At 36.8% G+C, this 144179-nt stretch overlaps 2 protein-coding genes across 2 annotated transcripts; one reads left to right on the top strand and one right to left on the bottom strand.

The window, feature by feature from the left end:
- Positions 1-26204: 26204 nt before the first annotated feature.
- Positions 26205-43909, top strand: LOC149780073 (uncharacterized). The gene is made up of 4 exons (XM_089937482.1): positions 26205-26300; positions 27875-28058; positions 30374-30603; positions 37976-43909. Exons 1-4 carry the CDS (start codon positions 26205-26207, stop codon positions 38255-38257), a joined length of 792 nt encoding a protein of 263 aa, XP_089793608.1. The 3' UTR covers positions 38258-43909.
- A 7228-nt stretch (positions 43910-51137) lies between these two features.
- On the bottom strand, positions 51138-67110 carry LOC149780072 (ciliary microtubule inner protein 1-like). Its single transcript, XM_089936829.1, has 3 exons — positions 66767-67110; positions 65648-65729; positions 51138-53668 (listed from the first exon to the last, which is right to left on the bottom strand). The coding sequence occupies exons 1-3, from the start codon at positions 66850-66852 to the stop codon at positions 53417-53419; spliced, it is 420 nt and encodes a 139-aa protein (XP_089792955.1). The 5' UTR covers positions 66853-67110; the 3' UTR covers positions 51138-53416.
- Positions 67111-144179: the final 77069 nt, after the last annotated feature.

The raw sequence follows: 144179 nt of genomic DNA, 5'->3' as shown, positions 1-144179 counted from the left end.
TTATGTCCCAGGAGTTAAAAAAATATAGTTATACTTAACATATGACAATAATATAAAATGAATGGGAATTAGTTTAAAATATGTGATACACTAGTGTCATTCGCAAGTTCGAGGTAAATGTTACAGATTATGGCACGAATATGTGCCGATATTTGCCACCTCGGCTGTTTACAAAACAATGATTGGCCGAGCTGTTGTGAATACATCAAACTATCATTTAATTCACAACTTGTCAGTAAATCCTACGCTCAATTCAATAACAGACATAGCCAAAGTGGTCCAAATAAATTGCGGTTTGTTTCTGCGAAACAATTTCAGGCGAACAGAATGTAGCATAGCAATTTTTCTGCAAATTACTGCGCTGACATACACTCGATACATATTTTTGTCCCACCGAAATAGCTGAGGTGGCCCTAATGGCTCACAAATGCTAAATGTGAAGATATATGTCACAGTATAATGTAACAGCAGATCAGGGCCGATGCCATTTTCTTAATTTATACTATTTAGTTTATTCTGTTTTCACTTAGTTGTGCGCTAAAATGAATCTATCCATCCCCATATAAGGATTTCAAGAAAATGCACAATTAACTGTGATTCATGTGAAGATCATTGCTAACGTTTGTAAAAGAAAAATCCACAACTCATGCATTTATTCAGACATAACCTTCAGTTTGCTTGTATTGCCCTAAGTACATTAGGGCCAGCTGTTGCTCATGGCTGGCTTTAATATAACCAGTGGTTTGACACATTTATATAATTAGTTGATGACATTATTAGTTGCGTATATGGATCATTAAAGCGGCGTTAACACTAAGCATCTGTGTCAGTAAGAGGGAGACTCGTCTTGAGATCCGTGTCCATTGGAGAGATTCAGTAGAAATCTAACATCAACGGCAGTTCTGGACAGAATAACTTTGTTCATTACGAAAGCATGCGCACACAAGCACACATTTTCTTTCAGATTACATCAAATATAAATTTAAATGCATCTATTAAACTCCCCACAAGTAAAAATATACACAGTTATGGATGGGATGGTGATTTCAGTTTGGCCTCTAGTGTATCCTTTCGCTTCGAGACCACGATGCTGCTGAACAAGCGGTAAGTGAGTGGAGGTGGGGGATATGGTTGCCATGGTGAATTTCTTCGAGTAGATGAAGCCAGACTTTAAGACTTGCCACGAAGCCAAGTGAAGGCAACATAACCGAAAGCAAACAGTTTATTATTTTTATGGTAAACTCTCAGTTGAACAAACTGCGCAATCCAAATTGGGTTGATGCACGTCGCCAATTTCAAATTTTAATGACATGAGAGATTTATGTTACGTCTGTATTAAAAAGTACCATGAATCGTCTCAACTGATTAACAATCTATGTTGTTTACTTGGTAGTTACAGTACACCGTTATGAATATTTAATTTGTATTGTTTGTTGGCTTTTCTCCATGATTCTGTTATGTATATCTATTTTGTACTTAACCTTTGCCCAAAATCAAAATTAATAGTGTACCTAACTAAAAGCATTTGTTTTGTAAACAACATAATGCATAGCTAATATTTCTCTATAATTGTGGAATAAATATTCAGATCATTATTAATTGTAAACATGTTTATTTTACTTTAGTTAAAGATACAGTCTTGATTCTGACTTTTTCAAACTTCCAGAAAGGTAATTTCCCATTATGTTGACAGAGTTTTTCCATATATTGATAAATGTGACTTGCTCAAGTAGAGGGGTATATCAGCTTGTTTGCATTAGGATTATTTTGTTTTGCATTAACGTCTGATGCAGAATCAGTCATTTTATTGTTTTCAGGTTTTAATTTGGGTGGATGTATTTATTCAAATTATTATTCACTGGAATCAGAACGTGTTCAATAATTTTTTAACTAAAACATTCATTTGGAATGATAGTGAGTTCAGTCAAGGACATTTTGGATCATATTATTGTGATACATCAGAAGACTGTTAGCACATCGCCACATTCCATACCATATGCACATTAGCACATTTGAGACTACAGGTACATTAACACGTTCAATATCGAAAACAAATTGAAATGTCACTCGACCTCAATTAGGACTTAATACATTTGGAGGTTGTTTTCGCTCTTTTCTCTTTTTTAATTTAAAAATAAGGAGTTGTAACAAACTAATACATGCGTTCTACTTGGGTAAAATTAAGTATTCTTTAAATCATATGGGTCTTGAAGTAAATAAATCATCACAAAACACCCTCCTTTCCAAGACAAAGGTTTCTTTATGGTTGATGTAGTTCAAGAGGTAGGTCTATCTATCTATCTATCTATCTATCTATGCTCTTCTAATTATCCATCCAATTTGTTACGTACAATCATTCATTTTTTCTCCTCCACATGCTATCGATTCAAGCCCTTCCCTTTTCTCATCAACATGCTATCAATTCAAGCCCTTCCCTTTTCTCATCAACATGCTATCAATTCAAGCCCTTCCCTTTTCTCATCAACATGCTATCAATTCAAGCCCTTCCCTGTTCTCATCCACATGCTATCAATTCAAGCCCTTCCCTTTTCTCATCAACATACTATCAATTCAAGCCCTTCCCTGTTCTCATCGACATGCTATCAATTCAAGCCCTTCCCTTTTCTCATCAACATACTATCAATTCAAGCCCTTCCCTGTTCTCATCCACATGCTATCAATTCAAGCCCTTCCCTGTTCTCATCCACATGCTATCAATTCAAGCCCTTCCCTTTTCTCATCAACATACTATCAATTCAAGCCCTTCCCTGTTCTCATCAACATGCTATCAATTCATGCCCTTCCCTTTTCTCATCCACATGCTATCAATTCAAGCCCTTCCCTGTTCTCATCAACATGCTATCAATTCAAGACCTTCCCTTTTCTCATCAACATACTATCAATTCAAGCCCTTCCCTTTTCTCATCAACATACTATCAATTCATGCCCTTCCCTTTTCTCATCAACATACTATCAATTCAAGCCCTTCCCTGTTCTCATCCACATGCTATCAATTCATGCCCTTCTCTTTTCTCATCAACATGCTATCAATTCATGCCCTTCTCTTTTCTCATCAACATGCTATCAATTCATGCCCTTCTCTTTTCTCATCAACATACTATCAATTCATGCCCTTCTCTTTTCTCATCAACATGCTATCAATTCAAGCCCTTTCCTTTTCTCATCAGCATGTTATCAATCCTACCCCTTCCCTTTTCTCATCTAAATGTTATCAATTCATGTCCTTCCCTTTTCTCATCAACATGCTATCAATTCAAGCCCTTTCCTTCTCTCATCTATATGCTATAAATTCAAGCCCTTCTCTTTTCTCATCAACATACTATCAATTCAAGCCCTTCCCTGTTTTCATCCACATGCTATCAATTCAACCCCTCCCCTTTTCTCATCAACATGCTGTCAATTCAACCCCTTCCCTTTTCTCATCAACATGATATTAATTCAACCCCTTCCCTTTTCTCATCAACATACTCTCAGTTGAAGCCCTTTCCTTTCCTCATCAACATGCTATCAATTCAACCCCTTCCCATACCTCATCAATAGGTCTGTATGCATGCAGTATATACATTGGGGACCCAAAATCATCATATTGAACTGTATTTTTCAGTTTGATTTACCCAATGACTTAAAAAAAAGCCCTTCATAGTTCAATACATCGAATTTTTTTCATTCAGTTTGATTTAATCAGTGACTACAAGTCCTTTATCGTTCAATGCATCCAGTTTTTTCAAGCTATTGCCTTCGTATCGCAAGTTAAATTTAGCATTTTTCAGGATTCAGACTTTCGCGTTTTTCTTGTATAACGCTTGACTCAACATTTCATGTTTTATTTGGCTATCACCTTCTAAATTACTCCAAAATACCATTGCAATTTTGTGTTGTTTGTTCTTTGCTTTTAATAGCTCAAAAGAAGACTTTATACTGAATTATGACAGACTTTGCCAGCTTTGTTTGAGATTTCTTTACTATGATTCGGAACATTCACCCTGTTAGAAACTTTGAGAAAGGTGTGCCGCCGAAAATGGAAGAAAAAAATCTCCCGTCATCTCCATGATTTAATTCGGTCTTGCAAGCGCAATGCTTCATATCTTCCGAGCTGAGAAAACATTTGGTGGGCTTCGGTTAAAAACTATAGATATCTAAGGCTTTGGGTGAAATCAGTGTTTTAGGACCACGTTTTCTCTCTAGAGTGTAAGATGCGTTCTGGAAAGCACAACAGTGGGCCATAACACAATATAAATACACTTCGGCAAATATATTTTTTGAGCCGAGTAACCTCGTTACAAAAAACTCTCAGCAAAGACCAGCACTCTGGAAGAGAGGGAACTTTCTCTCCTCCTCATTCGGACTGGATGTCACCAACACAACACAAATACACTGGTACCTCCCGTCACCAATCACGCTTATTAATAGATTTTCCAAATTTTCTCAAACGATTCACAGCATTTTGCGTATCACCGCCTTCTATTAACAAATCAGTTTTTAACAACTGGGGCAGACTGACAGGAAGGTTCAATTTGTCTCTGAAAGCTGTGTCTGTGTGTCGTCGTTACCTTCCCTAACTCGCTTCCAAAGGCAGTAGCGACATCTAACTCCCCAACATCTAACAAATCCCGAGCATATTTTGTACGTACCCGATCACACGTTTCGACTAATAAACGACCTATCATTGTACTAACCCCTCCAAACACTAGAATTCGACCACGCAACATCAAATTGAGGACGCACATAGGAATCCAACAGAAATACGACGACTGGTTTATACCTAAATTCAGTAAAGAGACTGTAGTAATTTGTACTTTAAATTTTTCACGTAGTCCTCGAGACAAATGCCAATTTCGGGAATGCCACAGCAGTCTTTAACTGGTACTAAGATGCAGGACCTGACATATATTCTGGGAAGTAGGACCCGCAAACAAATATAGAAATGTAAGTGTAAACATTGGAATGAATTATAACGAATGTACACAGACTACCCCAGCATAAATTCGGAAACATTGGGCTGTTGTGGCAAATCGAAATGTTCCAATCCCCATAAACTACTTTCAACTGGTGAATTACTCTCCAAAACTTACTTTAGACGAACGCAGAAACATGGACGTTCAAAATCTCAGTATCTACAATAACACGTTGATTGTATCCCTCAAGAAGAAGACTCCAAGTTCCACACAAGGACGGACAACATACACTGATTAGACGAGAATGTTTCTGCTAAAACTCAATACAGAATCATTTTTGTAGGTTTGCAATCCGGACTTAAACATTCAGTGGTGAATCTTTCCATATTCTGCATTATAACTTCAGTGGATCACTGTTTACTTCAATGAAGTCAAAATTTTATGTCGATATAGGAAACTAAAGACATCCTGGGTGGGAATATTCACGATATTAGAGGGTTTGTTACTTACGTTTCATTTATTCTATTTGGCAACTTATAATACGCAGCTTCGTGAGTCCTAATTTAAGAACAGCATACCAGTCTGCACCCTGTGAAAGTATCAGAGGAAGTATTGAATTACATTTCAGACGTTAGAAACAAAAGTAGATCTGACGTTTTATTCGGAATTCACACCTCTGCCAATCAGAAATTATGACGTTGCACAATTTATCCCAAAAAATACTTGGTAACGAAGAAGGCAATAAAGGGATGTGTAAATGTTACCATGGACCGAGTTCACTATAATATGGAAGCGGAGCGATAGTTCTATGCGTCCTTTAAAACCGGTTTTTAAAGATACATTATAGCGGCGGTGGGGTAGGTAAAAAAAAATCCGACTACTTGATTCTGAATAATACAAGACTAAGTCATTTTATCTTCTTCTGAAAGTTAACAAACTTTGAAAAACTGAACTGTACTTAAAGTTCCCCTTGTAGGTCTATTGTTTCAGATCGTTCAAGTGAGACTGAGTGTATTGCCGTAAGGATATATTGATATTAAAACCCTTTGACTGAGTGTATTGCCGTAAGGATGTCTTGGTATTAAAACCTTTTGCCTGAGTGTATTACCGTAAGGATGCATTGATATCAAAACCCTTTGACTGAGTGTATTGCCGTAAGGATGCATTGATATTAAAACCCTTTGGCTGAGTGTATTGCCCTAATGATGCATTGATATTGAAACCCTTTGACTGAATGTATTGCCGTAAGGATGCATTGATATTAAAACCCTTTGACTGAGTGCATTGCCGTACGATGGTAGTGATATTAAAACTCTATGGCTGAGTGTATTGCCGTAAGGATGTATTGATATTAAAACCTTTTGGCTGAGTGTATTGCCGTAATGATGCATTGATATTAAAACCCTTTGACTGAGTGCATTGCCGTACGATGGTAGTGATATTAAAACTCTATGGCTGAGTGTGTTGCCGTAAGGATGTATTGATATTAAAACCTTTTGGCTGAGTGTATTGCCGTAATGATGCATTGATATTAAAACCCTTTGACTGAGTGTATTGCCGTAAGGATGCATTGATATTAAAACCCTTTGACTGAGTGCATTGCCGTACGATGGTAGTGATATTAAAACCCTTTGGCTGAATGTATTGCCGTAATGATGTATTGGTATTAAAACCCTTTGGCTGAGTGTATTGCCCTAATGATGCATTGATATTGAAACCCTTTGACTGAATGTATTGCCGTAAGGATGCATTGATATTAAAACCCTTTGACTGAGTGCATTGCCGTACGATGGTAGTGATATTAAAACTCTATGGCTGAGTGTATTGCCGTAAGGATGTATTGATATTAAAACCTTTTGGCTGAGTATATTGCCGTAATGATGCATTGATATTAAAACCCTTTGACTGAGTGTATTGCCGTAAGGATGCATTGATATTAAAACCCTTTGACTGAGTGCATTGCCGTACGATGGTAGTGATATTAAAACCCTATGGCTGAGTGTATTGCCGTAATGATGCATTGATATTAAAACTCTATGGCTGAGTGTATTGCCCTAATGATGCATTGATATTAAAACCCTTTGACTGAGTGTATTGCCGTAAGGATGCATTGATATTAAAACCCTTTGACTGAGTGCATTGCCGTACGATGGTAGTGATATTAAAACCCTTTGGCTGAATGTATTGCCGTAATGATGTATTGGTATTAAAACCCTTTGGCTGAGTGCATTGCCGTAAGGATGCATTGATATTAAAACCCTTTGACTGAGTGCATTGCCGTACGATGGTAGTGATATTAAAACTCTATGGCTGAGTGTATTGCCGTAAGGATGCATTGATATTAAAACCCTATGGCTGAGTGTATTGCCGTAATGATGCATTGATATTGAAACCCTTTGACTGAATGTATTGCCGTAAGGATGCATTGATATTAAAACCTTTTGGCTGAGTGTATTGCCCTAATGATGCATTGATATTGAAACCCTTTGACTGAATGTATTGCCGTAAGGATGCATTGATATTAAAACCCTTTGACTGAGTGCATTGCCGTACGATGGTAGTGATATTAAAACCCTATGGCTGAGTGTATTGCCGTAAGGATGTATTGATATTAAAACCTTTTGGCTGAGTGTATTGCCGTAATGATGCATTGATATTAAAACTCTATGGCTGAGTGTATTGCCCTAATGATGCATTGATATTGAAACCCTTTGACTGAATGTATTGCCGTAAGGATGCATTGATATTAAAACCTTTTGGCTGAGTGTATTGCCCTAATGATGCATTGATATTGAAACCCTTTGACTGAGTGTATTACCGTAAGGATGCATTGATATCAAAACCCTTTGACTGAGTGTATTGCCGTAAGGATGCATTGATATTAAAACCCTTTGGCTGAGTGTATTGCCCTAATGATGCATTGATATTGAAACCCTTTGACTGAATGTATTGCCGTAAGGATGTATTGATATTAAAACCTTTTGGCTGAGTGTATTGCCGTACGATGGTAGTGATATTAAAACTCTATGGCTGAGTGTATTGCCGTAAGGATGTATTGATATTGAAACCTTTTGGCTGAGTGCATTGCCGTACGATGGTAGTGATATTAAAACTCTATGGCTGAGTGTATTGCCGTAAGGATGTATTGATATTAAAACCTTTTGGCTGAGTGCATTGCCGTACGATGGTAGTGATATTAAAACTCTATGGCTGAGTATATTGCCGTAAGGATGCATTGATATTAAAACCCTTTGACTGAGTGCATTGCCGTACGATGGTAGTGATATTAAAACTCTATGGCTGAGTGTATTGCCGTAAGGATGTATTGATATTAAAACCTTTTGGCTGAGTGTATTGCCGTAAGGATGCATTGATATTGAAACCCTTTGGCTGAGTGCATTGCCGTACGATGGTAGTGATATTAAAACTCTATGGCTGAGTGTATTGCCGTAATGATGCATTGATATTAAAACTCTATGGCTGAGTGTATTGCCGTAATGATGCATTGATATTAAAACCTTTTGGCTGAGTGTATTGCCGTAATGATGCATTGATATTAACACCCTTTGGCTGAATGTATTGCCGTAAGGATGCATTGATATTAAAACCCTTTGACTGAGTGCATTGCCGTACGATGGTAGTGATATTAAAACTCTATGGCTGAGTGTATTGCCGTAAGGATGTATTGGTATTAAAACCTTTTGGCTGAGTGTATTGCCGTAATGATGCATTGATATTAAAACTCTATGGCTGAGTGTATTGCCCTAATGATGCATTGATATTAAAACCCTTTGACTGAGTGTATTGCCGTAAGGATGTATTGATATTAACACCCTTTGGCTGAGTGCATTGCCGTACGATGGTAGTGATATTAAAACCCTATGGCTGAGTGTATTGCCGTAATGATGCATTGATATTAAAACCCTATGGCTGAGTGTATTGCCCTAATGATGCATTGATATTAAAACCCTTTGGCTGAATGTATTGCCGTAAGGATGCATTGGTATTAAAACCTTTTGGCTGAGTGCATTGCCGTAAGATGGTAGTGATATTAAAACCATTTGGAAGAGGAACAGTGTTTATATGTTAAACATACAAAGGATTTCCTGGGAAAACTGATTAAAAGTCAATCCCCTAAAATTAAAATCCGATTCCTGCAGATATTGATAGCCTTTATACTACCATTATGGTTACAGGACATATTGATAACCTTTGTAACAACAATATGGTTACAGGACATATTGATAGCTTTTATACTACCATTATGGTTACAGGACATATTGATAGCCTTTGTACCAACATTATGGTTACAGAACATATTGATAGCCTTTGTACTAACTTTATGGTTACAGACAATATTGACAGTCTCTGTACTAACATTATGGTTACATAATTTATTGATAGCCTTTGTACCAACATTATGGTTACAGGACATATTGAGAGCCTTTGTACCAACATTATGGTTACAGGACATATTGATAGCCTTTGTACCAACATTATGGTTACAGGACATTTTGATAGCCTTTGTACCAACATTATGGTTACAGAACATATTGATAGCCTTTGTACTAACTTTATGGTTACAGAACATATTGATAGCCTTTGTACCAACATTATGGTTGCAGACCATATTGACAGTCTTTATAATAAAATTATGGCAACTTAATATATTGATAGCTTTTGTACTAACATTATGGTTACAAACTACATTGACAGTCTTTATATTAACATTATGGTTACACACTATATTGATAACCTTTGTACCAAAATTATGGTTACAAAACATATTCATAGAGTTTGTACTAAAATTATGGATATGGGACATATTGATAGCCTTTGTACTAACATTATGTTTACAAAACATATTCATAGACTTTGTACTAAAATTATGGGTATGGGACATATTGATAGTTTTTGTACTAACACTATGGTTACAGAATATATTGACAGTCTTCATGCTAACGTTATTGTTACAGAACATATTGATAGCCTTTATACTAACATTATGGATAAAGGACACATTGATAGCCTATGTACTAACAGTATGGTTACAGGACATATTGATAGCCTTTGTACTAACATTGTGGTTACAGGACATATTGATAGCCTTTGTACTAACGTTATGGTTACAGAACATATTGATAGCCTTTGTACTAACATTGTGGTTACAGGACATATTGATAGCCTTTGTACTAACATTATGGTTACAGGACATATTGATAGCCTTTGTACTAACATTATGGTTACAAGACATATTGATAGCCTTTGTACTAACATTATGGTTACAAGACATATTGATAGCCTTTGTACTAACATTATGGTTACAAGACATATTGATAGCCTTTGTACTAACATTATGGTTACAAGACATATTGATAGCCTTTGTACTAACATGATTACAAGACATATTGATAGCCTTTGTACTAACATTATGGTTACAGGACATATTGATAGCCTTTGTACTAACATTATGGTTACATGACATATTAATAGCCTTTGTACTAACATTATGGTTACAGGACATTTTGATAGCCTTTGTACCAACATTATGGTTACAGGATATTTTGATAGCCTTTGTACCAACATTATGGTTACAGAACATATTGATAGCCTTTGTACTAACTTTATGGTTACAGAACATATTGATAGCCTTTGTACCAACATTATGGTTACAGAACATATTGATAGCCTTTGTACTAACTTTATGGTTACATAACATATTGATAGCCTTTGTACCAACATTATGGTTACAGAACATATTGATAGCCTTTGTACTAACTTTATGGTTACAGAACATATTGATAGCTTTTGTACCAACATTATGGTTGCAGACCATATTGACAGTCTTTATAATAAAATTATGGCAACTTAATATATTGATAGTCTTTATACTAACATTATGGTTACACACTATATTGATAACCTTTGTACCAAAATTATGGTTACAAAACATATTCATAGAGTTTGTACTAAAATTATGGGTATGGGACATATTGATAGTTTTTGTACTAACACTATGGTTACAGAATATATTGATAGCCTTTATATTAACAGTATGGTTTGAGGACGTATTTGAAAGTCTTTGTACTACCATTATGGTTACAGAACATATTGATAACCTTCATACTAACATTATGGTTACAAACTATAATGACAGTATTTATACTAACATTATAGCTACATAATATATTGTACAGGACATGTTGATAGCCTTTGTACTAACATTCTGGTTACATAACATATTCATAGACTTTGTACTAACATTCTGGTTACATAACATATTCATAGACTTTGTACTAAAATTACGGGTATGAGACATATTCATAGCATTTGTAATAACATTATGGTTACATAATATATTGACAGTCTTCATGCTAACGTTATTGTTACAGAACATATTGATAGCCTTTATACTAACATTATGGATACAGGACACGTTGATAGCCTATGTACTAACAGTATGGTTACAAGACATATTAATAGCCTTTATACTAGCATGATGTTTACAAACTATATTGACAGTCTTTATACTAACATTATGGCTACCTAATATATCGATAGCCTTTATACTAACATTATGGTTACAGAATATATTGACAGCATTTGTGCTAACATTATGGTTACAGGACATATTGATATCCTTTGTACTAACATTATGGTTGCCAAATATATTGACAGTCTTCACACTAACATTACGTTTACAGAACATATTGATAACCATTATACTAACATTATGGTTACAGAACATATTGAAAGAGTTCATACTAACATTATGGTTACAGGACATATTGATAACCTTTGTACTAATATTATGGTTACAGGACATATTGATAGCCTTGGTACTAACATTACGGTTACATGTCATATTGATAGCCTTTATAGTAACATTATGGTTACAGGACATATTGATAGCATTTGTACTAACATTATGGTTACAGTACATATTGATGTCCTTTGTACCAAAAGTATGGTTACGGTATATATTGACAGTGTTCGTACTAACTATATGGATACAGAACATATTGATAGCCTTTATACTAACATTATGGTTACAAACTATATTAACAGTCTTTATGCTAACATTACGGCTACATAATATATTGATAGCCTTTGTTCAAAGATTATGGTTACAGGACATACTGATAGCCTTTATCCTAACACTATGGTAACAGAACATATTGATAGCCTTTATACTACCATTATTGGTATGGGACATATTGATAGCCTTTGTACTACCATTATGATTACAGGACATATTGATAACCTTTGTACAAAAATGATGGTTACCGGATATATTGACTGTTCATACTAACATTATGGTTACAGAACATTGATAACCTTTATACTAATATTATGGTTACAAACTATATTGACAGTCTTTAAACTAACATTATGACTACATAATATATTGATTGCCTTTATACTAACATTATGGCTATATAATATATTGATAGTCTATATTAATATTATGGTTATAGAATATACTGATAACCTTTATACTAATATTATGGTTACAGGACATATTGATAGCCTTTATACTAACACCTTGGTTACAAAACATATTGAAAGCTGTAACAAGATAACCAGGTGGGATTTCCGGATTCACAACGGAACACTTTTGACAATAATTACAAAATACAAAGTCAAGGGGTGAATGATTCCCAGTGATTTTACAATAAAGAGATGGATATGGTTTACTCAAATAGTAAACAATGTAGAGTTCTACTCATGTAGTAAAATGAATTCACTCAGATAGTGAAATTATGCAAACAGAAAGGGACAGATATACAAATCATCTTTACAGTCCCGAAAGATACAATGGATTTTACGAACCCCAAAATTAGCCCACGGCTAAGATTATATGTAAGGAGATACACTCCGTCATCAGCACACTTTATTTCAGTTCCACGGCTGCTACAGTTCAGCTTCATAGCTGCTACGGTTAAATTCCTGTGGTTGGCTTTACAGCTTGCACCACGTCGACCCTGATCACCCCGATAACTGACGGAAATGATCATTTGCGGCTCATGTTTTATCTGTTTCAGGCCGGGTAAAACGCAAAGTTTCATTTGTGGATCAACTACTGATTACTAAACCATGTATCGTCAAGATTAACAAGGATCAGTATCAGATGTGTTGAGCTCTCACGATCGTGTTAGCTACAGTTTATGCAAAGATAACAGATAAATGACAATGGAATGACTATACAAAAGAATTAGCCAATTAGAATTTCTTTGATGTGATTTTTCAAAGATGTCCCACGTGTTATCCTAACCAAGATATCGTGTACTGTACTTATAACACAATTTGCAAACGATGCTAGGTTTTGTAAATTCAAGAATATCACATAATAGACATGTGGGCACAGGACTACAATGAACGTTTGAGATAAAAACAGAACCAGAATTTCGACTCATCGTCAAAGAGTACAATGTGATGATCACTGAACCTTTGCATCCTCGCGATAGTTGGTTTGGAAGAAGGATAAATGTCACATGCGTGTTGTACGAAGCAGACAAATCTCGAAGATAAACAGTCAAGTATATCGATGTCATAACCTTTGAAGTGTTAATATGCTAGATTTCCAACTGGTTACCCTGAAATCCTGATGGAACACCTGGGCGTGGAACAAATTCGTCAGTACGTAGGTTTGATCAAATGTTACTTCGTTCACTGATAATCTTGTATCTTCCGGTTGTGCCTCATTATTTTCATGAAAATGTATTTTCTCGTATGTCGTACGTTTGCTTAAAAGTATAATCAACACTAACCTTGTAGTTAAAACTAAAAACGCGGTTTGAAATAAACTTGGGTGAGTGAAGAATTGTTTCATGCTCTCGACTGGATATATCAGTTGTAAAAAAAAGTTACTAAATTTGGAGCTTATTCCACCCGACGAGTTTGGAAATACCGTCCTTGCTATTTACGTGACAGTCATTGTCCGTTTTAAACCGTATTGTGTGTTTGAATCTTTTGGACACCGTGTCCTTTAGCTTAATACCAATAGTTACACGAACATCGATCGACCTGGATGATGGTGCCCTCACATCAAAGACGAAGACTTATAAGTATGGACTGACAAACATCTCGAAGATCTAAAATTTACAACTACCAGGTCCAATATAAGAAAGGACAACTTTATACCAATGCGAAGTGAAAGGGTTGACATCTAAGTATTGTTCTAGTCAAATAGAGAAATTTGACCTGTTAAGAGATATCTTTTAAAGTCAGGTAAAGATCAAGACGACAATGGCACAACGTACGCTTCCCACAAGAGTGTTTGTTCGTCATATCCATCAACTCGTCACTGAACAACCCTTGGAAAAATGTTTCAAATCGTCAACGAGAAACGAGTGCGACTTCTAATACACAACACGGTACCTAAGTGTAGCGCCCTTCAATATGAAAACTAGAGAGGAAGACGTATAAGTTTAACTAGAGATGTCCATCCAGAGAGATGAATATAATACGAAAATCGTAAAGACGTACCATACGCCAAGTTGAATGAAGACAAAAGTAATGATGTACCCTGTGACGAGAGTGATTCTGTTCCCTGTATTATGTTCCCTGTATTCATAATGATGACGCACGATCTGGCTCTACTAAACAAAGGGACGCCGTCCGCTTTCCAGACTATGGATGTCATCCGTACCCTCACAAGACACTCTTGACACCACTTGCTCATCGAGAATCAAGAGCTAAAGAGGAAATAAAGTTTCCTGTTGCTTTGTACTGCTATTGTGATTTTGACAGTCAATTCCACACAATTAAAAGGAAATGGTTCAAATATCCAAAAACTTTAGCGAGAACAGCATTTGTGTAATTGGGAAAAGGAGAACAAGTGCAGTGTTTCAGTTATGCCGTGAAATTCCATGAAGAGAAATACAAAGATATAGATTAACTTGAACATGCCAGAATGTATCCGGTCTGTCACTTCCTTTCATTGCTTGGTCCAGGTTATTATCCCCATGGATACTTTAGAATAGGAGTGATTTCACGGTTTATGTCCGGTGTTGCACGAACTTATTTACAATGACTTTGCACAGATTTAAATGAAATGCAAATAACAATTGCATCCTATAGGGTACAGACATTTAAAGAAGTAATATCGGAATACTTTAGAAGGGATGATTACTCGAAAATCGTTGATATGGTCAGAAATTGATCAACTACCACATCTTGTAAGACTTTGGGTGACAACACCACATCATACATAGTTGCAGAGACAGGTCAAATTATTTAGGAGGACGTCAATGAAAAGTTTCAAAACTTGAATTATTACCAAATGCTTTCTGGTAGAACATCAAACCTGTACACCCGAATCTTCTGGAAGGATAAAACTTCATTCCAGTTCCTTACAAACAGTGGATGGAACTCAATCGTTGGTACAAACAACGGATACTGCGCTTCCCTTCTAATCCTAAACGGAAAAAATCGCAACGGTACAGAGAATTACAGCAATGTCTGTTACTGTTTCTCCGGAAAGCTGTGAGTGAGAGTGTCTAACCTACCTTGAACGATTTCCAGAATGATATTAAAACCGAAGAAAGACAAGAAGCAGCAACTTCAAAGAAGACAAATATGGCCACTAGTATGGAAAAGAAAGAAAAAGTAGAATTTGTCCCACCCTCTGCTCAAGTTCCTTTCCCTTCAAGTGTTGTAACCCTATTTTTGCCTTCCTCTACACCTAGAGGAGAAGAAACAGAAGCTTAATCAGAAAGATGGTGTCGACACCATCTCCAGCAGAAAAGAAAGTGCATGAAAGGAACATAGCAGTGAGAAAGGAAGTCAAGAAATAAAAGCCCATGATCTCTTGGAAATTGCCTAACCTACTCATAGTTACACGTCAAGCATAGCAATCAACAAATATCACACATAGAAAAGAACATTGAATATTGGATGACTTATTGAACCGCAGTATGAACACAAATTTAGCTAGAATCTAGAAAGCTACGGAATAATTTCAACGTTGTATTACGCAGCCAAAACCCAACTCTGAAGTGTGTGTCTGCAAGAAGTAAATTAATAGTTGCAAGAACAATCAACCTATACGTTATACAAACGCAATTAATGCTAATTAGCAAGAATCAATCACTGATGGCAAGCCGATTTAGCAGTTATCTCCCGTTGAGATTTGTACAATCGAGGGCACGCTTTTGGTTTTTTTTGTGATTCAGATGTTTTTAAATTTGGCTTGGGTAGTTTGACATCCAAAATACCAGTTCAGAGTTAGTGTTAGGTTTCAAAATCGTCTCGAAACAAAGTGGTTTACACCGTCTGCAATTACACACTGACACAGCAATGAATCTCTCCAACAAGCTTTTCAAAAAGAATTGAAGAAAGACATTTATATTCTAGGAACCGAAAATCCTGAAATCAAAACCAGTGTTGTGGAGCATTTCAAAGAATATTGAAAGAACCTACGGGACAATATTTGCACATCAATACTCTTCAATGCATCAACGTGCTACCACGTCTTGTGAACGCTTAAAATAAATCTTATCATCGCAGTATCGGATGTGCTCCAAAAGAAATGACGTCTCAAATCAAAGTAATTGAAGTTCGATTAATTGTTTGGAATGTTGGTAACATCCTCAAAGAAAGAGAAAGAAATGTTAAACATAGGAGATTGGATTCGCATTGGAAAAACAAAACAGTTTCGATAAAGACTATTTAGGTAGTTGAACAACATAATTGTTTCGTGTCACATGACAGATACGTAAACGTTACCCTCAAGCATATGCATTTAAAGATATAAACGTAAAAGTGCTTACAATAATTTGTTACTTGCCCGAGTTAGAATGAGTGAATAAGAAAGACGATATGTGCAATATCGAAAGCATTCTCAGTCAAAGAATACATAAAGTGGGAAAACGTTATGTCTAAGAAGTGAAAGTCGGTTGAAAAGGATACCCACCCAGTTTCGATTTTTATATATAAAAGTACAAGTCACGGACATGACATAAAACATTGCACCCTTTCGAGTTTATTCCTTCCACGGTCAACAAAAACAAAAATATCAGCAACAGTGAGTGTGGTGTGGAAAACGTGTTCCTAAATGTCAAATCGTCTTTTTCTGTCAAATCTTTGTTGAGTATTTGTTGGGTATTGCGTCATGGGGGCAGAGATTACAAGCTTGAGTTTGCAACAAGGCGATTAATAACTGTGTCTAGTTTACTCAGCAATTGTAACAGTTGCCTTCTTCCTATTTCCTCATTGAAATCTACCAACAGTAATAACATCAGCAGCATTGTCAATGCCACTCACAACCCTACCCGTCAAAGCAACCATTTCAATTCGGTGTAAGATCATTCTCTTTGAGACAAGAACAATCGAACTATGAACAAGTCATTTTATCTGACACATCTAATGACAGTTTTATGGATATCTTTTGCAAGGACAAATTTTTTGTTTCAGAAATTACCTCGTCATGCAGTTGGACCACGAAAGTCACTGAGAAGTGACTTTGGTAGAAACAATTCATCCAGCACATGTTTTGAAAACCAGAGAGTAACAGCGACGATTCTGTAGAAATGGTCAACAAACAAGTACAAGAAAACTGAAATAAAACACACCAGGCTTTTACAAAAACAAGTGGAATATCTACGAGCAGAAAAGTATTAAAAGTTTTTTAGGGTTGGCATCTGTTCTATACGAGTACGGCTCTTTTCACAAATAGTTTGGAAAACGCTACATGTTTTGCATTTTCTACCAGTTTGCTGGATATTCTGGGTGGAAACACAGACTTTGTTTCAACCGTAGACATCAATGAAAATAAACCCATCATCAGCTATTTTCGATAATTTATTCAATTGAACAACGGACACAATTTACTGTTTGTGTACTCTGATGTGGTTGAGTACATTGTGGTAGGAACATAGTGGCCCGTTGCTGAGAGTCATCGCTTTCAGAGTAGATTCTTTTACGTCCACTAGTAATGATCCAGAGGGAAGATACACGTATATCACGTTCACCGAGAATTGCTCATTTCCAGTATTTCCTGTCAGTAAATCGATTTTTATGCTGTCAATATTATTATACAATATCTTTGTTTACAAAATAGTGTATTCTACGAAGGAAAGTCTCCGGGAAACTACATTTGCGAACATGATCATCTGGAGAGTTGTAACGGATGCATCCTGAAGAGTAAATTAATATGGTCTGAGAGCTAAGTTGAAATCAATCTTTCGTGCTGTGGCATCCGTTTTGAAAAGTTGGTTCCCTGATGATGTCATAATTTACATATGCTGTCCTGACCCAAGCTAAGGAAATTCTCCAAAACGTACTCGTCAGCAAACAAGGTCACATACAACCTTTACTAAATGCAGGAAAAATTGTTTTGAACCATACAGGAAAATAGCTCTTGAGTCTCCGACAAACACGTATAAATTCACTTCACACTCCTACTGAAACCACTTATTCTCACTCCTCAAGGACAAGGCAGAAAAGGCGTTAAAAACTTATCAGATCTCACAGACATGACCAGAAAAAGAATCAGAAGGGAAAAGCTCTCATATATTTGATCGTTTTTATTAATTATAAAATATTATGCACCGAGATTATCGTGAATATTCCAAGGCAAAACTAGATCTGCTCATCATGCCTCTGACGATCAAGACGATACAATAATCGTAGTGAGTCATCCCGTGTCGTCCCTGGCCACCTCATCTTCTGTCGAGTTTGAAATCGACGACAAACCAAAGATTACATGCATCTGAACGACAGTTAACTATGACTGAAAGTCGAAGTCATAAATCGTAACCAATCCAGACGAAGATGCCAGAGTTGCTCCGTCAACAACTTCATGAATTTATTGTTCAGTGAAGTGAATTTTTACCTAAACAATAAAGTTCTCGGCAGCACAATGGACTTGTATCTTTGCCTAGATAATCTCCTGACTTTTGAAAAGAAGCCAAGAACGCTCACCGTACTACGTATATGGTGTGTAAACCTGACACATTGAATTCATTCAGTAACACGGAGTTGACAGAAGGTGACGATTCTTACAATGTAGAATTTGGCAATCGTCAAAAGAAAATGAAAAAGGAATCTTGTTTAGAAACGATGGATCGTTTATACTGCAACACGTGGTTGCAAGACAAACATTTTGTCTAATGATGTGAATGCACGTCAGATACTAAACTGAAGACAAGCCGTGTTCCACGAATTGACGTTGGTGCTGTTTGTCACTAATTGTCGCATAGTTTCAAATGGTTTCTGACCGTTTAAACCTAATTTTGCTCAGAATAATAACTTGAGTGTCCATTCAATATCTCCATTAAATTCCATGGGGATGACATACATCAATGTTCTCTTGCAACAGTGTACCGAGACGTTTTAGGCTTTCTGGACAGAACTTTTTAAAGAACAATTTAAGTGTGAAATCATTATTCATCATCACTGGGTACAAAAAACGAAAACGAATACTTGGGAGTTTCATTACCTCCTAACTTACAGTTTGTACAGACCTCTTTTAAATCCATTGATGTTTGCTGAATATGAAGTTCCTTGGCGAATATTTAAAGACATTCGAGCTTATGTCGTCAACAAGGATGACAGTCATTGACCAGAAAACAACCGAGTGACAGTGTACTTTCTCACTGACCACAGCTTGAAATATTTTGAATTCTATCGAAGAACCTTTAACGGACTTTACCAGAAGAAATTCGCTGTCCACTCAAATTCAATGATGTCAGATTAAAATGATAAGATTCCTTGGTATGTTGAGAATATTTTGTTTTTTGTTCTTCATCGAAGTCTCCGATTAGCATTAGAACATGTATTGACTTGTTTTAGACGTGATTTCCGTAGAAACGATGCAAAAGTAGAAATGAGGTTTAATGATAGTTACTGGTTTCTGTTTTATATAGCTCGGTAACGCGGTGTCCATCCATGACAAATTGTCCTAGTTCATTGAAAGTCAAGCCTTAGTACCCGATGTTGTCAACTTTACAAATATGTTCATGTTTAGCTTTTAGTGTTGAATGTTATGAACCTAATCCTCGTTCTTCATTTCTTTTGTTGTATTCAATTAGCGGGGCTTGTTATTCTAAATGTTGAAATTGAAAGATGATATTGGTTAACTTGTAATTTGTTGAACAAAAATCTAAATTAATCCAGGCAAGGTAAGACAGCCAAGGGTAAACAATGGTAAACAAGTGCTATTAAAGGTGATAACTGAGGTAAACAGTCAACTGCAATATGGTATTGGAACTGTCAAAACTTAATAAAAAAAACAAAACCACCCGGAGATAATTATCGCACTAAACAGTACAAGCACCAAGCCCGACACTATCTCCCTTAAGGAAACACACCTAACGAGTAAAAATAAATACATCCTAGGAAATAGCTGCATACAACAAAGGACACTTCCAGCACAGAAATGATTGGAGAAAAGGGTGAGGACTTGTCATCTACATTCAATACCCTGTCCACAGCTCCACCCTGGGAAATATCAACACAGACCAGAGTAACTCAGCAGCACTGGAACATCAATACATTAATACCTGTTTCGGCTAAATCGCAACTAATTTATATAGCATTTACCACCCAGGAGGAAGCAGCCATACCACCTTGTAATCATACATAGATGTCATAAGTAACCAAAATAGAACACTCTAATATGTGGCGACTTTAACGTGCATAGTGAACAATAGAGAGGAAAACTCTTGGACAAAAGAGGAAGAATTATATATAGTTGATAAGCAAACAAAACTTAAAACTAATTATTGGTATAACCCCTACAAGACTTGACCCGGAAAGTGGTAAGTTATCCGCCATTGATCTGACCATTTGTACTACAAAAAAGACCAAAAATCGAACTGAGACGTCGATAAAAACAACACATTAGGTAGCAACTTATATCCAATCATCATTACTATTAATATTAAAACACCCATGGTAAATAAACTAACATACCAAAATGGAGTCTAGACAAAGCAGACTGGGATACCATCCAGACAGCACGCAAAAACAACACTTTGGCAGACATAAGAAATAACAACGCTGACTCTACAACGAAAATGTCATCAAAGCAATCAAAGGAAAGCAATGCATGTGCCACCAAAATTCCCAGAAGCGGTCGCCAATCAGCAAAACACAGACCTCCTGGCAAACAATTTGCATGGATGAGCAGAAATAGCAACCATACAACACAATTTCAGAACCATCGGATAAACATGGAAACCAAATATCCCCATTTGTTCACAAATCAAGCAGGCAATAGTAATGAGTCATAACTGAACGGCAGCAGTTAATAGTAGGAAAACAATCTCTTCCAATTGTAATACAATATATATATATATATATATATATATATATATATATATATATATATATATATATATATATATATATATATATATATATATATATATATATATATGAAAGATTCTGCCTATACTGATGGACTTGATAAACCTCATTTGGAGCAACGGAAGCGTGCCATAATAGTCGAAACAGGCAATAGTAATATATATCCTGAAACCTGCCAAAGATCCAATAAACCCATATTCCTATAGACATATCTCTCTAACTAACAACATCTGCAAGATAATGGAAATCGTGATCAGCAATAGACTTAAGCTTCATCTAGAAAGAAACAACATAATCTCACAAAACCAAAGAGGATTTAAAAACAAAAGTTCAACAACAAATCAACTGATGCGACTAGAATCCAGCATTAAACTAGCACTAAACACCAGGCGCAAATACGATCGACATCTGACTGTGGTTTTTCTGGACATAGAAAAAGCATCATTTGACCTCGTATGGACAAATGGCCTAATCGCAAAATTGAACCAGTACGGAATCTCAGGCCGTCTGCACCACTGGATTTAGAATTTCCTAACATGGAAATAAATAAAGACTAGAATAGGGGATCAATATTCAAAAAGTTCAACTGAGAAAAAGGTATTCCCCGAGGAAGTGTTCTTAGCCCCACCTTATTCAATGTTATAAATGATCTCGAAAAATCTGTCAACCCCTCCAAAGTAGACCTCTAACAATTCTTGACGACAGTGGTATATGAAAATCAGGCAACCCGGAAAGCGAAACCATAATCAGCGGAATACAAACAAGTCAGACCACAATTGGTAAATGGGCAGACAAGCTAATCTTTTAAATATCAACTTGCAAAACAGTAGGAATGTTGTTTTCTCTACATAATATAAGAGAATAAATATACAGAAATCTTTTTCATCAAAACATCCTTATCACCTTTGGCAAAGACACAAGATTTTTAGGAACGTTGCTCTTGAACAACGAACTTGGAAGTTACATAGTAAAAACCAACAAGAAGATACAATCAAGTCCTAGAGTTACTAAAAAATATCAAAGGGACAAATTGGGAAGAAACCATTACACTCTTATAATGATATAAAGGGTTTTAATTAGATCAAAAATTGATTATCGATGTCAAGTTTACGAGTCAGCTAAACAAGCCCAGCTGAAGAAATTGGATACCATCCAGCATCAACATCTTCTACGTAAAGAACAGATACTAAGATACTCTGCCAGGATATCAATATACGATAAGTCACATCAACCAGAGTGATGACTGACAAATGCAAAAACATCCTTTTAGCCACAAACTGATACCGGGTCCACCAGGATGGAAAAACTAACTAAAATATTGAACCCCACCACCCTACAAACTGAACCAATCAGATATCCTGATCCTTCACCATGGAGACGTTAGACCCCAATATTAAATTTCATGCATTAACGCTAGGATCCAAGCACGATAAACCAGATCAAATAAGAAGAGAAGTCATGTTAATACTAGAAAACAAATACCAAAACCATACCAAAATGTATTTGGCTGGATCCAAATCCTCAGAATTAAATAAAACAGCAGCCGCAATAGTCATCCCGGATAGAAACATCGAACTAGGAGAAATAATACCGGATGGGTGCTCCATATACACAGCAGATTTTGTGCGATTATTGAAGCCCTCTGCTGGATCAAAAACCACTGACTCACTAAATGTCCTAAGATCCAATGAGTCAGGAACTTTGACTAGTAGAGATAACGTTCTGAGAGATGCCAAGCCAGTAATCAAAACAATTCAGCTCAGCAAACAAACAGTCGAATTAACTTGGGTCCCATCACACATTAAGCTATCCGGAAATGAAAAGGCAGACCTAAAGGCAAAGGAAAATTAAATAACCCACAATCAATTGACTTATACAATAGTGTACAATAAATCTACAACCATATTTAATACAATTGATATCAACAAGAAAGACAGGAGTGTAACAAAGGGCGACAACTAAAAGACAGATAATAAAAACTGCAAAGCTCCAAATACAACTTTGCACAGTGACAAGAAACTCGTCACATAACATAATTAAAACAGGAAAAACTCTGCGAGCGAACAGCTTTTTGAAAAACACATATCAAATGATATAATCAAGGGTACTAACTGTCCACATGGACCTACACCAGAAGACATTAACAATGTTTTTAAACACCTGTCCAAGATATCACAACAAAAAAGAAACATCTTTAAGAACAAAGCACCAAAAAAATCGGATCGCAATATACAACGTTAATTTGGTTCACAAGCAATGTAAGATAACAGGCCACAACGTGCCACGCAGCAAACTACAAGTTGGCTATAAGACAATTTAAAATAACAGGTCAATGTAGTCAGCAATGCCAACAGGTAACAGGTACACAAAATCGTCATGTTAACTCAGTCACAGTCATTCAGTAACTTTTATCATTATCATACGACCGTAGCAAGACTTAATGAAGGTATATACCATACTAACATATATACCATTAATACTACTTCCAAGCAGGCTGCGTGAATCTGTCCTATTAAAACACAACCGGGCCCAAATTAAATAATAATAGGTGACTATTAACCCCACATATGGCGGCACTAACTGAATCACATCTGAATACGATACATACCAATTAAGGCCCTAACTTAGTTATACACGGTGATCCTTAACCGATGATCATCAGACCCCATTGCATAATGAGGCACAAAATTACGATCCTTAATAAACTCCAAACTAATTTAATAAGATGGCTAAAACCCAAACCATCAGGCCCACCGCACAAGCCGCAACTAAAATCGTCCTTACATGTAGGCGTTCAAATTAACAAACACATCACAATAATGCTTTGGCAAGCCCAACTTAATTTGCCACATAGACCAACTCAGCCGGCCTCATCTCTTTATTCTGTAAAATAGCACAGACGTTAATTCTAAAACATGAAAAAAGCGATAGTTTTGGGCTATCAAAAACACCTTTGTTAATGGGTGCACCTGCTGTGTCGGTGTGCGGCTGACCTGTAGTATGTCCTGCATACAAAAACACGAGTGGACAGTGTGTGTGTATGTGTGTGTGCGTGTGCGTGTGTGTGTTTGTGTGTGTGTGATTTGAATTTTTGACGAAGCTTTAACAATTTTTCAGTCATATTGCTAAGATGTCTGCAGTGTGGCAGTTTATAGTGATGTCTAGCACAGAGGCATCATGCCACAGACATGTAGCGTGGTGTCCCACCCAGTCACATTATCCTGACACCAGGCCGACCAGTTCTAACAGTAACCTCATTATGCTGAGCGTCAAGCGATGCAGATGCTAGTACCATTTTTATAAGTCTTCGGTATGTTTCGGCCGGGGATCGAACCCACGACCTCCCGCATCCAAGGCGGACGCTCTAACCGCTAGGCCACCGGAGCGGGCGAGTGGAGAGTGGCTCTTATTCATCTTCACTCGACCAATTAAAAATTCCACATGGTGAGAATAAACTGGTCGTACATGCCCCATGGGCGAAAGCGACCCTAATTAAAATTAGTATCGTATCGTAACAGAAATTTCTTATTGAGGCCTTTAGGCCGATTTCAACATGGCGGCCCTATTAATTCCCTCGCGGCCATAACGACCCATTTGTGGCTACAGTAGCCCCCATACTATTTTCGGTCGAATGAGAAAATTGCAATGTATTTATCTCGTGAAGATATATAGTAAATAATACGTAGGACATATTTACATGTCAGCTGTTTTAGTTTGGCCTTGAACGAACATGTTTTTGAGTCGTATTACCGGGTTGTGTATGTAGTCAGTTTACTCGCTGTTTTTTTTTTATTATCTCACAACTTATCAAATGTCAAATAATTTTGAAAACAAATCTTACGAAATCACTCATGTTTTTTCCGAATTTAAAATAAAATACATGTAATTATCTTTAAGTACCAAATCAAAAGAGCATTACGATCAAGAGCGAATTTCGTAAATACACAAGTGCATTACAATAGCACCATCTGACATTTTCAATCCGTCCTAGTCAAGGCAGGAGTATGACTTCCGTTTCCTTCTTTTTTTTTAACGTAGGATTTCCATAGTCGGAAGTTCTACACTAACTTTCATAGATCGATCAAGAAAGATGGAAAGATGCAAAGATAGGGCAAACATACTTTTTGAGAATTATCAAGTCTAAGGCCACAAATAACATGCTATGAACACCAAAGAAAACATCCTATTGGTTCATGATGAGTTAAGGTGACGTTTGATACTAAAATACCAAGCGTCAATTCTGGGATTGTTAGAAGTCCTTGGAAGCATCAGCCTGTCGTCTGCACACGATAAGTGTACGTTTGTTGTTGAATTTCAGATCAGATGAAGGAATATTGTGGAGAGGAACTTGATCTAATGTTGTCGAATTCCTACAGTGGACGGGTTGTTTTTAACAGTCTATATTCTGGCCAAACAAAAGATTGTGTTATGGTCATCAAAACATGGCGTCGGTTCCCGTACATAGCTTTCCACTTTGAGGAAATGAGCGTCGGCTGCAACAGCGGTATTTCAATCACAGATGGAGAGGGCACAGAGCAGGAACAAAGAATAGAAGGCATCTGTCTCACTCTTTATTAATTGTCTGTTCATTTTTATTGTTCTTCGTGTATTTCTGGCTGTCCGTCTGTCTTTCTGTCTTTTAGACCCTAAATATGCTGTTTCGAATATTCAGTAATTATCTTTGTTATTATTACAATTCAAAGGCATTGCATGGCCTTACGCATAATTGGTGGAGTCCAAACAAAACTTAAATCGAAGGTCTGTCAACCATTATGAAAGTATGTCCCTGCATGATCATGATGTCATTTCCTCTACGGTGAAGTCACAAAATGTGAAAAGCATAGCGTCATAAGAATTTGTTGCACTTATAATTAGGTGGCTTAAAGATTCAGTTTTTGATAACATATCGTATTGGACTGCAACATTATCGCTAACTGATTGGAAGAGCATCCAATTTAACACGCTGTATTGGCAATGTCATCATGGACATGGACATGTGCAGCTATTTGCAGTGACACTTTTGTACATGTATATAGACTTGTTAGTCTGAAGGGTAATTTGCAATATCGGGTAGGTGTTGGAGTAGCTGGAAGTAGGGCCAGGAGAACAGACAACCTCATGTGCACTTTGCTGGACAAGTCTTGCGTCTAGCAATTATATTTGAATCAGACTACATTTCCACACCAAATCTGACAGAATGTCGTGAAAATAAATCTACAGAGGAGACTTGTAAGGAGTCCGCTTGAAACACACAGAAAGATAAATACTTTTCAAAATGTTTAGCAATATCTTAAAGCTGTACGCTTTGAAATCTGTGAAGTTCGCCATTCTTATTTCTTGAAAGGACGCTTTGGCAATAATGCTGCCCTTTCAAAATGGTCAAAGTATAATTTATATCGAGATTTTATTAAATTTTGCTTGATCGGACATTTCTTTGATCAGCTATGAAAAAGCGAATATGCGATTAAATTTTATAATGCTGGAACAATCTGAATAGGATGTAGAATCCAATTGGGAAATTGGCCTGGCTCTAGCCTGAGCTTCTTTTAAATTCGACCGGATAACTCCGTTTATTCTTATCCTGTAATAGTGAAGATTAAGCAAAAGACCGAACTCGTTCTTAGTGCTGCATATATGCGATAAATTAATGAATTACCTGTACGTAAGTACATCTTTTTAAATAATTAGGTGAAATGTCTATCCTACCTGTCCTTTTCTCAGATTTCCCTTCTGTTTCAGTTGTTAATTGAATTCAGATCACGCTTGATGAGACTTCCGTCTTCATTATGATTCAAGTAGTATATCAAAGAAGATAGCAATGGCGGAGTATACTGGCCGATATATCCCACATCATGGCTTAATTTCTTATAAAACTATTAGTAATCGTACTAAAAAAATTAAAAGTTATCACTTCACAGAACATACAGACAACCAGATGAAAAGCATCAATATTAGCCCATAAGTTACAGGATAAAGTTTGATACCTTATGTCGGATACGAACCAAAATAATAGGGTACACTTTGCGGATATTATGAACAAAGGGTCTTTGTTTCGTCTTGTACAATATTTACTTTTGGACACAGAGTTTTGGAAACATAAGAAAACCTTAATACCTTGTCTTGTTCGGGATATATTATGTATGTCTTAAGTTGTGTTTTGACAATGATGGCGAGAATTTCTCATAAGATCAGTGGTTGATCAGAGAATACCGTTGCTGTGGTGCAAACTCAGGCGAGGGTTCTGTAGGATGGAAATGTCAGTGGGGTCCCGGTTGACAAAGCCCCCGGAAGTGGAAGTTCTGCATTCAATGTCTTTACAAAAAACAATTTTAACATCTAACTGAAAGGAAAGCTTAATTTAGGAAACGTTCCAGTTCTTCTGGAGAGTTCGGTTGTACAAGCATCATACTTGAATTGAAATTATCAGATAAAAACTACTAAAGTCACTCGGGGCAGCCAAATTCTTATAGAATCAATCATGAATGCAATCATTGATCATGTTCCAAACTACACATTTACATGGCTAGTATTGGGATGCAAGGAAAAAAAACAACATAAAACTGAATTCTTTGTTTGTGTGCGGTATTCATGTTTATTTAGGTTCAGATGAACTATATAAGTTATATTGATTTTATCTCGTACAGTCTTGTTTTTTTTTCTTCTTCTTTTACTTTGTAGGGTTTCCAGGTGACCCATTTCTGTGTGGAAATATAGCACCGAAAGGCTTGTATACATCAAAGACAAGGTATTTAAGACTTCGGTTCAAACCGGATCCTTTTCCCGCTCAGAACGGTCGATTTTCGCTAGTGTTCAACTCCTATGATAATGGTAACTGTTTAAATAAGTTTACAAACACTGTAACACTAAAACCATCACCACAACAGTCATTATCATCAGCGTTATTGTAATCACTATCATCATCATAATCACCTTTATCACCATCATTAATCATCGTCACCAACACCACCAACACCATCAGCAGCACATTATTATCATCAGTTTGTCTTTTTAACGATGATGATATCGACAACTACGACAACTATTATTATTGTTGTTATTATTATTATTATTATTATTATTATTATTCTCCCGCCATTAGCATGAGGATATCATGTTATGATGTCTCTATGTACATACGTACGTATGCCAGTCTGTCCCCTATTTCGTTTTCACACTGAACTTCTCCACAATCTACCGTTACCAAACTTTTGTAAGTAGCATTCATCCAAGACAAAGAAGAAAGAAAAAAACTTCAATTGTGGTTCAAAAGTCTAAGGTTAAGGTCACAGGGACTTAAAGAAGAAAAACGGTTTCCCCACCTTAACTTGACTTGCATATATGTACTTTGACCGAACTTTGTAAATAGTGTGGCGATTACAAAAGAAATAAAGCTGTTGAATTTGAAGCAAGAAGGTCAAAGGTGAAGATTTCAAGGACTCTAATATGCAAAATGGCCGCCACAAAATATCTTGAACTCTCTTTTGCGCACTTTGACCGAACTTTGTGGATAGCTTTCAGTTAGAGAAGAAAAAAGCTTGCCTATGTTGAGGTAAAAAAAACGTCAATGATTGCCACAGTGACTGAAATAATAAAAAATAATTTCTACAGATTACTAAAGTTATGTATCACATGTCTTGACTAAGCTTCTTAGATGGCTTGCGTCTGACAGAAGAAACACACCATTTAGGGTTTAAAGTCAAGAGCATATTGACATTTTCAATATGGAACTAAAAGAACATAGGTCAAGACCAGTGGGACTCCAAGATCTAAAAGGTGTCAACAAAAAGAACTATTATTATGTTGCACAATTCACGATCTAGTTCTGTGAAAGACTAGCATTTCAGGTTAATATTTCAAAGGTCAAGGTCATCGAGTCGGCAGAAAGAAAAATGGTTTCCGCAAATTAATTCAAGTTCGCTGTCTTCTTCTTTGACTAAATGTCGTTGATGGCTTGCATTTGAGACCAGGAAAACGTGTATATTTTTTTTTATAAGTTTAAAGGTGGAGGTCAACTATGACTCGCAAGAAGAATCACGTATGTGCTTTATATCTAGCAGAGAGTTCGTTAGAAGTTCTAATCAACGACACTACTGATATATGATAGAGACTAGAAAGTAATCGTGGTAGTACTTTCCAAATTGGCAAGTTTTTTTCTTGAACGAACATCCTGATATATACAAAGAATAGAACATCGTACTGAAATGCTGATGTTTCAACCATCAATGAAATAAATGCACGTTTAATAAAATAATGGAGAAATCTTTCAGTTTCCATGGTCACAAACTTCTGCTTATGTTCCTATTACTGATGATATGTCCTGAAGTCGTTGTAATGTTAGATTATTATTACGTAATGAGAAGAACTGGCAAACGGTAAGTTCAAAATGGTCTCTAATTACATCAGATATTTTCTTTGGCCGAGGACGCTCTAACGTCAGCGACTAGTGAATTACTTCATTGTTGTTGATGTTGTTGTTGTTGTGATTATTATTATTATTGCTATTGCTGTTTTTGTGGCCTGTACCAGTAGCAACTCTTACGTACTGTATCTGCATATCCTGTGATTGACTTAAACCAGTACCGTAGCAACAAATTGCCACTCCCCCCTTGCGAACATAATTATGGGCCCCATTTCAAATTTCAAGAAGTAATTTGACGGGAATTTTTTACCCCCGGTCGGACCCACCTCCCCCTCCCCCATCAGCAATGAGAAAGTTACATGGGTTACTGCTATATTATTTATTGTTGCCTTTTGATAGAAAATTAAATCCAAACAACTTAACGTGAACTTCGACACACGAACTCTCTGAACATGCCATAGTTTAGCCATGTAAAAGTTTATATTTTTTATTAATATTTATTTTCTTGTAAGACACTTGGTCGTTGTTTCTGTTAAATTCCATACCCAATTAGTATCGCCATTTACAAAAGAAGAGTTAGTCATGATTTTGTGGAACAATCAATGTGCAATGTTGACTTTCTATGCTAACAAATCAAACAAGCAAACACAAAAGTAAATGAAACTGTTATGCCACTTTAGTAGCGGTTATTCTTGGAATGTTCCCAAAATGTTCACATTAAGTTAGCGAGTTTCAAAATCAAACAATGTAGCACTCGACGATGATCATTATTTTGCACTTTCAGGTTCATGCGAAACAGACGAATATGAGTGTCAGAATGGCCATTGCATCCACGAGGACCTCAACTGTAGTGGGTACAATCCATGTGGAGACTACTCTGATTGTAAATTCCTAATGACTTCTATCGGAGTTATTGGCCTTGTTGTTGGTGCAGTTGCGGCCTTTGGCCTTATGATAGGAATTTGTACATGTATTTGTTGCTGGAAGAGAAAACCAAGAAGACACGGTTCAAGGGTAAAGACAGTTGTAAGATGTATATATGTCCGTCTTACAATCCTTATAAACATGCGTTCTGTCTCAGCCGACAAAACAAATCATAATTTCAAAGATTCGTAGTTTTACAGACACATGCTATAGAGCAGCTCTTGTTAATTGTATTTTGCTAATTGGATTACAGAAAAAGAGTGGTAGCTTAGTTTTCAGCCTGCTGGACTCCTACGCAGTAGTACCTGGTTCGATTACCATAAGAAGCTGGTTTGACTGCCAAGCCACTAGGCAAATTTACTTTGAAGCAAAATTAGCCTAGTCAGACCAGGAATGTTCTTTTATGTCTCTGGTTTACACCAGTCATTTTATAACACCCTATCAGACCCATTCTGTTTCATCCAACACAGTCGTTCCATCGTCCAGGTTGTTAATTACCTTTCTGAAAACTGCCTGCCCGCGGATGTTTACTATTCCATTTTGAAAACAGCGAATTCTGTAAAGAAACGGGTCAAACTTACATCATTTGTTCATATTTGTAACTTCATTCACCAATGTTAAAGGGAAACAAGGATTTTAGAAATGAATTCAGTATGTGGGCAGTACTTTTTAGTGTGAAGTTTCCGTATTTACTAACAAGCGCCGCTTACAGAGACTTAAAATCGACTGGTATTTGATATTTTCCAAACCTAATTATCCTAAAATACCCAAAATACAGATGCGAATTACTTCTGCAGGAATAACACACAAATAATACCGGTATTTAAAAGATTCCAAAGAAGACACCAAAATTCGTTGCATAAAACTGAGAAAAACAATTGCAAATTGCTTTCTTTCTAAATATAGACCTAATTCTTGAAGAAGGTTACTTTAATTCCAGTGTTTTTAAAACTGTGAATTACAACTAATATTTTTGTTTGGTTTTCTTCCTTTTTTGGGGGTTGGGGTATTTCTTACGAGGACGAACTCATCTAGCGCAATGAACACGGTCTTTACTAGTAGACGTACAACGATTTTGGCAGAAAATTGAAATCACTATACTTACTTAATATTCATGCTAGGAACTTCCTTCAGTGACAAATACATATATATATATATATATATATATATATATATATATATATATATATATATATATATATATATATATATATATATATATATATATATATAATAAAACTTAGGCAAAATAAGGTTTTAACCAATATAAAGAATAAAGACTCAATTTTTCACCTCAGCCAAACTAGTGATCACTTCAAAGTATCCGGCTGCAAAACCTCGCCTGTACAGTTACTTATTAAATATAGAGGAATAAAACTTTATCAGGGAAATTTAACGAACGCTATTTCTTCTCATAGCAATTCTTTTTACAAAATCTGACTTGGTTATTTAAATTAATATTACCAAAAATAAAGGATGCAGGCGTATGTCGCAAATTAAAACAAGTTTCCATGCTAACAATACCTCTACAGCATTTTGTAACACTCAATTGACCTGATATAAAACGGTTTTAAAAAATACGCATGTTCCTTATAATCTGTCAGCCTTTACCGGCTATCGTAGTTCTACTGTACTCACGATTAGCTAACTCCTCACTGAGCCATAAATAACAGCTATGAAGACTATGAGATTAATTAATTAATGAGTCCTTAATTAAAGCTCAATATTAATAAATTAGATTTTGGAACTGTCTTTTTTATCGTTCCTTTGGCTTCTTAAATGTAGTAACGTAATAACTGAGGATTCAGACGATCATTATTGATTATGTTTCTTTGAAACAGTAAGAGTGTTTGACAAAATAATTTAATTCTGTTTAAAAGGTACGGTTTATGCTGGCTTATTAGTCGGGTCCAACTGTCAACTGCAAGCCAAGATCTGCGGTCTAATAATTCTCCGGCAGATCAGAGTCTATGCAGATTATTGCTAATAGTCAGATAAACAAACAACGTAGACCCTGATCTGCCTGTGCATTTTTTGACGGAATATAAGTATCCATGTTGTTTGCTGTTGGACCGTCTTTTAAGCGAGTAAATGCGGTACAATAAGTTATGCAAGGGTAGCGTTGACAGAAAACAAACAAAAATTCAGGGCACGCGAATTTTTTAATTATAAAGGGCTGCACGTACCCACCCAGTTTCGTGCCTACAAAGGTTTTAACAAGGGAAACCTAACTATGGTGACAAAATATGTGGGATGAATACCTGGCGAATAAAAATTTAAAAATCTGAATGATTTCGACCGTGATTTGCAGGAACTTATCAATAAAAATAATATCACGTAAATAGATTCATCAGCGATATTAGCAATTTTTGTATTAGCTCTGCTGAGCTAGTAATTCCCCAAAAGGACATAAAGCTGGCAAATGCCCGCAAGTAAAAGCTGACTCTAAGCCGTGGTTTGGCAGTGATTGTATGAAACCCAGAAAACATTATTAAAGTCCACGACTTAGAAAACTGCAGCGAGTAAAGCTAATATGCTAACTGCTAGCAGACAGTATAAGAAAACTATTGCAAAAATATTACTCTCGTTTTCAAAATCATTGCAAAGGAAATTACACACTTTATAACTAAAAGATCCAAAGAGATACTGGAATATGATAAATAATGCCGGCAAAAAGAAAAACGGTTCAAGCATTTCAATGTAAAAATTTGTGGAATATTTAAAGAAAGAAATTCAGTGAACACAGATAGTGACTATCGAGTAATCCCAGAAACGGTGCAAGCGGCGTATGTTGTCAATAACTCTTGTTGGAATGGCCGAATTAAACCCTGAAGAAATAATTAACAATCGAATAAATAATAAATCATGTTCAATTGATAATACATTAAATGAATATATAAAAAGCTCAATTGCTGCCACATTTGTTATATGTGTATGTAAAATTTTGCAATATGATCTTGAATACAGGCTACATACCTGGTAGCTGGACTAAATGTGCCAGTGTGCCATTCTATAAAAAAGAAAGCCGACAAAACCGATATCTCAGATTATACACTATTACTTTTGTAGCACCTTTGGTAGAGTTTTTACCACAGTACTAAATTTAAGATTTTCTAAATTCCATGATGATAATAAATTATTATCTCATAGTAAGCTAGATTCAGGAATGGCTATTCTACAACAGGCAATATCTTTCTTTTGTATAGCCTTATTGAATTTTTTAGACAGTGCAAAGAGAAACTTTTCTGAACGTATATTGATTTTAACAGTGCCTTTGATAATGCATGGAGAGTTCGATTATGGCATAAATTGTAATCGGTAGGCATCAGAGGAAAATGTTCTAATGTCATTTTCAGTATTTGTGATGATATCAGATCATTTGTCTGTGTAAATAATGATTTTTTTGGGCCGCTCCGGCTAGAGAGTCCGCTTCGGATGCGGGAGGTCGCGGTTTATAACCCCAGCCGAGTCGTACCAAAGACTTAAAATGTTACTAACAGCTGCCTCGCTAAGGGCTCAGCATTAAGAGGTTAGTGTTAGGACTGGTTGGCCTTGTGTCATGACAATGTGACTGGGTGGGACATCATGCTACATGTCCGCGGCATGACGCCCCAGTGCTAAACATCACCATAAACTGCTGCACTGCAGACATCGTAGCGTTATGGCAATTTTTTTAATATAAAATCAACGTTAAAAATCCAAATCACACACACACACACACACAGAGACACACACACACACACACACACACACACACACACACACACAATTATTTTTCTAGCTATCTTTTCCCATGTAAAAAGGTGCAAGACATGGGGTAAATTTATCTCCATTATTGTTCTCTTTATTCCTAAATGACCTAAAACATTTTTTGTTTGTGCTAATAAATGGTGAGGCGGATGCGCTGTACCCCCAAAATATATTGACCTTGTAACATGTTAAATGTTATGTTGCCATTATACGCTGACGACACCATACTTGTTGTAGATAATCCTGCTGATATACAAAATACACCAGATATATTTAGTAGATATTGCGATATCTGTAAACTTACAATCAAGACAGAGGAAACAAAAAGTATCGTATTTGGTTAAAATAGAAACATATATGCAAATTTAAGATAAGCATTGCCGATATTGATATTGTACATGAATATAAGTACTCAGGCCTTATATTTTACAATCATTCTAAGTTCTCCAACGGCCTGAATAATCTAGTATCCATAGCTAATAAAGGTATGCATTTGCTTAAAAAGCAAAGGAACAATTTAAATTTCCCTATTGATTGTCAGTTGAAACTGTTTGATCACACCAGTGTACCGATTTGAACATATGATCGTGATGTTTGGGGATTTGTGAAATCTGATATAGTTGTAAAAACTCATCTTTCTTTCCTCAGAAGCATATCGAATGTCAAAAGATGTACCCCTCTATATATGGTATACAGCAAATTTGGTCGTTTCCCCTTAATTATTAACATTAAAAATAGCATGATAAACTATTGGGCTAGATTGGTTTGAAGTCATGAAGAAAAAATATTGTATCGTATATATTCTCTCTTATACACACACTTTGGTGGTACTCCCTATGACAATACATGATGGTTACTTGAAGTAAAATCTATATTCGATGATGAGGAAATCAAAGTTGTGGGTCAATTTACTGGTTAACAAATTCCGTAGAAAAACAACTAAGACATAAATACATACAAACTTGGGAAGCTAAGATCAATACGGCATCTAAAGGTCTTACTTACAGGCTATTTAAAACTAGCTTGGATTTAGAAAATATATACTTCTTATTACCTTAAAAATAACTAAAATCTTAAGTTTAGAACTGCAGATCATACGTTTTCCGTTGAAATTGGTAGATGGCTAATGCTTCATATAACGAAAGATATTGCACACTTTATAAGTCTCAAGAAATATTGGATGAATATTATATCTTCGTTCATGTTCTATTTTCATGATGAAAGAAAAAATGTATTTCTAATTTTTATGCTTTCAGGACTATTGTTTAAAAGTATAATCAGTTAATGATTACATGAAACGTACGACTCTTCATAGATATTTGCAGGTATTTAAATTGTGTTTTCAGAACTGTGTAATCCCACTTCAGCATTATGTAATAATATCACACGATATATATTCATGCTATTTTTCTTATAACCTCTGATACTGTAAACTTTACAACCTGAGTGTAATACAGTCTTGTCTTATCTTGTCTTGTCTTTTCTTGGCTTGGCTTGGCTTGGCACCATATTTTACTAATAAAGACCAAAGTTGAAATGGCGTTAATCCCGGTACGGTCTTATTATCCAAAGCACAGGCAGACAATTGACACTCTGTCATTAGGTGATCATAGATACTGCCTTTACAGTTTAACTGAGCTTTTATAAGACTTTGCAGTGAACGTGAAATTTGTTCGGCTTTTAAATTATACACAATATGACTAACTGAGTAAAACAACGTTCTTTTACATCCTTTCCTCACAAACTTTCTAAGAAGTCATAAAAATGATAATTACAATTCTAAAGAATATTTGCGTTAACGTTTGTGTTCAGATTTGCGTTAGCTTATATTTCCTAAAACCTTTGATGGAATTTCGTCTTGCTTGAAAAGAATTATTATGAGTTAAGACAAATGATTGTGTGACAGGCTCGCTCGAAAATTTAACCTCGGCGTCAAGGTTACAACAATAGAAGATCTGCGTTAAGCGTTTGGTTAAAGTTTTTAATTTCCTTATCATACCTAAACATCTTGATGGATTTTCTTCATAATTTGGTTATTTATAATGAAGCCACGACAATTCGTTCTATGACCTGCTGGTTAAACCTTTTGATCCTGCAGCCAAGTTCAAGGATACGCGTTTTACAGCAGCATCATGTGCTCAACATGTGGGTTCTGTACTTTTTCTCTATTTTGAAGCATGAAAATCGATAAATGAACAATTGTTCAATTAAAATTAGCAATGCATTTTTTTAATCTGCTAAGAGTGTATATATATATATATATATATATATATATATATATATATATATATATATATATATATATATATATATACCAAATCCCCGGATAAAAACCAGATTCTCCGGCCTTTTAACTCCGTCTCAGGTTCATCGGATATGTATTTTTTTTTAAATCTCCGGAATTCATTTTCCAAATTGTGAATAATTATTGGGCATGGATTACACATTAGATTTATTATCAAGTTTGTGAGCGCTTAGCCGGGGAAACCAAAACATATAATGGGTTTCTAAAAATAGAGTGGGTTTATCATAAATACGTTTCATTGGATTAACGATTTTTCAACAACTAATCAACACCCAAAAATATGTGCTTGGAGGCAGTTTAGGATTTCCTGTACAGACAATTGTCCATTGTTTGCTTACTGACAATCGAAACAACAAATAGTTATGATTACTTTATCAACACTTCCTTCTTACAAAAGATTATGTATAATCCTACAAAATCTCCGGATAAAAGCCTGATACTAAATAAAAATCTCAGTTATTCTGACCAAAACGTTTTGGCAGGCCTGGAGGTTTAGCCCACTCCGTGCAATATTGTCCTTACATTCAACAATAATTTATTACCTCTCATGTTTCCGGAACGTTTGCTTAGATGTCCAAACAATTAACACCAATGCACTCTCACATATTTTTCCCCAGCAAAATGCGTTTTCGTGATAATCATGATATAAAGGAGTAGGAGCAGTGTGGTTTACCATATCAGCTTCTCTTGCGCATTCAGCAAATCCATCTTATGATTTGACATTGGATATCTCCTTTTCATTGCAATAAGGGGAAATTTCATGGACTGGAAATATTCCAACATACTATTAGCATTTTTTCAACTCTATTTTATTTGACTTTCTAAGAGGTGTGTTTCAGTATGTCCAACCATGCGGACCAAGACGTGTAATGCGATCGCTCCCTCACCCCCACTTATTCTATCTCCTTTTTAGACTGACCGGTATTGAGACTGGTTTGGAGCAAGATACAAGAAAAGTTTGATTCACTCCATTATATTAACAAGAGTACAGCCTTCAAAAAAAATAATGAACTTGGCAAACTGTCCAAAGTCACTTCCATCTTATTATATCGCATACATGCTGAGCGTATTTTTTATTAATAACTGTCCACTATGTAATAAATTTCACTATTAAATATTTCTCAAGCTACGGTACGATTCAAAATTCGCTTTAACCGGTAACTTTTGTTTACTTGTGATGTGACGAAATGTGTCCTTGAGAAAGTTTTATTTTTATGGACGATTAACAGTAAATTCTCATAAAAGTCTAAATATGGTGGAAACTACAGCAGCATCGCTGATTAGAAAACAAAAAGGAAAAAGTATATTTGCCACTCTGGAAGAAAAACAAAGAGTTAACGAAGAACGTATGGTGAATTTTGTTTGACAGAATCTAACATGCCGTAATTTTCTTTCTTTTTTCCCCAGTCACACTGCGCTTCGGCACATTTTGTTCGGGCACCTTGCGAGAGTCTTCGGAGTGATGTTGAAGCTTACAACAGAGATCAAATTGAAATACCGCCTGGAATGACGCAAATCTATCCAAGTGCACCACCCATTCAGGAGGGCGGGATAAATTATAATTACAGTCTCAACTACCAGACGATACCTGCACCTCCGTCGTATGATTCCGTTATGTCACAGCCATCAATTTACAGACCAATAGCACAAGATATTTCTCATGCAAACCATTATAATGTGAGGTCTTGATACAATTTAATATTCAGTATTTATCTTGTACATGATGAAGTGATGATTTCACGGATTGGGTCTATCAAAGTACATAGACAGCAGGTATACCAATATCGATTATAGATCTAGTGAGGTTCAATTGATTTAACCTAGGTTATATGAGAAGCGTACGCTGCATCCATGGTGGGATGTACAAAACGACAAAAGCAAACAACTGAAATATACACTTTTGAGCAAATGTAGAGCCTTCAACAATAAGGAAGGCTTGCATATGTGCAATTATGTTACAAAAAAGAAAACTATACCAAGAACTTTAGCCCCCCCCCCCCCCTCCAGTTACAGTCAGGTGCTTAAAAGTATGTGCTGGACACGCTTAAAATGCAGAAGCGTCTGGGAGCTTCGCCCAGTGTGCCACAGCAATTGTTTTCCATTCCACAGACCCCTTGTTAACCTGTTTATTTCTGAAACGTTATTTAATATACATATAATTGCAAATTCTTAAAGTTGCTAATATCACTGTAATTACAAATGCTAAAACGTTGTTAATATCAATGTAATTACAAATGATAAAGCGTTGTTTAATATCCATATAATTACAAATACTCAAGCGTTGTTAATATCAAAGTAATTACAAATGCTAAAACGCTGTTTAATATCCATATAATTACAAATACTCAAGCGTTGTTGATATCAATGTAATTACAAATGATAAAGCGTTGTTTAATATCCATATAATTACAAATACTCAAGCGTTGTTAATATCAACGTAATTACAAATGATAAAGCGTTGTTTAACATCCATGTAATTACAAATGCTAAAACGTTGTTAATATCAATGTAATTACAAATGATAAGCCGTTGTTTAATATCCATATAATTACAAATACTCAAGCGTTGTTAATATCAACGTAATTGCAAATGCTTAAACGTTGTTTAATATCCATGTAATTACAAATGCTCAAATATCAGAGGACATACGTAATCGCAACATTACTGGAAGCGATGTTTAAGTAGCAATTTCTAAACTACAATTAATGAAGAATGTGGATCTGGTTGTATCCGAAATCGATTTTTTTTTCAAACACCCATCGCATGTAATACCCTTACTTACTGTATTATTTAACAAAGATTTTAGCACTGGCCTGTTTCCTGCGTTAAAGTACTATATGTCCTCCGCTTAAAAATATCTCAGAAGAACCCAGACAGCTATAGAGATAATCTATAATTACAGAAGACAGCTCAAATAACTATGCATATATATCTTTAATTACAGAAGGCAGCCCAAATAAATATAGAGATGATCTATAATTACAGAAGACAACTCGGATAACTATGCATATATATCTTTAATTACAGAAGGCAGCCCAAATAAATATAGAGATAATCTATAATTACAGAAGACAACACAAATAACTATGCATATATATCTTTAATTACAGAAGGCAGCCCAAATAAATATAGAGATAATCTATAATTACAGAAGACAACACAAATAACTATGCATATATATCTTTAATTACAGAAGGCAGCCCAAATAAATATAGAGATAATCTATAATTGCAGAAGAACAACCCAACTAACTATAGCGATAAGATATAATTACAGAAAAACAACCCAATTAACTATAGAGATAAGATATAATTACAGAAGGACAACCCAAATAACTATAAAGATAAGAAATAATTACAGAAAAACAACCCCACTAACTTTAGAGATAAAATATAATTACAGAAAAACAACCCAAATAACTATAGAGATAACCTATTATTACAGAAGACAACTCAAACAACTATGCAGATATGTATTTATTTGCATACAACAACTCAAATAACTATAGATACATATCTTTAATTACAGAAAACAACCCAAATAACAATAGAAATGTATCTTTAATTACAGAAAACAGCCCAAATAGCAATATAAATATATTTTTAATTACAGAAAACAACCCAAATAACAATAGAAATTTATCTTTAATTACAGAAAACAACCCAAATAACAATATAAAGATATCTTTAATTGCAGAAGACAGACCAAATAAATGTGAAGATCTATCTTTAATTACAGACAAGAACCCAAATAAATATATAGATATACATTTAATTACAGAAAACAACCCAAATAATTATAGAGATAAAGCTTTAATTACTGAAGATAAGACAAATAACTATGGAGATATATCTTTAATTATAGATGACAACCCAAATTGCTCTGGAGATATATTTTTAATTAATGTAATGTGTAAGATTATTAGATCAATATTGAATGATCGCTTACAAATCTTTGCGGACGAAAAGAAACTTCTCGATGAATCGCATGCTTTATTTCGTTCGGGATTATCTCTTCAGATAGTCCATTTATTTGCATCAGGAGTACAAAACTATATTTGGAAAGGTAGATTGTAATTTTTATTTATCGATTTTTCAGTCTGTCTGTCTTTCACAGTCTGTCTTTCTCTTTCTCTCTCAAGTTCTTTTAAATGATCTGAAACATTTACTTAAATTAAGGTGCAAAAGTGAAAGTTCACCTCTAAACATGTTCGCGCCTACCCCCTCCCCCCCCCCCAATAAAGCAGTGAGCATCCGTGCAAAAAGGCAGATTTGGGTAAAGTTTACGTATGTAATTTTCTGTCACATCCTAAAAGTTTGAGGTTGTTTCATCGGTTAAAAGATAGTCACCAGTCCATGGAAGATGACTAGCGTTCTGAATGACTGTTGTATATTGGTGAGCGGCAAGAGGTTGATATAAAGTAGGAAATTAATGAAGATACTCGATACACAGTCGAAAGTATTTCTGTTATCACGGGCACATTGTCAGCTGTTTTTAACATGTTGAAGAGTCATCGAAGCTCAGACATTGTTACAGGTGGTGAAACACGGATTTACTTTTTTAACCTTACTCTAGAGAAAACAGTCAAGTCTGGATCTGAGAAAGCGAGCAGAGACCACTAATCCCTTGGCGTAGTCTGATTGTCCACTGAGTTTTCCAATAACCCCTTGACGTAGTCTGATTGTCCACTGAGTTTTCCAATAATCCCTTGACGTAGTCTGATTGTCCACTGAGTTTTCCAATAATCCCTTGACGTAGTCTGATTGTTGAGTTTTATACTTACTATTGTTTTGGTGCAGAGTGTTCGGTCCTTCAGTCACCTGTATCTGACTGCTAATGCGACAGAACATTTTTATGTCTCAGTAGTGTTTTCAAAAGTCTTGGAACACTGCATATACACTTGTTAGCGCACCCGTACCCGAGATATCCATCTACATCATGGCAATGCACGGGTGTATAAATCCCCCGTCGTGACATACTTTCTTAAGGAGCACAGCATCTGGACTATGAAACATGTCTGATTTAGCTCAAAGTGATTTTAGGTGAATCCCGTTATGAACGATTAAGTGAGGGCAGCCGATTTTTTTGAAAGCCGCCATATGGTTGAACTTGCAATTTTCCACTGTATTAACAAAATAACAAAAGGTGAGTTTAAAATGCCGTGGAATAACTGGATAATCAGAATGAGAAAGTGTGTAGAGGTGCATGGGGAGTACTTTGCAAGGATGCACAACATGCTCTTCAGTAATAAACTGATACACAGCAAATTAATATTCAAGACTTTTTAAATATATCTAGTATTGCAGATGATTTATCAGCTCTGTACTGATGCACATTTTTGCAAATGGAGAACCACGTATATCCAGCTGCTGGTTATAAGTTAATAATGGAACTTGATGACAGTGGGAAAACAAAATGAGCTACTCAAATAAAAAATAAAAAAACAGTTTATTTTTATAATATAGTTTTGGTTCTGAATGGATACGTCAAATATGGTCTTGGTTATGTGTAGATATGTCAAGTATACTTTCGGGTACGAGTGGATATGTCAAATATGGTTTGGGATTCGTGTGGATATGTCAAGTATGGATCTGGGTAAGTAAGGATATGTCAAGTATGGATCTGGGTAAGTAAGGATATGTCAAGCATGGTTTTGGGTACATGTATATATTTCAAGATGTAAACCTTTTTTGTGAACAATTTTGACAAAGATTCAAGGACTGCATGTTGCAATCATGGTATAGAAATCTAAGAGGATCTGCAAAATATGACGAATATTAGCTGCATCAGTGAATGTTTGAAAATTGCTAGTGATTGATATGCCTTGTTACTTACGTGCAGTTTTAGCTAGATTTCGGTGCCTCGGTTACGGCTTGAAAATGTAGATTCAAAGACGTGTAGAGATATACGACGAGAAGCGCATTGTTGTGAAAGTTGCTTTGATAATGGGTATGTGTTGATTGAAGATGAATGTCACGCTTTGATGGTGTGATCAAAATATTCAGAAATTTGATTAAAATCAGATCTCCATTGTCCTATGTGAGATCTGAAAACGACCGCTTAGGGCTCATGTTCTGGTGACTTGCATTATTATCATAATCGCTGATTTTATCAGCCAATCAGATGCAGCTTTATATATTTGCTTTGGGAGACTGAGCAGTATGGCTTTAGAACATCAATATGTGTCGAACTAGTTGATTCATTTTCAGATTTCTGAAAGCTGTGTTTCCATTGGCTTCCAATGTGAACAGAATATGACCCTTAAGCGGTCGATCTCAGATCTTCAGGTAGGACAGTGGAGATCTGATTTTAATCACAAAACAACATTCAGATGTGAGAGAGAAATATATACAGTATTCCTGGTATAACCAGATAAGTCAAGAGAAATTAAATTATGTCAAGCAATGGTCCGAATGGTATTCATTATGTCAATCAGTAGTCCGTATGTTATTCACTGAGTGTCAAAATTGGTTTCATCAGATTTTTTAAAGAATTAACACCCTAATTTATATTGTACGTTATTATTGGCGCTATGTTGTTAGCAATTTTTGCATATACTATTGTACGAGGGGCCGAAGACCTGAGTTGCCTAAATAAAGAATATATAATAACGTATACCTTAAAGTATTCCTTCATTGGTATATCTGCTATCTATCTACTTTATATTATTTAAAACTACAAGACAACGAATGCTATATTAGCCAATTTTAAACACCATATATCCGGGTCTCCGGAATAGCAAAATATTTATTGGCAATTCTACCCGTATATATTGTTACTGATTTTGACTTCCTTGTCTAACTGTGTATTATTGTCATTAAAGTGAAACGAGAAACAATTGTTAAAATTGCAAGCACTGAAATAGGTTAAATTATGGGAAATAATTGTACATTTTACGTATGTTAAAAAATGGTAATAATTATAACGATGTTGATATAATTAAGAGATATTTACAATGTATAACGGACTTATGCTCATGTATTATAAGTCTGTCATCTATAATATGGTCATTGTCAAAGGTCGGGTAGCGATTCAAGGTACAAGTTATGCGGAAGAAATTGTATACACCAAAAATTACTCATACTTAATTTGACCAGCATGTCTTATTGAATCAAAGTCGTTCTGGAAATGAAAAATGACCTCATCCCATTATTATTTGGTGTATTTGGTAGTTATTATCCACTGGGATTGGTCAAACGAAAAGTTGATAGTCTATTTGCCAAAGATTGAAGGTTATATTTTCATAAGTGTATATAATTATGGGGGACTAAATGTTTCATTTAATAATGATTCCTATACTTACGCAGATTTCCAATAATCAATAAAGCTTTTGAAAAACTATATATGCTATGTCTAGAGTATTAGTGAACAAGATTACCATAGCCACAGTAGATGTGTGTGATATCTTTGATCTAAGGATGCATAGACCACTGTTGCTGTTATAGTCTGCACCTAAGTATTTTTTTTAATATATTACTGAGCTCATCTAGCAGCTTATGTCAACTTACTATGAAGTATGACAGTCTGATTGAAATGCTTGATCTACGTTTATGAGGAATTTTTCACTACATTAGTGCCAAGGGAGTGAGTCGAAGTTGTCGGTTCATCTTCCAGTTTCATCACACATGCTTTATAGCCACCAACCAATCGTTAGCATTCTTTGGCGTTCTATTTCTTCTCGTCATTAAATTCTTCCTGTAACTGACTGAGTTGGGTTCATGAAATATTTAAATTTTAAAAAGACGCCACTCTCTAAGGCACCTATCTCATTGCTTATCCCTTAGTCAACAGGTTGGGAGTGTTCTTGAATGTTCTTTCTAGGTCTTCCTCTCACATTTTGAAAAGCCTGTAGCGCATCGAATAGAGCATAGAATCTCTGCGTAAATCAGTCTTGAACATTTGAAACGTTCTTCTTGTCTTCTCTCTGTTTCTGCAGTTTTTAGAGCTTGGCTATTCTCTCATTTGAACGTTGTTCCACAGCTGTTCATTTCAGATTGTACATTCCAAGGGTTTGCATTTCTGGACATCATCACGAATTGCAAATAACATTTTTTCACATTTATATACAGGATCTGTTACAATGATTACACAATGTCCTTTAAGATTCTTTTCACTGTTTAAAGATTACCCAGGTGAATTATCTGCTACTACATATTTATTCTCTACAATCAATACTTACTTAAATTTAATAGGACCCATTACAAATATCTCTCCAATTTACTTTATGTGAAACATGTATGTAATCGGCATGCCATTACAATATGTCACCTTCCCTTCTTTAATACTGATATTTAACCTATGCACTGTAGCTTTGTTGCATAAACTATTTACAGAATTTGACATTAAATGATCATAAAAGACATGTATGACAGCAGATAACTCCAGGCAAGAATAGCAACCAATGGAGTAATAATTTGTGTGATTTAATTGGTCAAGAAAGATGTGAATATTGTTGAGCTCCAACAAACCACAAAATGAATCAAATTTTGAAAGCGTTTATCTAGATTTCAGACTATTAAAACCTAAAATTTCTCCTTAAAAGGAGGAATCAATCCTTTACAATTATGGTTCTGGCATTCAGTATCGATGCTTGTTATGTTATCGTTATTTGATGACTTACATTTCTTAACTCGCATCATATTCATTAATATGATTGAAGAAACTAACCAGGGAAACATTATTTTAGTGTTTTTATTTTATATTTCTTGTAGTATAACGTATTATTGTTTAAATCGTTTGAAATAGTGTAGCAAGCGTACTAAAATATAACGTGTAAGGATATATATATATATATATATATATATATATATATATATATATATATATATATATATATATATATATATATATATATATATATATATATATATATATATATATATATGTGTGTGTGTGTGTGTGTGTGTGTGTGTGTGTGTGTTTTACCATCCCTATTATCTGATGGGTTGGTGAAATATATTTCGTTTTCTGTCTGACCTTCTGTAGTGATGTATACTTCCATTTACAAAATGCAAGATTAAACACAATTGCAGATTTAAGAAATCAAGGACCTTGTCTAATATATATTTCTATCTCATTTATTTCCCCCTTCTAAACGTATTTTAAGTTCCTCTATCAATCTAATGCACGTCTTTATTTTCAGTTCCCTAGTCCATATGGTGTCTCTTGGTGTCATTTCTGATATCTCTTCTTTGAGTTGGTGTAATCCGTCTTTCAATCATCGTCTGCACTTTATTTTAGACTTTGTTTTCTTTTTAGTATGGGTTCTTCTCGATAGTTTTGTGGAAATATTTTGGTCAGATTGAAAATGATACGCTTCAAATGTTATCAAAGTATTACTGACAAAGGTATGCCCAAATTAAATGATAAAAACCTGTGACGGATCTAATACCAAACAGACTTTACAGAATACAAAAAAGAAACTAAATGTGAGTAAAGAGCCTAGATTGTCGAGTGGTTAAAATTTACTCACTGCAGTTGGTACAGTCATAATGATAACATCCGATCAAGATTCATACATTTGGGCTGTTCTTGCGTTTACAAATAATTCATACTTTCTCTTTATTTGCTTGTCACCCATCTGATGCAGCTCTTTGTAAGGTAATGTCTTACTAGTTAACTCTTTGTAAATTCCATTGGTTATGTTTATGCTCAGTTCTTGTTTATACGTATCAGTCTCAGTATAAAAACTGTTGGTATCTCATACAAACCGGAAGTCATCCTCCAATTTCTTGTCCATTTAAATGGCTTAAGATGACAGAAAAGAGGGAATGCCTCCTCATCAATTTTGTTAAGTATAAAGAACCTGAATACTTCACTGATGATGACTTTGTAGGTGAAGCAAGCTGTACAGTGGACGATATTAGTGCTAATTTATTAAATGAAGAATTTGAAACACCAGTAGAAAAACATTATTCACGAATATTGAGATGTCAGAATGAAATTGCTTGAGAGTTTGTAGCAATTAACAAATTTAGATTTAGCGAAGAATTTATGAAAACATCGAAGGGAATGGTAATGAACTTCGTGTAATATAGAAGGTAGAAGGATTCGTCTTTCAAGTATTAAGACAAAAGAAATGACGTTTTCAAAACTCGGAAGTAGAGAAACCCTAAGTAGTGATCAAGCTTTTCTGGACATTTTATCCAAGGAAAGTTTAAGATACGAAAGCACAATGTCAAAACAACTGTTATTGTGAACATAGCAGTAACTGAACACTTTCAAGACAGACTACAGAGACTTAGATATGTACAAACTAGAAAGCTCTCAGAATTTAATGTCATACAAAACCAATAAATAAGTCTACCGGAGGAATAGAGATGCAACCAGTAGATACCAAGGCTTTGTTTGAGGAATAAATAACATAAATGACAGGACGTGCTTGTAAAGATGAAGAAATTTAGAGGTGTTGCAGAGCAGTAGTCCATCGTATATAATTGATATTTAAAAGCTGTTAAAGCTTAAAAGTCAATACGTACATACTAGCCCTGATAGATTATTCAACCTCGAACAAATGTCAGATGACATTAATGGTAAAAGATCAGGATTAATAGATATTTAATCAATTGCAGAAAAGGGCTTCATAATATTATTGAAGAAGTCAATTTTGAAAAGTTGAGAAACTTTGCCACCAGGTTGAAGACTTAAACGCCTTTTATCTTTAAAAAAAAATATATTGCCATTGAGCAAGTATGCTGATGATTATTTACAAGCCTTGCATTAACATACCTAGTTAAAATGTAACATTAGTAGCAACAAGTGTTTCTCCAAGTTCTTCATTTACTCTACCTAGTCAATTAATTTACAACATTAAGCAAGAACTGAAAAATATTGCGAACTATTTATACTTTAGCTCATGAAGCAATGGCAGCAATACCTGGCATTATTGGTAACTTAGTAAGGTATTTACTTTCAATACCTGGCATTATTGGTAGCATAGTAAGGTATTTACTTTCAATACCTGGCATTATTGGTAACTTAGTAAGGTATTTACTTTCAATACCTGGCATTATTGGTAGCATAGTAAGGTATTTACTTTCAATACCTGGCATTATTGGTAACTTAGTAAGGTATTTACTTTCAATACCTGGCATTATTGGTAACTTAGTAAGGTATTTACTTTCAATACCTGGCATTATTGGTAACTTAGTAAGGTATTTACTTTCAATACCTGGCATTATTGGTAGCATAGTAAGGTATTTACTTTCAATAACTGGCTTTATTGGTAACTTAGTAAGGTGTTTACTTTCAATACCTGGCATTATTGGTAGCATAGTAAGGTATTTACTTTCAATAACTGGCATTATTGGTAATTTAGTAAGGTATTTACTTTCAATACCTGGCATTATTGGTAGCATAGTAAGGTATTTACTTTCAATACCTGGCATTATTGGTAACTTAGTAAGGTGATTACTTTCAATACCTGGCATTATTGGTAGCATAGTAAGGTATTTACTTTCAATAACTGGCATTATTGGTAATTTAGTAAGGTATTTACTTTCAATACCTGGCATTTTTGGTAGCATAGTAAGGTATTTACTTTCAATACCTGGCATTATTGGTAGCATAGTAAGGTATTTACTTTCAATACCTGGCATTATTGGTAACTTAGTAAGGTGATTACTTTCAATACCTGGCATTATTGGTAACTTAGTAAGGTATTTACTCTCAATACCTGGCATTATGGGTAACATAGTAAGGTATTTACTTTCAATACCTGGCATTATTGGTAACTTAGTAAGGTATTTACTTTCAATACCTGGCATTATTGGTAACATAGTAAGGTATTTACTTTCAATACCTGGCATTATTGGTAACTTAGTAAGGTGTTTACTTTCAATACCTGGCATTATTAGTAATTTAGTAAGGTATTTACTTTCAATACCTGGCATTATTGGTAACTTAGTAAGGTGTTTACTTTCAATACCTGGCAGTATTGGTAACTTAGTAAGATATTTACTTTCAACTACAGGAAGGACTGTTTTCTCTTTACATATTGTAAAATGGTGCCATTTCATGATTCGTTGTTTTGTTATTCTCTCTTGTTATTACACATGTAGAAACTGTTCTTGACAAGGTAGAGAATGCAAACTCAAGAAAAACAATAACAACAGAAATATTAGCCTTTGGTTGTCATAAATCTGCATGACTGCAGATAATAATAATTCGACTCAATCATAAGGAAAGCCCTAGTGAATGCTGTATGCCAAACCCTAGAATTTATATGAACGACCTGTTTAAAAGAGGAACTTGTGGCAACCGTTGTCGTTGGACAGCTGTTTTTAATTTACAAAAATAAAAATGACAGTGTTAGATTCGTTATGAAGTTTTGGGACACGGACTGGTAGTGGTAGCTAGGTTTCATGCATCGTTTATAATATTTTCTTTATTATTAATTTATAACAGATTTATCTCAATATATGTGCATCATATCACATGTGTGACACATGTCGATAATCAAACCCAATCGAGAAGCTTTTGTGCATGTCAAGTGTATATTCCTCAAAATACTGAGGTTAAAAAAATTTGAACGGTGATAATATGAGCTAATACTCAACTGAATTTCATCATGTTCATTACCTTTTTACTCGTTTCAAACTTAATATGGCAATAATAGGAGCAACTATTCAATTTGACTTTCAATGTTTTCATTATATCTGTACTCGCTTCAGACAGAAAATGGCGACTTCAGGAATTAATGCTCAACTCGGCTTTCATCGTATTTAATACGTTTGTAATACCTCAAACTGGACAAGTCCACTATATAACAAATCAGTGTGTATGCGGCATGAATTTACTGTTCCGGTTTGTTACATACACGAATCAGTCACGCTGTTGACTAAACATAATGGCATAATTAATGAGGATTCTGACTGACTTGGAGGTAGCCATAATGGATTTTCGATAGCTTCTATTCTTTCCGTTCAAGTTCCATGGCAATGGATACTCACGACGTCTGTACTACAAGCACTGTATAAAGCGAATTTACTAATATTAATGCAAGAAAGTTCATTCTGTGTTTTATTACAGTAGATTTTATTAAAGTAACATCATTTAAATGAATGCCCATGTATTGTTAATGAACATCCAATGTTGATATATGAATAACCCGTGTTTACATATGAGTAGCCCATGTTGATATATGAATAATCCATGTTGATATATGATTAACCCGTGTTTATATATGAGTAGCCCATGTTAATATAAAAGTAGCCCAAGTTAATACAGATTTAATTAATTTACTACACAGAGCTTTTATTTTTGTAATGGATGTAAATCTTTAATAGAGCGTGCAACTGAAAAAAGGAAAGGAAAGGAAAGAAGAAAATATCATCTTAGTTCCAATCAACTGTATATTTTATACTACTTTTTATTATAAAAAAAAAAACGCCAGAAGATGTCCAGAATGCCACTTTAAAATAAAAATCCAAGATGTCACTTTAAAAAACGAATTCAAGTTATATAAAATATAAAATTCGTTTTGAAATCGTTTATGATAAATACCATTCAGTCCAATTTCACAGATCTTGGTTCGTGCTTAATTTTTAAAAAAATTAAAATGTTATATTCTGTTTTTTGATAATATAACCTTTTCGCAATTTAGTATAGCATGTTCATGACCATATAAAATGAACAGTGAATGATCACGTAGAAATGTCATTATTAATAAGTTAAAATTTATGAGAGTTATTTCCCTTGATTTTTGTTCAAGCCTACCTCAGGGTTATAGATTTTGCAGCTGCTTTTAACACATTACGCACAATTCATTATTAAGTGAGCAAAAATAATGCATCATACATGCAGCTTAAATATTTGCAATGACAGAGTACGCAAAATGCATGGATTATATACAGAAGATACAAAAGGCATAGATTATATATAGAAAATACGACACAGAGAAATGTTTTACACCTTAGTTTCAAAACTGCTGACAAAGTATTTAAAGTATTGAATCAATAAATATCGTGTAGAACTTTCACCAAGTTCCAAAACAAAAGGATATAATTTCAACTGATTACTGTATCTACTCGCTTATAAGACCAGTACAGCAGCAAACAACACTAGGGTCAAAGTTATTTATTCTACTGATTATTCCTAGCAAACTGCAAGACCCAGATTTCCCGGCGCATTATGCAACAGATCTGCGTCTATGTAGTTTGCAATCATTTCCGACCTATACGCTTGTATATACGGTACTCTAACAAAACTGATTTTCATGTAATTATTCGTACATGATTATATTTTTAAAAAAAACCCACAATATCCAAGTGTAGTTGTAAAATTCTGCCCATTATTAGAAATCTAATTATTATGGCCCCTTTAATCGCATATAAATATCATCATGTACATGTATATTAATGACAGTATATGTCTGTGCGTGCGTGATATTTTTTAAAGTAAAATAAGCTTATACATACGACAGGAAAAATGTCTAAGATTTCCTTTCACATTCAGGCATGTAAAAGTTCAATAATTCAACAGCGGTTACATGGCAACTAATCACGCTTTACTAATTATAATCTTACGAAATAATGACTCGGAATTAACATAAAACAATATCAGTCATTAATCCATATGTTCAGATTTATTGAATACCAAAAATATAAATAAATACAAATATATTCAAAAGTGTTTCTTTACAATAGTTATTCAGTGCAACCAATACAAAAGAATGCCACAGTAGTTTTTGATAGTTAACAAAATTATTGCTTGACAAATTGTTATTACCAGTACTTCGAGAAATATCCATTAGATTACACAATGCCGGTAGACGCACGTACTAAACACGATTGGCTATAATTTCAACTGAAGATGGTCAAATGCAATACCACCAAGTTTGACCATATAATGGAATTCTGTACATTCCGCAGCAAGTATTTGATATGTGTCGCTAAGCCATTTAAAATGCTAGTTTACTTCAGCATTATATTGCCCGTCTAACATTGAATGCGTTTATGACGAAACGTTAAATTTCTAGCATGACTCAAATAGAAAATATAAATTCTAGGTGCGCACGTCCTCTACAGAGAACATTCATAATGTACATTTATTGTCTACCTAGGTAACTTAAGGAGATAAAAGAAAAACAACTCAGCAAATATTGCAAGAATTCGTTAATACTGATAATGTAAGTAGTATAGTAAAACTCTGCAAAATGTTATATATTATTGTAAACTCAAGTACTTTCGCCACCTGATAACCATTATTAATTGCAACACGTCAACGAGGTATCGTGTACAAAGGGTATGTAGCACTTTAAACCAAAATAAAACATCAGATCGAAACCCTGCGATTATTTCCTAACGAAAATGATATTGTGCGTGCTATAAATTAAGCCAAAATATGCTTTGAGAGGATGAAAATAGCGCCTAGTATTGTGGAAAAAAAAATTCGCAATACAAAGTATGTATCATCCCACTTATTATTTTGTATATAAATGCTGCTGATGAAATGATGTATCATTCACCTATGCATGTATTAAAATATGTTTGTCTCTAGCCGAAGAGAGATGAATATATGTTTTGAAGTGATTTAACAAAAAGGTCTGAGAATGTTCCAATTGGTACAGGAAGCGTACGTATTATACTGTACCGCATATTGTCTGATACTTTATTTAGAATGGAAGTTATGCCCCTCCAAACTTGTTTAAATCAATAATATGTTCATTAGTTTTCATTTAACATATTCTCAGTAACAGAATAGGTACACTAAACAGACATTATTGAAGTTAATAAAGTTGTTCTGTTTTTGTGTGTGTGTGTTAATTATTGACATAATGGCCGAAGCATAATGCTTCCAACCCAAGGAATGCAAGCGTGATTTTTTATTATTATTTCCTCTATATTATGCAAATCTAAGACGCTGTAGATATAATCGTTATGACCTAAAATTTTCATTTTCGTTTCATTTTTGCTAAATAGCTGTTTTTTTTTAATCAAAGACTTCATTATGCTAATGTTTTATTATAACGCTGCCCAATTTTTTAGTGTAGAAAAAGACCACAAAAGTAATTTTGTCTAACATTTAGATACGCAAGATATATATCAAACTAAGTGTCATTAATGTCAATACCAGCCAATGCCGCATGCAAAATTTAACAGTTAATTGCTATAGAAGTTATGACGATAAAATTCAAATTACCAACACTACTGGCTGCAAACTAGTGAAATATAGATCCAATTTTCGTTAAAAGAAGTTAAAATGTATAACAAAACAGCAAAGGACTGTAGAACGTGTTTTTTTTTTTTTCTCATTCGGAAAGGTAATTTACTATGGATTCAATTTGAACGCAGGGGAGGCTGCCTTTGTCAACCGTACACAGAACAACAGAAGATTGTTGCCCGACACATGGTGAGTACAGAGCGTTTCAACCACGATTAACACGACACTTACAATCTGCATGTGCTATAGCATAAATATCTGCCTGCATGTATATGCATTATCTGTTGTTGCTGATCTACCAGTACATAGAGAGGTACTGTCTTGATTCATTATACAGGAACAACACAAAATCCGCCCAACTGAGCTGATGACTGATAATGCAGCGAATTTACTAAACAAGTTCTGGAAACAGACTATACTGTTCAAGCGCACTGTCGCTACCAGAAGAAGGAAGTGTTCTATTTCGGCGCGACAAGAGAAACTCTACGCCCAATCAGAATCCATAGTAAATTTCTGTAAGCATTTGTGAACTTTACACAACTCAGACTCAGTTGTCCTTATCAAAGAGTTTGTACATTTTTATTGCAGTTTTTGTGTATCAGTCAAACACGCAGAACTTACGGCTTCGAAATGTAAAATAAATAGTGTCGTATTATAACAAAAAAAAAATCACATTCTATATTTATATTATCCAATCGCCTCTGGTGGCCAGTTTAACCGCTTAATAATGCTACCCTTTGGACTGGCATATTTGCCATATTTGTCGAGCTTCAGGTTTGGGTGCGAGGACCGCCAACCGACAAATTGCGCGGTGGTTTGTGGGTACGGCTTGGGCGAGGGTTCCACCTTGATGTATTTTTCTATTGGTGTAACTGGTTGAATTTGGATAAGCTTGACCTTTTCGGACTTTTTCTTCTCTGGAAATTCATCTTTCACTAACTGCAAATAAAGTACAGATATAATAATAATAATAATAATAATAATAATGCATAATGAATAATACGTTTAATATGCAAAAAAGCACGACATTTTTATAAAAAAAAATGCTTAATTAGGTCTTTTAACTACTGAACCCCTTTTTCTAAAGCAAACAAACCTATGATAAAATGGGAAAATATACAGTATAGAGCACTAAAACTGGTGTTTGATGAGTTGAATAGCTAGAAACGCAAACCTTCATACTCTACGCGCCAGTATATTGAGACACACGACAATTGAAGTGTATGAGATTGTTCACAAGAAATCACCTAATTACTTGATTTATCTTGTCGCATTCAGAAACTGACCATAAATCTGACACACCAAAATCTGGCAACAGTCCCCAAGGTAAAGACCACAAGGTATGGTAAGCTTTCTTTCTGGTTTGATGTCCCCAGAGTCTGGAACAGTCTGCCCACAGAGGCGTAGCTGGGGGGGGGGGGGGGGCAGGGGGGTACATATGTCCCCAGAGTCTGGAACAGTCTGCCCAATGAACATAAAATAATCTCTGACTCAGACATGGTCTGGGCCTAACTGTAAATATGCTTTACGTCTCTGTGTTCATTCCCGAACAGCAACCCATTCTTACGGTGACCAATATCACTCAGATATTCGGACTTAAATCCTGCGCATATAACTCATCTTTCAATTACTCAAGCTCCTTAATTTTTTAAAACAATTTCAAGGCTTGAAATTTTAGCTATAAACACCCTCATTCTCCCGGTGCTATGTTTCTTATCCAATGCATTCATCTAATTGCATGCCAAAATTTCTTATTTTAATCCGCTGTTATCGTTGGCATTGTGGCTCCCTATAGCAATCAAAATTGTCGTATTTCTTTCTTACCTTTTAATTGTACTCGTTTATGTGATGTGTTATATATGTTTAAACTCATTCAAAAAATGTATATTTGCATATTATATAATGTTGTATTGTCTTTTAACCTGTTGTAATCATTAACAGTGTCAGGCTTCGATGTGAATTGTTTCGTGTAAACAGGTGCTATCTATATACCTTTCTATTATATTATGAAATATTTTTGTTACATCATGCCGGTAAAGTTGCTCAAACAGAGCTAGTGTTTATGTATTTTACACAGACCACCAACGTTAAATACATTGTCTTGTATCTTTTGTCTTCTTTTATCTTTTATCTTGCAGGTACAGTGTCTCAAGTGAACACATTTCTGTAAGGGCTGCATGATTTCTTTCAGTATACATGTAATTACACCTACCCCCGACCGGCGAAGACGTTAGCAATTGATATTACATCGCCAAGGACAGATAACAATTAATGTGCCACTAATTTAAATTGCTTTTCCTACTTTGTACTATGCTTAACCACATAAGGAATATCATTCAATCTCTCGGTCACGAAGAAAAGATAACAACCATAGTGGTATTGAATTGTCCTGCGTTTAACGCGCACCCGACTGCAAAGAGCATAAACTCAGATCTCTCTGCGCTTAATGCATCTACAGAGACCATGCTGTTCTTTGAAAAGCACCAGAAGCATAAATGGCATGGATCGTTATCTGCTGGAGGATTCCACGACAGATCGGAGTTGATTCTGTTCGTAGTTATATGCGAGTTATACACGGACGACAACAGGTAATTGACTGGTCGTGTGAGTTGAAGTGTCCTGTTACGTTTTGCATTACACGTTCAGTAAACGCCGAATAACGTTACCCGGGGTTAGCGATCAAATTACACTGGAAGTTTAAACTTATCAAGGCGTTTTATCGGGACTTACCCATCGTACAAAAAGGGGACTGCACTTCAGTGGAAATGAATTAAATTTTCCAGCTAATCTTCACAATACATTGTCCTCGAGGTTTGGGTTGTATAGAATTTACGAACACTGGCTTTGATGTACTGAAAACAAGCCAATTATCTGAGGTATTGAATGGTCTTAAACTAGAAAAGTGTATAACAATATTTCCATGCTCAAGGCTGCCCAGTTGAACGATATACAAAAATAAACATTATTAAAACGTTTTTCTTTATAATTAGCCTCTTCGAAAGCCAATAGTATATAGTGATATTAGTCGTAAATGCAATTACGATCCAATAACCTGGGTGGGTATATAGCAGAGAAAAATGCCTTTTTTCACAACTGTAACGATTTCTTAGCAAATTCCCAACTAGTATTTCCATGTACACAGGGTCTACTCTGTGTGTGTGTGTGTGTGTGTGTGTGTGTGTTTAAATCCATACATCACCAACGTATGGTGTTATGTAATCCTAAAAATAAAGTGCGTTGCTAAAAAGGGATTCGAAGTAAGAATGTAGCGAAACATTGATACGTATCGAATATAGCGATATTTTCTTGGAGATTCGGTATATCGTATGCCGACCCCTGTGTTGCGATCTTCTCGATATGATAAAAGATCAAACGATGTTTTTTAGAAAACGCATAATTTAAGAAGAACATATTTGAATCTACCCTTTCTAGCAAATGTTAGTCTACAGATCTAAATTACCATTCTTGCTCACTGGACCCGAATTAATATTCTCATATGACAAAAAAGCACGACTGTTTAAATTTCTCATAAGAATTTCAAGAATATTATAATAATGTCTTGATGAAATTGAGGCTGAAAACTTTAAACTGTTAATAGTAAAGAGAAGGGTGCGTATCGCGATACGTATAGCATCATTCATATCGCGATACGTATCGTATCGCGACAAAATTGGTGACGGAAACAACTAATTTGAAGAGGTCAATTGATTTTTCAGTCACCAATCAACAGTCGAATTAAGAACATTCATTAATAAAGGAATCCTGCTTGATGCTTTGGAGTCTGTCAATTAGGCAGCTTTTCTGCACACATCATTCCGATAATGCTGGTCTATTTACCCATTCTTCACAAACCAGTGATCATTATTCTATTATCACATTTCTCAATCTAGCCTCAGAACCAATCATCACATGAATTATAATTTTACGTAATTTCAATATACTGTTAAGAAAATTTTAAAAAAAAATTATTTAAAAAAACCCAAAAACTCACCAAAGCTAAAACAAGTGATTACATAGTTCATGTGTTGTAACCGCGATTGTGTACAATAATATGTAAATATTTACATTTGACTTAAAATACATTTTAGGCAAGACAAATATAGACAGTTGAGACAAGACAAATAAAGATAATTTAGGAGCTAGTGTCAACTGATCCTTTTTTGATATTATTTGCGTTCTCGCATAATGTTGATGTTTTACTTATATATAGGGGCGCCGAGTGGCCGAGTGGTCTAAAGCGCTTTCCGTTACGGATCACCGCCATCTAACCTCTGTCTGCGTGGGTTCGAGTCTCATATTCAGCCAATGTGTGTATGCGAGAAAGCTTGCCAGTAGCTTCTCGTGGGTCGGTGGTTCTTTCCGTGGGTTTTCCCAGGTTCTTCCTCCACCATTAATACTGGCCGCCATGTATAGCATATCGTGTGCTGAAAAATGGCGTTAAACCCTACATACGTGTTTTCAATTATTAGTATATTTGTGTATTTATACGCCATTAGACAGTACTCTTTTAATACGCCATTAGACACTACTCTTTTTATATGCCATTATACAGTACTCTTTTTATACGCCATTAGAAGTACTCTTTATACGCCATTAGACACTACTCTTTTTATACACCATTAGAAGTACTCTTTTTATACGCCATTAGAAGTACTCTTTTTATACGCCATTAGACACTACTCTTTTTATACGCCATTAGACACTACTCTTTATATATGCCATTATACAGTACTCTTTTTATACGCCATTAGACAGTACTCTTTTTATACACCATTAGAAGTACTCTTTTTATACGCCATTAGACAGTACTCTTTTTATACGCCATTAGAAGTACTCTTTTTATACGCCATTAGACACTACTCTTTTTATATGCCATTATACAGTACTCTTTTTATAGCCATTAGACAGTACTCTTTTTATACACCATTAGAAGTACTCTTTTTATACGCCATTAGACAGTACTCTTTTTATACGCCATTAGAAGTACTCTTTTTATACGCCATTAGACACTACTCTTTTTATATGCCATTATACAGTACTCTTTTTATAGCCATTAGACACTACTCTTTTTATACGCCATTAGACACTACTCTTTTAACTCAAATCCCCAGTTTTTTAAATACGACACCAGCACAAAATACGCATGGATAGGGCAACATTCAGGAGCCAGCTTTGTACCTCTTGTTCTGGGTTGTTTCCAGGTTTTAGCATTGCATGGGTAAATGTTCGTCTAAGTGAGTGGCATTATATGGGTTCTCCTGTCTCAACGACATATAAGACCGCCATTTTCAAATTGCTGTCTGTAAGTAAGCCGACGGCAGTGGGTCATGAATGTTGTTAGAGATTGTACAATCAAAGTAAAATATATTCTGTTCAAATTGTCATACAAGAACTGCAATTAAATTGTTCCACTGCTTGCTAGACGAATCTGGTTTTGAAAATATAATGATGGATGCCTTGAATGACACCCACCCACTCGCCCAGTTCGGTTGAAACTCAATTTCCGCTATGAATATGGATCTAAAAGTAAAATGCAGATCGCAAACAGACCCCTCTATTGAGAATTTTACACAATAGATTTTCTTCACGTGTTTCATCGACAAAACGTACCAACATTTCTCACTGTGCAAACAAGTTGGGATCGATAATTTTGCTCACTTTTGTTTACTGAAAATCGATCAAGTTATAAAACTACCTTCTTTGTTTGCATAAGATTATAAATGATGCGCTATGATTCATAATTGCGTAATTTTTCGTTCAAAGTACCGTCGTTGCCTAGCTAGTGTGTCACCAGCCATTAAGCGGAGATTGTTATAAAAGCGAAAACGATGAGACAAACAAAGACCGTTGTGTAGTGGAATAAATATGAACCAGGAGTATTTGATTTATGACATTTTCGTTTGCTCACATGACTTTTAAGTACATGAGATTTAAAATTGTTAAGCGATGACGACGAACATCTAAAGGGCTTTCTTCATTAACCGGTTTGTTCCTATTCTCATAAGTCGAGATTGAATGCCTCCTGTCATGTAGTCCTGCCCCCAGGTCACCCCACTCCCCTCCCATAAACAGGGTGGTCAACGAGAAATAATTAGCGAAATATTAACATACCACGATGGATAATTGTTAAGTTTTAAGTGATCGTGACAAACAATATACACTACGCACCCACGCACTCTTCACGTGAATGTCAGCACCAGTATTACATACACCGTGGCTCAGTAGTATGCGCAGAAGAAAGCGCTCTAAAGACCTGGATAGCAAAGCTGTAACGCACTGGTCTGGGCAGCCGCGGTCTCTGGTTCGATCGTCAGTTCTGATATGTGCATTGGCACATAATCACTCCTACAAGGCATGTAGTGTCATTAAGCTGTCCCGGGTTCAATTTCCGATTCTGACACATTAACACTGGCATAGTACGTTGTGGCCTGTTTGAGGCCGGTTGAGTCTACAGGACTCTTGAGTTAAATGTATACCCCCAATGGGTGTCTTACCCCAGCATGTACACCATCGAGATTTTGTAGTACGAATTGATTTCATAAAATGTACGTTCGACCTGATATGAAATGAATGCAAATGTAATGTTCTATTTACCACATTACGAAAATGTAAATTACTGACTTTCATTGACGAAATCGTGAAATAGTGTACCGAAGCGACTTTGAAGAAAACAAAATCTAGATGCTTCCGATCATTACGCCTTTACCTTATATGAAGATCTCAAATGGGTAATGATTTAATACTGAATTTATGAAACGAGTTGAATAACGTCCAGCTTTTGCCAGACTTGGCAAGCAAAAGTTGGATATTATTAAACGAGTTTCATAAATTTAATATTAAAGCCCCAATGCCGCCATTACGTGCAAAAGCCGTATGTGCCAAATCATCTAAATAATAATGAATATTGAAATATACTGGTTGTAAACATCGTTGGGTTCCATTAAAAACATAATATCGAGGTCTCATCATATTATGAGTTATGTAATTTTCTCCCTGGAATTGAGAAACCCTGAGCGTTTTCACCTGTGTACGAATTAATCCGATGTTGATCGGACATCCGTGGGTGCACCGATTTCAGCAGAAAGCTGGAATACGAGATTTGAAGACGTAACCGTTGCACACATAAGAAGCTATCACCACGCTATGTCGGATTGTCTTCAGCCCACGTTATGTGAAGCTCTATTGCTTCGAATTTTGGATAGGGTTAGATTTTTGAAGGAAAACATTTTGTTTCTGGTTTTCCTCACTGGTTATAATGGCTATTTAAAAAAGAACTTGTATATCTTCGGTATTGCTAATAGAAATCTAAATTCCCTTTATGTAAGATTGTATTTGCTTCTGATGTGCACCTATCAAAAACAAAAAAGATAGTTCCGCTTGGTCATTTCTACTTCATGGACTTCAGAGGTGAATTGTAAAAATAAAACCGATAACGTCATATTTTGTAATTCATTAATTGTACTTTCAGAAGCTGGTATTGTCTAGTCTGGCAAAATTAATTTTCCCTATTGTAATAACTGCTAAAGATATTGTACTTGGATTCATTGAGGCTGATGTTTCGAACACATGGGAGCAACCATTTTGGTTAGCTGTTTACTTAGATCATGTACAGTTTCCACAAGTACAATACCTGAAGAAATTTCAGCCACAGTAAATGAAAGTAACATAGAGGTATGCCAATATTGTGCATGTTGCAAATGCAAACAACTTCACCTTACATACGTCACTCTCACATAAATTAATATGTATCTGCAGAGCGCCCCCTTAGCCTTTCCAAGCAATTCAGCGGTCACCAATATTCACAAAAGTTTTATTTTTTTTATCTAACGCACAATTTATTTTCTTCTCGGATCCGCTTTTTAAAATGTGGGCCCGCCGCTACTTCATTCCCTCTCGAATCAATATGTGCGCCACGTGCAACGGCTGTTGTTATTAGATTAGTCAATAACGGACTTTATCGAATGTATTACATCATTATTTTTGGAACACTCCCGAAAAATAACGGAATAACGAGCGACTTCTTTGATTGAATTAAAGGGTGGTACCTCTTAATTGTTAACTGAATATTTGAACGTTGTTTAAACCAAACATCTTGATTATTTAAAAGAACGGTTTATGTCAGATAGTTTGTTTTAAGCAAATCATTTCTTTCCTTCAAAACTTTAGTTAGATTGGAGGAATGATGAAATCAACAATTGTTACTTACAAATATGTATCGTTTGTCGTTGGTTTTAACATGCATATCACGCTGTATGAGCGACACAGAATATCGATCACCACTAGGTCATATAAATTCAGTCATTGCCAATCTGTATGATTTTTGTGGTAAATTAATTATGAAAAAATAAACTTGACGGGTTTCGTTTTCTGGATGAGAGAGAGAGAGAGAGAGAGAGAGAGAGAGAGAGAGAATGAAGAAGAAGAAGAAACGAGTGAAAAGTCCAAAAAGTGAAAATAACGATCTGAATTACATACATGAGATTAGATACACTTTTATAATGGAAAAAGAAAGTAGTTTCAAAAGTGATATCGATACTTTAGCGATACCATTTTTCTCCCACTGACATACATTTCAGTATTTCATCATCAAATTTGTCACAAAATGTCGCATGATCAAACTGATACGAATTTCAAAAACTCGTAATCAAGCCAATAAAACAATGCCCAAAGTCAGAAGTGTGTATTGATTCATCTCTACTGCGCCCCTATAAAGATCGAAAACCGACCTCTGCGGTCATTTGCATTTGGTTTAAGTCGGTAAGAGAGCGAAAGCATATGCCTTGATAATACAAATCACTTAATAAAACATATCGCTTTCACGTTATGAAACCAATCTTGAAGGTAAACTTCCAAAGGTTTACCATCTTATCTATGTATAAGACTTGTATACCTGAGTCTTGAAAACTGATTTTTTTTGTTTTTACTTTATACGATAGACGTTCTTTGCAAACCTTACTATGTACATATTGGATTATAGATAAAAGAACAAGGATCCCCCACGTTAGAGTTATTCACTTAACTATCTCTTGGAAATCATGACACAGAAATATTACACTTCGTATATATCACCTCGATCGTTCCTGTAGACCTTTTCTATTATTTAAAATTCAAAAAGCTGCCAAAACCCTGAACTCTTTCTTCTCCAAATATATGCTGAATCCAGAATAAATAAATAAATAACTACTGCAGCAAAGTAAACAAGCAATGACCTCTACTCCGCATCACTCGCCTCAAGGTTATACCAGTATACATGAAATAATTGAGTTAAAACCATTTTCTTTACAGTAAATGAAATTATATGCAAATTATTTAGGAACCTACCACGGGGATGATACAGTCTTTACCTGTATGTAAAACTCATCCATGTATGTACAGCATAGTCTGATATTACGTTGCATAATGCGCTGACAGTTCAGGATCAGTGTTAACACTCTGCTTTACCGGCTTATTATGAGACAGGAAATTCGGGTCTACTTTGTTCGCGGTTCGTTCCGCGTTACACACAGACATAGGAGGTAAGAAAGTAAAAAGTAGTTAGCCCTACCCAGTTATTTGATATTATTTATGACTAAAAAAGAATAGAAATGAAAGGGATAGGCTCGAATAACGAAGTGGGAATCGTCTAAATGCAATCTGAAAACAAAGTAGCCAGTTGATATAGGAATCAATGGAAATGATGAATAGACAGTTTGATCAAAATAGGGTTCAGTTTTCTGGAGCCTTTCACCACAGCATTAACAAAATCAGTGGCGTCACTCGGGTTGGTGTCACCCAGTGCGGTAGCTCATGGTGTCACCTCCATGGTCCTCCTTCCGTAACAGACCATACAGAATCCTTAGTACCCCCTCTGATGGTGTCACCCGTTGCTGTCCGCACCCCCGCATCCCCCTAGCAACGCCACTGCTGTGCCTGCTAGTCATGTATTTAACTATGATCGTTTATCCGCTTATGAAATCCGACTTGACCGAGCAGTGTGTGCTCTGTAAAATTTTCAATTTTTCATTTTGGTGTCACCCCTCTGAGATGGTGTCACCCGGTGCGGTCCGCACCCCCCGCACCCCCCCCCCCCCCAGCGACGCCACTGAACAAAATCAGCATAGATACCCAAAGTCATTAACTGTTTACTATTGCTGATGTATGCAGATATAATTCGTTTTTCAAAAACACCAACACAGAGCATATTAGAAGAAACCTATCTCCACACATTCCATCACCAGATACATGTAAAAAAAAAGCGATTCATTGCTATAAAAGAATTTTGTACTACTTCATTTAAAACTTACCAAATCGAGTGCGCCTCAAGTATATACATCACTGTGACACGCACAAGAAAAATAAACATACTTTATATGTAGATTATCTACTGACTTTATTCCATATAATATTTATTTTGTAACAAGAAAATAATACTGCATAAAATGTTCAATGATATTTAAAAGTTTTTGTTGGAAGCCTGGGTGTCCCATTTCCTTTAACCAGGCCTCTAGATTCAATTATTTCGTCCAAACTCTCATCCAATTCAGATTTATCTGATTGGACATCTAACTGACCAAACAAAAGGCCAGAATTATTAGTTTGCGACTGAGAATTGTTTGTCATCTCGAGACCATGACAACGTTGTCAACTGTGTCTACTGGGTCCCGGTGAAACAGTATAAAAAATCTCTCTCTCTCTCTCTCTCTCTCTGTCTCTCTCTCTCTCTCTCTCGGTGGAGGAAGAACCAGGAAAGACCGCGGGAAGATACTAGCGAGCGCCTTAAACCACTCGTTTACCCTAAGGCCCAGATGTATATAGGTGAAAACGTAATATAATCTTTGTTGGGACATTGTCGGATTGGAAAAAAATGTAATGTTGAGGAAATTTGAAGTTCTTATTTCAGTTCCATAACTAGTTTCGGGTTAGATGAGCTACCTTTGCTTCTGAAATAGGGATTTACACGTTTTCCCCTAACTTTCTATAACTTTCTATTAACAAAGTGGGGACCTAGAATCGGATGTTCTAATTCTAAAAGCCAAGGACAAATCAGGACAGTGGTAAGGTAGTTACCCCTCTCCGATTATCAAAATAAAAACAAATTATTATTTTCCCACCCTTTCCAGGGCATCATTAAAGCATATCACAGAAAAGAAGAATCAATAGGCAAAATTCGCATACTAAATGTAAAACGTTGACTTTTTAAATTTCTTTTCCATCATTTTAGTGTAAATAACGTCCATTAGTGGATGATCTAAGTACCTTTTACCTTGATGTATAAAATTTACCATAATGGTGATCGACTCAAAAGGATTAACAGCTTTGTGTATGGATCTACCTCCACATTAAGTATTAGCAAGAATCTTTTCAATGTGTATATAAACACGTTGTCACGTATTCAGTAGACAAATCAAACGTAAAGGTAACGCTAATGGATCAGTGTCACTGCGTCTGTCTATTCTCAAGAAGTCTACTCCCAACTCGCCCAGTCTCATTTCGTCTACCATGCCAATTTGTCAGCTCCCAAATGCAATGTCAACTTACCAGGCTTGGCTCTCAGAACACTCTCAACTTGAGTTCATAATAAACACAAAATTTTATTTCTCTGTAAAATGTGTATGAAGTCAAATTAAAGGTCATTATCTCTAAGTTAAGCCAAAGTGGGCACATGGGAAAGTTTGCTCGTAGCTTCCCGTGGGTCGGTGGTTCTTTCCTGTTTCCCGGACTCGTCCTCCACCAGTTATACTGGCCTCATATATAATCCATCTTGTAATGAGAAATTACATTAAACCCCAAAACAACAACTCTTAAGTTAAGCTTAACAATAATTAGCTTGTTTCAAAATGAAGGTCTGATGCATTTATCCTCTCGTAGTTTACGACTAATATGCACGCAATTATCCTCTCGTAGTTTACGATTAATATGCATGCAGTTATCCTCTCGTAGTTTACGACTAATATGCATGCAGTTATCCTCTCGTAGTTTACGACTAATATGCATGCAATTATCCTCTCGTAGTTTACGACCAATATGCATGCAATTATCCTCTCGTAGTTTACGACTAATGTGCATGCAGTTATCCTCTCGTAGTTTACGACTAATATGCATGGAAAACTTGAGCTAGGATTTTTTTAACACTGAGATGTTTTATAAAAGTGGGACCTAGTCGCGACTCCTCCATTTCATTCTTTCTTGTTTTTGTTTTAAATAGCAACTTGAATATAAATTATTATTTTTTTAAATCTTGGGGAAGTAGATAAGTTGAGAGTGGATAAACTGACACTGTAGATGAATTAGGACTAGACGCACTGGCACAGAATACAAGCTGAGACTGGGCAAGTTGAGAGTTTACGTTTTCCAGAGTAGACGAGTTTTGAATGAACGTAATGAAACCAGATTTCCACGAAGATAACATATAACATAACATATAGCTTGGGGAGGGGGGTTTGGTTTCTTTGTTTCTTCAGAAATTACGTACTCTCTCTCTCTCTCTCTCTCTCTCTCTCTCTCTCTCGTGTAAAGTCTCGTCTTCTTTCTCAAACAACGTTACCTATTCAGAAACAAAGCTATACAAATTTAAACTGAGAGTAGGTGTGAACTACAATCGATTTTGGTCTAGAATTTCAGCAACTACAATGATGAATGTGTACGCGCTTAACCTTTCATAAACACACCTTTGGTCTAAACAATTTCACACAAAAGACTGACTATTAAAACACTTACAATAATGTTTATAATGCTATATTCATGCTAGCCTACACGAACTTCAAAATAATGTAATTAAATAACATTTGCCAAGCACTCTTTACTTTTCTCCCTTATATTCTTCAGTTGGACCATTACATGGCATTAATGATTCTTTTGCAAGGAAATAATTTTTCCCCGTGTGTGTGTGTGTGTGTGTGTGTGTGTGTGTGTGCGTGTATGTATGTGTGTAAATCTTACTTCTTCATATTTTGTCTTTAGAAAATTCCACTCCAAAGGCCAATGTTTAGCCGCCGTCACCTCCAAGTTCACATGGTCTTTCCTGGAAGCAATAATAGATATTTTAGTCATTATTATCGACATCACAAAGAAAGGAAAATAGATCAGGAGATGACATGGAAAGAGGTGGAAAACAAGCGGTAACATAAACAATATTTACAGAAGCAAGCACAACAACGGTAAATAACAAGAACAATACCACATCCATTCATCCATTACCACTGCATCGTTGTCATCATTACCACCAGCATGAAGTAGCAATGAAGAAGATGACAAAAATGACAGCGACGGTAGGGCCGAAATTTTTTGCCCTTTTATATGGGAGTCCCCCTTATATATATATATATATATATATATATATATATATATATATATATATATATATATATATATATATATATATATATATATATATATATATATATATATATATATATATAGGGGGCGGGCTTCAGTACAGAAGGGCACATTAGAATATATATGTACGTCCTATATACAGGATGATTTTTACAATAATGTATCATATTGTCTTCGGCACATCAATATACATTTTTCTTTACATCTTGTATCTGTTGAAATGAGACGCAAACCAACACCAGTACATAACCACTCTCATGGCATTGTGAACGTTAAAAATGTGGAATTGTTCAATACATTAAAACGATGAGAGAATTAGTTATGTGGCAAATTATAATCACTCTTCTCCTTCCACTCTTCGATGTATGGTTGAATTTATATATTTAAAAAATCACATCAACAACAAGCATTTAGTTTCGAAATGGAAACTCATTCCTGCTCATAGTTTATGACTTAAAAGTAAATAAATAAATAAAATAATGATATTCCTAAATATTTATGTGAAAACTATAACAAAATCTTCTATAAAGAAATGGTTAAAATACAGCATTAAAAATAAGACAAAACCTTTAAAAAAATTACCTACCTTCCTACTCACATACCTAACGAGACAGAGAGAGAGAAAGAGAGAGAGACAGAGAATACATTAATGAACTAACGTGCTGATATTTAGTGTCTATGTAATTAGGTAATTAATATGTCTATCATACTTAATATACTTACCAAATTTGATCCTGAGCTACGTAATTGCACTTAGCGGCCGCTTTGTCTTGTTTAGCTCCGACAGGGATTGTTCCAGGGGCTGCCATAGTCCCTTAAAATCCTTAAATCTCCCTTCTCACATAAATATATGACTCCTCACTTGAATACAAAACACCATTACCATTCCAGTCGGTCGTAATGTCTATACCAATCTATAGTAACAACGCTTCCGCTAACTGCTTGACTGCCTTTCAAAGATCCATAGCGACGGGACGCTATGAGCTTCGCAACGCGAACTTTCTGTGTACCTATGAATAATTCGGACAAATTAGGTTGAATAAACACTTATACTTTCCCTATAGATAATCATGGCTTTTGCTGCTTACCTTGATTTAATCTGTCCATGTACGTAAACTGCTCACCTGGGGGAGCTGATTGTGTTTGGATTCAATACTAGAAGTCCACTAATTCTGTCTCGGGTTTCAGTTTGAACAAAAAGTTATTTGCACAGGTAACTATAAAATTATAATGCGTAATGTTTATGTGTACTTAGAGTGTCAAAAATTAAAAGCAAAACTGATGGTCACGTCAATAGGTAAATTGCAGGTAAATACACGACAACATTGTATTATAGAATATTAAACAATAAATAGGCTAGAAGATACCCTTTTCCCATTGTGCGGGTAACTGGAAAAAATACAATTTGTTAAGCAATTATTCCATTAACATGTTTTATAGTCAGTGAAAGCCTGCATGTTGTGATAGTTAACATGAGACCATGAGACCACTCTTCAATTTGGATGACCTTTATTTCATATATATATATATATATATATATATATATATATATATATATATATATATATATATATATATATATATATATATATATATATATATATATATATATATATATATATATATATATATATACAGGTTGTTCAATCAGATACCCGTATTAAATAGCATGAGAGAGAGAGTGACAGACAGACAGACAGGCAGACAGGCAGAGAGTCGACAAATACCTTGCTGTCCATGATACCTCTATGAAAGAGGGACTGCGTTTAGAGTCGCACTGAATTATACAAATTTTAAAAACGGTCGTTCTGCATTGATTGTGGTTTTGTCTATGTATATATCTACACTAACATAGATAGACGGATTGTAATACATATTTCAGGATCTATTATCCAAACGTTGCTATAAGTTGTTGCGCCATCTATATGGAATATATAATAGTCCCTTTGCAAAATTTGCTTTCGTTTACGTAATTATTATAATTTTCATCTCTTTCTCTCTCTTTCTCTCTCTCTCTCTCTCTCTCTCTCTCTCTCTCTCTCTCTCTTATAACTATGTAGGAAGCCGCAGGTAGATTAGAACTAAACATATATAATTAAGGAAGTAATCTTTACTGATTGTCGGATCCCATGTAAAAAAAAAAATAAAAAAAAATTAAAAAAAATATTTTTAGCTGATTTTTATGAATAAATCTGCGTGAAGATACCCGTTTTCATGTCTTCTGAGGAAATTTTCTTCTGATTCGGTTGGTTCTTGTGTCTTTCTTTTGTGTTTCTCATTGACAAAAGGACGCAAAGTTCGAAGGCGTTCATGCTAGTTTAGCACTAGTAAATTCATTGTGTTTTGTCAGTTAGTGTTGTGTATGTGAGAGGTTCTAAAACGTTCCAGGTTGTACCATCATCCGCAAGAACACGAACGAGTTATTCGCGGGTAGGCCCCCGAATGGCTGCGATTGGAAATTCGGCCAACTACGATAAGAAAGATAAACATGCAACGATGTTAACGCAATCTCGAGTTTGTGGGATACGTCCGTGTTAATTGGCGTTGGGAAAACCACGAGAAATTCTGGTTTTGTTGACGAAATCGCGATCACTGAGGTGACTCGTGGAGTTGTATTTCCATCCACACGCTGCATCGCAACATTTATTTCACGTAAAAGGAGAATTGTTTCCGTGGGAAGCGCCTCACAACTCATCAGCGAGTTCATTGTATGCATCATCTATGTCTTCCGTGAGTTCATGCACGGCGAAAATTCATTCGGATTCGTTGATTTCTGGCGCTTTGTTGCCGTCATGAACTGATCTCACGAAAGTTTCTAACCTGTCCACGTGTAAATTGACCTGTTGTTGGCCTGCGGTCGCATAATCTACGATGGACCTTTGCTCTAGCAAACGTTGCTCTGTCCTGATACTTTAACCTGCATGCACTCTCTCAAATGCCTGAAAATGCTGCCTCCCACGTTGAATTTTACATTGTTTCTTACAACATCAAATTCCTCCTACTTTTGACATGTTGTCATACTCTTATTAAACCTTTCCCGAAATAACCACTTAGCCGAATCATCTGTGATTTAAGTTGTTAAAACGTCTCTTGCAATTTCTGTTACGTATTATGTCCATTTGCCAGGCAAACAAGCATCAAATGTTAATATATTCTCTTCCTTCATCTTTGGCGGCCTAGCTCGTTAAATATTACAGACCGTTGTATCTTTGACTTGCGCTTGGGTGGATGTGGAAGAAAAGCCATTGTCGCATCAACGCCTTGTTGAGCTCTCGCAATCTGCTCTTGCAATCGTTCAATAGCCTGGGCTGTCCTAACAATAGAATCGGTTTATGTGCTGTTCACATTATCGCCACGATAGTTTTACGTGACTTTTTTTATTTGTTCCGTGGCTTCCCACGTGAGTTTGATCAGCGGTGCAAACATTTCTTTCTTTAAAACCCTCTGTGAGGTCTTACTGTGCGGTCTGTGGCAACCGCAACATCATTTTGACACGTTCGCAGAGATCTCTGTGCGCGGAGAAGTTCCAATAGTTCGCGGGTGCGCTCTCTGCTCGTTGAGTCGATTAAGCTGCCTCTGCGATGGCATAATAGCAGTTTTTGGAATTGTGTACATTTATCTCCGCTGTTAATTTGTTCGTGTCAGACACATTTGCGCTGACATCCAAAGACTGAAGAAGTGTCACGAACGCGTTTAAACGCATCTATGCTTGTTCTCCGCTAACATGTCCGCGACTGTTGCAAGTGACACGGTGAAAGAATTGCTGCGTTGATAACGTTACGTGCGGGTGCGTCGTGGACAAGCCGGCTTGCATCGTAATAGGATATTGTGGAACGAGTCAACCGCACATTCAAGCAGCGGATATTCGAGCATCAGAATGCCCAAGAACTGTTGTTCATAATCTGTCTTCCGAGTGTTTGACGCGTTTTTGCATCATGATCTCGGACCAGATTTATATACCAGGGAAACCAATGTTCCACCGTTTGATACCATTGGATGAACAAGCGGTAAAGCCTCCAGAAGGAGTTTTTATGCGGAAGGAATTACAGATCATTACCGCAGATGAACAATACTGCCAAGATCTATTATAGCAAATGTCCTTGAACATGATTGCGCGGAGCTTGTTCGCGGTAGTAGTGACACCATCAGGAAAATGAACAACGTGATGTCCAGTGGGGACAGACCCACCTTGGTGGAACGGTACACGCTCGTTTGATGTTTTCTTGAATCGAATAAGATTTGCCGTATGCATAAATGCGCGCCGGTCGTGCAAACATTCAACGTACATGTTGTTTCAGAGATCCGTCGCGACAACCGCGCATGAAACTTATTCAGCTTTCTTGATAATTTTGCCACTTTCAGGAAAGATAACTTATGTTTTCGTGGAGCAGTTCCACGTATTTGGATTTGCCCTCACACTCGTCTTTGAAAATTTTACCCACTACCTTTTTGTTAACGTGCTAAACAGCGGGTGACCTTTTGGGTACACATATCAGGATTGGCATCGGTGGTAGCTGTATGTATTAACAAAGAATTTGTATCTCTGTATAACATTTCAACTCTGTCTCCGTACAGCAGCTTGTTCGTGTCGGAAGATAACTCAACTTAAACACAACGAGCGAGCTTCGACCAGCGAGCATTCTTGCTTTAATGCGATCCCTAACCCAGCTACTTTCTGATAATTACCTGATACATATTTTTCAAAATCATGCAGTATTTATTGGACCTCTTTGATAGATCGATATGGCGCAATCAGGCTAAACAGTAGCTTGATATTTTCCTTGAAGCCACAGACAAACCATTACGCAGGCAATTTTATTCCCGCATTGGTCACAGACGAAATTTTTCACGATACTGAGTGTGCAAAAGGTAATATTTTTGGCATCGTTATATAACGATCGCCACCCGTATTTAATAAAGTATCCTAACATAAAAGGAAACTGTCACCGCTTGGTGGCAATCAAAGATAGAAAAATAACTTACGTGTTTAGGCTCTTACAAAACGTGACAAGAAAAAGGCGAAGACAACAAGCTTTATAACATTTAACAAATAATTTATTTCCCTAGAAAAACAAGGTAAAATTGAGTAAAATAACTTACGGTTCTACGAATCAAATCCAAAATTAATCCAAGAATAATCCAATAATTATAAGATAAAAGTCCTAGTAATAAAAAGTCCTAATACAACAAGTTCGAATCCCGACGAAATCCGAAATGGGAGGTGATGATGTATGCTGTGGTCAGCGTCTTAATGAGTGTCAACAGTTCTTTGTTGAGTCACAGAAAATAATATTCCAGTGTTTGAATTCTGTGTAAATTTTGATAACTGTCCTTGTTTAAGAATTAATTTAGAGCACTAGGATTTCCAGGGAAAACAAACTTGTAATCCAAATAAATTAAACAAAATAATTTGCCTAGAACTGGTGGTGACAACATAAAACACTTTAACTTCTCAAGTGGAAAGGCACGAATCACTATTCTTTCTCCAAAACATCAATACTAAATCTAGCTACAACGCAAAACAGATACCCAGATGTGGGTCAATACTCTGGAAAAATCTAATTGATACATGTTATTTGTCACGTACTCCAAGTATGATCTCGATTTCACTTTATGAATCTTACTATGAGAAAGACATTTAAAACACAAATGCACGTGTAACGTTGTTGATGCCTTTTGATGAATTGCCACCACGACCACTCACAGCCTTGGTGTTGCTGGAATGATAACGGTAACAAATGTCGTATGCAATCAGTCGGAATTTGCTCTCGAAACGATACTGATTGAAATTGGTGTGGTTGGCGGCGCTGGTAAAATATTTTTGTTACGGCTGCGTCAACGAGTACCTGTCTATTTTACATTTTTTTCAGTAGCAAAACGTAGTCTCAATACAATTAGCAATCTTTACTCGGTAGCTATCGAAGACAGAACCACGTTCACGGTGGAGTTCGAAATTGAAAAGCTCCATACACAAATACGAAATAGAAGCACTAGAGCGGAGACAAAACCGAAGCAGAGATGTGATTTACAGGCAATAAAAATGGAGTAAACGATCGTTGAGAAAGTGGTGATTTCAGTAAGATGGGATTTATTTCCCGCGCAAAGCTCTCACTGGCTCGAGCGATAAACTTCACAGGACTCGTTCGCTTGCCGCGATGATTAAGTGCGATTGATTCAGTGGTAAGCACATGGAATATAGAGGCACTGATCCATATCAGTAAGCTCGGTCCGGTAGCCCCACTTCCGCATGACTGAGGAGATGCACGTAGACATAGTACACAATTAATTTTACTATATGTTCTCTACATTTGTTTCTCAGTACTGACCTTTCCACTGTGTGACAATCAATGCAAATCATATGTTAATCTAAAATACCTTCAAAGATGACTTCACGGTGAAGATCTTGTCAAAGGTTGACCTGCTCTTTTTTTTCGATGACTGACTGTCAACATAACAGCATGTAAACAGAACACATATTTCACTTCCGGATCATCACCAAGGCCTTATTACTCACTGTGCACTGTCGCCAAAATACATACAGACAACAACACCCTGAGCTCATATTATCAAGAATAAACAGTTACCTTTAAATCCCTACCAAAAATGAATAAATAAAACTCTTCTATCACCACCAAAATGAGAGAGGAAAAAATGTTCTAAAAATAGACTAGAACTACATTCGTGGGTATTGAACTGGAAGTATTAATTGTGATGTAATTCCACGTGGACAGAAGTTCTTCTTAGTTATTAGATCCTCTGATAAGAGAACTTCCTTTATTGCAGCTAGTTTTCTATATCGTTTCAAGCCTCATGGAAAGTTTTATCGAAGAACACTGTACACAGCCATTACATACCTTTCCGTTTATTCTAGATTTTGTGTGAAGCTGAGACACCCGCTAAAGAAATGAATGAAACCAACACACTTTTTTGCATATGGATCAAACAGTTGCATGGTAATATGCTGCTAAGGTTTTACAGTTGTTGGAAGGTACAGTAGTTTTTGTTATAAATTTTGCATAAAGGAATACTTTAAATGATTTCGACAAAATATAACAGCAAAACTTTTTGTTATTTTATAACAAGACCCTATTACCTCGTCATCGTCAGTCCTCACCGCAGATAAGCTCGCTACGAAGAATAAAGGTTGTAATACTGTACTTCCGTAATCATTGTATCAAAAAATAAGACAACTTTAGCTCTTGCTGAATGTAGCTGATAAATACAAGGCCAAATGAATGTAGCTGATAAATACAAGGCCAAATGAGTAAATGTTTAACATGAGTATACTTTGGTGCATAATTCTGTGTTGAAACTAATTGTACAGTTCAAGTGCAGTCTGAATAATGAATTGAAGATATGTAATGCGACAGTCATCAAACCATACATCTTAACTTACACTGTATTGAAAACAAGTCATTGGTAAGGCTATTTTGTAATTTATTGATCTATAACGGTCACTTAACTGGCGCGTCCAACGTACCAGTACCTCTGGTATATTTGCCCCAACCTTTCTCTCCCCTCTCTAAGCAGAAATATTGCCCATACCTTCAACATAAGCTAATTGGAAAGCTTACGTGATTATTAGGTACATCACTTGACGCAAGCACTGACCTCTTGTTTTTATGCCTTAGAGTGGTTTGCGTACCGCTGCTCAACTTCAGAAGCTGTGGTTGGGAACATGTTAAGTTATAATGTCAGATACTGTCCGGGCTTGATTAATTAAAATGAATTGCATTTTATTGGCTTGTGAATAACTCTTATATACAATAATTACCACCTGTACTATATTATATATAAAAACACGTGTCATGCGGGAACTGCTTCTGTTCAATTGCTATTATGTTCCCTCTGTGTTAATCAATATATACATCATTCTATGCATTTAAAAGCTCGAAAAGTCAGAGGTCATTAGGGGTAAAAAAAAACCCAACAAATTCTTCCATATATATGGAATTTTCAAAGTGAAACATTTTTTAAAATGTCAATTTTAGATGAGTTCTATAAAAGTGTCTGTCTACTGCAAATTGAGACCCAAAATAGTGTTACGTATATTTAATTTATATTGTGTGATTAACTTTTGTTCATGGTTGTAAGTCGTAAACAGCATGTTTAAATTGCTTACTTTCTTCCGTGATTGTAAGTTAGAAACAACGTGTTTACGTGGTAAAAGTTCAAAGTCAGTCTTGTTTACAGTTAGACCAGGTTTTTCCGTTGGAAACTTTTCACATTCTCTTACGTTATTGGTCAAGTGAAAACCTATAAATATAGGGAGCTGGTAAACATAATTCATTCCTGTTTTATATCAGTCTGTGGGAATCCATGATCCAAGTTTGCAGTTATGTTCGTGTATAACTCAAGAGGAATTATTTATTTAAAGAATTCACTGAAATTACTTAGTGCTCCTCGACTTTGGTTTTATGCATTATTTTGGAATTATTGAGAACTCGTTCAAAGGCATTCTGAATTGCATTACTGTATTACATCATGGCATTCAAGACTATTGGAATTCATTTTACTTTTGGACTTTTGATGAGGCATTTTAGAATTATTTGGGATTTAATTCACAATATTGTGTCTCTTAAATTTTCACTTTGTAACTTAAAGAAATACATTTTTTGTTGATGTTACTAAACGTGTTGGCTTCTCTTACATAGTTTAGCCATAGATCTGTAACAATAGACTTTTTAATCTTTTCTTAAATAATCGATTTGATAAATATTTATCATAATATAATTCTGCCTCCAATGACCTCCGACTTTACGCAAAGGGACATCACTCGTACAAAGAGGCAACAGTTCTATTAGCAGATCATTTCTTTGTTCTTGTGTCATTTGTAACTCAGGGATAGGCAACTGCACTAATATTAACACTTGTAAATCACCGCAGAAATGTTCTCTAAATATTTGTATATGTTATTAAGATTGCAAAGTGACATCCATATAATTTGTTGCTGACGGCTTTAAAGTTGTAAACTTCGCTTGTCACGGTATCGGACGATATCCAGATTGGCACAGTGCCAACACTGACTAACACGCTTACCATGAGAGATGTGTTATTGAAATTGGAAAACAGTTTAAAAGAGCGTAATAACAGACACCTTTTAAAATACAGAAAGTTACGCTATTTATCAAATGTACTAAACATTTTCTGATAATTAAATCCAAATCTCTCTCTCTCTCTCTCTCTCTCTCTCTCTCTCTCTCTCATTGTAGTTGGAGATGTACGGCAATCTAAATTGCTTGCTAAAGTAAGCCATACACTCTATATCTCTTTGTAGCTCAGTTTTCTAGTCACTCAGGGATATATGGTCATGCAATTTCATGTCTACATTCAGACTTATCACAAATAACACAAACCAAAAGTAAATTGAGGTTGTAATGACCTAAGTTTCTTGCTAGACTGGCAATGCTAAGATTTCGGATTATGTACACGCGAAGCATGCAGTATATCAATAAACTTTCCTGTTGGTCCACTATTTGCACAGATCTTAAAATTGTATTTATCGTAAATGTGAAGGTAGAGAAAAATGCTTCGTTTGGTCTGAATTTATGTTTCATGTAATATGTCCTCTACGGTTCAAAATTACCACTTCTATTATCCTTGGATATCCATTGAAAATTTACTTCTGAGATACTCCTCTTAGCATATTATGTCTGAGTCATTTCCCTTTAGCAATGATTAATCCACTGTCTATCTCTAGCAGCACCAATATTGCCATCAATGTATAGAAAACCAGTCAAAATTCAATCGCATGTAAGATATCTCAAAGACTGATATCAACCAGTCAAAAGACATTCTTGGTGTTGAAACATAATTTTATATGATATACGGAAATTCACACCAAATACGCTGTAGATAATGAGACTGCGCGTCCTCTATCGTAAAAGTCATAGATGTCATGTATGCGTTCGGTACCGACTATTTCAGTAACGGGTGTAGTTTTTTAGAGTTTGATCACATATACCTTTAAATGGAGATTATTCACTTTATTTGGATCTTTTTACATCCATATTCCGTTGGAAGGTATTTACATGCCCCGACAAACCCATGCGGCAAACGCGATGTTCAAGTACGTAGACGTTTTGGATGAGGTCAACCTAAAGTTGTGGTCTATAACAACCGGACTGAATGTCGCGCGCTATGATGTCACTATGAAAGCGGTGCATGTTGAAAAACTATCACGCATCGTGATGATTAGACCCAACATGCACTTTTCTTTACCCAGTTTAGTACCTGGCCACCATAGTGATCAGTAAATTTCGTCTGGAAGTTTCTTGATGACAGATAACGAGCAGAGCATTCAATACGCCTACAAATCAGCCCCACATCTCTGATGATATTGACTGGAGATTTAGAGACTAATGTCGCCTTTTCCTTAAAACCTACAAAAGTCTGCAGGCAATATTGTCTGCACACATTGGTATACCTTTTATACACTTACCGGTATTTCTCGCGGCCGTTCAGCTTCCGTCGGCTGAGTTAGTTTAGTTTGTTTTTTGGCGCTATGTACATAATATTTCCGGATCAAATCCTATGTCTGGCGACTTGTAAATCCACATGTAATAGCACAACCCTCTGTACTGTGGCTATTTTGCATTTCGGGCTAGATATGACACTTACCAAATACCGTTAGGTGTCTAAACTGTACGCAAGTGTGTTCCGGAAAGATATACGTGCAGCAAAAGTGCGCATTTTAATAAACAGGTGACATCTGATCAACATAACGTCCATCAGTATCAATACAGATTGGGGCGGGGGGATTTATCGGAGAGAGAAAAAAACATTCAATAATCAGGATTTAGTCGGCTTTACTTAAACTATATTAGTTTTAAATTTTAGAGCAACAAATACTATTTAGCTTAAGATGAGTAAATGCACCTACATTATAGTAAAAGTCATACAGGTCATGTAACACTCAACACCGATTATTTCAGTAATGGGTGTCATTTTTTTAGAATTTTGATTTTACATACTTGCAAATGACAATTATTCACTTTATCTGGATACTCATACACCCATATTCCTTTGGAAGTTACTTATTTGCACGCCCCAAGAAGTACATACGGCAAAATCAATAAAAAAAGTACGTCGGCACTTTTGGAAGATACTAACCTCAAGATGTGATCCATTACAACAGAAACTGAACTTCGCGCGGTGTGATGTCACAATGAAAGCTACACATGTACATAAACAAATTGATACTACCTTATATTGTGACGATTAGCCTCCACGTGCTCTTTTTTGACCCAATTTAGTACACGGCCAATGCTTTAAGAGTCCATAGCGATCGATCATTTTCGTTTGGACGCTTCTTGATGACAGTTAAGGTGCAAAGCATTCAATAATCAGGATTGAATAGACGTTGGTTAAACAAAATTAGTATTACATTTTAAAACAACGATTTATATTTAACTATAGCTGTGCTCAGGCAAGGTTGTGATAACTCTAAAAGCTTTTGAAAATAAACATTAGACCCGGAGATGAAAACAGCTCTCTCTCTTTTTTTGCACCATAGCACGTGATCACGTGATAACGTTTGGAATAGAATTATGTTTTATTTATACAAAGCAGATGCCCTAATTCTCGCGTATCTTGCCTCATTATAATTTTAGTGGGCGTTTCAACGTGAGCAAAAGAACGACGAAATCTTAATCAGCTAGATACGCGTTCCTCACATATAATTTTAAAAAGAGCATCATTTTAGACGTGTTTTTAGCATATTTTTGAGAAAAAAAATTATTACTGCGCCTTGCTTGAAATTGAATTTTCAATGAAGTGCGTAAGACTGTCATTCAAGGCGAAAGAGAGAATGACACAGAACATACTTTAAGTAGTACCTGAATATATTAACGTTGCACAATAGTCACTAAGGACGTTCCGGAAATAATCAATTTCGGTATATCATGTATGTATCTGGCTGTGAACGCGAAACAAACGTTGAAGAAAATAACCAAGTCTATTTATATTTGAAATGTTCCAAATTCAATTTCTCACATGAAAAAATGCCATGCCTGATTATGTGATGTAAATAAGTAAAACTGCACCATGGACATTTCGTTCCCAGAGCTGGTTCCTATTCAAAACAAGCCATCACCCATCATTTAAGATTGCTCTTGAAAAATTAATAAGATGCCTCAGAACAAATATTTCCTAAGTAAAGGACAAATTTATTAAGTTATCAATTCATGAACTTCTTTCAAAAGATAACTTCCAGTTGGTGCCATCATTCTTATGGAGTCGAAATTAAGTTAATCTTTAAAAGCATATCACGTTTTGGACCAAAATCGGAACACCATATAACAATTTCATAACTTTTCTATCTCCAGATACGTAAGTTTAAAAGAACACAATATGAAGATCTGACAGCGACCGCTTAGTAGTCATGTTCTGATGACATGTTATTAATATAATAGCTAATTTTGTCAGCCAATCAAATGAAGCTTTATATCTTTGCGTTTGGGTGTCTGCGCAGTGGGAATCAGTTCACAATTAATACTTCCAGTTCAGTACCCACGAATGTAGTTCTAGTCTATTTTTAGAACATTTTTTCCTCTCTCATTTTGGTGGTGATAGAAGAGTTTTATTTATGCATTTTTGGTAGGGATTTAAAGGTAACTGTTTATTCTTGATAATATGAGCTCAGGGTGTTGTTGTCTGTATGTATTTTGGCGACAGTGCACAGTGAGTAATAAGGCCTTGGTGATGATCCGGAAGTGAAATTCATGTTCTGGTTACATGCTGTTATGTTGACAGTCAATAATCTAAAAAAAGAGCAGGTCAACCTTTGACAAGAACTTCACCGTGAAGTCATCTTTGAAGGTATTTTAGATTAACATATGATTTGCATTGATTGTCACACAGTGGAAAGGTCAGTACTGAGAAACAAATGTAGAGAACATATAGTAAAATTAATTGTGTACTATGTCCAGTGTAGGTTAAGAGCGTCAGTGTGTGGTCTATCGATTTAATTCACTTTAAAATTTCTGAAAGCTGCGTTTCCACTGGCTAAATCAAAGGTCACCAGATCATGGCCCCTAAACGGTCACTGTCAGATCTAATTTTAATCAGATTTAAGTGAACCGATCACCAGCTTAAGAGGTATAAACGTATGTGCTACTAGTTTGATTGTTGTTAGCGCCAGTCTTTAGGAACACGCTTGCGTGACGTTGAAACAATGGATAGTAGCATGAATTGGTTTGTTTTTAATTCGCCCGGAGTGTGCTTCTATTTGTGAGTAAATCAAAGCGATGTGAATTCTTAAGCACAATCGGAGACGATTTACCCCAAATTACCGTACATAAGAAATAATTTAAGTCCATGTTTTAAATATCTCTTTCTTATTTGCTTGTACCAATATATAAATACTTTAACATTTGTTTAATTTAAGATACAGGAAATATCGTCAGGTTGTACATTTTTGAAAATGTGCCATTGCTGAGAAAAAACTATCGATCTCCAAAAAGTCGGAAAAAAGATATTACTTCTTGAAAATGCATTCTTCAAAATACCTTCAGCAGATCTTCCTAAATTACTGCATCGACATACGCTGTAACTAAAGTCGCCGAGGAAAAATACTTACCATTGAAAACGTGAGGTGGTACATATTATTGCAAATCATTACAAATCAATAGAAATCCATTGTGTAATATTGAAAGATGTAATGTAACAGGATAAAGTTCGGATATTCGAAATAAAATACATGAAGTCGGCAAAGTACGATAAATCAGAAACAAGAGACCCAAATGGGTGTAAGATCTTTCACCTGTCTGACATATCCCAAAAAGTAAGAGTACTTAGTCGAGAAATCTTGTTTAGTGGGATGCTCTCTGTTGACTGACTTTGAATTTTCTGTTGCCATTGCTCGAGCTAAAATATATGGTTCTATTTATGTTTTCATAATATTAGTACATAGAAATATGCGCTTTATGTGGATTATCATTTTCAGCCTCTAAAGGATATTTTAACAGACTGTGTCCGGGGCAGACTAAATGGGGTTTCTATGTGTATTGACCATGATGCAGTTTTGGGTAGTGCTTTCCATAAAGTGTCACGAAGATACTACTTTGCCAAATTTCCACCTGATTCAAAAGTATATTACTAAAGTATGATCTCGAAGGCAAAATTATAAAACATAGGTAATATACTTACTCCGTCTTTGGCAGTGCTGTCTGACAGTAATCCTTCACTATAGAATGAATTGGTCTTGACAAACTATTAACAAAATATCGCCCAGTCATATTTATGTTGGCAATGCATTTGTTTGATTTATTTTGGCACTCATCTGCAAATTATAAATTCAGCAATGCATTTCGGCCTTTGTTGTTTATCCACAGACAATCAGCAAAACCCAACAACAACAAAAAAATTTCACCGATAGATATCAAACCAAGTAACGAAGTTCTGCGTGCGCAGCATAATGTATCGGAGACAACTCTAAGGAGTCAGTCTCATATTTTTAAAGTCCGTAAGAACGATCGGCTTACTTCTCCTTTGAAATTAAGCTCATTCTCATCCGATACAGTGATACCGAGAGAACCAGTTCATACAAGGCTATATAAAAAAGTTAATATATATATATATATATATATATATATATATATATATATATATATATATATATATATATATATATATATATATATATATATATATATATATATATATATATATATATATATAATTAAGATACATTTTTTTTTTAAATTTTAAATATTGCTGTGAGGGTCTTGTTCAACCAGAACTTTCGTGTGGCTCTGTAAGGTCTGACACTGATATTTATGTTGTTGGCGTCAAGGTTTTACCGCCTAACATATGGCGCTGTGTAGCGTGCTTTGATGTCTACAAACATCGTTACGAAAGTCAAATTTTCAGGAATATTTCAAACAACTGACAACTAAAATTACGACGCTTTTCTACAAAATAAAGTCATAATGTTTTAGTCAGACTTTACTTACTCTGATGTCTTTTCTCTAACAAATTCAAAATCGCACAAAAGAAATGGACCTATTTTCAAGTTTTGTTGGCCTACATTGCAGTTGGCTGGAAAGCGACGAAAGCCGGGAATGCCGAAATCGGGTTAAGTTGAAATATTATTCTTTAAAAAAACGAATAGAAATATATTATGCCTGTTCCTGAAACTTTGATTACTCATTCCGATGTCAACGACATCGGAACATGCTATACAAGGCCGTTATTTGAATAGTAAGACATAGCACCTAAACAAAATCAACATGTGCTATGTCTCACATGTAGGACTAGGTCCTTGCCATATTAGCTGGTAAAGGTCCATACAAATTTTCTTTAAAAAAAGGAAGTGGTCGTGCAGTTTGAATCAAAGTGTCTCTGAATGGCAATTTAAGAACAGGAGGATTCATGTGACAAATATAGCTAATATATTTAGAGAATGTACACCCTAGTATAAACATAATAATACATAGCTACTGTTATATTTATTGGAGTAATTGTACGTTTAAAATAAATATTGTACATAATGGAGTGAAGTTCATTTCCTTTTTGTATTAAAAGTCTTTCAGTCTTCAAACATCATTTCAAATAGGTAAATACGTGATTTATATGATCACGTGGCAGCAGTACGGTTGCTGGTGTTCGGGAAAATGCATCGGTCAGTATTTGCTGTATACAGCTATTGCCGAATCAAATATAACTGGTCGACTAATAATGAGTAGCATATCTGTAGCATAATAGAAATCTTTAGAAACTTATGTACAATTGATGCAGTGTGTGTGTGTGTGTGTGTGTGTGTGTGTGTGTGTGTGTGTGATTTGGATTTTTAACGTTGCTTTAATAATTTGTCAGTCATATCGCTATAATGTCAGCAGTGTGACAGTTTATTGTGATGTCTAGCACTGGGGCATCATGCCGCAGACATTTAGCATGATTTCCCACCCAGTCACATTATCCTGACACCAGACCGACCAGTCCTACCACTAACCTCTTAATGCTGAGCGCCATACGAGGTAGCTGTTAGTACCATTTTTGTAAGTCTTTGGTATGACTCGAGCGTGGATTGAACCCACGACCTTCCGCACCCGAGGCAGACGCTCTAGCCACTAGGCCACCGGAGCGGTCTTGATGCAATGTAGGTGGGGCAGCTTTTTCTCAGAGCAAACAATGCTATGAAATTAAGGACTCATTTTTGATTTGCAAAAGATTAAGAGGAGAAAAAAACCATAAGCATTTTAATCAAGAAAATATAAGAGAACAGATAAGTATCAAATACAATGATTATATTGAAAGATTTATTATTCAATGGCTTCGTTCTCGCTTCTAAGTCGAGTCAAACTGCAGACAACAAAGGTCCTGATCTACCGTAGCATAATGAACCGGCAGACCAGGGTTTGTGTTGTTTGTTCTATTGATTACACCTAATAACTGCACAGACTCAGATCTGCCGGCGCATTATGCGACTGCAGATCTGAATATGTGCGGTTTGCAGTCAGACTCGACTTAAAAGCGAGTATATACGGTACTATTTTAAAATCAACTTTGAATGCAATCAACACAATATAAAATAAACACCTTTGCTACTTGCTTGCACCAACTTAAACACTGATTTAAAAGCTTTGTTGAACTTAAAATAGTTCACAGCCGGAATTTTTTAGGTATTCCCGACGCATTATCAACGGCATAGCTGGGTTTGTGCAGTTTGCAGCTGGACTCGTCTTATAAGCGAGTATATACGGTACTGTTCATTTCAAGACAACCACATAAATCAGTTAAATCAGTTTTTATTGGGGGCGGGGTATAATAAGGATAGTATTAGTTGGTAAAGTTATACGTTTTTTTTTTTTTTTTGTCCATCTCAGATTAAGACGCGGTTCAAATTGATTGTTTATGTTAGGTTAAGCACATTTTGTTCGCCAATTAATATAAAAGGGTTCGGGCTGTTTCTGTTGCGTGTATTTATTTAATATTTTTTAAAGAATATTATTTAGATAGTAGTAAGGCAGTACATCAGTTTGTTTTTAAATTGGTCCCGGTCTATGTTTTAGTGTTCGTGTGGAATATGGTTGGTATAAACAGTCTTCCTGAAACTAATATGGGCCATTAACCGTACCCTACAGAACATGGTACTGTGTAAGATTGCTCAAAATCGAGCTTGATGACTCAAATCCAGTTTCTGTTAAAAAGTACTTATGAATCTAGTTGCTTAACTTTTCTGTTCATTCAAACAATGAATCTCTGAAAGAAAATGCCAATGTGGTTATGTGAGAAAACTTGCCAGTAGTTTCTCGTGGGTCGGTGGTACTCTCCGGGGTTTTCCTGGCTTCCTCCTCCACCATTTATACTGGCCGCCATGTATAGCCTATCTTGTGCTGAAAAATGGCGTTAAACCCTACAACAACAACAACAACAAGAAAATGCCTACCAAACTCCAACAGTGAAATTAAAATTTACCTTAGGGAATATTTGCAATTGGTATCACCATGCTGGAAAAAAAACAGTGTAAGAGAGAAACTTCAAAATAACTAGGTAATTTCATGTGTATTAGTAAAAGACTGCAACAGATTTTATTTTTATTTTCAATTTAAAGAGGTCAATTTAGGGTTACATTTTTTTTATATATTAGAAAACTGTTTCCTACAGATACAACAAGGTATGTATTTCACGTAACTCTGTAAATAAACGTTGTGAAAACTTTCGATTTATCTCCCCTAATATAGTTTCATTAATTTTGTTTCGCAAGCTCTTGATGAGAAGAAGAGGAGTACTCGATTGAGGTTGTAGTGATAATTATTATGGTAGTTGCAATCATCATCGTAATCACACATATGCTGTCACAAAGAAGGAAACAAAGAATTAAACGATAAAACACCACTCACCTCTTGACATACAGAAAACAGAAGATGCTATAGAGGGTTCCCTTCATGCTACATACCATCCCTATTTCCCGAGAGTGGGTCAAATCATTTAAAAGCAATGGCCTTTGACTGAGTTTTGCAAAACTTTCGAGACGATCTTCCCAAATAAAGAAGCTGTAGCTTACGGCAGATTCCCAAATAGAATTATACATCCATATAAGTACAAAACTGAGGTCACCCATAAACTGCGCTTGTTTCTTTTGTGGGGTTTAATGACATTTTCCAGCACATGATAAGCTATACATGGCGATACCCATAAACCACATGCCTATTGGCATATCGGATCATTGTAATTATAAAATATACAAAAGTATATAGTATTTGGTTCTGCGAGTATAATTTGTTGCAGGAAGCTGGTGGTAACACACGTGCCAAAATGCTCAGATTCGCTGTCTTGGAAGACATGTTTTACACAATACATTCTCTCATCGAACTGTACAGTTAGCAAGATAAGAGAAGGAAAAAGGCAACCGCTCCGCTTTCCATCAAAGGGAAAAAGGAGCCCAGTCCCACCATTGTGTCCTTCTTCCACCAAGGATGGTGTGAACGCCCCATCACCCGATATCCACCGCATCACCAGATGTCCTGGTGGGAGGTTGGGTTTAGGATTTAATATTTAAAAACAATATCGTTTGTACAGCGAAAACAAATCAATATATTTTATCATGTGAAAAATCTGAGTGATCTGTAACAAAAATAAGAACAAAAATACAAGTAATTTGTTGAGTCAAAATGTTATAATGTATCCTATTAGTTTTAATGCTTTTAGAAGTACTGCTCTTAACGTACTATTAGATTTTGGGACTTTTTATTGTTAAGCCAAATGCAATTTATTTACGACTTTTTAATTAGATTCTGAAATGAATTAGATTGTACGAATATTTACTCTATTTGACCAGCAATGTCAATGATGGAGAGGTTAAGCTCACATAATTGTTAGAATATACTATTAAAGTTGGTTATAATTCTTCAAACAATGCTATTGACATTCGTAATTATTGTTATCATCGTCGTTTTTGGTATCATCGTCATTATTGTTATCATCGTCGTTATTGGTATCATCGTCGTTATTAATATCATTCTTATCAAGCAGAGCTGCAACCGACTAAAAACGGTATTGTAACAAGATCAGATGATTGTTTCATTTTATTAAAGTCAGTCAAGTTTTGCGTTATGTCATCCTGAAAAGGTATCCAAATTTTAAAACAAAAAATATGGTTCTGTATGTACAGAATTAGTAGTATTACAATGGGGGACTTAGATATTGGCAGCAGCTAAGAGATCAACTACTTCTCTACCCCATAATTTTACTACTTTTAGTTGATCGTCACACGAGAATGCATATGCGGCGAGGCAATAACCACGAATTCTAACGCTAACGTGAAAGATTTACGCGTAGCAAAATTGTCTAACGTTAAATTATATATTTATTATTATTTTTTTCAAAGTATAATTTATAAGTTTTAAAACACAATTACTACATAATAAATTCAAAACTATTCCTTTGCAATTTATTTCTATCACGGAAGTAAAGATTTGAAAACCATTTCATTTTATCAGAGAATGTAAACTATTCCATTGCAATTTGTTTCTAACACAGAAGGAAAGAACTGTAAACCATTTTATTTCATCACAGAATGTAAACAATATATAGAATATTTTTTTCTATATTTAAGTCAGCAACATAATAAAATTTTACCTGTTATGTTTCTTTGTATATGTATGTTTGGTTTGTTGTTTTATTCGATATGAACACTGAATGAAGAAAATTCAGTAGAAACAATCATCCCATCGATACAGAACAGCCCATAGGAACGGAACAACCCATAGGTACAGAACAGCACATAGGATTTGAACAACCCATAGATACAGAACAGCCCATAGAAACTGAACAACCTATAGATACAGAACAGCCCATAGGAACGGAACAACCTAGAGATACAAAACAGCCATTAGGAACCGAACATCCATAGATACAGAATAGAATAAACAACCTGAAGTATATTCAGGGCCAATAAAATGCAACAATTATTGAAGGCAAAGGGCATAAAGCGAGTTTATATGAAGTTTTAAAAATGGCTATAAAAAACGTACTTTTTAATTAGTACAAACAAATGCTGCAAATAAATCTCGAAAAGCCGATAAATTCATTTCTAATGGTCTTTATTTGATCTGGGATGGTGATTTAGCTGATGCAAGTAATTTAAAAGAATGAAAAGATGATTGCACATTTTTATTAATCATTAGGTTTTATGATATTTCACTTAAGACTTTAAAATTAAAAAACGCCTAATTGCAATATTGATGCATTTAAAATTGTTCTTAAACAACAAAATAGTAGAGAGCTAAACATATTATGTACTGATCCAAGTTGTCGACATGTAAATTAGTATCTTCAAAAACATTTAAAACAAAAAAATTCGTCATATCGGTTGTCTTAGCGATCCAAATTTAATTTTTTCGTAATGATTTATTCAAGGTTTTTTTAAATGTGCTCTGTCATTATTTTGAAGATAACGAAGCTGTTTATTATTATTATTATTATTATTATTATTATTATTATTATTATTATCAGGCTTTCAAGAAAAGAAAGAGTATAAATGCACGCTTTTTCAATTTTTAAACGGACTTTCTTTACAAGGAAACGGCATGTCTACTACAAAAACAAGCACTGGCTTATCATAAAAAACAGGCGGTATCCTAAAGTATCCGATTCAATAAAAAACAAGTATTTTATTAATTTTTTTACACCTAAAAATTTAAACCACATATATCATTTGCTTCAAAACACAATAACATCAAATCAAAACGCACACGGAAATTGTTTATAATGTATTGTTTGAAAATATTCACATTTAATCAGAAGATGAAATATTAAAAACACAATATAGAAATATGGGAAAACAAATCTTAAAAAATCTAAAGTATCTTTACAAATTAAACTATGTTTTCGCGGTGATTGTTATATCTTTGTTTTAATTCTGCTAATATTGGATCATCTTTCATTGAATCACGAATCTTATGAAAGAAATGATTTTTGTCCCAACAACCACATACGATCATTTAAAAAAGATATATTGAAAGCATATATATATATATATATATATATATATATATATATATATATATATATATATATATATATATATATATATGTGTGTGTGTGTGTGTATATATATATATATATATATATGTGTGTGTGTGTGTATATATATATATATATATATATATATATATATATATATATATATATATATATATATATATATATATATTGATAATACTAATGTTTCATCAAAATAATCAACTGTTTCTACTAAAATTGAAATTGAACTCGTTACTAATTACTAATTCCATAGGTCCAGATGTGCACACAAAATAAACATTTTTACAATATGTGAGTTTAAAAACCATTGATTCCTAAAGACTTGGGATTGCTGGTGTATTTAGAAAAGTATCCATCAAATAATATAATAAATTTTATTCAAGATAATAAAATTATTTTTTACAGATGCAAAATAATAGAAGATAGAAATTTTGATAATTAAAAAATATATTCTTGTGAAAACGCACTAAGGAAAGACCAATAGGAATCTGTGAATTTTAAGCAAGCCTACAAGAATTAAAATGTGCTAAAATTTCATACGTAATGGAATGAGAAAAGTCATTCTATTAATTTTACAGAAAATGACTTGCGTTTGATTCACTTAGAGAATGTCAACAAGTCATAATAGTGACCTAGATTCAAGTTAAAATGGATAATTATATATTAATATTTTTATTTTTTAAATTCAGTATTAAATATTGGACATTGTTCAAGTTCAAATATTGACATATTGATTTAGATATTTGTAAAAATTATGTTTAAAAAAATTACAGAATCCCACCATGACAAAAGTTAATAACAATTCACAAAAAATAAATAAAATGTATTATTAACTCCATTCCCACCCACCCAAAAAAAAATGTTTTAAACGTTTATTGATAATATAAAAAGTACATAATTTATTTCTAAACGTAATTGTCAAATGTTTATGAGGAAAAAGGGTCGAAAGTTTATAGGGACAAACGGTAAATTAACATCAGAAAACCGTATTGAAAGGTTTGCTTTTAACAGTGTAGCATGAGACGACGGTCTGCTCTATAACAAGACAATAAATGTTTCACAAAAAGAGGTGGTATGTTGGTTCTATTTTGGAGATAAATGAAGTGGATTAGGGTTTGTGAACTGGGAAAATGGGAATTTATTTGCCCTGTAAATGAAGTGAAATGCCCTATTTCGTTTTAATAGTTAACAGAACTAAGTTCTTTGTATTTTCCTGCCATTTTATGACCCTTCTTATAAGGTTAAAATATCTACCTTATTCTATAAAATCTCCTTCCTATCCTACCCTCCTTTTTAGAAAATAAAAGCACCATCCTCTTGATTCTTACATATCAATAACCAGTTATCTACTTTCCATAACCTAGTTGTATAATATCTAGCACCAAGTGATCTACTGTCCACTAACCAATTATCTAATACCAAAAACAAGTTATCTACTAAGGCACAGTAATCAACTATCCAGAGCCCATTTATCCACTACCCATCAGCCAGTTATCTACTATCAGCAGCAACATAAATCTACCATACTCGTATCTCCTATCCATCAGCCAGTTAAGGGCCATCCATTTAGTACATACGCAAAAAATCAGGCAAAGCTTGACCCCTCCCCCCTCCCGTACACATGCGTACCTTTTTACACACACCCCACCTGCGTACGTACGCTTGACGCGCCCCCTCCCGATTTCGATTAGAACGGTCTATATTTAAACCACGCAGAAACGATCAAGGATTAATAATATTAACGTGTTTAATAAAACAGATAGTCCACCTACGTTGAACGTCTTGATGCATCAAAAAAATAAGCTGCGTAACTGTGGCTCATTTGAAGGTCAATGTAGACAAATTATTATGAGATTTCACCCACCCACCCACCCGTTTCCTGTGCTTACGTACATTATCAGTAGACACCCCCATACGCAAGCACGTGCACTTGGGTTAAACACCACCCATCTCCATGCGTACGTACTAAATGGACGGCCCCTTATCTCTTTTCCAACATCCAATTATCAAGTATCCAACAACCAGTTTTCTACTTTTCCAGCACCCGGTTATTTACTATTCAGCAACCAGTTGCCTAATAACCACAAAGAACAAAGTTTATGGGGTTTTTTATTTTTATTTCATCCGTCACACATGATGTCTTTGGCATAATCGGCAACCTCTTGGGTTGAAGCAGTAAATCCAGGAGGTTTCACGCACATAATTCTAATCCTAAATATGATGGCGTAGGCTACCTGCTTTACACACTTCTTGGTAAGAATGAATGTAGATAAAGTACGTCTAATGTTCTCTTCAAACGGAGGTACACGATTTGTATTCATCACTATTTTCCCCACACCTAACAAAATAAGCTTTTAGGGCATTTGTAAAGTTTTGGTGCTCATGTCTTTGCACGTACTGTTTATAAATATATCAAATGAATCTGCTGGTAAACGAAATACGTAAGAAGTTTTTTTCTATGTCTGTAAAAATGCACGCACAAGCAATGGAGTAATGCTTATACACACTACACCTACAAACATACTTACGTACTCTAACAAAAGAAGAGTATGAGGTTTAAGTTATAGTATTTTGTGGAAGACATACGTATACACCAACATAAAATAATAGATTGTTAACGAGTGAATAGTGTCTCTGCTTCTTAGAGAACCGGATGTTCTTGAAAAAGACCGTTAGGTTTTGAAGGAAAATAAATGTTATGAAATTGAACCTTCAATTGCAATTGCCTTATACCTTTTCCACGTCCAAGGCCTACTTCTACCGTGGTAGCAGTAATTGTCGTGGATGCCCGGGATGCTCATCTGTGTTGTGGTGAGTTTACGTGTAGGTGTCTTCGTCTTACGTTTCTCCAAATCAGTTTGATACATTGTATCAAGTAATTAACTCTGCCAGAATATCTTCTCCTCATCTTGCTGTAGAATAAATATTTGTTCTCCTTCGTTTTGGAATTGCAAAACGTCGATAACTCTTCCTTCTATTTCTTTCTGAAATCATTATACTCGGGTGATAATAGATAAGGAAGTGAAGAGGGTACATCCAGCACAATTTCTTGCAAAAACGATAATAAATCGCACAAAGCCAAATTTAAGTCTTCCACTTCTGGAAGAATACTCGATATATCTACACAATCGATCAAGCGAATAATTAATATGATGCTGGTTTAGCTCATAACGATATTTTGGAAACGATGGGAACCGAGTTAGAATAGGTTACAGATTACAATATGTTCCTACTGATTTAGAGTTGAGATTAAGGAAACGTTATCATGATTCATTATAAACATACTAAAAGTAATTCATCAATAATACATGGATTACCAACGCAAAATTGAAAATAACGGCGAATACGACAAGTCTAAATCAGAGTCCTTGCTAATATACCAATATAAAATCAATTTACGACACAATCAGTAGTTGATACAACGGGGGTTAGCAGCGCACAGGTGCAACCAAATGATATTACAAAAGCGGAAAGATCTAAAGTAGGATGATTTGCAAAAGCCGAAAAAAACAACTCTAAACCAGAAGTAAGTGGATTCGAGGAGAATATCCTAGCAACAAATCCATACTTCTTGATTCAAATTGAGGATGACAATCCCATAGAGAACGAGGAAACTAGAGAGGAAGTAGATCCGGTGGACTTAATGGGGGTTATACCCCACACGTCCACCCCGGCCTAAAAAAAGAGGAAAAGCCAGACTGCCTCTTTAAGCTCCTCCCTGGAAGGAGAGTTGAGCTTCGATGACATTGGACAAAACAAAACCCAACAAGCTGTAATTCCGACAGTAAGGACAACAACTGTGACAAGAACAACAAAGAAAAATAGACAAATGGACGAAACGAAAACGGAAAACGAAACAAGGACAGACAACAACAATGATATAGAAACGGACCAAGACTCTGACTTAGAAACAGATACCGAAGAAGAAAATGACAAAACAGAAGACGAAACAAGCTTAGAGGAAATAACCGTACAGGAAGTACAAAAATCTAAAGAGGCTCTGGGAATAACCCAGAGCCCTACTAATATATAATAAATAAACTCTAATCCAACAAACTTACGATAACAATACATACATGTGGATATTATAAATGACAGTGATGCGGCACCTGGTTAAGTGTAGCCTTAAAAATGGAAGAAGTAAACTTCCGAATTGCGACCATTAATAGTAACGGAATAGATAAAGCAAAAGTAGATAAACTTATCAAAGAAACAATCCTTGATGTGATCCTGATACAAGAAACGCACAATGGAATTTCACCAGAACTTAAATACTTATTAGAAGACAAACTAAATGCAATTGTTATCTGCAACACTTATATAAATAAGGACACAAGGAGTGGAGTAGCTGCAATTATTTTTTTTAAAAAAAGACAAGGAATACGTTGGGAACGTTTTGATGAGGGTATTTTTTTAAAGAGCATCGAATACATATGAAAATAAAAAAATGGCATATAATAAACGTATATATACCAGCAAATAGAAGCAAAAATAATTTTATTGAAAATCTTTTTACTTTTTTACAGGAATATTCAATGAAAAACTTAACTCTAGGAAGTGATTTTAACTGGGTAGGAGATGAAATTGACAGAATATCTGATTTGACAACAAATGATAAGCTTTTTAGAGAAGAAATGATAAAGCTAATAAACAAACATAAAATGTCCGATATATATAGGAAACTGAATCTAATAAGAAGGGAATATACCTATGAATACAAACTTGGCCAACCAAGCAGACTAGATCGATTCTATAGGACAAATTTTATTCCAACAATATATAAAAATGTAAAAATAACTGTTTTAAAATTATCTCATCACAATATGGTGTTTGTTGAACTAAAACTAAAAAAGATGTAAGTGGGGACCAGGACAGTGGAAAATAAACAATACAACTTTTAATGACGTAGAATTTACAAGCATAATAAGAAATGAAATTGATGCCTTTAAAAATGTAGAGACTCTCGATATAATAAAGGAATGGGACATTTTAAAGAAGATAATAAAAAGAAAAAAGCCAAACAATATTTAAATACAAGGGCAGAGAACTTTATTTTAAAAAAAGATAAGAATCAATTACAAATAAATTTAGATAAAACAAGGAATGAAGAAGAAAAGAAACAATTGATAAATAAAATAAAGGAAATAGAAGATGAAGAATTCCAGGGAAGAACTATCAGGGCGGGGAAATTCACGGAAATATACAAAAAAAGCGCAGGGTCTTATAAACGGGAAGAATTGAGAAAAAAAAAAGGGGGGGGGTCAAATCCTTGACAAAATAAAAGTAAATAATGTAATCTATACGTAAAAATCTGATATTTTAAATATTATTTCTCTTACTATAAAGATTTATAAACCTCACAATGCATCGATCATAATACAATTGAAAACTATATAACACATACTGAATGTGAGATGATATCAACAGAACACAAAGACTTGTGTGATGATGTCATATCTGACGAAGAAATCACGAGAATTATAGCTACAATTACGAAAAAGAAATCACCAGGGAAACACGGGCTCACCGCCGAATTCTACCAAAAATTCCACGGTAAACTAACGCCGATCCTGAATGCTTTATACAATAATATATTTTTAAGTAAAAAACATATGTCTAAATAAATATTTTTAAAGCAAGAACATGTGTCTAAGTCAATGAGGGAAGGGATTATTACAATTATTTATAAAGGGAAAGGGGATAGGGGTGACATCAAGAATTGGAGATCGATATCACTTTTGAATACGGATCATAAACTTTTAAGCAGGATATTAACAAATAGAGTAAATGGTGGGTTAAGTAAAATAATTAATGTAAATCAAACCTGTGGAGGAAAAGGGAGAGACATCCAAAATAATGTTTTAAATATTAAAACTATAATAGACTATATTAATGAAACAAGTACGAAGGGTGCTATGGTACTCTTCGACCAAGAAAAAGCCTTTTACCGATTAGAACACAACTATATACAGAAAGTATTAGAAAAATTTGGTTTCGTATCAAATTTCCGAAAGTGGACTGAAATCCTATACATAGGAATAAGCTCATGTGTACAGGTAAATGGAAAATGCACGAAAGAATTTCACATACAACGATCCGTGAGGCAAGGTTGCCCACTATCAATGTTATTATACGTAATAGCAATCGAAATTCTAAGTCACAAAATACGCAACAACCAAGAAATACAAGGTATCCAAATACCAAATCTAAAAGAGAAATTTAAAATGCTCCAGCATGCTGATGATTGTACAAACTTTATAAAATTTGCAAAATCCTATAAACATCTAGAGAAAGAATTTGAACATTTCGGGAAAGCATCAGGCTCAAAAATCAACCATGACAAGACCGAAATCTTGAAAATAGGCAACTGAAGAAGGAACCACCCTGGGTTTCATCCCCACCTACTGAGAGATACAGTGAAAGCTCTAGAGGTATATTTTGGGGAAAAAGACACTTTAGAAAACTGCAAAAATATAATCAATAAAATAAGAGAAAATGCGAAAATCTGGGCCTTAACGCCACTATGCATCATGGAGCGGACCCAAGTGGCAAAAACGTATTTGTATTTGTATTCAAATATTAATTATACAATTAGATCAATAGACATGGAAATAAAATTCTGAATAAGTTAGATAAGGAAATAATAAACTACATATGGAATTACAAAACCCATTATATTATTAAAGAGACTCTGTATAGAGCAAAATGTAGAGGGGGACTGGGACTGCCAAGCCCACTACTACTAAATGTAACTGATATAATACATAGATTGAAAAAAGTACAACCCCAACCTAAGACAGCGTGGGAGGCACTATATATCTACTGGTTCGGCTTCACCATAAAAGGCCGACCGGAGATATACAGAAATAATAAAATTACGAAAAAACTCGAAGTGCCACGAAAATTCAGATATGTTAAGGAAATGCTTTTAAAATATAGAGATAAGCAGAATTATGGACATTGGATACAGGAAAAACATATGATTGGATAAGAGAGGATGTCACGAAAAGAATAAGATGTAGAGTAGAACAAGACAACTGGTGGGGAAACTGGGCAAAAACATGAAAAAATTGGGAGAAAATAAGATCTGTCAAAATTCAAAGCATAATTTTTAAATATCTGCACAACGCCTGGCTTACAGGTGAAGAAGCTGTCAGACGTCGTATGATCAGAATAATACCGAAATGCCCTTTATGTAAGGTTGCCGATTTCACAAAACTGCATACGATCGCCCAATGCGACAAAACAAAACAAAAATAGGAAAATGCTAATTATGGAAATATGTGAAAAGTACAAGTATCAAAGAAACAATGTTTTATATCTAGATGTAAATTTTGAAATAAAGTGGTTTTAAAAATAATTGACTACATTACAACTACTATGCTAGTTTGTGGTAAAGTAATAAAAAATAATTAAATAACGATTTTTATTTTTTTATTTTTATCTACTCTGTATTAAGAATCCTCTCTTAACAATAAGTTTACTTTTCAAGGTTGTGTGTCTTGGCCAGGGATAGGGGAGATGCGGGAGGGGCTTCGGTATACCGCCCAACTAGGGGCGAGTAGCGTCAAATACGGGCTGGAGCCTGGCCTTCATCTCTCACCTCAGAGTACCAATATACGAAACCAAACTATTGCAGACTATTTAGAGAAAACAATAAAATCTAACCAACAACGCATGCTAAGTAATTGTTTGCACTAAATAATACTAATAAAGCACCGATACAGTATTCTGCCATATGCACTCTTTTCTAACTAAGGGATACATGGAACATCCATATGGGAGAAGTATGACGCACAGACGCCGAAGGGCTATGTCACATGGCGCTACGCGAAGTGAAAAGGCCTTCGAAAGAGCGTCAGAAAACCCCACATGTTAGGAAATAGACAAACAGAACAACTATACGGGGACAAACTATAAATTTAGTAAAATAACCAAGAGTTACCCTTACTAACATTTAGGGACTAACTAAAAAATAAAACCCTTTTGGAACTTTTATATCTTTAATGATAAATGAGACGGCTAAACACCCGCAGATATGTGATGCATAAACGAACAAAGAAAATGCGGCTCCTTACTCGGGATTAGCCTTATCAGCAATTAAGATACAAAGAGAAAACGACACACTATGATCACGCATGTGAAACATTAGGATCTTTTTCTTTTATAAACCTTGAAATACAGTTTTCTCTACAAAATTCAAAAATTTCAATAAAAACAAAAATAAATTATCCAAAATTTTGGACAATTTATAAGTCAAATTTTTTAAAATGATAAGACAACTGGGATATAATTTGACTGAGACTGCCGTCCCTACATCTAAATCTATAGCATGCACACAATATATAGCAAAAACACATATAGCACACACGGGACGTAGGAGATGGTTGGCACAGATCACAAAAGGGGGAAGGAACTCCGACACTGGGGACAAGGCCCACAATCGGACGAACAACTCTTTAGATAACACTAGGGGGAAAAATAATACCCGGAGAATTTTTTTAGTAATTAACTAAATTTTTGATCGAAATTCTTTTGTTAAAATAAGACAAACATACATACCTTCGGGGTCAACATACACACATAAAACACCTTTTATTTTGGGGGGAAAATTGGGGGTGGGGATTTGTCTGGTCCCCCCACCAAAAAAAAAAAAAGACTCGCTATACAAGATATTTCATTTCATCAACAAGGGTAGACACATCTAATTTTCTTCCACATATCAGATGGGGTCGATTTGCCATGACGGCTTTATGTGGCCAGGTGAATCAAGCTCACGATAATCTGTATCGTCCTAACAAACAAAGGAAGTTATTTCATATAACCCTATGAAATCCTACACATATGAACATTTGGATCGCATGCAATCAATTTTACCAAGGAACTAATAACTGTAAAATAAAAGGTAAATTGCATAACAATTCTAGCATCAACACTTTCCATGAAATTGAATAAAAATAAATTGCATAATAACTCTAGTATCAACACATTTCCATGAAACTGAATAAAATAAATTGCATAACAACTCTAGCATCAACACATTTCCAAGAAATTGAATAAACGATACATAATATGGAACCTAGTCAGAGCAAACACATTTGCATAAACAAACAATCAAATAATATAATATTAGGGGAAACTAAAATTGCGCACTTTATTGCTGTTCTCTTACAGAACTTGTGCGTCCTAGCACTAAAACCTGTCTTTCTTTTTACAAGACGGCCACCTTGTCCCTTTTTTGTTTAACGAGGAAAGCACTATTTTCTTTAGGCTTCCACGGAGTCGACTACTTTCCTCTTTCAGGAAATTTCAGACAAAAGAATTTCGACCAAGGTCGTCACTATAAATTCTGATTGCTTCTAAAGTGTACGCCTTAATTTATTCTGCCCAATCGTAGGCAGCGGTCCCTAATTTTTCCCAAAGAAAATAATTATTTTCATCAGATTTAGACAGCTAGAACTCTGTGAACGATGGTGCGTAACAATTTCCTTTGAAAAAATTATAAGTTCACATAGGTTCCTACCAAGCGCTTAGGGTTGGCAGCTCAAATGTTTACTTTCTAAGGACCGTGTTAAGATACCCCGGTCAGTTTCACTGAGTTGAAATGCTGCCCCTTTGAAGTTTACACTGACATGAAGGATGAACGAAGAAAGATCGAAGTGACCCTTCACAAAGACTTTTAAAGCTTAAATGCGACATAAAAAAATTTAATGCTCAAGGCATTCAACTTTAAAGTTCACTGGAATTCAAAATTCGACACTTCACACATGTATAAAACAAAATTATCAAATTTGGGACATGTAATAGCAATGTAAAATTCTTCTATGTCTGCACATAAGTGGCACAGTCTTTCAACATCGGGGATATTTTTAAACCTAACTAATATTACCATTATAGTATAGGTTCCATTTCTGAACAGACATAGTAAGCGAACACTGTGAAGAATTAAAAAAATTACAAAATATTAACAAACAAATCGTTTCTAATCTTATTTAAGGATATACTTTCGATGTTGAACTAACAATGTATCCATCTGAAGTCAACTGCCTCCACCATTTTCAGCAGACGTACAACGCACCGCTGTTACACGCGATTGGTTAGTTGGCATAACATACTAAGGGAGATAACTCATGAAATCCAATAGAAGTAGTGAATGGGGACACCCTACGTACAATGGGAATTAGCATTAAAAACACCCTTGGGACACTCTACGTACAATGGAAATTTAACATGGAGAAAAATCGTGGGACACTCTACGTACAAGGGGAATTAACATGGGAATAAAATCGTGGGACACTTTACGTACAAGGGGAATTTAACATGGGAATAAATCGTGGGATACTATACGTACAAGGGGAATTTAACATGGGATTTTTTTTTTTTAAAAAAGTTTTTTTAAATTTAAATTTAAATTTAAATTTTAAAAAGGGGTAGGCAATTCAAAGACTATCTCTTTTCGAGAAATATGGCTGGCCCTGAAAAGGGCCTTTGGGTTTTATGTTAATGTATTCATTAACATAAATGGCACCGCATTGGTCTTCTTCTTGTCCTTAGGCTGCGTCTTACTGTTGGTCCGTACATCAGCACTCTTTTCAGGCATCCTTGTCTTTCGACGTAGATCCTACGTATCCACAGGCTGGTGTTTGTCCTGTGGACAACGGTCCACTTGGATCGGACATACATGAGCAAGTCTGTCCGAAACATCATGGAAGACACAAGGGTGGATGACTCAACTGTAGTCCACATCTTGAAGCGACGAGAACAGGTGAATCAATGCATTGAACGGGGCTTATTTATAGGTACAGAAAGGATTGAAACGGATTGAGTTCATTCACCAATCCAAACACGCGTTACAGAATTCAGTCAGCTCGCATCCAATCCGAAGAGAGCAGTCTGTGACGTCACGTAGTCAATATAGATTCGCTAGCGCTTGTGTGCATTCAGTCTATGCGACAGTGATTCAACATGACGGAAACTCAGAAAACGATCCATTGGGGTGCACCAACAGGGGAGACTGCCCAAGGGAACTCGGACTTACTTTCAGAAGAGGTGAATTGGGATTTTGTGGATTTTCTCTCCTCGCAAGAATTTGTTCCTGAACCTTCGTTACCTTCTTCATTACCGCAAGTGGAGAATTTTAGACAGAGACAGAAAGAAGAATTGGAGAAATTTATACAACGACAAAAGGAAGCGGAACAGGCTTTTCTCCTACAGCAACAGCAACAAGAAGAAGAGGTAAGAAAAAAACAACAGCAAGAAGAAGTAGCAGCAAAGAAACAAGAGAGTGAAAATCAAACGGTCACGGTACTGTTGGACATTTTAGCTGAGTTAAGAAGTCTGAAACAAATGTATCAGACTTCTTTATCACGACCGAAGAGAATACGACCTTCCCGAGCTAAACACGTCAACCCTATGACTAAGCCTACCGTACCACCCTTAGTGATTTCAACCCAATCATTATCATCATCATCATCAGCATTACGCAGTCCAGAAGTAGGCCTTGGTCGTGGCAAAGGCTTAAGGCAGTTAAAATTGATTGCTTAAACTCACCCCTACACCATGAAGAAAAAGGCCCTTTTCAGGGCCACCCACATTTCTCGAAAAGAAATACAATTTCAATTTGCCAATAACTCAAAAAAACTCACCCATGTTACCCTTATAGTACGTGTCTGTGTATGAGTGCGTGAGTGTAGCTTCTTATTTTAAAATCAAAACTCAAAGACTCTTACCTTATATCATTCATTTATTCTTTTCTCCATTTTTTACAATCCAATTCACAATTCACAACACAACACTTTAATAAGTTCATTGATTTCTTCTTTTCTCCTTGTTTAGTCTCTCGGTTTTTTGAATTTTTTCACCATCACACTCTTTTCCTCTTCTTCCTCCTCCTCGCTTTCTTCCCTTCTTCTTTTTTTCTCCTGTTTCTTTTTCTTCACCTGTCTTCTTTCTTCCTCAGAAGAATCCCTCTCTTCCTCTGAAGAATCCCTCTCTTCTTCTGAAGAATCCCTCTTTTCTTCTGACTCCTCTTGTTTCTTTTTTGGGCAATCTGGAGACCAATGTCCTTTTTCTTTACAATAATAACAGGTATCTTGACTTTTGTCTTTTTTAGCCCCTGTTTTTTTTCTTTTTTGACGGTCTGGACACTCTGAAGACCAATGCCCTTTCTTCTGACAGATATAGCAAGTATCTTGACTTTTATCTCTAAAGGAAGGAGAGTAGTCCGTAGGCTGGTCTGAAGAGAATTTTCTAATGACCCCTCGCAAAGCTCTGACGAAACGTTCCATCTGGTCAGTCTCTTCCATCGTTGTGTTCGGCTTGAGAGTGAAATGAATAGTGAAAGGACAAGACACACACCCTTTTATATACGCTGGTCTGCTATGACTATAAAGTAGTTTATGGTGTTTGAACTTGAGTCATTTGACTTTTTGCTTTCAAGATGAAACGATCCCATTCATTCGAGAAGAAAGAAGAAGAAAGTAAGAGGCAGAAACGTGATCTATCGCCTCGTACCAGGGCTGAAATCTTGGCACAAATTCATGCCAGTGATTTTGAAGAGGACATGAGTGAACCAGAATCCGAACCCTCTAAACAAGTTCGCCACCCTTAGTCAACCCTGAAAAGTACTATTCCATTCGAGAGACGGAAAAGCGCTCCTCTAGAAAATTTAGAACCACGGCTTACAAATACACGGTGAAGTTTAAAGATTTCAAGGCTGAAGTGCCGTTAGAGAAAGCAGAAGTGTTCATCACTGAGGTGTGGGATTCTTTGCTCACTGCACTCAAGCGACAATGTCAACCCAAAGAAGACGATCGTTTGAGACTTTCCATACAACACGACGGTTTGAAATCCCCTGTTTGGATCGAGTTTAGCACCCCTGCAGAATTGACTGCTTCCAAAGTTATGGACAAGATTCAACACGTACAACAATCTAATGATCAGTTTGACATCACCGATGGTAAAGCCACACTGGACATGACCCACGTCTCTCCTCCTCAAGGGACAGGACGCAAAAAGATGTTATTGGTGGACGACCTTCGCAACACCAAAACAAGTCTCGTCCGAATTAACAACTCTCATGACCAGATGTGTTTAGCCCGTGCCATCGTGGTGGGACGAACCTATGCCAACAAGAACGACACGGTAGAATGGAAAAGAACCTGGAACACTATACAACGTTCCCATCGAGCCAAGCAACGAAACGAAGCAGAACTCCTGTTGCAACAAGCTGGCCTGTCCAAAGACACACCCTGTGGTATTCCTGAGATGCAAAAATTGCAAGATGCCCTAGCTCCACGCTACACCTTGAAAGTGCACCCTCAAGAAGTGCGCGGACCTCTGTTGTTTCGAGGCCAAGACTTTAAGGACGGAAAATACATTCATGTCTATTATCACGATGAACATTTCGATACCATTACCAGTATCACCGGATTCCTGAAATACGGTTATTACTGTGAGAAATGTGACCATGGTTATAACAATCGAGAGCAACACAAGCATTGTGGATCGAAATGCACAGGATGTTTGGCCTCTTCACCCTGTCTGAGCGAAGAACCAGTGCCTTGTTCCACTTGTCTGCGCACGTTTGTCAGCCCTACCTGTTACCAACAACATCTGAAAACGCAAGGTTCACAGAAGAAATGCGCTTGTCAACTGCTGAGATTGTGCTCTACGTGTGGACAAGGCAAACGTACCAATAGTGTCAAGGCACACGTATGTTCAGGAAAGAAAAAATGTCACATTTGTCACCACATTGTGGACTTGGAACACCAATGTTACGTGCAAAAATACCAACCCCCACCAGAGAAAGAGGACGGTCACAAGAAGAAAGGCAATTTCATCTTTTTCGATTTCGAATGCATGCAAGAAACCGGCATTCACATTCCTAATTTCTGCGTGGCTCATCGAGCGTGCGAGAAGTGCATTCAAGAACCTATCTTCAGTCATTGCCCTCACTGCAGCAAGATACCCGGAGGGCGTGAAAAAATCTTTCGGGGACCCAACACGTTAGCCGATTTTGCCCAATGGGTCTTAGACCCCATCGACAAGACGTGGAGCCAAGAGGACATCGAACGTTACGGAGATTGTCATCGCCATGCCACAGTGATGGCTCACAATTTCTCTGGATACGATGGACAGTTTCTTTTGAGGTACTATACGGAACATGGCACCGAACGTCCTAAAGTGACTTTGAACGGAGCCAAAATCATTTTCATGCAAGTGGGACAAGTACAGTTTAAAGATTCGATGAGCTATTTGGCCATGCCTTTGAGTCGAATGCCTAAAACGTTTGGAATGACAGAAATGGCTAAAGGGTACTTTCCACACTTTTTCAATACGGAAGCCAATCAACACGCCGTTCTACCCCATTTACCAGAGGCTCACTATTACGACCCCGACAACATGCGTACCGAACAACGAGAAGCTTTCTACGCTTGGTACCAGGCTCACGCCTCGGACCCTTTCGACTTTCAGGAAGAAATGCTAAAGTATTGTCGTTCCGACGTGGACATTTTACGACGTTGCTGTGGAAAATTTCGAGAACTGTTCATGGAACACGGAGGGGTCGATCCTTTGAAAGAAGCTTGCACCATTGCCAAAGCGTGTTCCTTAGTGTATCGACAACGATTCATGCCTGAAAACACCGTGGCTGTCATCAGTCCTCAAACGACCCACTTTGTCAAACGTCAATACTCGGTCAAAGCCCTACGCTGGTTACATTACTTGTGCGACAAGGAAGACAAGTGGATTCAGCATGCCCGCAACGGAGGAGGCGAAAAGACCATCGGAACGTATTCGGTCGATGGCTGGGACTTAGAAAACCCCAAGATCGTGTACGAGTTTAACGGTTGCTTATTTCACGGATGTCCCGTCTGTTACCCTGACCGTGGCACTAAAAATCAGTTTTTGCAACGAACCATGGAAGACTTGTACCAGGACACTTGTCAGCGACGCCTAAAGTTAGAACAGGAAGGATACCAAGTGGTGGAAATGTGGGAACACGAGTACGATCACCGTATGAAAACCGATCCCGAGTTTAAACGCCTCGTGGAAAGTTACCAGTTCATGGACCCGCTGAACCCGAGGGATAGTTTGTACGGAGGAAGGACCAATGCCACCTGTTTGCTGTACCAAGCCGACGAAGAGAAAGGAGAAGAAATCAAATACTTGGACGTGTGTTCGCTGTATCCCTACGTGTGCAAATATTGTCGCTTTCCTGTAGGGCACCCGCAATTGCTGACGGAACACATCGACCTGAAAAACATTCGACAATACGAAGGCTTGATCAAGTGTAAAGTTTTGCCTCCCACGAACCTATACCATCCCGTCTTACCTCACCATTGTCAAGGCAAACTGATGTTTCCCTTGTGCCGTACTTGTGCCGAAACGTGCAACCAAGACCAACCTTGTCATCACAGCCAGGAAGAACGGGCCTTGACGGGAACCTGGGTCAGCGTAGAATTGTTCAAAGCTCTGGACATGGGATACCAACTGTTAGAAGTGTACGAAATTTGCCACTTTCCCAAGACACAACAATACCGCAAGGGTGACCCCACGCAGAAAGGCATTTTCGCCGACTACGTGGATGCCTTTTTGAAACTGAAGCAAGAAGCCAGCGGCTATCCTTCCTGGTGTCACACTCCCGAAGACCAAATACAATTCAAAGAGAAATACTACGAACAAGAAGGCATCACTTTAGACCACATCGAGAAAAACGAAGGCAGGCGATCGTTTGCCAAAGTGATGTTAAATTGCTTGTGGGGTAAAATGGCACAACGACCGTGTTTACCCAAGACGGAATATTTGACAGAACCTTCCCGCTACTTCCAGATGATTCACGACAAAACCAAATACATGAAACACGTGGACGTCGTTCGAGAGAATTTGATCTTGGTCAATTACGAAGAAGATCTGGACTTTGTACAAGACGACCCTTTTGGAAATGTCATCATTGCGTCTTACGTGACAGCCCATGCTCGCTTAAAATTGTACGAAGCTTTAGAACTGTTAGAAGAACGCGTCCTGTACTTTGACACGGACAGTTGCATTTACATCCATCACCCGATTCAACATCACCCTAACATCGAAGGAGACCGTTTAGGAGCCTGGACAGACGAGCATCCCGACGACAAGATTCTAAGTTTTGTCAGTGGCGGTCCCAAAAATTACGGCTACGAATACCGGGACAAACAAGGAGAAGTGCACACGACGTGCAAAGTGAAAGGACTGACTCTGAATTATCGTACCAGTCGTGTGGTCAACTTTGGGGTATTGAAAGAAGCCTTGCAATCGGGAGAGGATGGAAACTTTAAAGTGACCACTTACCAACCGAACAAGATTGTACGTTTACCCACTCACCACATCGTCAGTCGACCTTTGGAAAAAGTTTATCAAATCGTGTACCAGAAGCGAGTTCGACTTCCCAATCATTTCACCTTACCGTATGGACACGTTGGTATAAAACATTGGTTGTAATAGGATAGTCACCCACCAGAAAGATGACTTCGCCACAGCAAGAATCGAGTGAGAAACCCGATGAGAACTCCAAGTTCAAACCCTACCATTTTCCAGTCTTCTTACCTGACTATTGTGATTGTGCCCGTCGATTGGACACGTTTCAGAAATGGCCTACGGATAGGGAAGGATTACCTTCTTCGCATGTTTTAGCTAGAACAGGATTTGTCTACTTGGGACCTGAGTCAGGATTGGGATACGAGGTACAGTGTTTCGCTTGCGGACTGAAGTTACGAATGGATCTATGTATCTATAAAGATTCAGCTATTCTGGAGCATACTCGATGGTCTCTGAACTGCCCTTACCTTTCTATGGCCTTTCCACCCATCGCACTACGGTACAATGTTGACGGTACCTTAGAGACGGTACCTTCCAGAACAGGACATAAAAAACGTAAAAAAGGAAAGATGTACAAGTTGGAGACTGCATTGAGACTAGTATAAAAAGGGGGCTATGGTCAAGATCGATAGTTCATTGTGACTACCAAGACCGAGCGAACAAGATGAATACTTTGAAAAAGATATCGTTTCAGTTTGGGGATTGTAAAAAAGTTGTATCTTCCTCTAGTGTGACTAATACTGGATGGATAAGACCCATGCATTGCGACGGAAAATGTCCGGAAGGAAACTGCGATTGTCCATGTGGTTACCATTGTAATTGCGTAACGGAGTTTGCAGACGAGTGCGATTGTGAGCCTTGCGATGGGACCGATGCTGTACGTTGTGACCTGAGCGATGCCGTAAAGCATCATGGGAACTTTGTTCTCACTGCCCCTGTCATGGAAAGTGATGCTGTGCGTGTCAAACCTGAGGGATGCGAAAGCGATGCCGCTCGTCCTCTTAGACATTTTACCGGGTTTAAAGGGGAATGTTCACCTTCACGTCTACCCCCCTACGGATGTCATCCAGCCCTGAGCAAACTCCTGTTCCTGTCACCCAACCCTCATCGAAACGAACCTGTGAAAAACGAATATTCGTTTCCTGTGCGTTTGTCGGAATACTGCGACTTTGAAAATCGTCTTCAATCGTTCAAAGGAAAATGGCCAAAGTATCTGGGAGGACCGACCCCCGAAGAATTAGCCAGAGCCGGATTTTTCTACTTGGGCGAAGGAGATAAAGTCAAGTGCTTCAGTTGCGGTGTGTCACTTCACCACTGGGAACCGCAAGATTCGGCCTTCGTTGAACATGCTCGATGGTCACCGAATTGTCATTACTTACCCTTAGTGGGACCGAGACATTGAAGTAACTTTTTACCATAATCATCTGTTCATGGATACTTTACAAGAGAACATTCGTGCTTTGCCTGTGGAGTTGAGAGAACGCATTTACCGAGAGCTGGTCAAAATACAAGTGAAACGTAAAGAACAATTGCATCCGTTACGTCACCGGTGTTTGAACCACTGGTACCTGAAGGCTATACAAGGACTGATTCAATTGAAAGTGTTCCATTGGACAGACATTGATCAACGACCTCCTGGTTATAAAAAGGAATGGTTTGGTATTGACGATTCTATCTACTACATTGTAAACGTACTGCATCGAATTCCAGAGGAAGAGTTAACGAATTACCAACATCTTAAACACAATGTCAACTTGGTGAAAGAGGAAACTTCTGAACGAATTGTAATGTGTAGATTAGTGACTCAACGATTTAAATTCGACACTGAAGTGAAACCATGTTTGTGCAAAGAGTACATTTCTTGTGTCAGACCAAAGAGGATTTAGTATGACCTATTCATGGATACTTTACAAGAGAACATTCGTGCTTTGCCTGTGGAGTTGAGAGAACGCATTTACCGAGAGCTGGTCAAAATACAAGTGAAACGTAAAGAACAATTGCATCCGATACGTCACCAGATCTTTAACCACTGGTACCTGAAGGGTATAAGAGAACTGATTCGTCAGAAATTCTTTCAATGGTCAGACATTGTTCAAAACTTTGAGGTTGCTAATGATCGACATGTTCATGATTATGGTTACTTCGAGATTCACCTAGTGCAATGCATTGAGGAAGACAAGTTAAAGGATTACCAACATATTTTACGTGGAATCTACTTAGAGGAAGAGGAAACACCTAAACGAACTCTGACGTTTCGGTTACAGTATGCAAGATTTAGATTCCCTACTGGAGAACGAAGATCTCTGGCTAGAAAGTACGTCTATTGCATCCGAAAAAAAGAGAATATAAAAACAGGCTGCCATGCCACGGTTTATGTCACATGTCATCCAACAGATTCCGTGGAAGGAACTCAATGACCATATTCAAACCGTGGATCATTACCATCAATTATTACAAGAACTGTATCCATTCAATTTTGGACGACAAGTGGTGTGTGTCTTAGTGACTTGTTTTCTGGGATTTCGTTTACCAGCCGATTCTTTGTGGACTCTTTACGATCAGTACTTACCACCTCCATGGCCTTAAATGGTCACGAAAAACTCCTTTTGCTCAAAGCCTTGCGTTTTCATCTGGATACTTCTCGACCTCAACAGGAAAAAAAGATTCGTCAACTTTTAGCTACCCAAGATGTGTATGACGATGTGTGTGTAGCTTGTGACTTACACCCTCATTGGACAGATGTTCGTGATTGGAAAAAGGGGGGTTTTGAGGCTTGGACCCAAGAAGTGGCCCAGTATGCACAAGAGTTGTTCAAGGAAAAAAGTTACTTTTCAACCTGTGTTAGTGATGGTGCCAGAAGAACCCGTCACCGAGAACAACCACTCGCTTCAGGACAGGACTGTCATGGACATTCCTGAAAGGTCATTCCGAGAGGACACTTGTGTGACAATACCTCATGTAGAGACTGTAAGAACATTACACACTGTCCCTAGGACATCTTGGTTAACCAGAACATGTTGTACAGACACTTGTTTATATTCCACTTTGATCGCTTTGCTGTGTTTTATATTCCTGTACATCACTATTTGGGTTGTATGTATTTTTGTCTTTCGTGTTCATATTTGAAACATTCAATAAACGTGTTCTGAAAAAGTATATAAACTCTTGTCTTGTTTGTTTTTGTGTCACAAGTGACATTTCTGACACCATGGCTACCTCTACTGTCTCTGCTCCCTCTTCCTCTACTGTCAAAGTCATCGACGAACACTTAGATCGTGCCAGTTGGGAGGCTTTGTATCTTCGCCATCCCTTTAACATGCTCATTGCTGGACCTAGCGGTTCAGGCAAAACCGAATTCGTCAAACGTTTGATCGAACATAAACATCATTTGATCGATCGGCCCCCTCAACGGATCGTGTGGTGTTACAAAGAGTGGCAATCGGCGTACAGCCTTTTGCGAGAAAGTCAAGGCGATTCCATCGTGTTTGTGGAAGGCATTCCTAAAGAAGACGACGGCATCGTCTCTGACTCCCGTCAAACCCATTTGGTCATTTTCGACGACATGTTAGGAGAAGACGAAGAAGAAATTAAATTGTGGTTCACGCGCAAAGGGCATCACCGTAATGCCAGTGTCATTTACATCACTCAAAATTTGTTTCAACAAAGTAAAGCCCATCGCACCATCAGTCTCAATGCGCATTACGTGGTCTTGTTTAAAAGCCCTCGAGATAAATCGCAAGTGCAAGTCTTAGCCAAACAGTTAGGAACGCCTTGGCTGACTCAGGCGTACGACGATGCCACTCAAACGCCACACGCCTATTTACTCGTCGATTTGAAACCTACGACCCCCGAGGATTTGCGATTTCGTACCCACTTGTTTCACCACTGGTGCCAAGACGGAGGGCCTGTCCTGTACACGTCTCCGTCCTCGACTTCATTTCACTCCCCATCAAAAAATCTATAAAAACCTCAGACCCTTTTTCGTCTGTCTCACACAGTGTGAACATGACGTCCCTTCAGTCGCATCTTCCCGTCAAATTGATTCGTGCCTTGTATGGCATCAGTCGAGAAAAAGATCCACAAACACGAGCCCGTGTCTTAGAAGCTAGTCTCAAAGAAGTCTTACGATGGTTCACGGTGACGGCACGTCAATTACTCCAAGGAATCATTCAGATTCCTCATCAAACCCAACGCTTTTTCGATCGAAACAAAGTCGCTTTGGTCCAACTGGCCGATCCCCGCATCGACACTCAAACCAAAAAACAAATCATTTTGAAACCTGGAGGGAGCGGTACTCTAGGAGGGGTCATCATTCGCTCACTCTTAAGATGGGATCCTAATGCCCCCAAAGTTATCCCCAAGACAAAAGTCCAACGAAGCCCCAAGAAGAAAAAGAAAAAGACCAGGTCCCCAAGAAGAATAACTTCTCCAGTGGCAGGACCCTCCTCTTACCAGACACCACCCCGGAAAAAGAAAAGAAGCCCCCAGAAAAAGAAACAGAGAAAAAGTCCCCAGAAAAAGAAAAGTCCACAGAAGAAAACTAGTCGCAAGAGAGGCACTTCGGCCAGGACGCAACCTTACACTCGCAAACCACGACCTGCCACGGCCGTGACTGCGTCTCCGGCATCCTCACGTTCATCCACTTCTCCGTTGATGACACCCAGAACTGAAGAGTACTTGGAGACGTTGATCACACCAAGAACATCTCCGTTGATGACCCCCAAAAGAACTTCCCCAGTGGCAGGACCCTCCAATTTAGTGGCAGTGGCTGCTGCTCACAAAGTACCTTCTCCCAAAATCAAAGTCCAAGAAAGATCGGGCATGTTACAAAGTTTACTGGATTTGTCCAAGCAAGAACTGGCTCGATTTAGTCCGTTGCGTACCCCTGCACGACGTGTCATGCCTGTCCTCAAACTGATAAAACGTAAAGACAATCAGTGGCGACGCGTTCCAGTATAAAAAGAGCCTGTGACCAAGTCGGGGTATCAGTGAACTTGTAAAAGATGTCACCTCCAAGAAGCCACAAAAGAAAGAGACAAAGGCAGACGCGTCATCCGACAAAGCGCTTAGCCAAGCATCGACATTACCCTAAGAAAAGACACAGTCGTTCCAAGAAAAAGAGGCGTCAACAAAGGGGAGGATTCCTTGGCGATTTTGGGAAAAACATTGTCACCTTTATGACAAAGCGATAGTCCCAAAAAAAAAAAAAAAAAGATAAAAGGGTGTGCGTTAAGTCATCGACGTTAGTGTCTGTTCGGTGAATGTCCCGGAACCCACAAGCAAAAATGTCACCCTCCAGAAAACCCCAAGGAAAGAAAAGGAAAGGACTGCCACCACGTTTAGCTAAACATGGGGACATGTTATCTGTCCTGTCCAAAGCTTCTTCGCCCCTACGAAAAAAACTCATTCAAACGGCCTCCAAAGAGGTCATCGATACCGTCTGCGAATGTTGTTTGAACGTTTTGAAAGGCACGATCCCTTTGTCCAAACACCAGAAACAATGCTTAGGCAAACATCGTCACGTTCTTCGCCAAATGGTTCAAAAGAAAATTCCCATTCGTCAAAAAAAGAAGATGTTGGTTCAACGTGGAGGCATTTTGCCTCTCTTGTTAGGCCCCATACTGAAAGGAGTCTTGGGAACCATGTTGGGAGGACTGATGGGAGCAAGATAAAAAGGCCTTCGAAAGTCCCAAGATCTCAGAATCGACCCCTGACAACCCCATGGAAGGACGAAAACTAGCTTTAGTGCCTTACAAACGATGGATGGAATACCATCGGTGGCAAGAACAACGCACCCCGCATTTACCTCCCAATCCCAATTTGAGCGAGATGTCCCAGTTACAACACGAATTGCAGTCCTTGATGGATCGCCAAGATTTGTCCGAAACAGAAAAATCGCAAAAGTACGGTCAACTCTTGCAACGACTGCAACTCTTTCACCAGAAAGCTTTAGACGAAACAGCTCTACCCACTTTGAAAGATTTTAAGACCTTGATGAAAAGTCCAGCACCATCACCAGTACCAGTACCAGTACCGGTACCAGTGGTCAAGACAGAAAAAGGAAAAGAAGAAGAAGAAGAAGGGTTTCAAACTCCACCAGAAAAAGTACGCAAGTTAACAACACCACCTACCTCCAGAATTGGATGGATTAAAAAGATGATGGCCACCCCTTCTTCCTCACAAGAGAAAAAGAAAGTGAAGACAGAAGTGAAACAAGAACCGATATCCCCTGCTCAGACATCCTCCTCTTCGACACCTATTGCCGGTCGCACACGCAAAGCCTTGCAATCCAAGAAAATACCCCAAGAGAAAAAGAGTAGCCTCTTCCAAGAGTGGGTGCCTTATTAACACACCAACACAAAAAATGGAAAAAGTCTTAGCTAGCATTTACTACGATCCATCGCATCCTGCAGGTTACGCAGGAGTTCAAAAATTGTATCGTGCTGCCAAAACGCGACTGAAAAGTCTCCGTTTACCTCAAGTGCAACGATGGTTACAAGAACAAGCTACCTACACTTTGCACAAACCCATTCGCCGCAAGTTTGCCAGAAGTCGCACCCGAGTGGAAGGCATCGATCATCAATGGCAAGCCGATTTAGCCGATGTCTCTCATTTGGCCAGCTACAATCGTGGCTACAAATATTTGTTTTGTGTCATCGACGTCTTTTCCAAATTTGCCTGGGTCGTGCCTTTGACTTCCAAATCCAGCAGCGAGTTAGTGCGAGCCCTGCAACGGGTGTTGAAACAAAGCGGTCGTCGCCCTCTTCGATGGCAAACGGACAAAGGCACCGAATTTCTGAACCAAGCTTTCCAAAAAGAATTAAAGAAACGTGACATTCATTTTTTTACCACCGAGAATCCCGAAACCAAAGCCAGCATCGTGGAACGTTTTCAACGCACTTTGAAAGAACGCATGTGGAAATATTTTACGCATCACCACACTCTGAAGTACATCGACATCTTACCGCACCTGGTGCAAGCGTACAACCAATCTTACCATCGAAGCATCGGACGTGCCCCGCAAGACGTGACTCCCGACAACGAAGTGCTGGTGTTCGAGCGCCTGTTCGGTACGTCCCCGACGAGGGCTGTCCCCAAGAAAAGTGGAGAGTTGACCGTAGGAGATTGGGTGCGCATTGGCAAAACCAAACGCACTTTCGACAAAGGTTACTTACCTAACTGGACGACCGAACTGTTTCGCGTCACTGGACGAGTGCATGGCCGTCATCCTGCCGTCTATAAATTGGAAGACATGAACGGAGAAGTACTCAAAGGAACGTTTTATTTGCCCGAGTTACAACGTGTCACCAAAAAAGAAGACGACGTGTACGACATCGAAAGCATTCTCGAACGCAGAACCCGTAAAGTGGGCAAACGACGTGTCAAAGAAGTCAAAGTACGTTGGAAAGGATATCCACCCAGTTTCGATTCTTGGATCGACGCTTCGCAAGTCATCGACTATAAAAAGAAGAAGTGACCATCATGCCCTTTCACACAGCAGACGCAGCTACGTCGACCAGTCCTTCTTCCCCTAGTTCTTCTGTGCAAGATTTACAAAAACAACCCTTGTGGGTGTGGTGCGGAGAACGTGTGCCTAAAACGCAAATCGTCTTTTTCTGCCAAATCTTCGTGGTGTATTGTGTCATCGGGGCAGCCATCGCCAATTTGAGTTTGCAACAAGGAGACAAACAATTGTGGACCATTTTATTGAGCAGTTGCATCGGTTACCTGCTTCCCAATCCCTCCCTGAAATTCTCCTCGAACGGGAACGTTGTGTCCAGTGCCAGTGCCAGTCACTACTCCAACAACAACAACCACAACCAGAACCCCATTTTGGGCGGAGACACGCCTCTGACATCCAGTAATATCCCCTCGGACAGCCACAGAACTCTGGAATTATGAGTCACCAAAACCAATTTTACTTAACCTTACCCAGTGACAGTTCCATGGAGGTGTTTCCCAACAACACGTTGTGCTGTTACACGGCCAAATTACCTCAAGCCATCCCCTTAGATCACGAAGCCCATTGGGAAGTGGCTTTAGTGGAAATGATTCACCCGACTCAAGTCCACAATGTCATTCCCAATCAAAATTATTTTAAGGTGGAAGTTCATGACAAACCATTGCAAGAGGAGTTGGATAAGATTGGCACATATACCAATAAAACCTATGATGACAAAACTAAAACGTGGACCTACAACTTGTCCATTCTCCCAGGCTATTATTTCAGTGGTCATCATTTGGTCAGCGCCATAGCCTCCAGGTTTAATGGCGTGTTCCATAAAGCTTTGAGTAATGTCCAAAAAAGTGTCACCCTGGAATACCACAAAATAGCTCGTCGCTTTCTGATGAAATTTTCTGAGGGGTCCAAAAAATTCATGACTTTCTTATTTTGTCCTGAATTGTTTGACATATTGGGCGGTGACACGGAGCTGAGGAAGATAGGAGAACAAAAAAAAAGCCCCGAATTACCAGTCATTCATGACAACGACTCTTTTGCTAGGTATTTTCGTTTCCCGGTAGAACTGAACCAGGGACTGAATTTGATCTTCGTGTACTCCGATGTGGTGGAATACAACGTGGTGGGACACACCTCCGTGCCGTTACTGCGTGTCATTCCTTTCAAAGTGGATTCTGCCACAAACGCTGACGAGGAAGGTGGAAACACTTATCACGTCCACCGCGAATTTGTCCATCCTCACTATTTGACGGTCAGCAAGTCGTATTTGGACACGGTCAACATTACTATAAAAGGAGATTTGGGACAAAATATTCCATTCACCAAAGGAAAAGTCACGGTGAAACTCCATTTTCGAAAACGGTTCTCTCACGACTCGTAAGTCATGTATCCAGTGTACCGAGGGGTGGCTCGACAGCGAGGACACGGTTTAGGAGACATGTTAAAATCGGCCTTTCGTTCGGTGGCCCCGGTGTTGAAACCGATGGTGACACGAGGATTGCACGCCTTGAAAGATGCGGCACTGACACAAGGCAAAGAATTTCTCCAAAATGTCATCATCGACAAACAAAACCCTAAAGAAGCCTTCATGAGGGCTGGCAAAAATGTCTTGCTGCAAACGGGCAAAGACATTTTAGGCCGACGAGACACACCTATAAATGCCCTGCACGCTACCGAGTCAAGCATTCAGCAAGGACAAGGCAGAAAGAGACGACGAAGAAAACACCCTTTCACCAGACTTCAAGCGAGAAAGGCCAAGAAAAGAAGAACCGTTCGAGACTTAGACGTTTTCGATTATTGAAACACAAAACAAAATGATGCACCGAGAGTCTTGCGCCTGTTCCAAGACGGAACTGGATCTGTTTGCCATGCCCCCCACCATGATGACCATGCAAGAATCCCAATGGGTGGAATTTCATCCCGTCTCCTCATTGACCGATTCCGCTCCCATCGAGTTTGAAATCAAAGGACAGCCCGAAGATTACATCGATCTGAATAGCAGTTACTTGTACTTGAAAGTCCAAGTTCTAAAAAAAGATGATAAAGGAGTAGAAGACGATGATAATATAGCTCCCGTCAACAATTTCATGCATTCCTTGTTCAGCTCAGTGGATTTGTACTTGAATAACAAACTGGTCAGCAGCAGCATGGATACATACCCTTACCGTGCCTACCTGGAAAATCTCTTGACGTACGGAACAGATGCCAAGACAAGTCATCTCAATGCCTGTGTGCTGTGGGTAGATGACACACCGGACAAGTTCGACGAAATAGATCCAAGCAATTCCGGCTTTGAGGCAAGAGAAAGCAAAATCTTAGACAAGAAAAGTTTAGAACTGATGGATCGTTTGCATTTGGACATGTGGTTGCAAGAGAAATATTTGCTGAACGGAGTCAATGTCCGCTTGAGACTGAATCGCAGCAGTACCACTTTCCATTTGCAGGCTGCTGATCTTGCTAAGGCTCCTAAAAGCACAATTTTAGAGGCCAAACTCTACGTACGACGCGTGGAAGTGTTACCCAAAGTAGGTAACGACATCAGTCAAACGTTGAGCAGAACAACCGCCAAGTATCCCATAAGACGTGTGGAAGTGAAAACGTTCACCATTCCCGCTGGACAGCATTCCATGATCGAAGATCATCTGTTTCAAGGACAGCTACCCAAGCGTTTAATCCTTGGTATGGTCGAGAATTCAGCCTTCAACGGAGCTATCGCTAAAAATCCTTTTAACTTTCAACACTTCAACGTGAAGAAAATCGAAGTCAGTCGCGATGGCAAGACCTTGTGTACCCGACCTTTCGAACCTGACTTTACCAACAAAAATTACTTGAGATCGTACTTGTCCCTGTACGAAGCCACCGGCCAGTTAGGAACCAACACCAGTCACGGCATTGAGTACGACGAATATGACGGAGGCTATGCTTTGTGGGCTTTCGATTTCACTCCAGACCAAGGCAGCGACGAGGGACATTTCCACCCTATAAAATCTGGCCAGATTCGTGTGGAACTTCAGTTTGCAGCAGAACTGAAACAGACAGTGAACGTCATCCTGTATGCAGAATTCGATAATACCATAGAAATCAACAGTTTGAGAGAAGTCATTCTAGATTATTAGAAAGCCATGGAAGACTGTTATCCCTCTTTACCTAGTGGAGAAACTTTGGAGATGAAATGTGAGGAGACCGTGGAAGGAGAAGAATCTCAAGACAAAGACGAAGAAGTTTTGATGAAGTCGAGATGGCCAGAACAAGAAGCCCATTTAGTCTCCTGTTTTGCCAAACACTTGGTCGACAAAATGACGGAATTGATCAAGAAAAATTGCTATGGATGTCAAAACGATCATCCCAGTCAAATTCAACACGATAAATGCCTGATGTTAAGTCAAGAAGAAAAATTGGACGAGTATCTGGACGAAGCTTGGAGCCTCATCTCGAACAAAGACGTGTTGCACCAGTGGTATAAAGACTTGCGTGAACATTCTTGTCCACCATTAACCACTCAAGAGATCCATCGTATCGAAGCTCTCCTGAATCAGAGTGAGGAAACAGAACGAATAACCGTTTATTCGTCAGACATTTTCAAGCAAAAAGTCAGGATCGAATTGACGACTTATTATTACCTGTGAAGAAGAAAAAAACAACACAGAAATCAATGGATACCTGGGAACTTTATTACCTTTTGAACCACAGTTCGTATACAGCTTCTTGGAATCCTGTCGTCTGTGCTAAAGATGAACTCCCTCATCGCAAACCTAAAGACCATCAAGCTTACGTGATCAACACGGACGAAAGTCATCTCCCAGGAACCCACTGGGTAGCCGTCTACTTTCCTCAAGAAGGATGTGTGGAATATTTCGATTCGTACGGATTGCCCCCTTTGGAAGACGATATCATTGACTTTATGAGAAGAAATGCTCAAACCACCCGATTCAATAACGTGAAATTACAAGGCACAGATTCCTTGGTGTGTGGACAATATTGTGTGTATTTTCTGCATCATCGCAGCCTGGGCTATTCCTTAGAACATTTAGTGACTCATTTCGATCCTCGTTCTTCTGCTAGAAACGATGTGAAAGTAGATCGATGGTTTTGTGACCATTATGCTTATCTTTTGTCTCAAGCTAGGAAACGTAGTGTCCATCAATGGCCTAATGATTTCCAACAGTGGAAATCACAATTTCATTCACAACGTTGTCAGCCTTGTTTAAAGTAGATTGTATTTGAAGAAAAGAATGTTAGTGATTTGAAAAAAAATTGTTTGATGTTATCATGTTGAATTATTGTTAAAAATGTTGTTGTTTAGTGTTAAGTGATTTTTTGAATAAAAAATGTTGTGTTTTGAAAAAAATGCCTTTGTGGTTTGTTTAGCTATAAGAATGTTGGATTGATGCTCTTTCATTTCTTACTATCCCTCTCATGAACGTTGCGGCTCGAAAACCGTGTGGGGGATGTTTTCCTTCACGTCCGCGCTTTCACTTTAAGAACCGGGTTGTTCCCAGTCTAGCCATCCATTGTCGACTCATCCTCCTAAGAAGATGTGCTCCAAACTAGCTAAGCTCAACGAAGCCTACGTGAATTTGCATAGGGTCAGACACAGTCTGATACCGAAGCCAGAAGAAATAGAGAATGTGAGAATGTTAAAAATCACTGAAGACCTGATAGAAGAGCTCTTCAGAGAAGAAATGAACAAGGAGAAAGAAGAATGGACAGAGAAGTACAGACTTCAGAGACAGCAGCAACAGCAGCAACAGCAGCAGCAACAACAGCAACAGCAGCAGCAGCAACCTGAAGCTGACAGAGGCTTTGTCGATTGTCGTATCGACACCAAAGAATTCTTCTTCTCTTTCCGAAGAAGCAGACCTATCGCCAGAAAGTCTATCCTCAGAGGACATCGCATTCTTAGAAACTAAAAAAGAATGCCATAGCAAAACAAAAAACAGCCCTTTTCAGGGCTACCCAATACTCTAGAAAAGAAATAACTATTAATTTGCCAATGTGTGTAGGTAGAGTAGTGTGAAAATAAACACTAACTCTTTCTTAAAGAATGTGAGGGTATGAGTTTGTGTGTTTGTGTTTGTAAGTGATAAAATAGGTTGGTGTGGATAGTAGATTAAAATGATGTTAGTTTTTTTGGCTGTTAGAGGTATATATTTTGGGTTAGATTGGATTGCTTTGCGTATGTGGATAGTCTATTGAAGTGATTTATAAAAATTTTAAAATATTGATGGGTAGCATAAAAAAGTGAGTGAGTGTTTCTTTTAGGTCCGCGCGTTGTTGTTTTATTTTTTGTTCATGATCTAGGTAAGATCAATTTTATGTTATTAGGGGATGTTTTCCATCACGTCCGCGCTTTCAGTATAAATTGAAACTCGTTCGGCAGTCCAGCTACCCATGTTGATTGATCAACAGTAAAAATGAGCAGAAGACTGACTAAATTGATGGAACTTCAGATGCATCTGGAGTATGCCAGATACCTACTGAACGAGCTGACTGCGGAGGCCCTTGTGGAAGAAGTGAGAATAGAACAGGAGGAGAAGGAGAGAAAAATGAAAGAAGAGAATGAAAGAAAGAGAGCTGAACCACAATCACAACAAAGACAAAGACAAAGAAGACAGAGGGAAGAAGAAGTGTTCACTATTCCGCAAACGGAGGAGTGGGATAGTGAAGCCACTCACCCACCGTCTGCTCTTCAAACAAGTCATGTGAATTGGACTAATGATTGGAGTAGACGTTGTGTCTGTGGTGCCAGACCCGGAAGGTGCCACCATTAACCAGGGGTCTCTGAAGTTTAAAAAAAAAACAGCCCTTTTCAGGGCTACCCAATACTCAAGAAAAGAAATAACCATCAATTTGCCAATGTGTAGGTAGAGTAGTGTGAATATAAACACTAACTCTTTATTAATAGTGGAAGTGTATGTGTTTGTGTGTTTGTAAGAGCTCAGGTATGTTTGTGTGAATAGTAGATTATGGGTTTCTTAGCAAATGTGGAGAGTATAGTTAGGTTATATTATATAAAATGAGAAAGTAGGGGGATGTTTTCCTTCACGTCCGCGCGATGTTGGTCATCATCTAGGTAAGATCCATTCTATGTTTTAGGGGGATGTTTTCCTTCACGTTCGCGCTTTTCGTATAAGAACCCACAGTATTAGTTGTTCAAACCATTCTGCAAAGAATACAAAGAAGAAGATGGCGTCAAACCAAATGGACAAATTACAAACCTTGCAAGACGTTTTAGACAACTTAGGAATAATGGAACAGATGCTAATAAGACTGGTTGAAGACCATTATTCCTATAGTCCCCATCGTGTGAAGATGGAAATTAACAATTTAAGGAAAGCAAAGGACAAGATTAGTTGTGTCATGAAAGAGATCAAGGAGGAGAAGGAGGATGAAGAGGAAAAGATAAGAATAAGAACATGGAACGAAAAAATTGAAAAAGAATAGGAAAATGAGAAGAGGAAGAAAGAAGAAGAAGAGGAGGAAGAGAAGAAAGAAGAGAAGGAGAAAAAAAAGAAGAGAAAGAGTGTTGGAGCTAAAATAAGAAGTTGGTGGAGGAAAAGAAGAAATTAGAAGAAGAAGAAAACCCAAAGGCCCTTTTCAGGGCCAGCCATATTTCTCGAAAAGAGATAGTCTTTGAATTGCCTACCCCTTTTTAAAATTTAAATTTAAATTTAAATTTAAAAAAACTTTTTAAAAAAAAAAAAATCCCATGTTAAATTCCCCTTGTACGTATAGTATCCCACGATTTATTCCCATGTTAAATTCCCCTTGTACGTATAGTGTCCCACGATTTTATTCCCATGTTAATTCCCCTTGTACGTAGAGTGTCCCACGATTTTTCTCCATGTTAAATTTCCATTGTACGTAGAGTGTCCCAAGGGTGTTTTTAATGCTAATTCCCATTGTACGTAGGGTGTCCCCATTCACTACTAATAGATGTTACTAGGACAAAGCTCTGAAATATCAGTACGATCTGCCTAGGTGTATTGAGGGTTAACACAACAAAGATGCCAGTGTGGGGACGTGAGTAAGCTTGTCAGAAGCTTCCCAGGGTGCGGTGATTCATTTGGGATTTTCCTTGGTTCTTCGTCCACCAAGTATACTAGCCGTCATGTATAGCCTCCCATGCGCGGAAAAATGGTGTTAAACTCACAAAACTAAACTAAGTCGAATAGTAACCCAGTGCCCCCTTGTAAATAATCTTTTTGGGTTTATGGGAAAGTTCAAGAGATGGACTTAAGGAAATAAACCTGTGTCCGATGTGACGTTAGGCAAAGAAGGCAGCTGCCTAAGGTGGCAAAAGAATACATGGTGTGGCAAATTTTAAAGTATGAAAATCTGGATTTGTTAAAAACGATTACATGTATGTATTTAGTGAAAAACAAAGAAAATGCTCAAGTTAGAGTTTGCCATTTCTTTTCTTTTTCGGGGAGGGGGCAACTCAGACAGTACCTACTGGCTTCAAAAGCCTAAATCCGCCAATGGAATAAAAGTCACATTCAGCATCTTCCCTGCACATTTTAGATATTTGCTAGCTTTTCACAATGCACGGTACCAGACAGCGTTTTTAGGCGTTGATGAGTACTTCATGTACCTTATCTGCTCAAGTCCTGCACACACCCATCTGCAAACGACTGAGCACTGACCCATCTGCAAACGACTGAGCACTGACCCATCTACAACAACGCCGAACAAGATCTGTTGTTGCATACCGTGAAAGCAGATCTGGGCCAGCGATGTTAGTTACACTTGTGATTTAAAGCAAAGAGCGTAGTCATGAATGTAGACGCATAACGCGACGGCAGGTCTAGATCTCCATTGTTTAAAATTCTTCGAGTGTTATTTAGTAGTAAATACGGAATGTGGAACCAGTTAGAGATGGGCCCTCGAAATATGTAATGGCTCTCATGATGTCTGCCAATAAAAGCGAATAAAGAAATAATTTTATTATATGTGTGTATTGGTCTGTGTATGTGTGTGTATGTTCGTGCATACTGTATCATTTGTGGCGATAGTGTTCTGGAAATAACTAAGGGCTTTCCCTTTACACACAAACTTGCTTTCAAAATAACGAAAAGATATGCGTTATTTCGAAGAATAAAGTTTTAACGAGGAGCAATGACAAGGTTTGGAGACCGTGGAATATGTGCTTAACAATACTATGCGAGCTGAACTAAGACAGACCAATATAACACTGTAATCATTGTTATTTTTGACAAAAGCTATAAGCGGCAATCACCTCCTCTAGGGATCAGAAACACATACAGAGGGACAGAGAGACAGACTGGAGGAGGGGGCAGAGAGAATAATACAACTTCTTGTACAACAATACAGGGTCGAGAGAATAATACAACTTCTTGTACAACACTACAGGGCAGAGAGAATAATACAACTTCTTGTACAACACTACAGGGCAGAGAAAATAATACAACTTCTAGTACAACACTACAGGGCAGAGAGAATAATACAACTTCTTGTACAACACTACAGGGCAGAGAGAATAATACAACTTCTTGTACAGCACTACAAGGCAGAGAGAATAATACAACTTCTTGTACAACACTACAGGGCAGAGAGAATAATACAACTTCTTGTACAACACTACAGGGCAGAGAGAATAATACTTCTTGTACAACACTACAGGGCAGAGAGAATAATACAACTTCTTGTACAACAATACAGGGTCGAGAGAATAATACAACTTCTTGTACAACACTACAGGGCAGAGATAATAATACAACTTCTAGTACAACACTACAGGGCAGAGAGAATAATACAACTTCTAGTACAACAATACAGGGCAGAGATAATAATACAACTTCTAGTACAACAATACAGGGCAGAGAATAATACAACTTCTAGTACAACACTACAGGGCAGAGAGAATAATACAACTTCTAGTACAACAATACAGGGCAGAGATAATAATACAACTTCTAGTACAACACTACAGGGCAGAGATAATAATACAACTTCTAGTACAACGCTACAGGGCAGAGAGAATAATACAACTTCTAGTACAACAATACAGGACAGAGAGAATAATACAACTTCTTGTACAACACTACAGGGCAGAGAGAATAATACAACTTCTTGTACAACACTACAGGGCAGAGATAATAATACAACTTCTAGTACAACACTACAGGGCAGAGAGAATAATACAACTTCTAGTACAACAATACAGGGCAGAGATAATAATACAACTTCTAGTACAACAATACAGGGCAGAGAATAATACAACTTCTAGTACAACACTACAGGGCAGAGAGAATAATACAACTTCTAGTACAACAATACAGGGCAGAGATAATAATACAACTTCTAGTACAACACTACAGGGCAGAGATAATAATACAACTTCTAGTACAACGCTACAGGGCAGAGAGAATAATACAACTTCTAGTACAACAATACAGGACAGAGAGAATAATACAACTTCTTGTACAACACTACAGGGCAGAGAGAATAATACAACTTCTTGTACAACACTACAGGGCAGAGAGAATAATACAACTTCTTGTACAACACTACAGGGCAGAGAGAATAATACAACTTCTAGTACAACACTACAGGGCAGAGAGAATAATACAACTTCTTGTACAACACTACAGGGCAGAGAGAATAATACAACTTCTTGTACAACACTACAGGGCAGAGAGAATAATACAACTTCTAGTACAACACTACAGGGCAGAGAGAATAATACAACTCGTTTTTCCATACAAGGTAAAATATTACTGAGCTGTAGTAAGCTGTGCATGTCGGTCAAACTTACTGAATTACATTTTATATACGATTATGTTATTATAATGTATCCAATCAATTTCGGGTAGGGGGTGGCATCTATTCAAATCGAGGAATAGTTGTACATCTTTCCAGTTAATAAATAACAAATATGGCACATTGTATGCATGTTGCTTACATTGTATATTATAAACTCCTTGTCTTCAACTGTAAGCATCCCTGAAGGTGGTTATCAAATGCAGGACTCCATGAGCTATGTTTAATAATTTAACAATCAAATAATCAGCAAAATAATTTTCTTTTTGAAGTATGGCGTTATCCACTTAAATTTCAAAGAAAGAAAGGGCGGAAAATAAGCTGCAAATATTGCATTAATGCATTTTGATAGGAAAAAGCCACAGAAGCAGTTGGGGTCATATTCCCTGGGACGTATGTCGTCTGCTACAAATCGAATTTACTGGTTTTTGAGAATCGATCCCAACCTTCATGCTGTGAATTTCTTTTTATAGCAGCTCATCTGAATTTACGACATGCAGTCTGCATGAACGAACCAAATGCACTCCTCGTGGTGCCAAACTGACCTTTTAGCAGTAGTATCGGGGGTCTACTTCAACTTACCAATTTGCTGCTTAGATAGACATGGAAAAGTGCCTTAATGAAACCTAAACTTTGATTTGGTTTCAGATTATTACAGACCAATTCTACTTTGTCCCAGAGTTAAAATAATGATTTTATAATGCACACATTTGATGACGATTATAGGCAGACAAATGCTGCCTGTCAGTGAAAAGCTAAATTCAATCAAGTTCGATATTAGTCAAATTGCTTGATGGGTTTGGAGACATAAATTTGTTTGTCAAACTTCCGCCAGTCTGAGTCAAGCAAACGCATCGGGACAGTTTCTTTCATCCCAACCCTCCGGTGCATTTATTTACGTTAAATCAATCCAAATGAATCGTTCTGCAGTCTCATTTATGTTCTAATGGTGTCTGGACACTTGGATTACAAAGTATCAACCCTGCATACGCAGACATATAAAACTTAATCAACATGTGATGTTTCCCATTAAGATGCACTTAGAACAAAGCCGCGTCTTTAATTTAGACAAAAGGAAACTTTGCAAGAACGATACATCATTCTACAGATTTAAATTATATTTTCGTATGAATGTTTCAGAGAGGATTCAAAATTTCTAGTGATCAGTCACCAGCTGCGTATTTAGAAGTATAATCATATAAAAAGCACTACATTGTAGCATCAGTTATATCAAAATATTTACAGTAGTTTCCATCCGATTCAATAGACAGTAATCTTAACACGATATCCGCAGTGATAGGTATTGAGAACATCGATATATTTATGACGATATAATATATCGTGATGTCACTCTGCATCGCAATATAGAAATAAATATAATAAGGTCATTTGAATGATGATTACAAAATGATTTACACCTCCAAGTAAATGGAATTATTGATAGTGCAAATTTGTTTAGAAAGGAGTTGCATTACTGTTATATGCCAACATCCTCTTTTCGAAAATTAATTTGTTTTTTATCAATACGTTTATTCAGATGACTGGAAAGCAAGTGCTAAACTATTAAACTATTGGGGGGAAAAAACAAAGTCAAATTCATCGTAACTTTTCACATACAAATTAACTCACAGTATATATACGGCAAGTGTTGTCTTCGAATTCTGTACCGTGATGTGCATCGTATCCTGATCTAAATATCGCAACGCACATCCCTTACCTACTCCAATTGCTTTGCTGAGCTCGTACATACAACAGTCTTGCACTATCCCAATCAGCTCACAGTTTTTATAGCGAAGCAGCATTTCGCTATAACGGGTTTAACCCCGATGGGAATGCGTCTTGGTTCAAACTGAACATTTCCTCAGATTGTTAAATCATAACAGTGCAAATGCATTGTGACGCGTGACCACTTTACTTTAATATTATGGAATTAAATCTCATTTATTCAGGGAATATAATACCGTTTTATTTCCGCTCTAATTTATATTTAGAAAAATCTATTTCTTGCTTCTTAATTAAAAGCAACATTTATATTCCACACCAGAAAACCATTGCTGCATTGATGACTGGTGTCTACGTGTAGTTCTGCTACATGCACATTGAATCACTTATGAACTTATTACGAGGCTGCATATATTGGGTAACCAGACAGTAAAATAATATATAGAGCGTCAGATCTCTATTTCTGGATGTATCTTTTCAAATATAAAGACCAACAACCGATAAGCTTATGTTATTTGTTTGGAAAGCAAAAGGGCTAAACCCGATTCAGACAAACTAATAAGGCAATTAAAACGAAAGATATCTTTTTTTAGGCTTCGATCTCGAGACCTCTGTCGAACTTTTCCATGACTCTAAAGACTAAGCTAATCTAGTCACACGTAAGGCTCATCCTTGTGAAATTTTCAAATGACAATCAAAATTATAATTACTGTTTGTACCCGCTTATAGGTCCAATTCCATGACTGCAGACCAATATCTGCCGTGCCATAATGCACCAAGAGATTTGGGTCTCTGCAGTTTGCTAGGAGTAATCAGTCTTAGAAACAAGATAGACCCTGATCTCCCGGCGCACTATACGACGGCAGATCAGGGTCTATATTGTTTGTTGGGGGGGTTGGGGGGGGGACTCAACTTGTAAGCAAGTATATACGATATGAAAACTGTATTTTGAAATATGTTCAGAAAGATTAATATTTTTTGTGTAAAGGGCAAATCGAGTGTCTCGTAGTTTTATATTAATAATGATAGCATTTTGTCATATTCGAGGCACCTACTTGCTTTGGAGTCACTTCAATATAATGATTTGCGATATAATGTGTATGTGATTTGGATTTTTAACGTAGACTTAACAATTTTGTCTACAATGTGGAAGTTCATAGTGATGTCTAGCACTGGGACATCATGCCGACAAGTACCATGATGTCCCACCCAATCACATTATCCTGACACCAGGCCGACCAGTCCTAACACTGACCTCTTAAGGCTGAGCACCTAGCGAGGCAGCTGCTAGCATCATTTGTATAAGTCTTTGGTGTGATTCAGCCGGGGATCGAACCTGCGACCTCCCGCATCCGAGGCGGACACTCTAACCACTAAGCCACCGCAGCGGTTGTATTGCGGAATAAAACTTCTTATTTTCGTCGTTTGGTGAATATAGTTTACAGTTGTCTTCATTTCAGATATACTTTATGAAACGCGTCGAAAAGTTTTAAAAAAATTTGCATGATCTGCATACGATTGGCATTATTAAATTCGTTTCGTTAATATTAAATGAGTACTTGCGAAGGCAGACGAGTCCAATTGCAAACTGCACACACCCATATATGTTGTCGCATAATGCGACGGTAGATCGGGGTCTTTGTAGTTTGTAATGAGTAATCAGCAGAACAAACAACATAGACCCTAATCTGCGGGTGCATTATGCAGATCAAGATCTTTGTTGTTTGCAGTTTGATTCGACTCATAAGCGAGTATAGACGGTACTTATTCAGGTGAAGTAACCGAACGTGATTATCATCGGTCTAATATGCTGAAGGTAGATTTTCCTCTAAATACGTTTTTCTCGCATGGACATTATATTTATAAGGTGCGAGGCAGTCGAAACACCGAGGCTGCGTCTTGAGTCAGCACGAAATTACTGTTCATTTATGCATGTACTATCTTCTTGTCAAGCAACAAATTGCAACCAACCTGGTGAATAGAGTGGTTTCAGAAAAAGCAGGACTGTCGCAACCAACTTCATGAATAGAGTGGTTTCAGAAAAAAACAGGACTGTCGCAACTAACTTGGTTAACAGTGGTTTCAGAAAAAGCAGGACTGTCGCAACCAACTTGGTTAACAGAGTGGTTTCAGAAAAAGCAGGACTGTCGCAACCAACTCGGTTAATAGAGTGGTTTCAGAAAAAGCAGGACTTTTCAAGTCCGCGACCAACACTTGGCAGGTGACATGTGCACATCTTCAAAATAACCAAAGGGTTTATATGCAAACATGTTCAGTATTTATGCCGTATTCCACTGCATAAGGACCTACTGTCTTTTGTTGTGCTTTATTGAAAATGTTCAGTACACAACCAATCTGCGATACCTTAAATTTACCTAGTAGATATATATATATATATATATATATATATATATATATATATATATATATATATATATATATATATATAGTAGCCTATGAGTACTTTCAAAGCTGTGACAAGAAGGTATTACATAGGAATGGCAAATGGAACTGAAATAGTAAGTTAGAATCGATAGTAAAATTTTAGATTTTTCATCCAGATGGATTTGAATTAATTTCCTGTGCAAAAATGAAATACTTTTTCTGGAACCGCTACGTGTACATACCACAGTTATACTAATCAACACCGGGATAGCGCAACTGTAACGCGTTCGCTTTGAGCTTCTCCGATCCCAGGTTTGTTCCCCGGTTCCGTCACGTACATAGTTTTGTGGTTTCTCACCAAACAAACATCAAATAACTCTTAATGATTCGCCGTTTTCCAAGGAATCGAATCCATTTATATATTTTGTCGGATCTTGGGGTACGATTAAGGTAAATGAAATTTATCAACATATGGCTCCTCCAGATGGCGTATGTGTACTATTAACCACCTGGTTTCCTATTTCAAACAGTTTGTTCGTGAAGCCATAAGAAACAGAAAACCTCTGTAGAAAGCCCGTAGTACGCTCACGCAATCATCAGAGACAAAACAGTGACGTGCAGATTCCATTAAATGAAGTTTAAAACTTGAAACGAATCTTCATACAGCCTGCTGTAGCCGGACCTCATTAGGGGTCCTTTGATTATTTTCTCTCTTCCATTTCTATTACGGCACAATTTTGCCCCATGAATTCTATTTATTTGTAGGATACAACCCTCTTTTGATGTAAAATTGCATGGAGATCTAATTGATAAAAGCATCAAAACACAAATTATGTTTTTCAAACACAATTTAGGCAGATCAACATATGTTCAGATCACATGTTTTTTCAATGAAAAGAGACAACTGTTCAATTGATGTGTTGCAACTGATAGTCTTTGATTCTGTTTTATTAGACATCAAAGTAATTCATTCCTTTATTAATAAAATCATATATAACACCATGAACTCTCTGATGATATTTACGACTGTTATGGTGCCAGTGTTCAAATATTACAGTGCGTTTGTGCCTGTTCTTACTGCTTTGATGTAAAGTTCACATATATTCTAATTTTCCCAACTACCCATTACAATAATTATTTTCCAAAAAAATCGATCGCTACTTAGCAAAACATATATTGCCATGTTTTGTTATCAGAAAATGCATGCCCCTGTTGAAAATATAGAATAACTAAAACAAATTAACATACCAGCAATAAAACGTGGTAATGAACGAAAATTAATGAATTGAAATAGGAATTTGTTTTTTCAGTGTTGTGAAATGAGTACGTCAAATATTCAGTAGGATTCCTAACACAAGTTATCGCATGTACACGCTTATAAGACGACTCCAGCTGCAAACTGCACAGACCTAGATCTGCCGTCGCATAATGCGCTGGCAGATCCGGATCTGTGCAGTTTGCTAGGAATAATCAGTAGAACAAACAGCATAAACCCTGATCTGCAGGCACAGTATGCTATGGCGGATCAAGATATTCGTTGTCTGCAGTTTGACTGGACTTAAAAGCAAGAAATGATGATAATTCGGGTGTTTGCTACAACACCAATATCTTGCAAATCGTCAGGCTATTATACTAACGCACCATATACATGAAACGGAAACGCATTGCACACATTTGCACCAATACATTCTACCACATATAGACGTCATTACAAATATGTTTACATTATGTAAATACCTAAACAATGTCTTTACATTTATCACTTATGCGCAAATAGTGCTAGTCACCTTTATGATATAGATCGCGTATTTTTCCGACAGGGGGGAAACAGATGAGAAAGAAATGGATTTGCTAATTTTTTCAGCAACAAACGTTGCTATAGTACAAACATTATTTTCTTTGTTATATGACATGATCATGCAGCATGCTTACAACGGTAAATCAAAATGAAGTAGGGTTGGGTGAAACGGACATCGCAAATCTTCCGCCTGTTTTGCATGATGATGGGGTTAGTCCAATGCCATACTATATCAGTGCACGCGCATTTACATTGCTTTCCGTTTTCATTGTTGAGAAAGAAAAAAAAAAAAACAGCATGTGACTATTTTCAACGCTCTATGACAGAAAATAGCGCTGAATATTCATTATCAAACAATGAAGATAATGTGGACTTTTAACGTAACTTTAAAACAGTTTCAGTCATATCACAACGATGTCTGCAGTGTGGCAGTTGATAGTGGATGTCTTGCACTGGGGCTTCTACTACTAATATTAGTACCCCAACTCCTACCTCGTGGACGGGGTACTAACATGAGTTTATGTGTGTCAATGGAGCTTTGTTTAGCCTAATATCAACAATTTGAACATGTTCCTTACATATGATGAAATAAATTGAGTATTCCTCTTATTTAATATCGAAAGTATCGCAAATCATGTAGAAATAGTTGTAAAATCTCGTTTACCTTTCTTATCCGATATTTTCATTTAGATCGTCCGCCATTTTAGGTCAAATAATGACTACTTCCGTTCTCAGCCTCGTTTGTTTGTGTGCCATATAAGGATATTGAAGCGTTATTTGGAAACGTAAACAAATCGTAGTAAAAAATATGGCGCGGTTTGAGTTAGAACTTCTGCGCATTAAAAGTAAATACAGTTTATCAGTAACTTTGAAATTCGACCAAGAAGCCATTATTCGCCACTTGATTGATAAAAAGGATGTATTTATCCTGCTACCCACTGGATTTGGAAAGTCACTGACTTTGCCTTTTCTCAACACAAACTGGTTTTCGCTATTAATGCAAGTATCCATTCTCCGTCTTCGCGCGTTTGTCATTCAACAATTAATAACAGAGCGTAGAATATCCAAATATGGTCGGGCAAGCTTTATTTAGAAAAGTAGTCACGGCAAGAGTCTCGCGTTATCTGTCATGGCGGATACGGTGAGGTTAGTGTAACCATGCCAATTTATTTTATCGTGTAAGGGCTTAATAAATTCAAAAGAAGCCAGACTTCTTCCACAACAAGCTTATACTTATGTAGTAGATTTCTACACTATGTGACTTTAGTGATGATGGTTTTTGCTCCATTACACATGGGATCAGTTCGTAGCCTCAACCACAACAAATCAAGTTGAGGCTACGACATCGTAGCTATGGGGCTTCATGCCGCAGACATGTAGCACGAAGTCCCACACAGTCACATTATCCTGACACCAGGCCTACCAGCCCTAACACTGACCTCTTAATACTGAGCGCATAGCGAGGCAGCTGCAAGTACCATTGTTGTAAGTCTTTAGTATGATTTCGGCCGGGATTCGAACCCGTGACATCCCGCATCCGAGGCGGACGCTCTAGCCACTAGGCCACCGGAGCTGTCCAATGAAGAAGAAATAATATCGATCAGTTTTAAACGTAAAAATTAACGTGAAGTCGGGCATTATGAGCATTAGCATGAGCTAAAGGTAGAAGTAAATAAGAAATAAACGCAGAACAATATCTGAGCGACAGCAGAATGAAACAAAGAACAAATAATAAACAATATATGCAAAACACTGCTGGCGGCAAACAACAAACGCTGAACCAAAAGCGATAAGGGCGAAAGATAATCGATGAACAATTAACTATTAACATTATGATTCTGTTGGAGTTTCTTCTGTTTGTGTTGTCTTTCGTGCCAACATCAGCTCGACTAGCTTGAACAACTAAGACACCAATATCAGCACCCCTTCCTCCAAGAGATGTGTCTGAAATACAATCCAGAGTCCAACACATGAAATCACAAGCCAGAAAAAGATAGGACTCTAATAATTGGCTCCTCTGAGTATTGGAGACTTTTTAAAACAGATGTACAGACGCTAAGAGGTGCAAGAATCGACAACATCACGGACAGAATAATTAATACTGACCTAACCAAATACAACCAAATTATTATTTTAGTAGGTGGAAATGATGCCAGTGATGGAAGGTCACTAAATCAAATTAGAACAGATTTTGAAAGTTTGCTGTATGCTGCTAGGTATTGCAGCCCAAATACATGTAAAATAATGATATCAGGACTACCTCCTCGTGTGGACACCAAGGTGAAAGAAATCAATGATCTGATAATTGACCTATGTGTAGACTTCAACCTACAGTACATTCCACAATACACATCTTTCTTTCTTCAGGACCAGGATGTCAACCTAAGCCTCTACCACAGAGACAAAACTCATTTAAGTAGAAAAGGAACCTCTCAGACATTTAGAAATATTAACATGTATGCCCCCATTGTCAGGTACTATAGTGAAAAGTACTGTCTCTATTGTGGAAAAACTGGGCATGTGACACAGGTATGCCGTCATGGCAAACGGATTTGAGTGCTCAGATGCCATAAATTTGGACACAAAGAAAGACTCTGTCAATCAATATATTATACATACTAGGAAGCTGGCAAACAGGAGAATGTCACTGCTTCATTTATGTATAAAAAGTCTAAATGTACCTAGTGGGACTCTTGACTCTAACTATTAAATTGATACTACTGTAAATGCAAAAATTAACTGATTTTCAGGATCTGTCTGTGACTTTGAAGACGCTAATATATATATGAATATTTAAATATGGAAATAGGATGTCAGAATGATAAAAGTAGTATGGAGACAATCTCAGTGAGTACCCCCATTGCATGATGACATACATATAATTGATATGAAACTAAATACAAAAGGTTTTCACAAAGGTCACTTAAATGTACAAGGTATAGTGGGAAAGATAGACCAGATTAAGTTAATGTTGTCTTCCAAGGAAAATAATATACATGTTTTAGGACTCACTGAAACCAAATTAAATGCTAACCACAATGATGATCTGTTTCACTGTCAATGCTACAATAAACCATTATGTAGTGGTATACATTAGGGAAGACGTAAATGTAGAACGGCGACTTGACTTGGAGTCACATGAAATTGAGGGTATCTGGGTGGAAATTTCTCAAAATAATGCAAAATCATTCCTAGTTGGTTTGTTTTATAGATCACCTTCCTCAAAAAGCAATTTGGAATGATAACTTTTTGAAACAAATGGAAAATGTTCATGCACAGGAGAAAGAAACATATATACTCAACGATATAAATAAGGACCTTCTCAATACTCAAATAAGGATCAACGGGATGAAATTTATTGACTCATTAGGCCCACTCCAGATGGTAAATGAGCCCACAAGGGTAACAGAAAAATCAGGCACTCTTATTGATCACATTTATACCAACCTACCAGACAGTGTGGTTTGTGTTAATGTACCGAATGTTGGCCTTAGTGACCACTATCCTACTTTTTTGACAACAAAGGTTAAATGCAAGAGAAATAAGAAAAATACACACAAAACAATCACTTACAGATCGTTAAATTTTTTAATAAATAACAATTCTCAATGACCTATATAAAGTTCCATGGAATATGATCCAAAATTTGGATGACATAGATGAAGCTCTGAGGGTGTGGGCTGACTTACTTCTGGATGTAGTCTCTAAGCATGCACCACTGAAAGTACATAGAGTAAAGAATGAAACCCAACCTAATTGGCTTACTACTGAAATCCTAGATGCTATGAAAACACGAGTCCAATTCAAGGATATAGGAAACCATGCACAATATAAAGTATGGACAAATAAAATGACAAGTATGATTATAAAAGCTATAAAAAAAATTAATATCAATCATTGCTTGAAAACAAAAAGAGCAACACAAACTCCTTTGGAAAGTCTTCAGTGAACTCACTGGAGGAACACACAAAGATCATACAAAACAAAATCACTCACTTTTGGTAAATGACACCATAGTCACTGATCACACTGACATTGCAAACATTTTCAATGATTTTTTCACCAACATTACCACATAATTAAAAGAACCAGTGATAGAAAACAACATTAATGAAGTGAAAAACTTCTGCAGCAGCAAAATCTCTAAGGAGTTATGTTTCTCTATTTCACTAGTATAAAAAACTTTGTTAAAAAAATGTTCAGTGAACTTGATACCAAGAAAGCTACAGGAATGGGTCAGATTGGTCCACGACTCATTAAATCTTCTGCCTCTGCTATTTTAAATGGCATACCATTCATAATAAATTTAAGTATTGCATCCTCATCTGTCCCAAAAATATGGAAAACTGCAAAAGTAACTCCTATTCACAAATCTGGTTCTAAGGATGATACTGATAACTACCGACCAATCTCAATACTACCAAACTTGTCAAAATTGATTGAAAAACATGTCCATGACTCATTCAAGTCATATTTAACCAAACACTTGCTGTTACACCCTAATCAATCAGGCTTTAGACAGAAACATTCATGTGAGACTGCCTTGATCTCCCTAACTGATAAATGGCTTCATGCACTTGACCAAGGTAGAATAATAGGAACTGTATTTGTAGATTTTAGGAAAGCTTTTAACATGGTCGATCATGAAATCCTTCTGAAGAAACTGAAAATTTACCAATGTGATGAAAGCACAGTTAGATGGTTTACTTCATACTTAAGTGAGAGAACACAACATGTTTATATAAATAATGTTCAGTCTGAACCTGGAATAATTAGATATGGAGTACCACAAGGCTCAATTCTAGGTCCATTACTATTTATTTTATTTATTAATGACCTACCACTTTTACAAAGGGAATCAATATCATCTACAGATCTATATGCAGATGACAGAACATTGTCAGACATCCAAATCACTAAGCATGAACTCGAAATTTCTTTACAGAATGCCCTAAACAACCTGGACAACTGGTGCACATGCAATGGCATGGTGGTAAATACTGGTAAAACTAAAATATTACAAATCTTGATAGTAATAAACTATGTCTGACATGGAAGGATAAACATTTGAAAATGGTCTGCCATGATAGACTACTTGGCGTTTTGGTAGATAAATAATATATCATGGACTGAACATTTAAAACATATCAGTAAACAAGTAAATTCATATATATGGCTTCTCAGTAGGATAAGACATTTTCTTCCTGAAAGGCACCGAAAACTATTTTATAACAGTTACATACAACCCCTATTTAGACTACTGTAATACAGTATGGGTAATTCAAATGATAAAACATAGCTAAGCTGGAACATCTTCAAATAAGATCATTTGGGCTAATATCAATCCAGAAAGAAAGCAAGGAAAATTTAGTTGGTAAGTTAAAAGTATTACCTATTAAAGGCCGAATCCGTTTTGAGAAAAGCCAAATTAATGTACAAGATATCCAACAATAGTGCCCCTGAATATTTACAATCACTCTTCCAGTATAGGTTACCTGGAAATGCTCCCCACCTGCGATCCATGTCTACCAAACAGTATAAAATTCCCAAACCAAAAAAGAAATTATTTTTAAAAAAAGTTTCCAATATTCTTTGCTCTGGAATAGAATTCCAGCTGAGATTAGAAATGCCCACTCTATTTCCTTCTTCCAAACCCAATATATCCAATGGCTTCAGGGATGCAGCTAAAATAAACTAATTCCTTAGTATGAGAGCCTCAGTGTAGATTAGTTCTTAGCTAATTGTGTTACCCTCTTTAAATAAATTTATTATTATTATTATTATTATTATTATTATTATTATTATTATTATTATTATTATTATTATTATTATAGATAAACGGTGATTGATGAGATGATAATATAGATGACCAAAATGTTAATGCATTTAAAATGCATTGCGTGTGTGTGTGATTAGGATTTTGAACGCAGCTTTAACAATTTTTCAGACATATCGCTACGATGTCTGCAGTGTTGCAGTTTATAGTGATGTCTAGCACTGTGGCGTCATGCCGCAGACATGTAGCATGATGTCCCACCCAGTCACATTATCCTGACACCAGGCCGACCAGTCCTAACATGGACCAGTTACTAACACGCACCTCTTAATGCTGAGCGTCTAGCGAGGCAGCTGTTAGTACCATTTTTGTATGACTCGGCCGAGGTTCGAACCCACGACCTCTAGCTTCAGAGGCGGACGCTCTAACCACTAGGCCACCAGAGCGGTAAAATTCGTTTCAATTGAAACGCACTTTTGAGGTTCCTAAATGTTTCGGGGTCTGTATCTAGCTTATGTCTTCTGCCTTTATAAAGGCTGGACAAAATTAAGGCCAGTTATCGCACATGTACCGTAGGTACTCGCTTATTAATCGTTTCAAACTGCAAATATCACCAGAATCAGCGTCAGTTTTATATCAAAGATTTATCTGGGGCCTAGATTGTCAATAATTTCTTTTTGCTGTTCCTTTGATAGTAAACTAAGTTTTTCAGACTTGCAATCGATGCTCTCTTTTTGGGGGGTTGCGGGCACAAGATAGATCCCCCAAAAATGTGTTCTTATGTGTTCATGCATCCTCCTAAGGTGTTTGTTTGGACTTTTTTTTTATTCAAAATGAATTTTGATCAAAAATTTAGCTAAAACTAAACATTTTGATGGGGTATTTATTGTCCCTAGTGTATTCTAAAGGGTTGATCATCCGATTCTGGCTTCAATCTCCAAGATTGGAATCCCTTCCTTTATACATTTGAGTGATCTTTGCTAAGGATCTCTTATGTCCTGTGAATGATAAGTGTATATTTGCTATATTGTTTGTGTGCTATAAATTTGTATGTAAGGACAGCAATAATACCAAGGTTACTCCCAAGTTGTCTTATCTTTGGAAACAATTTTATTTTGTTTTTTGAACATTATCATTTCCATTAGTTTGCCCAAAATTTAATTTCCTGTAATTTGATAAGCTAATTTTACATTTTAATGAGAAACGGTTGTATTCTACAAAAGAAAAGAAAAACAAATTCCTAGTGTTTTATATATGTATTCATTGTGAGACGTTTCTCATTTTTCCTCAGAGTGTTTCAAGAGTTTGAAGACTATGCCCTGTTATAGGAGCCGCATTTCCCTTATTTCAGCATGCTTCTCTTAATCTTCCGTCATAACTTTGTCTGCCGTCTTGAAAGTTATATTTAGTTTAGATTTAAATTCTAAAGCAATCGATACTCTCAAGCAACCCATTAGTCCGCTTGGTACAGAGAAATAGAGGAACCTTTTAAAACCATCGACCATGGTTGGATGACCAATCGTCATTGCATAATGCCAAATCCAACGATCAAACACCTGACATGCCGACGGGTGGCTCTTATGCTATTTTAACAGCTCACATGAGGTCAGAGAATGCAATTGGCCTCTGCTCCCATCACGGTTAAATGCCCATGACCACTAGATGGCGACAACATCAACAACGCACTGGTCACTTCCAGTTTACAGTCTAAATTAGACTGAGGCATAACAGTTGCTCTCATACAATTCTGAAGTAATTGTAATATAAACCTGCCAGCTTTCATAATAGCAACCATATGAACTAGTTCATATCTGAACAACATTCAAACGAAGTCTTCTAGAAATATGTAGTTCTTCCGTATTCAAAGCGGAAATATTTTTGTATTTTCCGACATTATGCAAATACGCCATATTTACCCTGATTCTACCAGCTTTTTTTACAAAACTGAATTTCCTGAGAATTTGTACGTTTTCCAAACTTTATCTTGCTCGTTGGTACACATTTTAAGATGCGCGCGGTGTACTGGAATTAACGGTTGCTAATGAGAGACGGTATCAACAATAGAAACGTAATGGTTGAACTGGCAACGGACATAACCTTGACTGGTTCAAGGCGCTCATTCTTCTCATAAAGCACAACTAATAACTGACGAAGTATATTCTCCGCCTTTCATTCTATGCATCATTTCGCCTGACTCCTACCCTCCCCCATGTAAGTTTAAAGATAACTATAAACGGAGGGGGAAAAAGTAAAACTTTTTCCAATTGTTTAGTGTTTATTCCTTTTTTCTTTATTGAATATTAAACAAATTTAAATTATTACAGTAATCAACCTGTTGAACTGAAAAGCTCATATTTTATTGCGTTTGTTAAAATATAAATTATTCAAATATTAATAAAGTTTTGTTTCATTGCATTAAGGGAAAAAGGGTATGACAAAACTAAATCACATAATAAAAAGTACTAACTTATTTAGTTGCTACAACTATTGATCAACTCCCATCCCAACCCCCAAAAACGAAAGATGTTCACCTCGGTCTGCTGTCTCGATGAATATCGGTGTTCTGGGGTTGCTAAATCCTTTTACAGGCTTGTTCATTCTTGTAGATCTGACAACAGACGGAATGCTTCCCAGCTCCTCCTCACTCACACCACAACTTTTATTTGAACACTTTGAGAGGTTTAGTGCTTGTCATGATGAATTAGGTCAATTTTTGTGTTTATTTTGCTTTGTCCGTGGCTATTATAAATCATGTTGATATCACCCACCGCACCACACAAGGGCTCTTCAATGCACTACCATGTATCTAGTACGATCAGTTCTTTGATCTCGGTACAATATCGATAAAAGACAGACTCTGCCGACATTCCAACAGTCTACAATATTTTATCGTCTAGCACCATGTGATAGCATCAAGTTACATAAAAGTTACGATATTACACGGTAACATGTCTATATCATCTGGCATCCCTACCAGTGACTGATGTCTGCGTTTCGCATTAAATGCACATAAATCGATGACGTACTATGATTCAGTCTCCCCAGGTGCATATTATGTGTTCCCAGAGCTCAACGCCTTCTTATCATGGGCATCAGATAAACGGTACTGACGCAATACATCGAGCACTGTCCATTAACAGAGACGCTAATAGATTTCCTGTCTATTCGATACTGAAGAAACAATAATAGATCACACAACAATGGGTATAATGCATAACATCAGTCACTAAATGCATCTTCCGAGGATAACACAGAGCCAGTTTTCATGAGATAGATATTTTATTGAACGATACAAAATCGTAAAATCTTTTTGTCTTCAACGTCAACAAGTCCAACATGGAAAGACATTTACTGAGCATGTACGCATTTGGATCAATCACGGAGTCCATTTAGTTGTGGGAGAGGGACGGGAATGTCTTGTCGTCTTGTAACAACATTTTAGCGGGGAATAATTTTGTATTTTATTGTCTAAAACTAACTAGTCATTCAACAAAAATATGTAAAGAAAGAAAACTGAAGCATTTCACAAATAAGGGGCCGTAATAAATATTCCGGAGAGAATAGACTGCTCTGTAAAAAGAATTTGAAACACACGAGGGTGTGAAAACACCATTTTGAAAACATTAAAGCTAAATGAATGAATTATAGTTGTACAAAAAATCGCTCTAATTATTTACAGAACATATTCCTGTCCCCGGTGTCAATTAAATTCTCAAAATTACTACTCGGGTGTGATTTTACGTTGTCTTGGCTGTCATTCTTTTTAGCATAAGAATATTTGCGTCAGAGGTGAAGCAAACATACATAAATAAGTATTTGCGTGTGGTGCAAATAATCCTTTAAAATAAGGTCTAAAATTATTCTGAACGACTTCAAAAGAATCTAACTGTCTGGTATAATTATGGTTATAGCATATCTTTTAAAAAATGCTTAAATTTCTTCCTTTAATAACTGAAATAAATCGGTTTCAAAAGAAAGCATGCGACATACATGATGGGTGATATTTAGTTTTTATTGCTATTGATGCAGATTCCATACAATGAGAGCTGAAGATTGTAGATGGAATCAAGATAAGAATGGTATTGCATGCGTTCTTGTAAGGTACAGACTTTAGAACCGCACGTTTTAGTGCAGGCTCGTTCTCCAATGACAGGAGAATGATGTCCCTTGGTCATTCGAAAAACTGAAATCCATACTAGCACCTTTAATTCATCCATTCTTCAATGACCAGCACCTGGATAACAATAATCTGTAATGGCTTCCTTCTAGCTTTGCTCTTTGATAAAATACAACAAAATATTTATTCTTATAGTTAATAATTTCTGGAGAAACGTTATCACACCAGAAGAAAGATTTTCATGGAAATATTGAGCATAGTCCACTTAAAATGAACGAACCGGTTCTGTGCTTTTGTTGGCAAATCCTCCTTTTTCAATTCTGAAACATTAATCTCTGGTTTCTTACTTCAATAAAAACAAATCAAACGTGAGCATCACAAGCGTTTATTTTATTATCAAACTGCATATGCTGTTACGGTATCTTTTAAAGTTTTCGCGTAGGAATCAACTTACACATTGGTCAGTCACATTGGTCAGTCACCAACGAGCAGAATGTCAAATGCAATATAGTTATTTCCCCTGTGACGAATGTTTTTCGATTAAGTTCCGAAAGAAAACGAAATAAATTCAAAACGTTCATGGCGAATACTTTAAATGTTATAAAAGTAACAGAAGGGGAATATATCAATAACCAGTGGAAAAATTAAAATTGATATGGAGTCAATGTAGCTTACTGGTAGAGCAGCAGACTCGTAATCCGAGAAATGAACGTTCGATAACCTATCAGGAAAGACACTTAGCTCCCATTTCCTCGGTACTATATTGCCAGTAAAAAGATAAAGTGCGGTTAAAACAAAAAAGATAACGATAAAAATAACATTTGTAAAAAAAAACTTCTTTCAATGAAAAATTGTCTTCGAGTGAAAAGCGGTACTTAAGGTCCGTATTACAACAATGAAAGACAGACAGCAGCCTTTAGAAACATTTGTTAAATATATGTAGCACAGTGCCAATAATAACAATTTCATTTTACTCATCGTGGGCTTTTAAATGACAGCACTTGTCCGCTTCCTTCTAACATAAATTCAATCTATACTGATTACATTTTATAAAATGGTTTGTATGATGATGATGGCCACGAAGGATTCGTATCCTGGATGCGACGCACTAGGGAAGCGAGTACGGGTGTTAACCAGAATTTCCGCTAAACCGATGGAGGGACGGTGATCATAACATCACTTTTCACTAGTACTGCCATACGTTTTACCACTTTTTCGTCTATCTAGTTCCAATAAAATCCCTGAGTCGATGAATTTGTCAAGATGCAACGGACACATACTTGAAAACTCATACATTTTTTAAGCCTCTTGACGAATCTGTATCATACATGTAAGTAAAATTGCGACTTTATCATTGCGCTTGTGAATCAGTATTTTCTTTGGGATTATAAGCACTCTGCCGATTTTATCATTTTATACAGAATATCGTAGGCAACATACGTGTGTGGTCTGTGTCGATTATGGCGGTTAGAATTTGCGTGCCACACAACAGATTAGAAGCCTCCTTGGTTGTTTCAAACAAAATTACGTCTCAAATAATTATTCTTGGCTCGTAAATGCAATTGACGGCAACCATACATAGTCAAAATCAGCTTCATTTTCATGTAAAACTCATCGAAGCTCGAGCTTTCTTAATTTTTTTCCCCGTGAATACGATTAAAACCTGGAATATCTCGATCGGAAGTATGACACGGTAACTGATGCGTATATTGAGAACACTTAACGAGTAAGTGAAACAACTCACTGTGGAAGTTAACAGCGCTGTGAAAAATATGCATGCATCCTATCTGTATTAAGTCATGTGCAAAAGAACATCATCTTCAATTACCATCCCACGACATATTTTATACATATCCATACATAGTCCCATAAAATGGTAAGCATAGATAGTCCTGGAATACTAATCATATGTCTCAAATATCGAGTAGCACCTCGACCGACAATAGTTTGAGTAGTTTTCCACATTTGCCATTATCGTATCAGTTTGACCGTCTTTTGTATAAAGACATGAAATGTTCGATTCCGCTTAGAAAATGATAGACACACAAAAAACTAAAATGTTTCATTAAGTCAAGAAATCATTATTTCTTCTTTAAAAATTAAAGACACGCAAAAATAGGCCATTTTTAAAGGAAACGTTAATACGTCTTTATACAAGAACCAGTACTGCTTCACTGCTACAGTATATATATATATATATATATATATATATATATATATATATATATATATATATATATATATATATAATGTACGCTGTATCAATGGTATACCACGAGATCTATACATTTTTCATTAAAAGGAAACGAGGCTTGCCCAAGTTTCCTTTTAATGAAAACTTTATACAACGAGTGGTATATCATTGATGCAGCGTACATACTACATATATATTTTATTTATATCACATGCAAATACACATATTTGCACTTTGAATGGAGTTAAGATATGCTCCTGGCAACTGTGTATTGACCGAGTGAATGAACTCTTCACATCCCTGCGAGTGTGTGCGCTACAAAATGTAGTTCTACGATTTTTCTTCTTGTTCACAATCACATATACAAATTGATAAGTTAATTGTTTACTTTTTCAGTTTCTATTTTTATTCACATTTATTAAATCAATATAAGACACACTCATGATTTAAACATGAAATATGGTTTTGATGAAGACGGTAGTGCACTGCAAACACTTAGCTTCTTACACACTGAACCTGTACTGTCAGCCATCACGGACTGGAGTATGGAAATTAGCGTGGAAAAGAAACTAAGTGAAATGACGAACCATCAAGAGGTAATTAAAATATTTTAATATATTGACAGTTTATCTAAGTCATTATTCTAAGGACTATACAATTCTCTCTCTCTCTCTCTCTCTCTCTGACTAACATTGCCATCATTCATAGGTCCAGAGACATAGTCGTATGACACAAGCGAAAATCCCGAACGCTCATATTTTCATGGATTTTCCTCCATATGAAGCTACTATAATCCAAAGAGAGTGACAGAGGGGAGCGGTGGTGACCATTTTCACATTAGATTTTTTGAGCATTATAATAGGTTTAAGAAACAATAACAACGGATTAACACACAATACAGTATGTGTGCCTCGTTACCGACAAATTTAACATATAGGCCTAGTGTCACTGGATATTGCAACTATGTATTGTTGATATCATGAACACTGTATATAGATCCCAAAGAAGCGTAAACATACCGTTACGACGAACCAGATTACTGTAGGTTACTTGGAACAAGTTCAGTTTTAATGTATACGTCCATATATATTAAAACTAACACGGCATTTAAAATGTTGGTATAAAGCAAATATATGAGAGGATATATATATATATATATATATATATATATATATATATATATATATATATATATATATATATATATATATATATATATATAATCATACATCCTGTGATGATCTATCTGGCAATTCTTTATCCGAGTGTAGGATTAATAGTATTGAAGTATTGGATGAGAGATATATGGTCACGTAAGTCACTCACGGATATCGTTTGATGCTTTGTACGCGAGATCATGCCGGTAATATGGTGCATCTACACGATTTATTGCTGCTTTTGGTTGTTAGAATTAAGTCCTACATCCAGCCGTGACCAATGTCCGCAGTAATTGCGTCTAGGTTCCGAAGTGAGCCAGATTTGTTTTTCACCAGGGTGTTCGCTCCCCGTTGCCCCCTGTAGCTTTGAAAAAGCATCAGCAATATCACCGCTGGTAACTTTTGTTAAAATCATCTAGTATGTGGCCGGAAGTCCCTACAAACGTGAACTTCTTTACCCCACACCGAACACATGTTTCCGCCAACACGGCTCTAACTTTACGGTTCCAACCCGCGTTGGATTTGCAGTACGAATTTTCACGCGGCATCGTAAACTATACGAAGGTAAAATAGTGTTATACAACAATTACACCGCTCTGTTGGCTTAAGTGGTTACAGTGTCTGCCTAGGATGCGAGGGGTCGCGGATTCGAACTCCGGCCGAGTCATACCAAAGACTTACAAATATAGTACTAACAACTGACTCGCTTGGCGATCATCATTAAGAGCTTGTTATTTGGACTGGTCGGCCTAGTGTAGGGATAATGAGAGTGGGCAGACATCGTAGCGATATGACTCAAAAATTGTTAAAGCTTATTTTAAAATCTAAATCTCATACACATAAAACAACTGATACATAACATGACAACAAGAAGAAGGAAATTTACCAACATTGACTTCTCTTCGCAGACAACTCCCAGTCCGCCCAAGCACGGTGACAAGTTTCCAAACACAGTCTGCGCTTCGATAATTGTCTAAGCTGGATCATGGAAAACCCACCTGTTGTTGAATCTAATCATGAGATGCTTCACGCTTGATTGTTGTAGGTCAGCATCATTTCCACAATCAGCGAAGCAAATACAACTTCGAGCTTCACCGTGATGATTAAAATCTCATCAACGAAACAATAATTTCAAATAATCTCTCCAACAAAAATCACAGCGGAGAAATCTCGCACATTAGAGATTGCTCTAGCGTCGCTGCGTGTTTATCGCAATTGACTAAAGATTATCGAGGCACAAATGCAAAAGACCTGTGGAACATTTCCATTCCTCGAGGACATTTCAGCGTTGTTAGCGGCTGAAGCTTTCGCGGTTGCAAAAGTGGCTGCATTAAAGGCTATAAAAACTATATCTGGGTTGACTCTGAAAAAGGCGGTCGTATTGAAAAATAAAAAAGGGAAAGGTCTTCGATTATCCAAGAGTAAGAGCGGAGGAAGTCTTTGGTTGTGGTCTCACCGTTGAAGTCCATTAACTGATTTTGGGTTAATCGCAATGACAAAGCACGTCAAACGTTTCCGATGTGACTTTATGTGGGATGAGCATGGGTCGATAATTCCCCGCCCAAACGATACCGGCATCATCAACATACATTTGACAACAAGACATCAAAATCATTGGGTCTCAGTGACACCCAAACATCGTTTGTAGTTAGAATATTTTGCACCTCCATTTGAAGCTTTTGATTATTAAACTTCCGGGTGCTGGCGCTAGAACTGTCACTGGACGACAGAATCGTCTGTAACTGTTTTATTCAACGCTGATGTTGAAAACTCGGATGGATAGCTTTATATACGGACATCTTGTTGCTAAAACACTGCAAGCATTTAAGCGATCACCAGATCCCGCAAACACTTATTAATTTTGCATTATCAGTTACAAACAACACTTAACAGTATATGAAATGCCTTTTGAAATCTATGAACACTAAACAACCAGATGACGTGTCGATGTGGTTCTGAACAGGTCTCCCAACAAGGCGGATCTGACTGAATTTACGAGCAAGGTTGTTGCTGTAGTCAACCCGGACGAGCTTGTGATTTTCCAATATCAATCTGGTAAATCTCAAACGTGGACATAAATTATGCTGTTTTAAAGCTGCGAGGCGCCAACGTAAAACACTTGGCTGAAGACAATGAAATCGAGGAAATAATATTTTTTTTTTGTATAACGGTTGCATCGAAGGCTACGTCGATGGAAAAGAAACTCGGGTGCTATCAGACCTACCCTCGTCAACATGCGAAGTAACTTCATAGATCACAGTTGAAGAAATATTAACGAACTAGCAGAGAAAAATCTGAAGGCATAGTTAATGGTCGACTTGTTTTCGATGTTGTCGAGGATGTTTTTGTTCCATCTAAACATTACGTGTAACTGGTAAGCGACTTGATGGTGTTCCAACAACACATGTCAACGATGGCAATGTTGCAGAATCTTACACATTTGCAATAGCATTGGTCGTTTGTCCCCCGAGATAAAATTCAGCTCGAAGGATTAAACATCTATCCGGAAAGGTACTTAACCGTCAATGGCGTTTGTTTTTAAGATTTGTTATTACATATATGTGTTCTATTCTAAACGTTATGATGATCTTGTGGAATCTGCCGACGACGTTTTGGGTCAAATGACAGCGGATGCTAACAACGTTAGCAATTTGTTCAACTTGTCGAGGAATATCTGCCTGTGAACGAGGTTATCAGACTCTCATATATGCTCCAATATCATCTACGCGAGGGTAAAATATAAATCGAATGTTGGGACTATCATGATATTCCACTACCAGCTAGAAGACAGCTTAGAGTCAAAGCATTAGCATGCTTGAACACGAGGCAAAAATACCTTTCAACGTCAAGCGTGAAATTAACCAAAGACTGTCTCTACAACGATGAAGTGAAATTCAGAGTTGAATTCACCCGGGTTATATTCCCCATCGATTATGTTAAACCAGTATTGGCTCAGATAAGACGAGAAAGATCTTGACTGTTAATCAACAAGGACGCACTTGTCCGCATAACAGTTATTTGGACGAAAACGAACGTTAGAGGTCAAAAACAAAGTCGTGATCAGTGTGTTTCAGCTTAGTGTCAGGCCCTATGAACAATCAATTGCCGGAAACCTCAATATTTCCCCGGAAGATATTTTCTACGTATGACAGTTGTATCAGTAAAAAAAAATGTATGGTTGGAAGTATGTGTACGTATTGCATCTGCAGAAGGGTATTATGTCGAGCAAATAGTCTCCACGATGTTATATTAATATAAAAACTGTGATTGACCCTCAAAACTACCGACGAAGCAGAACAACAAATGCAAGATGAAAGCAACAGTACAACCGAGTGTAAACGCGTGTGTGGTAATAGATGCTATTTTCGGAATCAACGACTAGACCACATTTGGCCTTGGTGTTGCTCGAATTCTGACTACCGCAACTATCACAGATACATAGATCGGATTTGTTCTTTTATGTATATCGATAACAACTGGTGGAGACTGCGGTGCTGCAAAAAACAATCTCGCTCAGGCTGCATTCGCAAATACGCGTTTATTCAGAACGCCTGTCAGTGGCACAACACACTTTTAGCACAATTACCAAGCAGTACTCAATGGTTGATTAGGATAAAATGAAAATCACCGACTTCTTCGTGCGCATATTCGAAACCGGAACATTAACGGCTGATTTACATGCAGTGAAATTCAGCAAGTGTTTGCCAGTGTACTAAGGCGCCTCACGAGAACTTTACTAATGGGGATACGTTCGTATGGTTACAGGGTTTGGAACCATAATCATCATTCATATCGCTTCATAATCGAATGGTGGCACAAATTAGTATGTTAATACAGAGTTCTGGTCTAGATTAAGGTCTTTACTCCACATAAATTTCCTCTCGCATGGGTGCCTCGTGGCAAATTAGTTTGGCGGGTTATCGCGCAGAATCGCTTTCACCCGCTTGTGATATGAGGACAAAGTCACGAAGAGGGATAAAAGGCATTGCCCTTGCTACACAAATCGCAAATCGCTGTTATAATACTATTTCAATAATGATCAAAGTGTTCATATTTTGTGATTTTCCTATGTAGATTTACCTTCCATTCATCAATCATGCTGGCACAATATTCTTGTTCAGGTGTAGGCGCCATGCTAAACATCTCATAAGGGGAAATAAAGGGTACTTGGTTTACTGTTACCAGCTGATTGTCGATAGAAATCTACTTCCTTCATTCCTATATATGCGTGATACAATTTACCCATGTGATAAAGTCCCGGGGCCTCGGGTGTGTCCAAGTGGTCTAAGGCGTTCGCCTTTACAGATCAGTGACATCTCACCTATATCCGCGTGGTTCGAATCTCGGCTCGGCTAACGTTGGTATGTTAGAAAGCTTGCCAGTAGCTTCCCGTGGGTCGGTGGT

The sequence above is a fragment of the Sinohyriopsis cumingii genome, chromosome 16, assembly GCF_028554795.1.
Source record: "Sinohyriopsis cumingii isolate HCF-2022 chromosome 16, ASM2855479v2, whole genome shotgun sequence".
Taxonomy (NCBI): domain Eukaryota; kingdom Metazoa; phylum Mollusca; class Bivalvia; order Unionida; family Unionidae; genus Sinohyriopsis; species Sinohyriopsis cumingii.
The sequence above is the reverse complement of the archived record's forward strand: the minus strand, read 5'-3'. Positions and strand labels throughout refer to the sequence as shown.

Excerpts from the sequence above, each read along its gene's own strand:
- LOC149780072 (XM_089936829.1), bottom strand. The coding sequence starts at position 66,852 with ATGGCAGCCCCTGGAACAATCCCTGTCGGAGCTAAACAAGACAAAGCG. Across the intron at positions 65,730-66,766 it reads GTAGCTCAGGATCAAATTTG|GAAAGACCATGTGAACTTGG; the intron begins GTAAGTATATTA and ends TATTGCTTCCAG. Across the intron at positions 53,669-65,647 it reads TAAAGACAAAATATGAAGAA|TTAGTGAAAGATGAATTTCC; the intron begins GTAAGATTTACA and ends CTTTATTTGCAG.
- LOC149780073 (XM_089937482.1), top strand. The coding sequence starts at position 26,205 with ATGTCATCATGGACATGGACATGTGCAGCTATTTGCAGTGACACTTTT. Across the intron at positions 28,059-30,373 it reads GTTCAACTCCTATGATAATG|GTTCATGCGAAACAGACGAA; the intron begins GTAACTGTTTAA and ends TTGCACTTTCAG. Across the intron at positions 30,604-37,975 it reads CAAGAAGACACGGTTCAAGG|TCACACTGCGCTTCGGCACA; the intron begins GTAAAGACAGTT and ends TTTTTTCCCCAG.